Source organism: Dendrobates tinctorius, unplaced genomic scaffold (assembly GCF_039654945.1).
Source record: "Dendrobates tinctorius isolate UK_male_01 unplaced genomic scaffold, ASM3965494v1 ptg000241l, whole genome shotgun sequence".
Lineage (NCBI taxonomy): Eukaryota > Metazoa > Chordata > Amphibia > Anura > Dendrobatidae > Dendrobates > Dendrobates tinctorius.
Window position 1 is genome coordinate 23,014,186 of NW_027361908.1, and position 144,179 is coordinate 23,158,364.

At 44.6% G+C, this 144,179-nt stretch overlaps 1 protein-coding gene across 1 annotated transcript; it reads right to left on the bottom strand.

Annotated features, from left to right (window-relative positions):
• Positions 1 to 26,378: 26,378 nt before the first annotated feature.
• On the bottom strand, positions 26,379 to 84,552 carry RASSF9 (Ras association domain family member 9). Its single transcript, XM_073556995.1, has 2 exons — positions 84,435 to 84,552; positions 26,379 to 28,562 (listed from the first exon to the last, which is right to left on the bottom strand). Exons 1-2 carry the CDS (start codon positions 84,479 to 84,481, stop codon positions 27,386 to 27,388), a joined length of 1,224 nt encoding a protein of 407 aa, XP_073413096.1. The 5' UTR covers positions 84,482 to 84,552; the 3' UTR covers positions 26,379 to 27,385.
• Positions 84,553 to 144,179: the final 59,627 nt, after the last annotated feature.

Here is a 144,179-nt window from a genome sequence, read left to right on the forward strand (position 1 = left end):
ACCAAAAAAATGGAAATAACTACATTTTATAATGCAACCAAAGGGGGTGTTGATAGAGCTGATCAGATATGCTCAACTTTCAGCGTCAGCAGAAACTCCAGGCGCTGGCCAATGGTTATATGTTTCACAATGTTGAATTTGGGTGGTATAAATTCTCAAGTGATTTACCCTGAAAAGCAGCTTGAACCACTCCATAGAAGAGCCTATCTGAAAAATATTGGCCCTGTGCTTGGAGAGCTACGCAGGAGAAGTATGAAAACTATCGGTATCCCCTCCAGTCTTCAAGTTTGGCTCAAAAGATACAGCCCAGAAGACGATAGTGAAAATCCACCACCTCTACCACCTCTCAAAAGAAGGAGATGCACCCCCTGCACCATGAAAAGCGGACACAGAAAGCTTTCTAATTATGAATGTCACAAATGTCATAATGCAATCTGCCTGACACATGCAAAAATGATGTGCAATTCTTGCTCTTTGCTCAGCAAATGTGTTTTTTTTTCTGGTAAACCTGTAACATCTAATTCTGAATGAATATGTGTCCAATACCATATTAGGTACCTTAAAACTAAGCCTTTTCCCCTAAATTTACTTTTTAATACTATTTATGTGTTGAAAACTGGGGGCTATTTGACGGGAGTTGTGAAATGCATGTACTTTTAGAGTTCTTACATTTATGGTAAGTAAATGTTTTTTTGCACCTGGTTATGTGTACTCTCTTTTATTACATCCTTATGAAGGTCACTGATCACTTTTAGAGCACTGAACTTGAGAAAATGAGATATTTTAGACAATTTTGCAGCCTTCGCCTGTCAGGTGCATTGTACCTGCACTCCTTAGTGAAGACATTGTTCCTGACCGAGGATTAAAGCAAGAGAAAAAGACAGGATGAAAAGATGCATGTACCATAGAAGAGGCTGTTACAGCTGCTATGGGACTCCAAACCTTCTTTTAAATAATGGAAGGCTCTGGAATTAAAGGATGGTAGATTAAGGTTTCAATGCAGCTTCTGAAGCCAAAGTCTAAAGTAAAATATAAAAAAAGTAAGTTTCTGTTTTTTCTTTATAAACGTCTTTTGATTCTGATCCATTATCTTCCTTCAAAAACTTCACAATAAAATTCACAAAAAGCCTCATCTTAATTTCTTAATTTAGGATGTGTATTTTGTTATAAATACTGACACCAGGAACATGACAGAAATTGTAATTTTGTGGAATGATCTTTGTAGATTGCATTCTCTATTTTAAGTTTCTTTTATAGTGGCACTTAGTGATATATTTTTGCTGAGAAATATACTAAACCACATAAAACATGCTATAGGTTTGTGAAAATTGTGTAGTAAAAAAATCACATCAAAATAGTATAGCAAAGAAAGAAAACGGTACTATAAATAAAATGGTTAGTAGTGATGGGCGAACCCGAACAGTAAATGTTCTGCATTCTTCCATGTATGACGCTGTGTGGATTCCAGCATAAGGCTAAACCTTTCATCCACTCCCAGTAACAAGACTGTATGGGTGCTTAAGTCTGCATTTATTGGGATGATATGGACAACAATGGGAGATGATAACAGATGGTATAGTAGAACACAGTAGTAGATTATATCAGAGGTTGTTGAACACAGTTATGGGTGATTCGGAGATTGTTGTACACAGTTATGGATGATTCAAGTAAAAATTATAAGAAACAGATAATGCAGCATGTCTGTACTGACAGACAATATCACAGCAATACAGGGTACTATCACAACAGTAGCAACGATACAGGATGCTGTTATATCGGTAGCATGCATTTTATAGAGGCTGAGCAATACAACATACACAGCAGTAAAAGAGAAAGCGATCTCTAAACAACTCATGGCTGCCAGCTTTGCATTCACTGAACAGAGGATGCACATAACTAACATGCATTGTAATAGCATTACAGAAGCTGAACAGGCATTGCAAATATCATAAGGCATGCACTATGGGCAGCTAACACAGATGCATAGCATATTTTACATAAATGCATTAAACCCTTACTGGAATCCGCGTGATATAAGCAGTGGTTTTGCAGGGAGCTGAGCACATGTGAGCACCTCAGAAATCCAGCAGAAATGGTTATATGCTGCTAACCCGGGAAGGAAGAAGGGGCGGTTCTGAACAGATTAACCATTTAGGGGAAAAGATTCTAAACACATTAATTGGAAAGACAAGGGCAACTATGACATCTAATGGCCATAGCTGGAACAGTACTTAAGAAATGTCTTGCTGCACAGAATGGGCAGGACAGTAAAGTTCAGCATCCTTACCAAACACCTACTGTTCGGGCATGGACACCAAACACGGACTTCCCGAGGAAGTCCGAGTTACTGTTCGGGTTCGTCTGCCCGAACACCAGGTGTTTGTCACGCTGTCATGTGCATGACAGCGCGGCAAACAAAGCTTCTAATCTGCGTGGGAATCCTCCTCACCAGTCAGAGAGCCGCAGTTCCCAACACTGTCAAAAGACAGCGTGAGCGCTCAACGGTGATCAGAGGTATAAACTTTACCTCCGATCACTGGTGTCAGCTGATGGGACTACAGGTTCCATCATCTGACACCTGCTACCACTAATTACAGTGAGAGCAGGAGCGGCGGATGGGAGGTTTCATCTGACACTCCTGCGCTGTAAATAAATAATTTAAAAAAAACGGAGTGGGTTCCCCTTATTTTTGCTAACCAGCTAGACAAAACTCACAGCTGGGGGCTGCAACACTCAGCTGTCAGCTTCAAAAAGGCTAGGTAGCAAAAATAGAGGGGTCTCCAAGCTGTTTTTTTAATTATTTAAATAAATAATTTAAAAAAACAGCTTGGGATCCCCCATTTTTGACAACGAACCTTGCTAAACCTGGCAGATGGGAGCTGTTATTCTCAGGCTGGTAAGAGGCCACTGTTATAGATCCCCCATCCTAACAACAGCAGTCCGCAGCTTCCCAGAAAAGGTGCATCTATTAGATGCGCCAATTCTGGTGCTTTGCCCGGCTTTTCCCACTTGCTCTGTAGTGGCGGCAAGTGGGGTAATATTTGTGGGCTTGATGTCACCTGAAGCCTATAAGACATCCATCCATTACTAATCCTATAATTGTATTGTTTGTAAATAAAGACACAACCAGAATAAAGTCCCTTATTTCAAATAAGACTAAATACAGTTTTCCATTTTTATTTAAACGCCTAATCCAAGTGAAGCCCTCGATCTCCTGTAATAAAAGTAAAATAAAAAAACAACAATATACCACATCTGTCCGTCGTTATGTCCCACACTGTAATCCATGTCTGAGGAGTAAACAGTTTTCAACCTGGACTGTGACTGAGCGGCTGTGAGCACAGCCTCAGTGACTGGTGGTGACGTCATTGACTCAGGCTCCGTTCCCTGCCAGGCTGAACTGCAGTTACTTGGTGAGATCGCCGCTTGCACCATGAGAAAGTCTCACGTGCAGGTGCGAGTTCATCTCAGTTAATTTGTCACGGTGAACTCACCTCTGCACAGTGAGACTTTTTCTCACTGTGATAACGGTGAGCACTGCAGTTCAGGGGCCCTCTCACTGCAGCTCATTCTTCACTGCTTCTCAGCATGAATAGTTGCATGATGCAACCATTGAAGCTGAAGAGCACATGTAACACAGATTGCAGCAGATTGTACTACAATGTGAGACATTATGGATTCCAGTCAACCATCCATCCATCCATACAGCTATATCTCCATCCATGCTTCATTTATCCATCCAGCCATCCATCTCTCACCCATCCCTCCATCCATCCCTCATCCATCCATCCATCCCTCCATCCCTCCATCCTTCATCCAACTATACCTCACCCACACATCCATTCATCCAGCTATATCTCAATCCATCCCTCATCCACACATCCATCCCTCCATCCGACCAGCTATATCTCCATCCATCCATCGCTCACTCATCCATCCCTCCAGCCATCCATCCCTCCCTCCATCCATCCCTCATCCATTCCTCCCTCCATCCATCCCTCATTCACACATCCATGCATCCAGCTATATCTCAGTCCATCCATCCCTCATCCATTCCTCCCTCCATCCATCCCTCGTGCATCCATCCCTCATCCACACATCCTTCCCCCATCTATCCAGCTATATTTCCATCTATCCCTCATCCAGCATCCCTCATCCACACATTTCTCATCCATCCATCCAGCTAAATTTCAATCCATTCCTTATCCACACATCCATCCCCCATCCATCCAGCTATGTTTCATCCATCCCTCCCTCCATCCATCCCTCATCCTTCCATCCCTCATCCACACATCCATCTTTCCAGCTATATCTCCACCAACCATCCCTCATTCATCCATTCCTCTAGCCATCCATCCCTCATCCACTCATCCACCCCTCCATCTATTTAGCTATACTTCTATCCATCCATCCCTCCATGGATTACATACAATGAATATGTGATGGTCAACGTGTGACTGGACACACGGCCTCCAGCAGGGCGAATTTCTATGGCACACGTGACCCTGGATACACTGCCTCCAGTAGGGCGAATTTAAATAATAGAGGGAAACACCAGGGGAACTGATACAGTGGAGGGCCCTGCGATAGGGAACGGGGATGTGGAGACCTCCTGCACTCCCCTGAGCCAGTCTCTACACTCCTAACAGTCCCTATACAGACTCCGCACCTGTTGCCGAGCTGGAACCTAAGAACCCTAGCTCGCCCTGCACCTAGCCCTATCTAATGAAATGGACGGTGCAGAAACTAATCCCACCACTGCACTGAAACACACAAAAGGAAAGTTACAAAACAGGGGTAACACCACTTAGCTTTGCTCTGTTGCTCTTGCTCCCAGCAACAGAGTCCAGAACCTCAGTACAGCTTTCCTCCAGAATAGCTGCTGCTTCACCAAGCTTAGTCCGAGCTGCAAGGAACACCTCTCTGTAATTCCTTCCTTCACCAGACTTTACACCAGAGCTCCACAGAGCTGCTCTCTGTAGTTCCTTCCTTCACCAGTCTTGGTTGGAAATGAGCAATATCACCAACCCTGAGTGAGAGAACAAGACACACCTACTGTATATAGTTAAACAAGAGCAATCACACCTGTTAGTGACAATCACGTGCACTAAACTAAAGAAACCAGAGTGCAATGAACCTACCGGCCACCGGGGGCAAAACTAGAACTGAAATCACCACAATGCAATGACCCTAATCGCCACCGGGGGCAAAACTACCTTAAAGCCAAAGGCTTGAAGGAAAAAAAGGTTACTAGTGCATTTATCTGTCATAATCCAACCTGGATCATGACAGTACCCTCCCTCAATGAGGGGCCTCTGGACCCTCCAGACAACTCCTCATCAGGGAACCACCTACAGTGGGGACGCCCAGGTCCAGAGTTCACCCCAGCAACTACCTGAACTTCAGGTTTATGGCAAACGAGCACTGCTGGTATCGGCAATGTATGTTCTGGAGGCACCCCACATCTCTGAAGCGCCGACCTGGGGAACGAGTTGTGTATGTGTATGTATGGGGGTAACTCGAGCTAGTAAGACTCCGCAACACACTTCGACTGGATGATATTGGTGGCCACCCATACATGCTCGTTCACACACAGGTCCGGACCTGAACGTTTATTGCCACACACTCGTTTGTCACAATTCGGTGAACTCTTTCTGGGATTGACAACAGAGGCGTCTCCCATGTGTCACCACACTCACACCCCTGCAATTCACCAAGGGTACACCACCCTCCCACCCTTTCCACCACGAGGTCTGCGCCTCCCGGGGTAGGCTAATGGCGAGGGTTGAGCCTTGCCCCTACTCTTCTGCAACACATCTGCTGCTCCCATGGGAGAGATAGGGGTCAGTTGAAGAGAGATGGCAGAGACAGTAGTCCCTAGGCAGCAGCCCTCACATGACTGCCCCCAGCTGACCACTTCCCTCGCCCTCCAATCTATTACCAGGTTGTGTTTTTTCAGCCAAGGGAGGCCTAAAACGATAGGCACTGGCATTTCCTCCAAGACGTAGCATGACAAGGACTCCTCATGATGTCCTATACGTAGGAGGATATTTTCTACGACTTGGGTCAAGCTCTCCTGGCTCAGTGGAACATAGTTTATGGCCTGGATGCTTATAGGTTGGGCTAGCATCCTACACCTCAGGCCATGAGTCTGGACAAAGCGAGCATCCACCAGACTGACTCCTGCTCCGCTGTCCACAAGCACCGGTATCACCTCCGGTACCCCGCCAGCCAACACCTCTGCTGACAGTACCTTGGGAGGGCAAAATGGAGGAAATATACACTCCCTGGTCGCCTCCCTCCAAGCGACCAGGGGGATGTGGCTTCTGAGATGGCACAGATAATTTAGTGCGTGGTGGGCAAGCCTTCAGGACATGACTAGTCTGCCCATAGAGAAAACATGCCTCCACCACTCCCTGAACCGTAGGCAGGCCTGAACACAAACTAGCTCCTCCTACTTGCATAAGTTCATCTGGAGACTTGGCACGCACTGGGCAGGCTCTCAAGACTTTACACCAGAGCTCCCCTGAGCTGCTCTCTGTAGTTCCTTCATTCACCAGTCTTGGTTGGAAATGAGCAATATCACCAACCCTGAGTGAGAGAACAAGACACACCTATATAGTTAAACAAGAGCAATCACACCTGTTCGTGATAATCACGTGCACTAAACTAAAGTAACCAGAGTGCAATGAACCTACCGGCCACCGGGGGCAAAACTAGAACTGAAATCACCACAATGCAATAACCCTAATGGCCACCGGGGGCAAAACTACCTTAAAGCCAAAGGCTTGAAAGAAAAAAAAAGGTCACTAGTGCATTTATCTGTCATAACCCAACCTGGATCATGACAGTATACATATAGAATAGATAGATATATAGATGTCTGGGACAAATACAATTATTACAGAGTGTGTGCAAATTACTGTACATGTATTTAATAAAGGATGATATTTTGGAAAAAATGGCGTGGGCTCCCATGCAATTTTCACAACCAGCAGAGGGAAAGCCGACAGCTGGGGGTCCATGTTTATAGCCTGGGAAGGGGGTAATACCCATGGAGCTTCCCAGGGTATTAATATCAGCTTATAGCTGTATACTTAGCTTTTACTGACTATTAAAATGAGGACCCTAAAAAAATGATGTGGGGTCCCCCTATAATTAATAACCAGCAAAGGCTATGCAGACAGCTGCGGATTGATATTAATAGCCTAGGAAAGGGCCATGTATTCTGGCCCCCCAGGCTAAAACATCAGCTCTCAGCCGCCCGAGACAGCCTTGCTCTTCCCACTTGCCCTGTAGCGGTGGCAAGTGTGGTAATAGTTGGGGGGGTTGATGTCATCTTTGTATTGTATTGTGACATCAAACCCCGAGGTTAGTAATGGAGAGGCGACAATAAGTCGCCCCCATTACTAACCCCATAATCACATTGTAAGAAAATGCAGACACCAAGGAAAAAGTCCTTTAATTGAAAGAAGACTCCTTTAATAATCTTATTTAAACCATACTTACGACCACCGATGCCCTCGATCTCCTATAATAAAAATAAAATAAAAAAACAACAATATACCATACCTATCCATCGCTCTGTCCCACGCTGTAATCCATGTCTGGGGGATAAACAGTTTTCAACCTGGACAGTGCCAAGATCCAGGCTGAAAACCACTGGTGACTGAACTGCTGTGAGTGCAGCCTCAGAGACCGGTCGTGATGTCATAGAGGTTATTTCCGGTCAGGATCTGTTCCCAGCCGGGATGAACTGCAGTGACCTCGTTGACATCCCCTCTAGCAACGTGAGAGTTTTTCTCACTGAGCTAGCTGGGATGTCACCGAGGCCATCACAGTTTTGCCAGGCTGGGAACTGAGGCTCAGTGGCTGGACGTAACCTCAGAGACTTCACTACCGGCCTCTGAGGTTACACCGGCAGCAGCTCATTCACCAGTGGTTTTCAGCCTGGACGGTCGCATCTTGGCACCATCCAGATGAAAACTGTTTTTTCCACAAATATGGACTATGGCGTGGGACAGAACGATGGACAGGTATGGTATATTGTTATTTTTTTATTTTACTTTTATTACAGGAGATCAAGGGCTTCGCTTGGTTTAGGCATTTAAATAAAAATGGAAGACCATTTAGTCTTATTTGAAATAAAGGACTTTATTCTGGCTGTGTCTTTACAAACAATACAACTATAGGATTAGTAATGGAGAGGTGTCTTGAAAGGTGACATCAACCTCACAAATATTACACCACTTACCACCACTACAGGGCAAGTGGGAAGAGCCAGGCAAACCACCAGAATTGTCCCATCTAATAGATGCACCTTTTCAGGGCAGCTGTGGGCTGTTGTTTTTAGGCTAGGGGGAGCCTATATCAATGGCCCCTTACCAGCCTGAGAATACCAGCCCCAAGCTGTCTGCTTTAGCAAGCTTGGTTGTCAAAAATGGGGGGGACCCCATGCCTTTTTTTAAATTATTTATTTAAATAATAAAACAGTGTGAGTGCCCCTCTATTCTTGCTAACTAGCCTTGCTGAAGCTGACAGCTGAGGGCTGCAGCCCTCCAGATATGTTTTATCTGGGGAAACTACGCCCTTTTTTTAAAGTTGTTTATTTACAGCGCAGGAGCAGCAGATGAAAACTCCCATCCACTGCTCTTGCTCTCACTGTAATTAGCAGTAGTCTGATCAGCGGACACCAGTGACTGAAGGTAAAGTTAATACCTCCGATCACAGCTGAGCATTCCCACTGACTTCTGACAGCGTGGGAACCACGGCTCTCTGACTGGCGGGGATGATTTCCCTGCTGATCAGAAGCGGTGTTTGCCGCATTATCATGCATATTACAGTGCAGTAAACACTGGATATTCGGGCCTCCCATTCAAGTGAAATTTTTTTAACTGTTCGGCCGAACTCCAGGGACTCGAACATCCAGGCGTCTGCCCATGACTAATGGTGAGTTTGCATGAGAATATTAACCTTCTGTGATTGTGCTATAAATAGTGAAAAATCAATTAGAAAAATTGCATGAGTTATTCTGCAAGCTAGCGTAGGAGGAGGAGTCCCCACTGTGTGCCAGACCGGGACCAGGGGGGCCGTCACCAAGATTCCTAGGGGGACTGTTTCCGGGGGACATAATTAGAGGATGGACTGCAGAGACTTCTAGAAAGGTGGAGGAGCTAATATAAAAGGGGCTGAGGACACCAGCAGAGGCCTGACGATGGAGCAAGGAAGCTAGAGTGCGCCATAGAGCCAGAGCGAGAGCCAGAGCAAGGAGAGCAGAGCAGTGACGGGAGAGACTGAAGGGAGACTCAACGCCGATGGAAGGGAGATGGCACCAAGCTATCCAACGGGGAGACACTGACCACTTACCCGCACTCCCAGCAGCCGCCACCGCCCGACTCCACCCCACAGGTGCAGCCTGTCCGCTGCCGCCCGCGGCCGCCACTGCCCGACTCCACCCCACAGGTGCGGCAGGTCCGCTGCCGCCCACGGCCGCCACTGCTCAACTCCACCTCGTGGGTGCGGCCTGTCTGCAGCTGCCCGCTGCGGCCGCCGCCCGACTCCACCACACGGGTGCGGCCTGTCCGCTGCCACCCGCAGCCACCACCGCCTGACCCCAGCTGGTGGCTGCAGCCTACACCTTCTGGTCCCCAGACAATGCCGTCCCACTTCCACCGGGAGGTACAGCGCAGAGGAACTCTTCAAGGGCCTACTGTGGATAACTGCTGTTAACTTGTTTGGTTGCTTGACATAGCCCCTATAGGCATCTACATATATATATATATATATATATATATATATATATATAAAAGTTACATCTTAGGCCTGTTTCACACATCAGTTTTTTTGGTCAGTCAAAATCCGCTAAAATGGCGAATAACGGATCCGTTCCTGTACTGACCACAACGTTTGGCACTGGACCGTTATTTTAACGGATCAATCAAAGGAAGAATTTTAAAGGAACAGCTGCCTGGGGAAGGAGAGAGAGAGAATTTTTCAGCCGCCAGAACAGTTTAGGGTTAAATTTGCAGCTGAGTGAAGTCTTTCGGGCATGCGCAGTGACAAATGCGGATACGGCCGCCCGAAAAAACGTTGCATGGTCCGTTCGGGCATGTCTTCTGACATCAAAATTTTGGTGGATCCGCAAAAAAACGGATCCAATGGATGGCCATCCGTCAAGATCCGCCGGTAAATCAGCTCAATGGGGAAAAAAACAGCGGATTTTGACTGATGGACACAAACGGATGTGTGAAACAGGCCTTAAAGTTCATCTCGTATCCCGTATCATCACTGCATACCGCGTACTTGCGATTACTACATTTGGTGTAGTCAGCAGAATGCAGTCTCCGTTAGTGAGCGGAGATGGTGTGGGCCAGGGGGTCAGCGGTGGGCCCCGGCCCAGCCTATCCTTGGGTGCTATGCTGAGGAATCTACCCAGGTTCTCCGGCAGCAATACTATGCTGTGGAACGGGACGGAGCGAATTCGAGGGCTATTTAGGATGCATCCACTGACCCTGACCTAGAGGCAAAAGTGGCCCTAATGGCATTGGACAGGGAGGCCCAGGATTCCGTAATGTTGAGGCCCCCAGGGCAGCGAAACACCTTTGTCAGGGTGTTACAGATGTTAGAGGAGACCCATGGGGATCCAACTGATGTGGGAGAACTTAGAACCTGGATGTTTAGTCACATGCAGAAAGAGGGGGAAACAGTGATGCAATATATGAATATTTTGCAGGAATTGTTTGTAGCCATTATAATTAAAGACGGGGTCGGCATGGGGACCATGGTAATAACATTACGTGACCTTTTAGTGACCGGGCTATGATGAAACAGGCTCTGCGAGAGCGGGTGTGAGTGGACCCAGATCTGACCTTTCCGGAGCTAGGGAAGGAGGCACGTGTTCAGGAACAGGAGCAAGGGGTAATGATCCCTGTGGGGATGGCTCGGAGTGTCGAAGCATCTGTAAGCGCCCTGGAAGTACCCCACTGGGTACAAGAGATGAGGCACGAGCTACAAAGTAATAAAGGCAAATTGGCCGAAGTGAAGAAAGGGGCCACCAGAAGTCGACTGGGGCTGGGCAGAGAAAGCACGAACCATTGCAGCCCTCACCAGAGTCGCTTCGCACGACCACTCGCCTGTTACGATTGTGGAGGATTGGACACTCCGCCCGAGAGTGCCCACAGTGCAGGAGGAAACTGCGCCGCCGGCCATTAAAATCAGAGGACCCTGAGCTGGGGGAACACCACTTGGAGCCAGAGCCCACCACACAGGGTGGTGGAAGTCACGAAGATCTGATCATGCAGTGACCAGTGGTATAGGCAGAGGTCGAAAGCCTGCCGTACGATGCCTAGTAGATACAGGGTCGTAAGTAATGACCATGCCAGAGACTTATTTTCGGCAGCATTTTCCTGAAGCAGTGAGACCTCAGTGGGGGTCCGTGATAAAGTTGGTAGCCGCTAACCAGCTACCAGTTCCTGTCGTTGGAGTAGTCTGGATGCAGATTTCGCTATGCGGCAAATCACTGGGCTGCAGGGGAGTAATCCTGACCCAGGGAGACGCAAACGACAAACATCCGGTTACCCTGGGTATGAACATACGGCGAGAGATTGGCAACCTACTCCTCAATGAGCCCACACAAGAGACTCTGAGCAAGTGGGGCTCCCGCATGCCCCAAGGGTGGGTCTTCCAGCAGTTGGTGCGGGGAGCATGGGTCCTCCAGGTCTGCCAAGAGAGTGAGGTACTGGAGAAGGTGATTGCGCCGGCGGCTCCTCCACTCGTGCTGCTGCCCAGGCAGACAGTAGTGGCCTTACCTATCCGGGCCCCGGTGCCCCTGGAGGGAGTGGTGATGCTGGTGGAGCCATGCTTCTCGGAGCACCTACCCTTCTGGAGTCCTGATGGCCCACACCCTGGCTGATGGAGCGATGTCTGGGAGATCTCAACTTCGAGGCCATGTTGATATACCTGGACGACATCATCATCTATGTCGCCACATTTGAGGACCACCTGCAGTGGTCAGAGCAGGTGCTCGGGGGGCTGCAGAAGTACGGGTTGAAGGTAAAGCCCCAGAAATGCCACCTACTTCAGACACAGATCGAATACCTGGGGCATACCGTCTCTGCCGAAGGCGTTAGACCGTCCATGGAATAGGTCGCCGCGATCCAAGGGTGGCCTACTCCCGAGATGGTAAAAGATGTAAGAGCCTTTCTGGGGTTGGCCAGATATTACCGTCGCTTTGTGAAGAACTTTGTACGTCGAGCTCGAGCCCTGCAAGACCTGCTAAAGGGGGCCCCTGCCAGAACGAATGGATGGAAGATTCAGTGGCGAGAACTGCAGAAAGAAGCCTTATGGGATCTCAAAGCCGCACTCTTGGACGCTCTTGAACAGCCATTCATACTGCACACTGACGGGAGCCTACACGGGCTAGGAGCTGTATCGTCGCAAGTCCAAGATGGCCGGGGAAGCGTGATCGCTTACGGCAGTCAATCACTCCATGACTCCGAACGTAATCCCGACAATTACAGGTCCTTTAAGCTCAAGCTCCTCGCAGTAGTGTGGGCCATGATGGAGTGGTTCGCAGAGTACCTGGCGGGCTCCGAGGTGGTGGTATGAACCGACAAAAATCCACTGGCCCACCTCAAAAATGCCAAATTAGGGGCCCTGGACCAACAATGGGTGGCCCGGATGGCCAAGTTCAAGTGCAAGATCATCTATAAAAGGGGAGTGGAGAATGTACATGCTGACGCCCTCTCCAGGATTCGACGTACAACCCCGGGGCACAGTCGAGATGACGAACTAGAAGGAGAACAGACGCCGTTCGCTCTGACCCCAGCTGATCCAGCAGCAACAAGAAGATGGAGAGATTGGGGCCCTGCCCCAATGGGTGGCCACTGGCAAAATACCTGGCGACACTCAGAGACCAACTTTGACTCAGGACACTTTGTTAATGCTACACCAATGGGAGAAATTGGTAATCAAAGGAGAACTATTGTACCGCAAGGCGGTATTGCGGACGACATCAGCAATAGCTTGGCAAATAGTCGTACCAGGACCCCAACTTAATGAACTAGCTCGAGAGGCCCATGAAAAAGGGGCTCATTTTGGGGCTCAAAAGACTTTTCAGTGATTACAACAAATAGCTTACCATCCTCGCTTGCAGACCGCAGTGGAAGAAGCTTGCGTGTGTGCCGCCTATGCGAGCTAACTAAACCACCCACACAATGGGCCCCAGTACAGAACATAGTAAGATCAGCACCCCTCGAACTCTGGATGATTGACTATTTGACCATTGGCCCTGCGCACCAGGGGTATGAACATTGTCTCGTCACGGTGGACCATTTCACCAAATTTGCCGTGGTAACCCCTACTCGAGATCAAACTGCGAAGTCAGCCGCCTACGTGATTTGTAAAAACTTTATCCAAGTGTACGGCTGCCCCCAATGGATACATTCAGATCAGGGTGCCTGCTTCCTGGGAAAGGTCATGGAAGAACTATACCATCTGTATGGTATCGATAAATCCCGGACCACTCCGTACCACTCACAAGGGAATGAGGCCTGAGAACAATTTAATTGGATGCTAATCCAAATGTTACGCACCCTGGAGAGCGACCGGAAGGCCCACTGACCTGAGTACATCCCTGAACTGGTGTGGGTTTATAACAACCGAGTACACAGAGTCACTGGTTACACCCCTTACTCGCTGGTATTTGGCCGGAAAGGCAAGCGGATCACAGAGGTGGAATTAAATCCGGAAGAGCAACAACCATGGACAGGAGTCTCATTGTGGGTCTGGAACCACTGTCAGTGGCTACAAACCCTGCACTGAATTGTCCACACAAAACTCCAGGACCTGGAACATCCAGGGGGGACTCTGCCTCAACTCATCGACCTCCAGGCCGGGGATCGGGTACTCGTATGAGATCAGCACACTTAGAACAAGCTGGAACCCCGCTGGGAAGAGAGTCCATATCGAGTGTTGCACCGAGTAAGCACCAATGGGCCAGTGTACGAAATACAACCTGAAAAAGACGGGGATCTCCCTACCTGTACCGTGCACCGTAATATGTTACAGCCCTGTACTTCCACCGACCCCACACGATCCGACACCACGCCTGTTGTGAGTTCATTCTCTGGTTCACCAGTTGTGAGTTCTCCTTAAACACTCCGTCTGGTGGTAACAGGAGGTAGAGAGGCTGAATTGATCGGTGGAAATCTGCCACCTGAGAATGAGTATGACGATTGGATCTCAGGAGTCTCAGATTGGATTTAAGACAGCCGACGCCCTATTCAGTTGCTGGTGATTCCTTCTGGCTTGTCAGCTCTTGGTTTTCAGCTCTGTTCCAGTCATCTAAAGCTAAGTTTTTCTGCTAATGTTCACACTTGATTTTGTTGGTCTATTCAGTTTTTTTGGTGTGGTCAGCCAGCCCCTGCTGGGGGCTGTGCTGAATTTCCACTCTTATTTATCAGTATTTTGCCAATTGGCTTTTTGTCCCTTACTAGTTCGGTCTCTTTTTGCTCTGTCTCAGAATATTTCAGAGTGCTGATATAGTGGGAGAAGTCCAGTGACTTCAGGGTTAATTTTGCTATCAGAAGTGTTGGATATGATTTTTGTAGGGTTTTTTGCAGGTTGCAGACAGTGTCTTTCCTTTCCTGTCTAGTTAGTTTGGGCCCCATCATTTGCTCAACCTATTTTCCTGCCTGTGTTTGTGCCTTCATCTTGTTTCACGGTCAATACATGTGTGGGGGCTATCTATTCCTTTGGGGTCTGCTCTGGGGCAGTTAGTTTTCCCTTTTCTTGCTTTAGGCTTATTTAATCCTCCGGCCGTGATGAGGCATCTAGGAACATCGCAGGCACGCTCCACGGCTACTGCTAGTTGTGTGGTAAGATCAGGGATCTGAAATCTGCATAGTTACCAACCTCTCTGGTTTTCTGTGACTTAGCTTGTTTTGCTTTTTTCTCCTCTGTGACCCATTCATAACACACGCCTCAGGTCTCAGAACCTCTGTTATGAGGACGACGAGGAAGACCTCCCAACAGTACAAACGGACACTTCAAGGAATAATATCCCAGCAGACCCAGTCAACCCACCAGGCCCAACCGACCCGCCACCTTCCACCTCCCCAGAAGACTCCACCACAGTCGAACCAAGATGCTCCAAGCGGTCAACAGCTGGCAAACCCCTCGAACGCTATGAGCAGGATCAGTTCGTATGGCAGAGGAAACTTTCATCTCAAGAAGCCGGCCAAGGCCTCCCCAAGCCCTCGCCCGAGGACTGGCGAGCATACAGGATGGGGGAGTGTAGGAGGAGGAGTCCCTGTTGTGTGTCCGGGCCAGAACCAAGGGGGCCATCACCAAGGTTCCTAGGGGGACTGTTTCCGGGGGACATAATTAGAGGGCGGACCGCAGAGACTTCTAGAAAGGGAGGAGCTAATACAAAAGGGGCTGAGGGCACCAGCAGAGGTCAGTTGACAGAGCAGGAGAGAAGGAGCAAGGAAGCTAGAGGGTGCCAGAGAGCCAGAGCCAGAGCCAGGAGAGCAAAGCAGCTACGGGAGAGACTGAAAGGAGACTCACCGCCGATGGAAGGGAGACGGCACCGAGCCGTCCAACGAGGAGACACCGACCACCTGCCAGCGCTCCCAGCAGCCGCCACCGCCCGACTCCACCCTGCGGGTGCGGCCTGTCCGCTGCCGGCCGCAGCCGCCTGACTCCACCCCATTGGTGCGGCCTGTCCGCTGCCGCCTGTGGCCCCGCCGCCCGACTCCACCACCGCCGGACCCCAGCTGGTAGCTGCGGCCTACACCGTCGGGTCCCCGGACAATGCTGTCCCACTTCCACCGGGAGGTGCGACGCAGAGGAACTCTTCAGGGGCCTGCTGTGCCCCCACTTCGCCGGGGCATAGGAATGCCCGAAGTCTCTGCCAAGTCCTCGTCGGCTGGGCCCAGCGGCTGATACGCCGAAGCATCATCGACCATCGCTTCGCCGGACGTCAGAGAAGATAAGTGACACATTGTAGTTAACATTCTGGACCTGTAGTCGGCCCTACCATGGCCCTATAGTGACCGGTCTTTGCCAGGTTAGTTGTGTTTGTGTTAGGCTGGAGTCACACTAACCTGCGCAAAATACGGTCAGTATTTTACATGCGTAATACGGATGACAGACCCCTAAACAGTGCTCCGTATGTCATCCGTAATGAAGGTGTGGTCGCGTATTTTGCGCATGTCAGCATCCGTATGTAATCCGTATGGCATCCGTATGGTGAGATTTTCTCGCAGGCTTGCAAAATGGACATATAATGGAGCCCTATGACAGTTTTAATAAAGAAATGAAAGAATAGATATAGACACATAGAATGCATATATATATTATAATATTTATATATATATGTATTCTATGTGTCTATATCTATTCATTCGTTTCTTTATTAAAACTGTCAGTGTGAGTTTACTGTATAGTGCACTGAATTGCCACATTTGCTAAAAGACACCTGGTGCATATTTCTCGCAAGTCACATGTGTGGTCCGTGTGTAATCCGTATTTTTTGCGCACCCATAGACTTGCATTGGCGTATTACGGGCGTAGTACGCTGAAAATCGCAGCATGCTGCGAGTGGCACGGAGCGTAGGATACGGAGGAGAAATATACGGCTGGTGCGAGGGACCCCATAGAGAATCATTGGTCCGTGTCTAATGCGGGCTTTTAGCGCCTCTCACTCTCCTGTATTCCTCGCCAGTGTGACCCCGGCCTTACCAGTGTATCCCTGTGAGGATAACTGCTGTTAACTTGTTTGGTTGCTTGAGATAGTCCCTATAGGCATCTACATAAATATATATATATATAAACATTACATCTTAAAGTTCATCTCGTCTCCCGTCTCGTCACTGCATCCTGCGTACTTGCGATTGCTACACTAGTTTCACTGCTGCCAAACAATTGCATTAGTTATTGTGAATGCAAGTTTCACTGCTGCCAATCTTAGAAGTTCTACTTCAGCATTTTTTATGGTCTGGGAGGCAACCAGAAAGTTCACCTTGTAACATCAGACGGAAAGGAATACTTTATCCATAGGTATTTTCCTAGAAGGTAACATTTATTTAAACATCAATACATAATGATTTTGAATCCCTTGAACTGAAAACTGATAATGATTTGAAGACTATTAGTATTAATACTAATTCACATACTGCACAAAAAAGAACTAGGTATTGTGCCGAAATTGTTATATATTAGGTACTTATTATGCCTACTTCAGCTACTAAATTAAGATGACTTAGAATCACAAAACTGTCCATTATTTAAAAGGAATCTGTCACCAGATTTTTGCTAACCCATCTGATAGCAGCCTGATATCGAGGCAGAAACCCTTATTGCAGCGATGTGACACTTACAAAGCTCCTTGATTCTTGTTGTTATTTTAATAAAATTCCTGCTTCATCTGACGTAGATCTGCTGTTCTCTGTATAACTCCACCCACACCACTGACTGGCAGTTTTCTGTGTACACTGTGCATAGGCAGAAATATTTCCAATCCGTGCTATGGGTGGGGTTACACGCAGCTCAAGAATATGGGGAACTACATGGCAGCAGGTTTATTAGTTATCTAGTAATAATCATTTGCAAATAAAACTGATTTTTTTTTCAAAACTCCATCAAGCAGCCTAGTGAGTTGTACATTGCTGGCATCAGGGTCGTTGCCTATACATTATGCTGCTCTAACATTAATGGATTAAAAACTGGTGACATATTTTCTTTAATTATTGTGAAGGAGTAAGGAAGAGAAGTGAACCAAAAGTATTATGCCATACACATTATTTTGACAAACCTGTCACAATTTTCACTAATTTGCAGATTTGTAACTTCATACATGTTACAATAATGTACACTGCACATAGCCTGTGACATAACTGCATAAAAACAAATTCATATTTAAAATTGGATTAAGGCCTCTTTCACACATCAGGTTTTCGCCGTCAGGCGCGATCCGGCGCTTTTGACAGAAACCGGATCCGGCGAAATGCAATGCCGGATCCGGTTTCCCCCCCATTGACTTGCATTTGCGCCGGATCGCGCCGGATGGCCATGCGTTTCATCCGGTTTTCGCCGGATCCGGCAATGTGTCGCGATCCGGCGTCTGGAAAAAACAGCTACTGTAACGTTTTTTGTCTCCGGCGAAAAAGCCGGACACGCCGTATCCGGCGCGTCCGGCTTTTTCACACAATGAAAGCCTATGAGCGCCGCAATGCGCCGGATCCAGTTTTTTGGTCTGAGCATGCTCAGTAGCTCTGCCCACAAGACATATATAAAAGCAAGACAGTGGGACCCACAGCCACACCCAACATGCCACCCAAGAAAGCAACCAAGCGCAGCAGGAGAAGGCAGGAGACCACTGCAGCACCATCAGCACCACCACCACCCCAAATGGAGCAGCAAATGGAACATGCTGAGGAGGGGAGGCCAGCAGCAGATGAGAGACGGTAATTATCAAATCCCCCATTCCTCCAAACTAGGGCTATTGAATATCAAGATATTCATTGGCCCTTTGTTTCTCTTTATTCAACAGCCGCCCAATAGATGCAGCAGCAGCAGCAGCAATGGCAGCAGCTGGAACACCACCCACAGGCATGGAGTGTGGCCACCAGGAAGACAGCACATCATCTTCTGGGAGCCCTCCCTCGCATCGTCAGCGTTTGACGGTAAGTTTTTATTTCCAAAATCCATCTTCTCTGTAATATATGTCTATTCATTGCCTTTTATTTCAAAACAGGATTCACAAGATGAAGAGGAGCTCCCAGAAGAAGAAGGAAGGGGTGGACAGACACCTGGAGTGGGCTCACAATTGGTAAGTTTTTTGCATCAAACGCAGAAACACAACATCACACTACACACAACACATAGAAAACAATGTTCTGCAGACCACACACAGCAAACAAATGCCTACATCCAAAGACATAACATTTTTTGTTTTCTTCTCTAGTCTTCCCAATCTGGTGCTCGGCCAAGAGGACCTCGCAGTGCCTCCCAGGGTCGTCGGCGACAGCAATGCGGCGGTCACCAGCGTGTAAGTATAAATATTTTTGCTTTGTTTTTTTGCACTTTTTATTTCATTTCTTATGTGGAGGCTAATTTTGTTATTTTTGTCTTTTTCTTTAACAGCCTTCACAGCGTGCTCCCGACTCTGACGGTGAGGATGGAGGACTCGATGTGGACCACCTCATCGATCTCGTCAGAGAAAGGGAGCCGCTCTGGAATATGGCTGACCGCCGCCACGCTGACCTTATCGTTACCCGACGACTCTGGGAGGAAATCTGTTCGCTCCTTGTGGGCCGCTGGGAGGACCTCGATGTTCGGGCCCAGATTAAAGAGCGTAAGTACACTCACTGGCCACTTTATTAGGTACACCTGTCCAACTGTGTGTTAAGACTTAATTTCTAATCAGCCAATCACATGGTGGCAACTCAGTGCATTTAGGCATGTAGACATGGTCAAGACAATCTCCTGCAGTTCAAACCGAGCATCAGTATGGGGAAGAAAGGTGATTTGAGTGCCTTTGAACGTGGCATGATTGTTGGTGCCAGAAGGGCTGGTCTGAGTATTTCAGAAACTGCTGATCTACTGGGATTTTCACGCACAGCCATCTCTAGGGTTTACAGAGAATGGTCCGAAAAAGAAAAAAAATCCAGTGAGCGGCAGTTCTGTGGCCGGAAATGCCTTGTTGATGCCAGAGGTCAGAGGAGAATGGGCAGACTGGTTCGAGCTGATAGAAAGGCAACAGTGACTCAAATTGCCACCCGTTACAACCAAGGTAGGCAGAAGAGCATCTCTGAACGCACAGTGCGTCGAACTTTGAGGCAGATGGGCTACAGCAGCAGAAGACCACACCGGGTACCACACCTCTCAGCTAAGAACAGGAAACTGAGGCTACAATTTGCACAAGCTCATCGAAATTGGACAGTAGAAGATTGGAAAAACGTTGCCTGGTCTGATGAGTCTCGATTTCTGCTGCGACATTCGGATGGTAGGGTCAGAATTTGGCGTAAACAACATGAAAGCATGGATCCATCCTGCCTTGTATCAACGGTTCAGGCTGGTGGTGGTGGTGTCATGGTGTGGGGAATTTTTTCTTGGCACTCTTTGGGCCCCTTGGTACCAATTGAGCATCGTTGCAACGCCACAGCCTACCTGAGTATTGTTGCTGACCATGTCCATCCCTTTATGACCACAATGTACCCAACATCTGATGGCTACTTTCAGCAGGATAATGCGCCATGTCATAAAGCTCGAATCATCTCAGATTGGTTTCTTGAACATGACAATGAGTTCACTGTACTCAAATGGCCTCCTCAGTCACCAGATCTCAATCCAATAGAGCATCTTTGGGATGTGGTGGAACGGGAGATTCGCATCAGGGATGTGCAGCCGACAAATCTGCGCCAACTGTGTGATGCCATCATGTCAATATGGTCCAAAATCTCTGAGGAATGCTTCCAGCACCTTGTTGAATCTCTGCCACGAAGAATTGAGGCAGTTCTGAAGGCAAAAGGGGGTCCAACCCCTTACTAGCATGGTGTACCTAATAAAGTGGCCAGTGAGTGTATATACAGTACCGGTTGCTTGATGTAAACCAGTGTTTCCCGAACTCCAGTCCTCGTGGTCCCCACGGATCATGTGTTCAGGATTTCTATTTACTATGGAAATCCTGAAAACATGACCCCTGGGGACCATGAGGACTGGAGTTTGGGAAACACTGATGTTGTATACTAACCACTCCTTTCTCGTTTCAGGGAACAGAATTGTGAATCGGTGGCGGTCTGTGAGGGATCGTTTCAAGAAGGAGTTCAATAAAGAGATGCGGGCCCCGAGTCGATCTGGAGGACGCAGGAGCAAGTACAAGTACGCAGAAGCCCTGTCGTTCCTCCGGGAAACAATGGTCACCAGAAGGTAAATATTACACACCACATGTGAAAAAAAATGTTAGATGTAAATTTTTTTTTCAGCCAGGGCCATACCATGTCAGTATTTTAATTGTTTTTTTTTCTCTTTATTCCACAGCACGGTGAGCAGCACTCGGGAGCCTGCACGATTGGACCCTTCTGAGGCGATCCATGAGGAGACCGGCACCGAGGGACACTTCGACCGCCCCGGTACATCTGCACCTTCCCAGCCTTCCCACACATTCGACCCATCTGTCCCATCCACCAGCACAGGAGCATCGTGGCCGCCTACATTACATGAAGCTGCTGGTGAGGAGATCGCTTTCCCTTTACCCCACCCTTCTGCCCCTGCCACCTCTAGTACACCTGCGGGTACTGGGCGGCAGCGGCAGAGGGGTCAGGAAAAGACTTATGCGCCAGAGTTCTTGCATCTGAATGCATCTTTCCAGAACTGTCTAAAAGTCTTGTCAGAGCAAATCTCCGCAGGCTATCAGCAGATCAACTCCAGCATTCTGGAGGTGAAGACACTTCTGCAAACCATGCATTCAGAAGCAAGATCTTCGCCAAACCACACCTTTTTCAGGTCTGTTGTGGAGCGCATGGAAACGCTCTCTCCTGCCCAGCAGATGCATGTAATGCATTCATGCCACGCTGCTCTCCAGCAAGTTACCTCCCAACCTCCTCCTCCCACCACAGTAGTTCCTCCACCTGCACCCCTTCCATCCTCCCCCTCCTATTACATCTACACCCCCTCCAGCCACTTTCCATCCTCCCCCTCCTATTACATCTACACCCCCTCCAGCCACTTTCCATCCTCCCCCTCCTATTACATACCATCCACCTCCCCAGCATCATCCACCTCCCCAGCACCATCCACCTCCCCAGCACCAGCAACCTCCCCAGTACCAGCAACCTCCCCAGTACCAGCAACCTCCCCAGTACCTGCAAACTCCCCAGTACCAGCAACCTCCCCAGTACCAGACATCTCCCCACTTCCAGCAACCTGCCCCGTACCAGACATCTCCCCACTTCCAGCAACCTGCCCCGTACCAGACATCTCCCCACTTCCAGCAACCTGCCCCGTACCAGACATCTCCCCACTTCCAGCAACCTGCCCCGTACCAAACTCCTTCCCCATACAACTTGCCATCAACATCATCTGCTCCTACAGTCCCTGCCCAACCCTCCACTCCACCACCCACCACCTCTTCTGCTTCCCACATGTCCACCCATTCTGTAGTTTTTTCCACACCTTCACCTCTAACTGTTCCTTCCCCACCACGATCCCAGTCCTCTCTCCACACTCCCAGTGTCGAAGTGTCCCGCAGCCCCTCCAGCAGTATTTCCACCACACACTACACAGATTTATAATGTGTGTATTTAAATAAAAATGACCAGTTTTATGGTTTCAAAGCTTTATTAAACAAGTTTATTAAAATTTTAAAAAAGTTTACTAAAAAAAACATTTTTCAATAAAAGTTAAATTATTTTACACTGGTTGTCTGTCATTTCTTTCTGCGGCGAAAAAGGTTAAATACAGGGTATTTAAAAGGTGAAATGGTATTCAAAACTAGGTATATAACTGTGAGTAAATTTTAGCTTTTTGCCACAGTTGTGTTCCTGGTTGTGTTTGAAGCAAAGTATTTCACCTAAAAAGTTGTGTTTATTGTTGGTGATTTCCTAACAATGTACACAACTTTTGTTAAAAGGTGAAATACTTTGCATAAAACACAACCAGGTACACACCTGTGGCCTAAAGCTAAAAATAGAGACCATGACAAGATAGCCAACTTTGGTTGGCAAAGGTATATACTGTTGGTACAGAAGGTACACAAGTTTGGTTAGGGCACAAATCTTTCACACTCTGTCATCCTGCCAGTGTACTCTGCCTTGAGGTGACATAAAGTATAGTGCAAAATTGTCCCTCATTACTGAAACCGTCACAGAACTTCTAGTGGTAATGTCATGGTAATCTTGCAAGGTGGTTTCTTCAGAGGTGTCCTCAATGGAAATGGGTTCCTTGCAGATAACAAAATTGTGGAGTACCACGCACGCTTTGATCACCTCGTCCACAGTTTCTGTCTTGAGGTTGATCGCAGTCAATAGGACCCGCCATTTGGCTGTCAGAATACCAAAGGTACATTCAACCATTCTTCTTGCTCTTGTGAGGCGGTAATTAAAAATGCGTTTTGGTCTTGTCAATCCTCTGCTAGAGTATGGTTTCAAAAGGTGTTCTGACAGCTGGAAGGCTTCATCCCCTACACAGACAAATGGCATAGGTGGACCAGATGTTTGCGGCAGCGGTCTAGGTGGTGGGAACTGGAAGGTGTTTCCATACAGTTTACGCCCCATGGCAGACAGTTTGAAAACTTGAGAGTCATTGGAGCGGCCATAGGCCCCAATATCAACCGCAATAAATTTGTATTCCGCGTCAGCGATGGCCATGAGGACAATTGAAAAATATTTCTTGTAATTGAAATATTCCGATCCCGATCCAGCTGGCTTTACAATGCGGATATGTTTCCCGTCCACAGCGCCCAAGCAGTTGGGAAACTGACATATCTGTTGAAACTTGTCAGCAATTTCAATCCACCTCTCTGTTGTGGGCTCTGGTAAAAACTCTTCAGCTAAGGAGTCCCACAGTGCACGGCATGTGTACTTCACAATTCCAGATATGGTGGAAATCCCGAGTCTGTACTGGAAATGCAGTGACGAAAGGGATTCTCCAGTTGCAAGAAATCTGTGGGGAATTAAAAAACAATAAATTAGTTTTAAATCACAGCATTACATACCAAAACTGACCTATAACACTTGGAGATACAAACTACCACCAACAAGATTGCAGTGAAAGTGTGCTCTGATGCGAGCATATCCAATAAATGTGGCTTACCTTAAAGTCACCATCAGACGCTCTGCGGGTGAAACAGAGAAGCGGCAATAGGTGTCCGCTTTTCTTATGAGGTGTGCAATGCGCTCCACCAAGTAATCAAAATTCTCCATTTTCATCCTAACATATCCAAAAAATTTATCCGGGTTTCGTCGAAGGTCCATGCAGAGTGTAGAATAGACCCCACGCGTCATTCTCTTGGCTGTGATGGGGTGGATCCACAAACGTCGTCTACGATGCCTGATGCGCTGCTGTCTCGCTCTCTCCTTCTCCAGAACAATCACCCTCAAACGATTCGCCTCCGCTATAAAATCCGCCAAATTCTTCAAAATATTTCCAATGACAACATCCATCTTCGCTAGTATCTTGCTCTTCTCTCCAACCTGCACTTTCTCCTCTACAACCTGTCAAAGAAGGGCTGTAGGAACATGCTATATATAGTTTTCCAGTAGCCAATCCCGTTCGGAAGGCCACAAGGGTCAATTTTAAAAACCGGATCCGGCGTAATCCGTCGAAAAACGGATAGAAAAACGGATGAACCGGATGAGACGGATCCGGTTTTGTCTGTCAAGAAAAAGACGGATCCGGCAGAAAACCGGATCCGTCACATCCGGTTTTACGAAACATTTGCCGGATCCGGCGTTCCGGCACGACGCCGGATCGCGCCTGACGCCGAAAACCTGATGTGTGAAAGTAGCCTTATTCTTCTCTTACTGAATGGTAAGGATGTACTGTATTTTCCGGATTATAAGATGCACCTGTTTATAAGACTCAAATTTTGGGGAGGAAAATAGGAAAAAATGTTTTTTTTTTTTAAAAATCGTATGTGTTACAATCCGCTTTTGAGGTAGCTTACCTGGGGGGCAGCAGTGGTGGAGCAGGGTCCCAGGTGGAAGGGTTGCTGCTAGCAGAGGCAGGAGATGCTACAGGCTGGAAGGATGGGGTATTTGGAGGCAACAGGAGTCAAGCCACAGCTGCGATCCCCAGGCTGATACGACGAGGTGTTCAGTGTTGCGGGGGCTTCGCCGACATTTTGTGACAGCCCAAAGCCCCGCACCTTGCATACTTTCTAATGCATTGGACTCCGGCAAAATGGCTACCGGAGGTGGTGCATGCGCAATTAAGATCTTGGGAGCCAAGATCTCAGTAGATGAGATCTCAGTGCCAAGATATCAATTTGCACGTGCTCCGCCTTTGGAGGTCATTTTCCTGAAGTCCACTGCATTAGAAAGTATGGAAGTTGGGGGCTCCGGACTGCCACAAAATGTCAAAGGAGCCCCCGCAACATTGAACACCTACAGTCATCGCTCGACTTCTGCCGCTGCCAGAACCTTCCGGCAGTTGCGACCATGGGACCCTGCTCCACTGCAGCCGACAAGCTCAACTGCAGCAACAAATCGGGTCATAAGACACTTCCCCAATTTCCCCAAAAAACTTTTGGGGAAAAAGTGGATCTTATAATACAAAAATTTGGTGTATGTATATATAAAAACTAAAGAATAACACTTCTTAGAGTGACAGATTTGGAACATGAGAAAAACGTAATGATGATGGAACGCTCACCTGATGTAGTCATGCTAGGAGCATAATATCAAAATGTTTTTGTAACAAGATGAATGTTCCTTGAGCTTGAAGTTCACCTTTAATCTGTTTAGAAGTTTTTCTGGCTCTTTTGCTACCATTCGTATTATCCGTCTCTTTGATTTGTCATCAATTTTCCTCCTGCGGCCACGTCCTGGGAGGTTGGCTACAGTCCCATGGAGCTTACATTTCTGAATAATATGTGCAACTATAGTCACAGGAACATCAAGCTGCTTGGAGACGGACTTATAACTTTTACCTTTAACATGTTTGTCTATAATTTTCTTTCTAATCTCCTGAGACAACTCTTTCCTTCGCTTCCTCTGGTCCATGTTGCATGTGATACACACCATGTCACCAAACAGTAAAGTGAGTATCTGTAGCCATTTATACAGGCCCACTCACTGATTCCAAGATTGTAGACACCTGTGATGCTAATTAGTGGACACACCATGATTTAACATGTCCCTTCTGTCACATTATTTTCAGGGGTACCATCATTTCTGTCCAGGCCTAATTCATGAGTTTTATTTTTCTTTTTAATTCTCTGGAAACATGGTTGAAAAACAATGTCTGACTGTGATTTGTTCATTTTCATAGATTTTTGATTTATTATTACTTTTGTCAGATTCAAGTTATTTCTGTCACCATTGTGGGTTTTTCTGTCATTAAACGAGGGGTACCAACAATTTTGACCACGTGTGTAATTTTGAATGGAATAAAAGCTGGGTTATTTTTTTTCAGTTATAATCAATGCAGTTCTACGTTTGAATTTTTTGTACATCATGTGAGGGATCTGTCTCCTGCAATTCCAATTTTTTCTTTATATACTAGAACAGAAACAAAATTTCTAAGGCAGTTGTAAACTTATTGCAAAATCAAGATTCAGGAGAGCAGTGGAGGACAATGCAGACTAAGCTTAAAGTGTTACTGCTGAGGAAAAAAAAAATTAAATGTGTGGAACTGCAAATATAGTAACAGATCGATTTTCAAGCACAAGTTAAAAGCTTTTATTTAGATATCATAAATATATACCGTATACATTAAAGGTTCAGCAGCATTGTAAATACATTGCATTACTTATTTTACATGGGTCCTAAGTTATAGCCATCATTATAGTCCAGAACTGCATTTGCAATTTTGCTGGCTGTTTTTCGGTCACAGACGAGCAGTCAGACACAACCATTAAAAGCTTAGCTGATTTACAATAATACAGTGAGACAAATGATCAAGGTCTACAAGTGCAACCACAAATCCATCCAGGATCTGAAAACCATACAAACCTAATACTTATAGCCGAGAGGTTGCTGCTACCATTTTATAAAGCTTAGGTCTCCAAGCTGATACTTTTGACCTATATTTTAATAATACACTTCCAAAAAATATCATGATCAAAGAAAGACTTTTTGGCAATGAATAATTTTCTTCATGTGATATTTACTAGGTTGCTTTCAAATGTAGCAAATTTCAGCAAGTTTTCAGAAATGACACCAATTGCTTTGTAATGTAATAGTGCCATACCATTTTCATGATATAGGATGTAGCAAAAATAAAGCTATAGTCATTATTATGCTAGTTATTTTCAAAGGCCAGGTTCACATAGTGTTAATGCAGTCCGTTCAATGCATCCGTTAAACAGACGCTACTGTCATATTCTGATCGCGTTTAGCGATCGCGCTAGTGCAGATGCTCCATCTGCGCTAGCTGTGACGGAGCCTCAAACGCTGCAGACCGCATCCGAAGGTCCGTCACAGATTGACGGCACATCGCTAACGCATGCCGCTTATGACATGCGTTAGCGATGCACTCGGCAATGGCAGTGTATGGCAGCATTAACAGATGCGTTACATCGCGTTAATGCCGCGGTGTAACACAATCCGTCAAACGGACTGCCAAACGTTATGTGACCCCAACCTTGGTATGAAAACTGGAAGAAACATTCATTTCAGTTCATTGTTTGATTGATAAAGCAAAAAGAGCAAATATCTGAAACTCACTGAATAGGTTCGAAATCATGGCTGTGTGTAGAACTAATGCCTGTATCTGAATCTGTATCATTTTGTATATTCGTACCAGACAAAGCAGCGGTTTCACCTCCTTCTTTACTATGGCTTACATCGGAAGTCATGAACTGTTCCGATGTGCAGCATAAAGAACTGCTGGAATTGCTAGCAGATAGCGATTTTAATTCCTCCTTTAGAATTTCATATTCTGCTTTTTGTTGAAGCTGTACTGAATCAATATACTGGATTTCTTTCTGAATATAGCTGAACAAACTATTCAGTCGTAATCCCACTTGAAGACTTTCATCTATCTCTTTTCTAATACTTGTCTCCATGTCAGTGCATCCTTTTTCGGCAAAGTCTTCATTTTCTTGTAAGCACATGGAAGACATCGCCATTTTAATTTCATCCGACAACTTAATAATAAGCATGTGTTGATAAGTCAGTTTCTCCTGAACATGTAGTAGATTTTCCAGACTGTGCATTTCTGGACTTTTTTTAGCTGAATGAAGTCCATGGTCATCTGATTTACTTCTCGCAACATTTTCTCCCATTGGCCTCAATTTCTGTGGACATGAATCATATGCATCCAAATGGCTGTCCAATTGTTTCATTCTGTCCATCTGCTGTTTAATAATGGTATCTTGAGACATTATTATGTCAATGAGCTGTTGTGCATTGTTTTCTTTAGGGCAGTCTACATCTTTTTTCATTTTTTCCAGTTTTCTAAATGCTTTTCGTACAATTCTTCTTCTTGTACTTAGAGGAAAATCCTTAACATGAAATGTTGAATTGTGATGATTCCTGCAATTGTTGAGGGCTAGATTTTTGTGTGAAGTCCACCACATTGAGCATGGATACAATGTGCATGTCTTCAATAGAAAAAAGCTTACATTCATTTTCTCTGCCCCCCATGATTTTAATAGTTTTAATATTTTCAATGATGGAGGCAAAATACACTTGAAGTTTTTCCAGGTTTCCATTATGCAATATTCCTTATAGCTACCAAATAAAATGTTGTCTATAGTTGAAAATTGGTGTTCAAGAAGTGCTTCCACCACATCTTCACAGGTTGTGTGTTTTGTTAGTCCAAATACTATTTTGTCTTCTTGGCCAACCCAAACAACTATTAGCTTGTCTTCAGTATCAATTTCCTCTGTTGGTACACTTAAAAAGAAGATAAAGATAAATGTTAAAAGATGACATTGGGTAATTTACTAAAGCTGTCAACATGTTTTACAGTGTAAAGTTAGAAGTAAAAACACCAAAAGTCGTAAAACTTTTGCACAGCTCCGCATTGTGCAAACAATTGGGGACTTTTAAAAGTGTTTTACACAAGTTTGCTCCCAAAGACAATCTGATGAATCTCTTCCTTAATAATTATAATATTAAGTAGCATGGAATGTAGAGATTTGCTTGGTCATGTGGATTTTCTGGTAAGTTAAATTTGCTGAAAAAAATGTCCCTCATTATGCTTTTGAGGTCTCTCCAGACCTCAGAGCACAATGCAAACAATATATAAAAATAAATGCTTGTACTCAACTCACCACTCACCACCCACTCTGGCCTCTCTGCTCCTCTGTGTCACTTGTCTGATCCTCGTCCTATCTTCTAATTCCTGCCATGAGTGCTCAAATCCCCTGGCCTCTCACAGTTAGCCAGGTATTCCAACTCTGATGATCTCCTGGAGGGTTCTGCACAAGGACGCGAAAGGTCACTACATCAAAATGTCATGTGCACAGTGACCTTCAGCGCGTGTTAGGAACGGTGGAACGCACTAAATAAATAAATAATAAAATGCGTTCACCGCTCGGGGTCCACCGTGCAGTAGGTGTTAAAAACCACTGCTAATTAATGGTAGAAGTGCTATGTGGCGGTATAATGCGCACGGGTTCAACGTCACCCGACGTGCCCAGAGCGGGCTCTGTTAACTCACAGAGGCACTGTAACATAAACATAAACACCGAGCCTGTTAGACTCACAGGTCTCGGCCAAATTACACGCACGGAGCTGGTCACGGGACACGGGTCCAAGACAGGTGTTGGTCTAGACATACCGTGCATGCGGCGTTGCTACTGCGGATGCTGGTAAGTGCTGCTGAATGCAGCACGGCAGCAGACACAGCCGCTATGCGATAGTGCCGTGAGAGACGTGACACTACCAGACGCTAGTGTAGAGGTGCGGTGTGCACAGTGGCCTAAGGCCACTGACTGGCGCTTACTCTTTCTATAGTTCCCTATCCACATGCGTAATATCAGAGGGAGGGGAATCTTAATAAGTCAGTCACCAGAATCATACATCCATCACCATTCACACATCTAGCAAGAAGAGTCTATACTAGCCGAGCGGCCATGCGGCCCTTTTATAGCCGTGCGCTGCCGGGACCTTCCAGATCTCTGAGATGGACCAATCAGATCTGGGGAAGGACCTGAGCACGTGACTCCCGACCTCCAATGGGAGATCGTCTCATGAGCATGCTCAGTGGAGTGGCAGAGGGACTTAGCCTCAGGAACGGCTTGCTGCAGAGCAGCATGTGAGGCTCTGGATTCCTGTTGTGTCGCTGCAGGAATCCGACGCCTAACAGCGCTCATGTGCAGAACTGTTCCAAGACTCAGCACATCCGGAAATATTGGCTCAGTGTGAGCAGCCTAAGGATTTCAGCTATCACAACCAGGATTAGAAGATGCACCAAGGACCAGTTAGGCGATGGTGCACAGGGACTGGAGAGGTGAGCAGTAAGATGATTATAATGCTTTTTTCACCTTTTAACCTCTGTGGCTCAGATAAGTAGTTACAAGCAATAAACACAGAAGAGAGCACACTGTCAGAGCACTTTGTTAGGTTACCCAGCTTTCCGAAACCAGTGATGTCACTTGTGGGTGCTCTGCCCCCCCTTCCTGATGTAGAGGATATTAGGATATTCAAACAAAGCATCATCACATAGGAAGTAGGGGAAAAATGCAATAGCTGTTAGAGAGTGTAGTTAGGGAACAGTAGGGAATTTTTAATGGAAGCATATTACAAATTAGTTTAGATTACAACAGTAAATAGATAGGGAGTTAGATTAAAATGTATTTAACCTTTGGACTACCCCTTTCAGATTTCTCTGCAATGCAAGATGCACTACTTAATCTAGTGATAAAAAAAAAATTGAAGGACCTATTAAAAGAAGAAATAAGCAAAATTATTCAAGTGGAATTTAATTCTATTTGATTATCACAAAAAAATCCACATTTTGGAAAATAGAGATTTTTGGTAATTTGCTCAGTGCGAATTCAGCAAAATTGCGGCCACTTTCAGCCGCCATTTTGCTGAAAACTAGAGGGGCAGTAAAAGTTTAAAAAAAAAAAAAAAATACTCACCTCATTGCTAACCTCTCTGCTTTCCCTCACTGCTCACCTCCCACTTTTCGATGCTGCAATCCTCTACCTCATCACATGTCCAGCCTGCTGTTCACTGTAAACTGGGGCTTCCTGCCGCAAACAGGCCCCAGAGATCACTACATAGGATCCTTGCAACAGAAAGTACAGGCCTAGCATAAACACTGGGCCAGAGATGTGACACGACAGAGGCATAGACCAGACCAGACAGTGGACAGTGTACAGCCAGAAATGTGAGCAGTAAGTAGAGATGACCGAACCAGAACTTTTAAGTCCGTTTTAATGTTTGTTCTGGGGGAAGTCCGGGAGAAGAAAGAGAGAGAATTTTCCAGCTCCCAAGTTTGGGTCCCCATATAGTTCAATGGGTTTAGGGTTTAGGTTCAAGTTCGGGCAAAGTTCTGGTACCCGAACCGAACTTTGGATTAAAGTTCGGTTGGATACCAGAACTCAAACTTCCATGGGTCTGCTCATCCCTACTAGTGAGGTATGTTTTTTAACCTTTTGCTAGCTGTTTATCTCCTTAGGCACCCCCACTCTTTTTGCTGTCTGGTCATCTATGTCTTTATCATGCTGCATCTCTGGTCTGGCATTCACTCTAGGCTGGGGCTTAAAGGTGCGAGCAGGCCCTGCAGTTCAGTAAGCATGCTCCAGGGCCTACTGAAAATCCAGACCTATAACAAAAGCTGTACTACGGCTTCCATATTTTGACAAATTGATCATATCACTAACAAATCCTGTAAAAATTAGAAACCAGGAATTCAGTATTAATAAGGCCTTACACTGTAAGTTGTAAATGCTACTTTGGTATATTTGAAGAAAATAGGAATAAAAGTCTTGTCCACATAAGTCCTGTGTTTTAGCTTCCCCTAGATAAAAGACAGGTTATAGACAGGTTATACATTAGTCTGATCTGAAATATGGTCCAGATTACTACATGATGAAATGTTTTTTTCCATGCAAGCCACCAGCTAGTGTGAAAATATGCTCATGTGCATTAGCACGATGGCTACAGTTGGTTCATGTCCTGTCTCTGTGTGGGCTGTGACAACATGGACAGCACAGAGACCAAAAAAGTACCCATCTGGATGAGTTTCCAACTCTCTGTTGGAATTATATGCTTAGCCTGATTGATTTTCCAATTCATTCATTGATTTGCTGATAAATGTATTCATATTTAATCAGACTTTTTAGATGCTCATATCTAAATGAGATTTACTGCCCGTGGTTTGCCATTTTTCAGCATAAATGCCAGACATGTTTTGTGCCCTAATTTCTAAATTGTATTTATGCTATTCATTTAATATCCTAGGGAACTATTTAAAGCATTTTTAACCTCCAGTAATCAATAAATGTGCCCTCCTATGTTGTGGTTTGGCTTATAGCACTTTGCTTGCTCCCAAAGTTTGATTTCCCTAATTGGGATTGTTCTGGAGATCCCTCAATGACCTCCTGTAGCCTAAAGCAAAAACCTGTAAGACAAGGCACTATTAAAACTGAGCAGCGCTGTCTTCTGGTGCCAGAAGTATGTTTAGGCAATTACATTACAAATCACTGCGGAAATTGTGCCAAGTACATGTGTAGACAGTGTGGTCACTGATATGGGAAGTTAATGACAGCTTAAGGGTGTTACGGAGACTGCATGCTCATTAACAGAAATCAAGGTGTTTTATTATTTATTACACAAAGTGTTTTTTCTATACTTTCTTGCGAGAATAGAAGGTTTAGACATTCTATTAAGCAGACAAATCTTCCTTTATTATTTACAATCAGTGCAATTTTTCATCTAAACAAGTATTTGCTCAGGCTCGATGCACAATTTGAATATGAGGTGCTGTTTATCAGAAAATTAATACCATCCATAATTTAATTTTGCATAAGTAGTGATGAAGCCATACACTTCCTTTAATACCATGCAACACACTACTGCTTTTAATTGGATGAAGGATGCTAAACATAACAGGAATGCATAAAATGTGTTGAGATTTAATGAGAATCCATTTTTGTGGAAAAGCTAAATTTGTAGGTTATTTCTATTACTATGTAACAGTATCAGAGCAACCATTCTAAAGTTAATAGTTGTAACGTATAATTATCTATATTGGAGACACCATAATTATTCTAAAGAAGAAGTTATTTTTTTTCTGCTCATTACATGCTGGTATGTGGCTAGCATCCAAACAGTATTTCATATACAGGTTACCAGGCTTCAAAACCGCACAATACAATATGATTATTCATAGCAGCACACAAAGCAAATCACTTAATCCATCTCCCCAACAAATAAATGTAACCTAAAGAGGTTTCCAGGGATTTTAGAAAAATTGGTCAAAAGTGAGAAATGTTATAAAATAAGGAACTAATCTTCACTTAACTTTTCTGGTAGTCCAACCGTGTCCTATAGTGTTGGAATGTCATGCTAAGACTAGAGAGGAGTGAATTTGTTAGGAAAATGTTCACCAAATTTGGCATGAATATAGCTTATTTGTAACCACAAATTTGAAGAAAATAATCAACAGACGAAAAAGAGTTCCAGATCATATAAAATACAACTTTTATTTATATTAATTAAAAGATCATACTACAGTAAGAAAAGAATGTTTCGCCATAGGAGACACCATCCAATTTATAATAAATAGTAAATGCACAAATGCAAATCACTAACAGAACTCTGGAGTATATACAATTTCCCACAACAGTCTGTAACAGCAAATGTGGTCGTAACAACTCACCAAATGAAAGGATAAGCTAAATAAAACTTCTAGTGAATGGGGATAAAAAAGTGACAGACCGAACTGTAGAAAAATTTAAATAAGGTTGTATTACCTGAGAGTAAATGTGGCATCTCCCCACCCCAAGGCTCGTTTCACCGCTGGCTTATTTGTATTGAAGTGCTCAAAGTCGGCAAAATTTAATCACAGTTCGGTCAATGATCGCTTTTCCACTAATGCTTTTCCACTAATGCTTTGGCAAAGATGGGGGTTCTGTATGATGAGCAGGGGGGATGTGTTTTATGAAAAGAGGGAGTGTGTATAGGTCAAAGGAGCAGCTGAGTGTAATTTTTTTAAATTAACTTAATTTGTGTACATTTCGGCAGCCAATTAGGGCGCAGAAATCATCCACAATGTCCAGACACAAGGGCTTCTGTCATTAGCTTCTAAAGTCACATGACCCTCTCCATATAAAAAGCGGATATATTGTTTTGCTGGCACCATTTTGTCAATGTAAAAGAGCAGAGGGGCTACTCCTGCTGCTATAAGTTGTCATACAGTTAGATAGGATCCTGTTGTGTGTGAAATCGACCTTCCAGCATCTATCTAGTTTGTGCTAATAGTCTTGTACAGGCAGAAGATAACATTTCCTACTCAAAATCTTTTGGGCTAATATTGTGCTGCAGTCAGGACTCAGGAGATCACAATTGCTAACCAAAATAGTTTGGGTTAATAATGGGGTGCAGGCACCAGGCCTCACTTCCTAATCCAAATCATTAGTGCTAATATTGGGGAGAAGGTAGGAGACTTAAATTCCTAATCAAAAGCATTATGGCTAATATTGGGGTGCAGGCAGGATCATCCATTTCCTAATCCAAATTATTTGGGCTAATATTGGGGTGAAACCAGGAAGCCCTGTTTGCGAATGAAAATAGCTATGGCTAATATTGGGGTGTAGGAACCAGGCCCATTTCCTAATCAAAATCGTTTGGGCTAATACCGTGTTGCAGTCAGGACTTAGGAGGTCACATTTAGTAATCAAAATCATTTTGGCTAATATTGAGGCGCAGGCACCATGCCCCATTTCTTAATCAAAGCAAAACAGGCCTAAAAATTAGCTTTTAATTTTATATTATTAGTGATGAGTGAACACTAAAATGCTTGGGTGCTCGTTGCTCAGGTCGAGCAAATTGGAATGCTCAGGAGCTCAACTCGAGCACTGAGCCCAATGTAAGTTTATGGGAAACTCGAGCATTTTTCCGGCAGCACCCCAAGAGGTCTGCGCAGGGACTAAAAATTTGAAAATTATTATTATTATGTATTTATATAGCGCCATTTATTCCATGGCGCTTTACATGTGAAAAGGGGAAATCAATGGGAACAGTGCTTAAATGACATGGGAACATCATGGGGAAGACCCCTGGAAGCAATTCTGACTCCCAGGTCCCTGCTGTGAACAATGTAGTCAGAGTCTTACGCCACTTTTATGGACTCAAAATAAAACATACAAAAAAAGAAAACAAAATGGATTTTCTTGGGAAATATGTTAAGGAACATCCTTTCCAGAGTAATGACTTGTATATAAGGCAAAATTAATAACCAAAAACAAAAATGCTGCTCCACTCCTTGGGCTATGTTCATACATAACGTTTTTGACACGTTTTTCAGCTTGAGCATTGCTTTCAACCAAGACAAATGCATTCACTGGGAAATGTCATTTTAACATTTTACAACCTTATCTGGCCATGTGGTGTGTGACAAATCATCAGACACATCCTGTTTCATTTATGAAGGAAGGACTCTGAAAGTTACAAAGCCTATTTTTATAGGGCCATCAAGCGACCTTTACTATTCTTAAAGGACCAGAAGGCGGCCCTCATTATTCTTAGAGATCCATCAGCAGGCTATGCTTTGTTGTTCCCATTATTAAACAGTGGGTATCCTATTGCATATGCAGTGAGAGGCAGTGCTGCCCAAAATCTGGACACACCCCAATACCCCTTTGAAGAGACGTACAGGAGGGCCTCCTGAAAACAATGTTCCCATTATTAGGAAGTGGGTCTCCCAAACTGTTTGCCTATGCAGTGAATGCAAGGGCTGCCAAAAATTTGGAGGCACTCCAATGCCCCTTTGAAGTCATGCAGAGGAGGGTCTCACGAAAAAATGTTCCCATTATTAGGAAGTGGGGCTCCTATGGTGTTGGCCTATGCAGTGAATGCAAAGGCTTCCAAAAATTTAGAGGCACTCCAGTGCCCCTTGGTAGAGACGTGGTGAAGGGCCTCATAAAAAAATGTTCTCATTAGAAAGGAGTGGGTCTTCTATACTTGTAATGCCATGCACTAAGTGTATGTGATGGCAAACATTTACTCCTGGGGGGTATACATGAGCATACTGTATAACCAATTTTTTTTACTGTCATCATAAACTTCCTTTAAAAAAATTATGTGGGTGTTGCATCACGGACCACGGTCACCCTGGTGATAAGGTGGTGGAGGATGAGGAGGAGGACAACAGAAAATAGTCAAAATCAGGAAGCATATACCCATGTGTGGGTGTGAAGAGGTGCATGGGAATAGACCTCCCAAAAAAAACACTGGATTTAAGTTTATGTTATGCTGCTATCATTTGGTGGTGTTGAGAAGTCTGGCCCAATCCAGCCCTTGTTCATTCTTATAAGAATCAGCCTGTCAGCATTTTCAGTTAACAGGCAGATGCACTTATCTATATACATAAAAATGAGTGTATGTGTGTGTGTGTATCGATGATGATGTCATAAAGGTTGCCATGATGAAGATGATGTCATAATGGTTGCCATAGTGATGATGTCATAATAGGTTGCAATGGTGACGGTTATGTCATAATGGTTGCCATAGTGACAATGATGTCATAATAGGTTGCCATGGCGATGATGTCAGAATAGTTGCCGTGGTGAAGATGATGTCATAATGGGTATATGGGCATGGAACTATGGGATGGAGGATGTGTGATGGGTAAATGGGCACGGGACAATGGGATGGAGGATATGAATGATGGAAATATGGGCACAGGACTATGGGATTGAGGATCTGTTTGATGGGTATATGGGCACAGGACTATGGGATGGAGGATATGTATGATGGATATATGGGCATGGGACTATGGGATGGAGGATGTTTGATAGGTATATGGGCACTGGACTATGAGATTGAGGATATGTATGATGGGTATATGGGCATGGGACTATGGGATAGCGGATATGTATGATGGGTATATGGGCATGGGACTGTGGAATGGAGGATATGTAAGATGGGTATATGGGCACAGGACTATGGGATGGCAGATATGTATAATGGGTATATGGGTATGTGACTATGGAATGGAGGATATGTACGATGGGTATATGGGCACTGGACTATGGGATTGTCATGATCAAGGATGGGGTTTCGCTTTGGCCCGTCCTGATCAGACTGGGGGTTAATTGTTCTGCCTCTCTCTGGCAGAGGGCGGCTATTTAATGCTCACTGGACCTAGGTCCGGTGTCAGTTATACTCCTGCCCTCGGCTGAGTTAGTTGACCTTGTGCATACGTGTGCCTTGTGCCTGATATCTTGCTTGCTTGTTTGGTTTTGATCCGGTTCTGTCCCTGTTACGAGTTCTGCCTGCCCCTCTTGTACTGCGCTACCTCTCGTGTTTGACTCTCTGCTTGTGACCCGACTTCTCTCTGCTTGTCCCCTTGGTACTATATCGCCCTCTTGTGTATGACCTTTGGCTTCGTTTGACTACCCGTCTGTTTGTCCCTCCAGTGCCTCGTTTGCCCGTACTGTTGTGACCTCCGTTTTGCCTGACTCTGAGTTGTTGTATGGTGTCCTGTCATATCTGAAAGCAGGATGCTATGCCCCGCCCCCTTGCAGTCACCTGACCATAGGTCTTGTGCCAGCTTGCTAAATTCAGTGTCCGCAGGTCCTGTGCCTCTTTACTTTCCGGCGCTGACTGGACCCTGACACTAATAGTTTGAAGCACGCATTGTCACCTCTGCTGCCCTGCTCCACAGGTATCTTTTAGCACTGTTTCTGTACTCAGGATATGCGCACTGGCTCTGTCAGCGAGTGTAGTGCGGTGTCTCTGACAGGGATAGAGGATAATCATTATAATTTGTTATAACTAACCACAGTTAGTTATTATGCCTGGGCAATGCTGGGCTCTTCAGCTAGTCAGTTATAATTCCATCAGTGGCACTAAAAACCCTCTGTGACAAAACACTAGAGGCAGGGCAGGCCAGGACCTCCAAGGCATAGAAAGCCAGTTCATTCCACATGTCCAGCTTGGATACCCAATAAGTATAAGGCACAGAGGAATCACGGAGGATGTTGGTATGGTCACCAAGGTACTCGCTCACCATCTTTCCAGACTTTGCACTCCTTGTGAGAGTAAGGGTCTGTGCGATGGGAGGGTCTGAGAAAACTCTCCCAGAACTTTGCCAGAGTTCCCCTGCCTCGGTGGATTGGAGTTGTGGCTTTCTCGCCTGTACTTCTTGGCTGTCCAATGAACTGTGACCTCTGCTACTAGCATTTTCAGATGGGAATTATTTTAATAATTCTGCAACAAAGGCCTTCTGGTACTGGCCCATTTTAGTAGACCTGTCTGCCTTGGGAATAAGAGATAGAAAGTTCTTGTAGCGTGGGTCTAGAAGTGTCACCAGCCAGTAATGACTGACACACAAGATTTTGAGAACACGAGGGTCACGGGAAAGGCAGTGTAACAGAAACTGAGCCATACGTGCCAAACTGCTAACAGGCAAGACTTCCATGACCTCCTCAAGAGGATGAATGACTATGTCCTCCCTGTCCTCAGACCATCCATGCTGAACAGACAGTATGACAGTTGTGCAGGTAATGCCGTCTATAGCTCATCAAACTAGCTCCTATTCTTCCTCCTCCTTCTCTTCCTTATTGTCACTCAATCCATGTTGGGATGAGATGAGGCTGAGCTGTGTGTAATCACCCTGTATGGTTCCTTGCTAAATCTCAGTGAGCTCTGCCTGCAAAGCATCCTCTCAGATTGTGCATGTTACGTGTGTTATCTTTCCTCACCTCAGACCCGCCACCAAATTCTGGCCATTGTCACACACGACCTTGCCTGGCTGTAGATTTAGTGGTGTCAGCCACAGATCTGTTGGCTCTTTCAGAGCTGTCCACAACTCTTCAACATTGTGCAGTTTGTCACCTAAGCATATTAGCTTCAGGACAGCCTGTTGCCGCTTGGCTGAGGCAGTGCTGTTGTGCTCCCAGCTTGAGACTGATGTGGTCATTTTGGAGATGAAGGCTGAAAAGGAGGAGGAGGAGGATGGGGCGCAGGAGCTGTAGACTGTGGGGTCAACCCTGAATGACCTAGGGCCCGCATTCCTTGGCACTGGGAGGACATGTTCCATCCCAAGGTCCAACTGGTCCAGGCTTCCATTGTGTTAACCAAGATGTACCGTCCCTGCCCACAAGCACTTGTTCACGTGTCTGTAATTAGGTGAACTTTCCAAGTAACTGCATTGATGAGGGCATGGCAAATGTTGTGGGACACGTGCTTGTTTAATGCGGGGACGACACACCAGGGAAATAGTGGCAGCTGGGGATCGAGTACCGAGGGACGACCACCACCATCAGGTTGCGGAAAGATTCCATCTCTTAAAGGCAACATTTTGAGTGCAAGCAGTCACAAAATGTGTGAATTTAGTAGTGTGGCCTGTGGGGCGATGGCTGCGTATTTGCTCTTGTGTTCCAAGGACTGGGGTATTTGACAACTGAATGCTGCACTGGGACAAGGACGTGGTCGTGCTTACTGATGGTGCTAGTTGAGTGTGTGCAATGACAGGTGCAGGGCAGGAAGTATCTTCGCATGCACCATGGACAGGGGATTGACTTGCATGCACAACAGTGGAAGAAGCAGCGGTGTCATCCACAGACACTGTTTCTGGACCCTGGGGTTCAGCCCACAAAGTCTGGATCTTTGCTGCCATGTGCCTGGTCATGCTGATAGTGGTCAGGCTGGTAGTTTTGCTACCCCTGCTGATGCTGGCCTGGCAGGTGGTGCAAATGGCCTTTTTGGGGTTATCGGCAGAGTCTTCAACAAGCAACCAGACTCGGGAAGACCTAACAGTTGGACTGGCAACTTCTGTCATGTTGGTGTTACAGGGAACAGATGCATGCCTTCTGTCTGCTGCCCCCACACTGCTTCTTCCTGCCTGTTGGGGTGCTACGACTTCCTCTACCTGTGTGCTATATCATCCACCTCATCGTCTTCCACTTCCACACCCTGGTCCTCCATCTGACTTTCTGGCAATTGTGTCTCATCATCGTCCACCTCTTGTGACACTTTCGTACTGTCTCCTTCATGTGACTGTGGCTGCTCAAATATTTGGGCATCGCTACATGCGATCTCCTCTTGTCCTACTTCAAGTGGACCGGGCCAGAGGCCTGAATCTACTAATGGAAAAATTAACAGCTCTTCAGCGTGTCCAAGTGTGGGATCTGTTTTCTCTGGGCACTCGGCATGGTGGAAGGAAGGAGGATTAGGGTGAGGAATATGTGGTCCAGACTCATGGCTACTCAGACTTGACTGTGTGGAAGACAGGGTGGTGGCGGTGGTGACAAAGTGACTGGAAGCATTTTCTGCTATCCAACAACAACCTTTGCATACTACTCTGGGTTCAATAGTGCTGTGCTGTGGTCGCCTAGTAATTGAGACAGGAAGGTCAGTTTACAAGATGTGCTTTTTGTGGCACAATTTCAGCTTGCCCACGGCCTCTGCATGCACCATCACCATCACGTTCAGTTCCCCATCCCTTGCCACGTGCCTTGCCCATTTAAAATGGAGGACAATATTTTCCACATTCTCTACAAATGGCTGAATTTGGAGCGAACTTATATGTGATCCGTGTGATCGAAAACCACAGTTTTAAATAGCTAGCTTGTAGGTAACTATTTTCCACAGCAAACTGGTGTCAATAACTTCGCTAACACACTGCAACAAAATTTAAATGGAGGCCAGAAATGGCAGAATTTTGAGCACACTTATTTGTGATCTGTGTGACGGACAAACCACAGTTTTAAATAGATTTATTTTTAGCACTGTAATATGGAAATGATTTGGCTGTATTCTGCAGTGCCAACAAGCAACTGGAGCAGAAAAACAGTGTTCTCTAGGTTGCTTTTTAAGCAAATAATCAGGATTAAGATCCATAAAAATTATTCCTTGCCCCTGATACCTGGGGCTATGTAGAAATATCTGTAAAAGCAGCAGCAGACAGAACTGGAATGGACCCTCTTGCTATATGCACTGCAGTCTGCCACATACACTGCCTGCCTGTCTAGCACTGATATCTTTTCAGCTGGATTAGTCCTCAGAAGGACTGTTTAGTTGAGATGGATGTGTGTCTAATATATTGTGGCATACCTACACTAACAAAGAAAAAAGCAAATCTCTCCATTGCTCAACTGCATCTCTCCCTACACTGTTACGGGCTGACGGAACACACCAAATAATAAAGAAGGCATTTAGGTGCGTTCGCAGCCTCGGGTCCACCGTGCAGAGATAGTAACTGCTGCTCGGTAATGGCGGATGCTATTTGGCAGTACAATAGAGGGACACATGGGGTTAACTCCACCTAGTGTGTATAGAGGCGGACTATGTTACCTCACAGAGCCGTCCGACCGCCAAACACAAATGCCGTAGCCTGTTTGTGCTCACAGAGCTCGGCAATGGAAGCACAAGTGTATGGTCACAGGATTCTACCCCTGAGACACTGGGTTAGAGTCCCTCTAGACACACCAGTGCTTGGCACCGCAACTGTGGTGCCAGGAAGGAACAAATGAATAGATAAAGTGCACTACGTGCGAACTGCACCACTCTGGCGAAAGCTACTAACCACCCAGACAAGGGAGGAAAGCGCTGGACTTGTGCATGGCGTCGCCCTGGCGGATGCAGCTGCTTAATGCAGTACTAAAGGTGTCCAGAGCTGGACTGCACCATATGTGCACTTGCTCACTGAGCCAGTGGGTGTGTCCTGAGTAAAGCGAACTGTGCTCAGAGATACCTGTGGAGCGGGCAGCAGCCGAATAGGTGTGTACTTCAGAGCAGCAGGACCTGAAGCACGTGACTGCTAGGGGCGTGGCCTAAACTCCAGAGAGCTAGGAGCTGCAAGAGAACTCCTAGCAGGGTAACTTCGAGACAAAGTTACCAAGGGGCATAGACAGGGAGGATAGTCAGGACGTAGCCAATGAGTCATACACAGAGATAGCTGCAAGGTACAAGAGGGGTGAGCAGAGAGTAGTCAGATCACAGGCAATGAGTCAAACACAGAGAGGGAAGCGCAGTACAGAATCAACAGGCAAACTCACAACAGGGAACAGAACCGGGTCAGAACCATATAAACAAGCTATAACAACGAAGAGGCACAGGCACACGGAGGTCACCACACTCGGCCAAAGGCAAAAGTATAACTGATAGGGATTGGTGTTATGAATGGGTCACCGAGGAGAAAAAGATTAAACAAGCTAAGTCACAGAAACCCAGAGAGGTTGGTAACTATGCAGATTGCAGATCCCTGATCTTAACACACAACTAGCAGCAGCCGTGGAGCGTGCCTACGATGATCCTAGATGCTTCGTCAAAGCCAGAGGACTACATAAGTCTAAAGCAAGAAAAGAGGAAAACTAACAGCCCCAGAGCAGACCCCAAAGGAAAGACAGCCCCCACACATGTATTGATGGTGAACCAAGATGAAAGCACAAACACAGGTAGGAAAATAGGCTGAGCAAACCATGGGGCCCAAACTAACTAGACAGAATAGGAAAGGAAAGACACTGCCTGCAATCTGCAAAAAACCCTACAAAAATAATGTCCAACACTTCTGACAGCAAAATTAACCCTGAAGTCACTAGACTTCTCCCACTATATCAGCACTCTGAAATATTCTGAGACAGAGCAAAAAGAGGCCAATCTAATAAAGGACAAAAAAAGCAAATTGGCAAATACAGATAAATAAGAGTGGAAGTTCAGCACAGCCCCAGCCGGGGCTGGCTGACCACACAAAAAACTGAATAGACCAACAAAATCAAGTGTGAACATTAGCAGAAAACTTAGCTTGAAATGACTGGAACAGAGCTGAAGACCAAGACCTGACAAGCAGCAGGAATCACCAGCACCATAATAGGGCGTCGGCTGTCTTAAATCCAGTCTGAGATTCCTGAGGTCCAATCGTCATCCTCATTATCAGGTGGCAGATCTCTACTGATTAAATCAGCCTCACTACCTCCATTCACCACCAGAGAAAGCCCGGAAGGAGAACTCACAACTGGTGGACCGGAAAATGAACTCACAACAGATTGGAGCTTCCCAGGGGTTTTAGAAGCTCTCCCAGAATCAAAAAGAGGCCACAATCATTAACCCCAGGTGTGCCGGTCAAAACCTGCACTGAGCTCCAGACATTAACCCCTGACGTGCAGCTCAAAAACCTGCACTGGGATCATGACAATATGGTGCTGAGTGAGGTGCTGAGACGTGGAAGCACAGTGATGCAGACGAAGCCACTAGTAGGCGCTGACTCTATCTCTAATAGCCCTATAAAATGCATATCCAAGGGAGGGGGGTCTTAATAAGTCAGTCACCAGTCAAGCATCCATCATCACTCACACAAAATTCAATTAGAGTCTATACTAGCGTATGGCCGAGCGGCCATGCAAGCCTTTTATAGCAGCGTCCTTCCGGGACCTTCCTGATGGTCCAAACCGAGCTGCTTGAGGACCTGAGCATGTGACCTCTGACCTCCAATGAGAGGATGTCCCACAGGCATGTTCAGTAGGCTGCAAAAAGGACTTAGCCTCCGAAGCTGCTCGCTGCTGACTAGTGTGGATTGCTAAAGCTGAACCAGTGGTGGCAGCAGCAACCAACCTGACAGCACTAGCCTGAGCAAGGCGTCAGGATCGACGCCTTTGATGAGCAGGCTTCTCTGCGGCCGGGACTGAATGAGAGACCGCAGACGGCCAGGCTTGGGATTTCCTCTGTGCAGAGGGAGAAACCCAACCCCTAACATACACTGCTTGATTCAATAGTAGACTCTGATGAGCATGGCAGTGCCAGGTCTGATATAGACCAGATGATGCTATGCAACAAGATAATCACTGTAATGCCACAACCAACATGGCTGTGGCATTACAGTGTGTGTCAGATAATCCCTGCATGTTCATTGGCTCTCTAAAGAGCACCAAACATGCAGGGCGGGGACTCAAGCTCCCGCCGAGCAACCCCAGAAATACTCAGTGAGGTCCGAGCATCTTAAGCAGTGAGATGCTCGGGCGAGTAACAGGTGGCGAGCATGCTCGCTCCTCAATACACAGCATCTCCAAGAAGCTAGGAAGCAAAGGTTCCACTGGCAAGACAGAGAGGGGTTTTATAGGGAGAGGTAATAATCATATCAGAAGCAGCTGAAAATGGAGCTGGAAGTTTCTGACCAGTCCAGAAATGGTCGTTAACCTCTTCCGAACCAAATAAACCCAAATCCATTTAATATGGAACCCAGACAGGATAATTGGAAGATTTGGAATTCACAATACATAGTGATTTTCTACCTTCAGATTTCCCAGAAGAACATGACACACTCGTTACATGGCATTACATTCATCATTCATGTGTGACTGTTGCAGCTAATCACTCACCTCAATGATGAGGCCATACAGGCAGACTTCATCAGTTTGGCCAATGAAAAGCTTCAGTGATTGCAAGAAAAAACTAGATGTGACTACTAGAGTCTGGAAAGGACTACCAGAATGGCCAGAGAATGGATTAAGTGTGTGTGTTGTGGTTATTTTTTTGTTTTATGACATTAACTGCTACTAGTCAACTTTTCTAAAATCCTTGAAACCCCTTTCAATAAATCTGATTTGTTATAATCATTAGGTCCCTGGTCTCCTATATATATATTCACAGTCATGGCCAAAAGTGTTGGCACCCTCGAAATTGCTCCAAAAATGAAGTATTACTCCCAGAAAATGATTGCAATTACACATGTAATTGTTGGCACATTTCCAAGATTATAGGTAGACAACTTTGTTTCAAGCATATGAATCTTGTTCAAACTCACCTGTGGCAAGTAACAGGTTTGGGCTACATAAAAATCACACCTGAAACCAGGCAAAAAGAGGAGAAGTTGACTCAATCTTTACATTGTGTGTCTGTGTGTGCCATATTAACCATGGATAAGAGAAAGAGGAGAAGAAAATTGTCTTAGGAAAGCTAAAATTGTTAAACAAAATCAACAAAATTAAAGTTACAAGTCTATTTCCAGACATCTTGATGTTGAGTTGTCCATGGTGCCCAGTGCCAGAAAGCTGGGCTTTCATCCTGGGTCACGGGTCTTCCAGCAGGACAATAACACCAAACATACTTCAAGAAGCACCCTGAAATGGATTTAGACAAAGCGTTGGAGAGTTCTTAAGTGGCCAACAATTAGTCTGAATCTAAATCCCATTGAAAACCTGTGGAGAAATCTTAAAATTTGAATTGGTAGAAGGCACTCTTCAAATATGACAGACCTGGTGCCGTTTGAAAATGAGGAGTGGTTCAAAATACCAGTTGAGAGCTGTAAGAAGCTTGTTGAAGGTTATAAGAAGTGATTGATTGCAGTTATTTATTCCAAAGGATGTGCAACCAAATATTAATTTGAAGATAGCAACAATTTAGTCAGGCTCATTTTCTTTCATTTGTGTTGTTCCAATACACACAAAGGAAATAAATATGTGTATAATAAAACATGTGTAATTGCTATAATTTTCTGGAGGAAATACGTCATTTAAGATTTCATGGATATACAATTTTTTAGCAGGCGCATTTGGTTTCCCTTAAAGGGAACCTGTCACATGAAACACACTATTAACCTGTAGATATGGGGTAATCTGCAGGTTATTTGTATTCTGAGCCAGCCCGTCACCACCACTTAGACCCCCGCTACTGGGAGGAAATCAACTTTACGGTAGCATTCGAGTTTCAGTCACAGGGGTGATGTCAGCATGGGTTCAGTTACTGGTCTGTGTATAGAGAGAGATGTCTGTAACCGCATCCCCCTCTACTAATTGACAGCAGCTCAGCATGATGGTTGGCTGTCAGCCTGCCCCAAGGGTGCGGTTATAGCTGTCACTTTCTATATAAAAAGCGGAATGAAATCCGAATGCTACCTGGAGGAATAAAGTTTATTTGCTCCAGGCAGAGGGGGTCTCAATTGTGTTGCCAAGCAGGTTCAAAGCATTATTAACATGCATATCTGCAGATTTATAGCATTTTTTCACATCACAGGTTCCCTTTAGAAATGTGTGATATTACTAGCTAAAATTTATGAAAGAAATGTATCTCTGAGCACTTAAGCAGAAATGAGAAATTAATAGGTTTGCCATAAGTGTACATTCAAAATGTTTTGGAGAACACCACAGTCAGTAAAGCAAAGATATTGGGGAATTATTTCAAACTATTTAGCTGCCCTCTACTCAGACTAGGATAGTCCTACATAATGTCCTCTATGAACTTACCTTGTATCTCCTTTGTGTTAACTGATAGTCCGAGCTATTATCTTATTAATATACTATAAATGTAGGTCCTCTCTCCTTCTGTACTTATGTGTGCCTTGTATTGCTCATATTTATTGTGCTTGTCTATATTTGCCCCTTTTCACATGTAAAGCGCCATGGAATAAGTGGCGCTATAAAAAAGTATAATAATAATAATAATATGTAAGTATGGGTTATTTCATTTAATCATTTTTATTCTGTATAATTGTAGGTAAATTATCTACTAGCTGAAGAGCCCGGCATTGCCCGGGCATACTAACTAATAACGGTTAGTTATAACAAATTATAATGATTATATATTGTGGCGCGGCTAAGGGTTGTGTAAGCCATGGGAGATAAGTGTCTCATAGATGGCTTGTCTCCATAATGAAAGGCATAACAGATATTGCTGTATTATTATTGTTTTGCAAGGACATGTGGTGAGGTCACAGTCATGTGACCAGTCAGCTGCTGGGTTAGTGGGTGTGGCTACACCCTAATAATGTGGCCTGCTCCTGAACCAGGCAGCTGTAGGTGGGGAGGACTACGCCTCCCATGTGTGCGGAGACTCGCGGTCTGAGTCTGACGTAACAGACATTTCTGTTTTTGAGCCTAAGCTAAAGGCTATTTCTTTGTTACGTGCTATTTTGGTTTATGATGCAAATAAACCTCATGGACCCCTAATATACCACATCATCCCATCAGCCAGAGCCACCGGAATACTACCACTAATATCCCACATCATCCCGTCAGCCAGAGCCACCGGACTACTACCCCTAATATCCCACATCATCCCATCAGCCAGAGCCACCTGACTACTACCACTAATATCCCACATCATCCCATCAGCCAGAGTCACCGGACAACTACCCCTAATATCCCACATCATCCCATCACAACCACGGGACTACTACTCCTAATATCCCACATCATCCTGTCAGAGCCACCGGACTACTACCCCTAATATCCCACATCATCCCGTCAGCCAGAGCCACCGGACTACTACCCATAATATCCCATAACATTCCGTCAGCCAGAGCCACCTGACTACTACCACTAATATCCCACATCATCCCATCAGCCAGAGTCACCGGACAACTACCCCTAATATCCCACATCATCCCATCACAACCACGGGACTATTACTCCTAATATCCCACATCATCCTGTCAGAGCCACCGGACTACTACCCCTAATATCCCACATCATCCCATCAGCCAGAGCCACCGGACTACTACCCCTAATATCCCACATCATCCCATCAGCCAGAGTCACCGGACAACTACCCCTAATATCCCACATCATCCCATCACAACCACGGGACTACTACTCCTAATATCCCACATCATCCTGTCAGAGCCACCGGACTACTACCCCTAATATCCCACATCATCCCGTCAACCAGAGCCACCGGACTACTACTCCTAATATCCCACATTCCGTCAGCCAGAGCCACCGGACTACAACCCCTAATATCCCACATCATCCCATGAGAGCCACCAGACTACTACCCCTAATATCCCACATCATCCCATCAGAGCCACCGGATTACTACTCCTAATATCCCACATCATCCCGTCAGCCAGAGCTAATGGACTACCACTAATATCCTACATCATCCCGTCAGCCAGAGCTAACGGACTACCACTAATATCCCACATTATCCCGTCAGAGCCACAGGATTACTACCCCTAATATTCCACATCAGCCCGTCAGCCTGGGGTCAGAACCAGAGCGCTGAGTGGAATTTTCCAAACTTCCATACCAATGATCACTTTAAGAGAGACTGGGGTCAGAACCAGAGCGCTGAGAGCGCTGAGTGGAATTGCCCTAACTTTCATACTGGGGATCCCTTTAAGAGAGCCTGGGATCAGAACCAGAGTGCTGAGTGGATTTGTCCTGACTTGCATACCAATGATCCCTTTAATAGAATCCTGGGGTAAGAAACAGAGTGCTGAGGGATTTCCCCTAACTTCCATACAGGAGATCCCTTTAAGAGAGCCTGGGGTCAGTACCAGAGCATTTGAAGGCAATTGCCCTGACTTCCATACAGGGGATCCCTTTAAGAGAGCCTGGGGTCAGAACCAGAACACTGAGTGAAACTGCCCTAACTTCCATACTGGGGATCCCTTTAAGAGAGGCCTGGGGTCAGAAGCAAAGCGCTGGATGGATTTGCCCTGACTTCCATACCAATGATCCCTTTAATAGAAGCCTGGGGTCAGAATCAGAGTGGATTTTCCCTCCCTTCCGTATCGGGGATCCCTTTAAGAGGGGCTTGGGGTCAGAACCAGAGCGTTTAGTGGAATTGCCCTAACTTCCATACCAATGATCCCTTTAAGAGACCCTGGGGTCACAACCAGAGCGCTTAGTGGAATTGCCCTAACTTACAATACCAATGATCCCTTTAAGAGACCCTGGGGTCAGAACCACAGTGCTGAGTGGAATTGCGCTAACTTCCATACCGGAGATCATTTTAAGAGGGAAGATGTGCCTATGGGATGGAGGATGTGTGATGGGTATATGGGCAGAGAGGGGGTGATTGATTTCTGTCATGTGCTCTCTGCTCCTTTCTGGGGGCAGACAATAGCTGGGAGCTTATGTTTCCGGGGATGCTAGATTTCTCCCACCTGGTCAGTGTCTGCTGAGGTGTTGCCGAGTGGAAAAACTTTTGCTCATAGAGTCATAGCAACCAATCACAGCTCGGCTTTCATCTATTAAACAGCTCTGGTGAAATGAAAGATGCTTAGTGATTGGTTGCAATGAAAATATTGCTCATAGCAACCAATCACAGCTCAGCTTTCATCTTTTAATCAGCTCTGGTGAAATGAAAGATGCTTAGTGATTGGGTGGGGCTATGTGGAGTGGGTGTGGCTGATACACACATACATACACACATACACTCAGTTTTATATACATAGATTGTCATCTGACATGAAGAACATTGTATGCTGAAGTGCTTTATCCTATTATTACTGACTTAACCCCTTAACGACCAAGCCATTTTGTAAGTTAAAGACCAGGCCTTAATTTTTAAATCAGACCACTGTCACTTTATGTGCTTATAACTCTGGAATGCTTCAACACAGCCTGCTGATTCTGAGAATGTTCTTTCATGACATATTGTACTTCATGTTAGTGGTAAAATTTCTTTGATATGGCTTGCGTTTATTTATGAAAAAACGGAAATATGGTGAAAATTTTTTAAATTTTGCAATTTTCAAACTTTTCATTTTGATGCCCTTAAATCAGAGAGATATGTTACAAAAATAGTTAATAATAAATAACATTTCCCACATGTCTACTTTACATCAGCACAATTTTGGAACCAAAATTTTTTTTGTTAGGAAGTTATAAGCGTTAAAAGTTGACCAGCGATTTCTCATTTTTACAACTAAATTTACAAATCCATTTTCTTAGGGACCACCTCACATTTGAAGTCACTTTGAGGCGTCAATATGACAGAAAATACCCAAAAGTGACACCATTCTAAAAACTGCACCCCTCAAGGTGTTTAAAACCACATTCAAGAAGTTTATTAACCCTTTAGGTACTTCACAAGAATTGAAGCAATGTTGGAAGAAAAAAATGCACATTTAACTTTTTATCCCCAAAATTTACATTTGGACACAATTTTTTTTAATTTGTCAAGAGTTTCAGGAGAAAATGAACCACAACATTTGTTGTGCAATTTCTCCTGAGTACACTGATACCCCATGTGTGGAGGAAGACCAATCTTTAGGCGCACGGCAGTGCTCAGAAAGGAAGGAGCATCATTTGAGATTTTGAATATCAAATTGGCTGGAATCGAGAGCGGACCCCATGTCGCGTTTGGAGATCCCCTGATGTACCTAAACAGTGGAAACTCCACGTAACTGACCCCATTTTGGAAACTAGACCCCCCAAGGAACTTATCTAAATGCGTGTTGAGCACTTTGAACCCCCAAGGGCCTCACAGAAGGTTATAACGTAGCGCCGTAAAGTTAAAAAATCATATTATTTCTACAAAAATGATCTTTTCACCCCAAATTTTTATTTTCCCAAGGATAACAGGACCCCAAAAGTTATTGTGCAATTTGTCCTAAGTACGCTGATACCCCATATGTGGAGGTAAACCACTATTTGGACACATGGCAAAGCTCGGAAGGGAAGCAGCGCCATTTTACTTTTTTGGCTGGAATTGAGATCGGTTGCCATGTCGCATTTGGAGAGCCCCTGATGTGCCTAAACAGTGGAAACCCCCCACAAGTGACCCCATTTAGGAAACTAGACCCCAAGGAACTTATCTAGATGTGTGGTGAGAGCTCTCAACCCTCAAGGGCTTCACTGAAGTTTATAACATAGAGCCGTAAAATTAAAAAAAATCATATTTTTTCCACAAAAATGATCTTTTCATCCCCAATTTTTATTTTTCCAAGGGTAAAAGGACCCCAAAAGTTGTTGTTCAATTTGTCCTGAGTACGCAGATACCCCATATGTGGGGGTTAACCACTGTGTGGGTGCATGGCAGAGCTCAGAAGGGAAGGAGCGTCATTTGACTTTTTCAATGCAAAATTGGCTGGAATTGAGATTGGCCACCATGTCACATTTGGAGAGCCCCTGATGCGCCATTTTGAAATGCAGACTTTGATGGAATGGTCTGCAGGCATGATGTTGCATTTGCAGAGCCCCTGATGTGTCTAAACTGTGGAAACCCCCCACAAGTGACATCATTTTGGAAACTAGACCCCCCAAGGAGCTTATCTAGATGTGTGGTGAGCACTTTGAACCCCCAAGTGCTTCACAGTAGTTTATAATGTACAGCCGTGAAAATAAAATAATCATATTTTTTTCCACAAAAATGATCTTTTTGCCCACAAATTTTTATTTTCACAAGGGTAACAGGAGAAAGAGGACCCCAAAAGTTGTTGTGCTATTTGTCCAGAGTACACTGATAGCCCATATGTGGGGTGGAACCACTGTTTGGGTGCATAGCAGAGCTCAGAAGGGAAGGAGCGCCGTTTTGGAATGCAGACTTTGATGGAATGTTCTGCGGGCGTCATGTTGCGTTTGCAGAGCCCCTGATGTGCCTATACTGTGGAAACCCCACAGAAGTGACACCATTTTGGAAACTAGACCCACCAAGGAGCTTATCTAGATGTGTGATGAGCACTTTAAACCCCCAAGTGCTTCACAGAAGTTTATTATGTAGTTTTTTTCCACAAAAATGATCTTTTTACCCACAAATTTTTATTTTCACAAGGGTAACAGGAGAAATTAGACCCCAAAAGTAGTTGTGCAATTTGTCCTGAGTGCGCTGATACCCCATATTTGGGGGTACACCACTGTGATCGCCTTACTATGATCCTTGGGAGGCAGAATGCACAAATCCACAAAAGGTGAAGAATTGGTTTTATTTTTTACGCCGTTCCTCATGCGGTATTAGTGATTAGGCGACTTTATTCTTCGGGTCGGTGCGATTCCAGCGATATCAGATTTATACCTTTTTTCATGTTTAGCTTCTATCACACACTAAAAAACGCTTTTTTTAAGAATTTTTTGTAAGAAATGTTTGCATTGCTGTATTTTGAGAGCTATAATTTTTCCATATTCCGGCTGACAGAGTCATTTGTGGGCTTGTTTTTTGCGGGACGAGATGATGTTTTTAATGGTACCTTTTTCGGGCACATAACTTTTTTGATCGCTTTCTATTCCGATTTTTGTGGAGGCAGAATGAACAAAAATTATCAATTCAGGATTTTTTTTTTTTCATCGTTCCGCATGTGGTAAAATTAGTATGGCAGCTTTATTCTTTGGGTCACTACGATTACAGCGATACCTCATTTATGTTTTTTATGTTTTGTTGTTTTTTTACACAATAAATACTTTTATAGAAAAAATAATTATTTTTGCATTTTTGCATCACTTTATTCTGCGAGCTATAACTTTTTTATTTTTCCACTGATGATGCTGTATGGTGGCTCATTTTTTGAGGGACAAGATGACATTTTCAGCGGTACCATGTTTATTTATATCTGTCTTTTTGATCGCGTGTTATTGCACTTTTTCCAAGCGGTATGATGATACCGCTTGGAAATAGTATAATTTGCTACTTTTTTGTGTTTTTTTTTTTACGGCATTCACTGAAGGGGTTAACTAGGGTGACGCCTTTATAGATGGGATTTTTACGGATGCAGCGATACCAAGCGTGTATTTTTTTGTTTATTTTATTTTTTTACATAAAAATGCTTATTTTTAGGGGTATTTTTAGGGGATTTTTAAATTATTTTTTAATTATTTATTTTTTTTTACCTTGTCCCTTCATGGGACTTTCACTTTCACTGTAGGTATAATACATTACAATGCTCCAGCGATGCGTGCTGGCCAGCGGGAGACCAGTGATCAAAAAAACGTTCTGGCCATTCCAGGACGATCAGCGATGCCGGCAGGGGGAACGGTCGCTGGTAAGTGTCACACACAGCGACCTCGCTGGTGAGATCGCTGTTGCGTCACAAAACTTGTGACACAACAGTGATCTAGTGAGATCGCTGTGTGTGATGGGGGCTTAACATATTCCACAGTGCTTTACAGTTTGCACACATTATCATCGCTGTCCCCTATGGGGCTCACAGTCTAAATTTCCTATCAGTATGTCTTTGGAGCGTAGGAGGAACCTGGAGGAAACCCACGCAAACACAGAGAGAACACATAAACTCCTCACAGATGTTGTCCTTGGTGGGATTTGAACCTAGGACTCCAGCGCTGCAAGGCTGCAGTGCTAACCACTGAGCCACCGTGCTGCCCAAAATCTCTAAAATTCGGTTTATATCTTGCATCACTAATTAACTAGTTGCTTACTTGCCTGTTTACACAACAGATCTCACTTAAAGGAACTCTGTCAGCACAGTATGTCTGATCAAACACAAGTACAGGCACTTGGTGCATCATGGTGCAGCCAATTATTTACATGCACATTCACACCTGCTTGTTTTCCATCTATTTTCAACATTATCTGGCTCTATAAAGTTCAAGCTATGAAGCGAAAAATAAGGGGGATTGGACATAGAGGGAAACCATGGAGGTACTTAAATGATTGACCACACCATGATGCACAGAGCTCCTGTACTACTTGGTTTGAGCAATCATTCTTTGCTGACAATCCCTTTAAAGGTGCATACTAAACAATCAGTAATACATCATTCCGTGTGCTAGGCTGCCATTGTCGTTGCCAGCACGAGTCCTGATTGCACAGAACAAAGTGCTGCCGAGAGCGATTATATTCTGTGCAAAGCAAAATATCTATTCACATCACAAATAAGCATTTTGCTTGTTCATTGTGTGACTGTCAACCTATTTGGGCCGAATGATTTTCAGGACAAGAGAAAAAAGCTAAAGGCCCCGTCACACACAGCGATCTCGCTAGTGAGATTGCTGATTTTGTGACGCCACAGCGAGATCGCTGTGTGTGACGGGGATCAGCGACCGGCCCCCCTGCTGGGAGTCGCTGATCGTCCTGGATCGGCCTGGGCCGTTTTTTGATCGCTGGTATCCCGCTGGCCAGCACGCATCGCTGCGTGTGGCAGCGAGAGACGAGCGATCAGTGACGCTGGACGCTGGTTTCTAATGTAAACATCGGGTATCCAGGAGCCATGGTTCCTGGAAACACGCTGTTTACCTTGGAAACCGGCCTACACGCTGGTTTCCAAGGTAAACAGCGGGTATCTAGGAGTCGCACGGCTCTTAGATACCCGATGTGTACCTTGGAAACCAGCGTGTACACCGGTTTCCAAGGTAAACAGCGGGTATCCAGGAGCCGCGGCTCCTGGATACCCGATGTTTACATTAGAAACCAGCGTCCAGCGTCGCTAGTCCTGATCGCTGGTGGGGCTGTCTTGTGACAGCTCACCAGTGATCAGCCTAACGATGTCACAGCGATCCCATAATGTCGGATGGTTGGTGGGATCGCTGGGACATCGTTATGTGTAACGGGGTCTTAAAAGGAGTGGAACAATCAGAGGAAAAGTATAATAGAAACACATCATCACTTCTGTAGTTATCTCCCACTACTGGTTTTGGCTTACAGATACTGAGGTAAAATACTGACCAAACACTGATAGTGTGAACATGGCCTGAATGTGATAAATGTATAGTGAATGGTGTCAAACATTTATATTTAACCCAGCTGTTATATTCTTTAACAAAAGCTTGGTCTCTTGGAAAGCTATTATGCATGACCCAGAAAAACTTTGAAAAAAAAAAAAAAGAGAATGTAAAGTGCACAGGTTCAGCAGACAATTACAGACATGTTGTGGGTGTGATAGTGCTGACTCAAATTTAATAGTGCCACGCAGAATAAACTACAAATTATGATGCTTTATTTGGTTTTAAGCAGTACAGATATTTTAACAATAGTTGTATTAAAAGGTCAAGCAAGCTATTCATTTTTAATATGTCTGGTAAGACTATGCATAAACATAACATGTAAAAGACGCTTATGTTTATAGGCACCTTGCTTTCAACACCCTTCTATGAGCCAAAGAAGAGTGCTACCAGCTGGTGGTACTGGAAGAATAAAGAAGAACATGAATAGTGAGCATGAAATAAGAATCTTTTCCAGGGGTTAATTTCAATTAGAAAAGATTCACCAGTGTGAAATGATTTATTTTTTTTATCTACCGTATATTTCTAATCCATACTACATTGAACTGAAATATTGCCTGATACTCTAACATTCTCCTTCTTCAGCATCGAAAAATGCCTCCATCAGTTGTGAGAACACGTACAAATTCGGGTCATTGGGTCTGAAGTAACGACTGTTTTATAATAACATAATATTATATGTAATATTATTTAGTTTTATTATTTACTGTTGCTTATTTTTAATACGACAAGTCACCATTTAAGGTCAAGAGATCATTGGGAAACTTGATTGTTTCATTGATTTTTTTTTTACACGGCATATTTCACCTATAACTATACCTGCCACATAGCTGTATCAGAAACTGATGATACTGTACGCAGGGTCTACCAGTAACGAGCAAGTTACTTAATGAAAAGCAAGCGTGTCAACAAATATTGCTTAACTTGTCACTTTTGGAAAAATAGTTGCCACAAGAGAAAGAAAACAATATGTCTAAGAAAAAGAGACATCATTATTTGTAGGCTGATTAAACTTCTGATTTGCCGGTATGTGGCAGTTCTTTCTCCGTAGGTTATACTTTTCATTTAGTGTATATGCTCATTGTTAAATATTCAGAGCTTTGCCACACAAATCAAGCGCTTTCTGTTAGGGCTGGCAGAAAGCACCAAATAATATAATGATGGTAATAAAGTGCGTTCGCAGCCCGGGGTCCACCGTGCAGAGATGTTAACTGCTGCTCAGTAATGGCAGACACTAAATGGCGGTATTGCACTGGACACACGTGGGTTAAATGCCACCCAGTATGTAGTAGCGACGGACTCTGTTGCTTCACAGAGCCAGGAACCGCATAACACAGATGCCGTACCCTGTTGACAGTCACAGGGCACAGCTGAGTTATCGCTAGTGTACGGTCACAAGACTCTGCCCCAAGGATGCAGGGTAAGAGCCTCTCTAGACCTACTAAGCGCATGGCATCACACCTGTGAACGCCACTAATAGACGCTGGCTACTTTGAAGTGCAAAGTGCACAGTGGCGTATAGGCAAGCCACTACTTGGCGCTGATGCTAGGCTCTGACTCTACCTCCTTACCTCTTACCTGCACTATCAGCCCAGGCACTAACTGGCAAGACTGATCAAAACATGCATTCCAAGGGTAGGGGTTTCATAATGAGTCATTCACCAGAGACATTCATACGGGCATACAACACTCTCTCCACATGGTCTATACTAGCGCATGGCCGTGCAATCCTTTTATAACTGCTACCTTCCAGGATCTTGCTGATGGCCCAATCTGAGCTGCTTGAGGACCTGAGCATGTGACCTCTGACCTGCAATGAGCAGTTGTCTCATGGGCATGCTCAGATGGAGAAAAGCAGGACTTAGTCCCAGGAGCGTCTGCTCACCGCTGACTAATGCTGGATGCTATTTTTGAACCTGGGGCTGCAGCAGCACCCAGATGCATATCATTGGCCTGAGCAAGACTCTGGGACAGACTTCTCTGCTGAACAGAAGCCTCTGCGGCTGAAGAAAAATGGGAGACCGCAGAGGACATGCAATGAGATTCCCACTGTGCAGTGGCAGGACCTTGATGCCTAACACTTTCTTTCACGATTTTACCCAGCTGACCCCGAAATGTTTCAAAATTCCTCTACAAATTGCACTTATTTTACTTACACATTTTCTGATCATTAGAGCTGACAACTGCAGAATTATAAAATGATATTCACTCAGTGAGCGCATTTGTATATCATTCAACACAGCCTTTCCATTAAATCAATTTGCTCGCCAGGAAAATATATACCGATTGGTCTGTTGAAAAAGAAGACTGAATAAATTTGCTTAAGGCTTAAGTAAATTCTTCAAACTGCCTTGCTATTTTCATACAATGGAAACTATGAATAAATCATTTCTTACTTTATGTATTTTACATTTGGAGGGAAACCTGCAAAGGAATTTGAGTTTATTTACATTCTTCATTTCCGAGTGCACTTCCTCATTCTTTCGGAATGCCTAGCCCTTCGTTGCTACCGTCACTATGTGTGCAGAGCGCTGCATAAAAGGCCTATGGTTTTCACACCACTTATCATCTAAGCTTGGCTATATTTTTTTAATATGCATCACAATCTGTTGATGTTCTTTTTCTTGTGACACTAAGATCTGGAAAAGCAGCAAATCTGAGCTTTCTCAAAAGTTATTTCTTTAGCAGATTTCCTTGTCTAAAGAAATGAAATTCAGAGTCTAACTGTAACATTAGCAAAATAATCGATTATAAGCTTTTCTAAAACATACAGTACAAAGTAGAGAGGGTGAGAAGGTTATTATATTTGCACTAAATATTTGCAATAAATATATGAGTATAAAAATTTGAAATACACCCTGAGAAAACTTTTTGAAAAAATATACTTAAATAGTTAATCGGAATCTGTCACCCTTTTTTAGCCCTATCAGCTGCCGGCACCGGCATCAGGGGCTTATCTACAGCATTCTGTAATGCTGTAGATAAGTCCCCGATGTAACCTGAGAGATAAAAAAACAAGTTAAATTATACTCACCGGGGGTGGTGGCGGTGGCGGTGGGTGTCGCGGTCCCGTCCAGCACCTCATATGAAGATGGGAGGTGCTGGACCGGACCGCGACACCCATCGGACCGGTCAGGATGCCCGGGCGAGTATAATCTAACTTGTTTTTCTTATCTTTCAGGTTACAGCTGGGGCTTATCTACAGCATTACAGAATGAACCCCTGTTTGCGGTGCCGGCAGCTGATAGGGCAAAAATGGGGTGACAGACTCCCTTTAACAAAATATGTCAAAGAATTATAAAATCGTCCCTTATGCCTATTTCTGAAGTCCCCTAGTGTCGCTGCCCATTTTAGAGATCTCATTTGACCGGATTGCCATGGACATTGTGGGCCACCTATTTACCAGAGGGCACCAATACACCATATTATTGATGGACTCTCCGGAAGAGGTCCAGTGCCTGCGCACTGCAGTAATCTGCTCTGCCCTCAACAGGGCAGAGCAGTGCACCTGCGCTGGAGCTGCAACGGGCAGGAAAGAAGAGGTCATCACCATTACAAGATGAGAGGTGCCAGACCAGACAGTGACTCTCTCCAGACTTGAACCAGACCCGGACCGCCCCTGGGTGTGTAAATATAACTCCTTTTTCTTCTCTTTCAGGGTACATCGGGGGATTATCTACAGCATTACCGAATGCTGTAGATAAGCCCCTGATGGCGGTGCCGGAAGCTGATAGGGCAAAAATGGATTGACAGACTCCCTTTAATAAAATATGTCAAAGAATTATAAAATAGTCCCTTATGCCATCTTATCTGCCTGTTTGCAAAGCTCTTTGGAATCCCTTTTTTTCTAGCCGCAGTCATGCAGTTCTTGTTCTCTTTTGGCATGTCAGGTTCAGAGATACAGTTAAGTATCAAATGGAAGGTCAACTATGACCTGGTTGCCCCAAGAAGTAGAGAAAAGTAACAAAGGATGGCCCAATGGACTACATTAACTGCATCCCGCAAGGAGGGCGCTTATGATTTTTATTTTTAATTTCCTTCAATCTCCCTTCTGCTCAAGGTTATAAAACAGAAGAGTTAATTTAAGTTTATAGTTTAAAAGGCTGATCTTCTGCTAAAAGTCTGCAGTCTCTTTATATTATTACTATTACATTGTACTCACCACACGCTGTCAGAATTCTCTGGTTTCACGAATGCTTGCGGGCGGTCATGTGACTGTAAGTATGCAATTTACATAGTTCCAGCCAAATTCTGACTAAATATGCTCATCCTTCAGCCAAGCACTTCCAGTCAGCATGTGACTGCATATATGTAAATAGCAGATTTACAATTATGTGACCACCTACTCACTGGCAACATTACAGCACACACTGTAAGGATTCAGAAGTTTGCAGTCACAAAGAGTGAATGCAGACTTTTAGAAGAAGACTGGGCAAATCCTTTAAAGAAACACTCCCATCTATTTTTGTGTGTATATATACATGCAATATTGTGTAAGAGTATTAATATACTCACATACCACTGATCTCTCTGGTGTCATGCACCCTTATTCTCCTCTTCTCAGTGACTTCACCAAAATTTGGACTAGCCGGCTCAATCTATGCTCTATGTGGGAGTCATAAGTCCCTTTAACAGTTAAAGCATATGGAGTCTCGTACTGACACTCCATAGGCGTACATTGTAAAAGCCACTTTAGGGCTTTGGGTCACACAGAGCGCAGCATGACCCAAACAGTCTGCAGCGCATTGGCATCACTAAGAAAAGTAGCACAACAGCGCTGGGCATCGGAGAGATTGGTGTTAGATTAAGTATATTAATTCACACTACATTACATACATACAGTATATACAGACATTTAATAACAACTTAGATGGGAGCGCTTCAATACTATTTCATGTATTGTATTATGTTTTGCTATTTTCAAGATATCTGTAATCTTATAAAGGAAATCTTTACAGTAGGTTACACTAAGTTCCTAAGTTGATTTGTCAAGCACCTGGCAAAAATTTATGGCAAATCAAGAACTTTCAGGGGATTCAATTGGGGGAGAAAGATTCAACTTGATGGACCTGAGTCTTTTTTTCAACTTAACTTATGTAATTACAGGGAGGAAAATAAGTATTTGACACACTGGCCAATTTGAAAGTTTTCCCACCTACAAAGAATGGAGAGGACAGAATCTAAATTTTTTTTTAAATAATGAAATTGCATTTTATTGCATGAAATAAGTATTTGATCACCTACTAACCAGCAAGAATTCTGGCTCCCACAGGCCTGTTAATTTTTCTTTAAGAAATCCTCCTACTCTGCACTCATTACCTGTATTAATAGCACTTGCTTGAACTTGTTACCTATATAAAAGATACCTGTCCTCTCACTCAATCAATCAATCACATTCCAACCTCTCCACCATGGCCAAGACCAAGGAACTGTCTAAGGACACTAGGGACAAAATTGTAGACCTGCGCAAGGCTGGGGTAGGCTACAGGATGACTGTCAATCTTCTCATACTGGGACTCCATGCAAGATGTCACCTCGTGGGGTAAAGATGATTCTGAAAAAGGTCAGGAATAAACCCACAACTACACAGGAAGAATTGGTCAATGACCTGAAGAGAGCTAAGACGACAGTCTCAAACATTAGCATTAGTAAGATGCTATGCCATCATGGTTTAAAATTCTGCAGGGCTTGCAAGGTCCCCTTGCTCACACCAGCACATGTCCATGAGGCATGGGAGAAGGTTATTTGGTCAGATAAAAGCAAAATAAAACTTTTTTATATCAACTCCACTCGCCTTGTTTGGAGGAAAAAGAAGAATGAGTACAACCCCAACCACACAGTCCCAACCATGAATCATGATGGGGGAAACATCATATTTTGGAGTGGTTTTCTGCAAAGGGGACAGAACGACTGCACCTTATTGAAGGGAGGATGGATGGGGTTATGCATCGTGAGATTTTGGCCAACCATCTCCTTCCCTCAGTAACAGCAATGAAGATGGGTCGTTACTGGATCTTCCAACACGTCAAAGTCCAGTAACAAACAGCCAGAGCAACTGGCAACTATGAAGTGGCTCCATAAGAAGTATTTCAAGGTCCTGGAGTGGCCTAGCCAGTCTCCAGACCTGAAATCTATAGAAAATCTTTGGAGGCAGCTGAAACTCAGTGTCGCCCAATGACTGCCCCAACAGTTGAAAGTTCTGGAGAAGATCTGTATGGAGGGATGGGCCAAAATCCCTGCTGCAGTGTGTGCAAACTTGGTCAAGAACTACAGGAAACATCTGACCTCTGTATTTGAAAACAAAGGTTTCTGTACCAAATATTAGGTTCTGGTTTTCAATTGTATCAAATACTTATTTCATGCAATAAAATGCAAATTAATTGTGTAAAAATCATACAATGTGATTTTCTGTATTTTGTTTTTAGAGTCTGTCTCTTGCAGTTGAAGTTTACAAATGCTAAAAATTACCGACCTCTCCATTCTTTGTAGGTGGGGAAACTTGCAAAATCGGCAGTGTATCAAATACTTATTTTCCCCACTTTATGTAACAGATTTTGTAAAACCCCATTGCCTTGCCTTGTACCATAACTGTTTCGTTTTCTGCGCTGAAAATCCTAAATCCACCTGACCCATAAGAATATTCTCATGGTCTACTTTCAGAGAATGATAGTCTCCTCTGGTCATATATAAATCACACAGGCATGCGCCGCGTTACAGAATGGAGTTCTGTAAGTGTAATTACTATTAGCCATGCAAATGCAGAGTTCTTGAAAATTGTGAGAAATTCATGCACAAATCAAGTGCGAATGCCGCAAGTATTTTCATTATATAATGAATAATGGTTACAGCCCATTATTATGTGCATATTGCAGAAACTATGTGTTGTTGGTGTTTTGTTAGCGAGATATTTATTTGTATTACGAGCTGCAAAATAACCGGTCAGGTCAGTTTTAGTCACAATAAGTTGTATTAGTTACAGGGCAAATTACTCCACTGAATTTCCAGACTGCACTCCAGTAATTGTTGGAGGCTACTCTTACACTTTCAGCTATTTGTCTCAAATCTATGTCAGTAACTGAATGGCTTATCTCAGCTAGAGATTTACGCCCAAAGGTTCTTTTGTTAAGATTAGTATTTTCTTCTAATGACAAACTTTTTAATATCTTAGAAAAAATTAGAAATCCTGACAGGGACTATTAAATACTTACAGTATGTCAGTGTGTAAATGATCACAAATAAACAAAAACATTCCTACTAGTAGAATGCACTTTCACAAATTTAAAAATTTGTGTCTACAGATCTGATGCAGAACTATGCGTTGTCATGGTTACAAAATAGAAACAAATAAGAATGAATGTTTCTTTCAGTATGGAGTAGGGTAGAGCTCAATCTATTCCCTGGAAACTGCTCTGATGGAATAGTTGGAGACCGTACTACATACTGTATTGCCAATAATCCCATCATTCTGCCCGTGGCCAACTTTTATCTTCAGTAAATGATCAGTTTATAGCTGAATAAAGATAACTGAAAGGCACATTCCAAGACATTCACACAGATTTACTCAGCATTTTATTTTTTAATTTTCTTGCTATCTTTGTACTCTCTTTTTTTAATATATTAAGTAATATTTTTTCAATTTGAAAATAATTATTTTTGGCACCTTTGAAATTCCACAAAGACCTAGAGAATTTAAAAAAAACTGTGACCTAAAAAATAAAAATCCGCCAAACACCTCAATGTTTCACCTGAATATAGCAATCTACCTGCAAAACAAAGCAAATGAAAATTGCATGATAAATAATGCCAGGAAAACTGGTTAGTCTCCAAAATGGTGTACGTGAACTCATGCTAAGGTCTCGTGCACATGACTGTTTAACCCCTTCCTGACATGCGCTGTACTAGTACTGCTCTGCTGGAAGTGCGTTCCCGCAAACCGCAGTTCTAGTAAGGTGGCAAGATCACACGGCCTCATGCTGAGCGCCGTGGAGATCGCAAGCGGGTGTCAGCTGTATGTGACAGTTGACACCCCACAGCAATGCCCACGATCAGTGTTAGCACCGATTTCGGTCATTTAACCCCTCTGATGCCACTGTCAGTAGTGACAGCGGCATAGAGAGGCATTGCGCATGGAGAAGGCTCCCTGCGAGCTCCAACCGGAACAACGCGATGCAATGGTGTTATTCCCTGGCAGCAAGATGGCCACGGGGTCCTTCCGGGTCCTTCAGTGAGGCGGTTTGCAAGTGCCTGCTCCATGCGCCAGCAAGTCTCCTTCACTGCCTGTCAGATAGCTGATCTGACACTGTGCTGTGCAAAGTGTCAAATCAGCGATCTGGTGTAATATAGTGATGTCCCACACTGGGACAATGTAATAAAGCAAAAAAAAATATTATAGTGTGTAAAAATATATATTTTTTAAAAATTCCTAAATAAAGAAAAAAATTTTTTCCCAATAAATACATTTATTTATGTAAATAAATGAACAATAAAAGTACACATATTTGGTATCGCCTCATCTGTAACGACCCACCCTATAATAATAATAATAATACATTTTATTTCTATAGCGCCGACATATTCCACAGCACTTTATATTTCAGAGGGGACTTGTACAGACAATAGACATTACAGCATAACAATAATCACATAGATCATAACTAGTGTTGAGCCTTCCGATACTGCAATATCGGGTATCGGCCGATATTCACGGTATCAGAATTCCGATACTGAGTTCCAATACTTTTAGTATATCGAATACCGGAATCGGAAGTTCCCATAATGCAATGAGCCAGTTTGATTTTATTCAGCCAATGAGGATCCTAAGAAGTGTGGGCACATCCTGTTAGAGCATGTTAGGCATGTAACTACTGGCATGGCTGTGATTGGCTGCTGAAATGATGTCATGATGCACTATAAAAGCCGCCGCCGCCATTTTGGGTTCACTCTGCTGTGAATTCAGTTAGGGATAGGACTCTGCTGTTCTGAGGGACAGTGTGACCTAGCGATTTGCTATATTGTGCTTTACCCAGGCTACTTTATCAACCGCTGTAGCTTTCTTTTGTCTTGCAGCGCTGTTCACAGCTGTCTGCGAGGTCTCTGTGTGTGAGTGCAGCTCACGCTGTAGTGTGTTCTGCAGCCACCTCCGGTTCTAGTCCGCTCAGCGTGCATCACTGCCTCATACATTGTCCTTTTTTGCATTAGTGCTGCTCATTTTTCCAGATTTCTCCTATTAGTGTGGTTCCATTCGTATCCAGCTAGAATATTTGCAAACACTATATTGGAGTAGATAGAGGAGTAGTGTTGAGCGATACCTTCCAATATCGGGAAATATCGGATCGGATTGGATCGGACAGATACCCCAAAAATATCGGATATCGCCGATTCCGATACCGGAAACCAATGCAAGTCAATGGGACACAAATATCGGAATGAAAATAAACCCTTACTTTCCTTGTAGGTTAATTCTACATGAAGGAAAACAACTAAAAATAATGTAGAATGTATTAGGGGAGGTGGAGACATTAAAGGCATAGAGGTTTAGCCCAATCAAATGGAATAGCAGGAATTACTTTTTTTATTAAGACGTTCGGAGTTACAAAGATATTGACTATGTTAAAGGGGTTGTGTAGCAATAGAAGATGTTCAGAAAAGGCACATGTTGGCAGAGTGTTGGAACGGAGTGCTTCATCTAGCTTGGAGGTTGACTGAGCCCCTGACCCGGAGGACACAGCATGGATGCGGGCACCTGTATGCACAAAAGACTATGAGTAAAGCTTTGGAACTACATACCCTGGTGTCATCCAGTTGTTCCTGTGCCAACACACTCAGCACTGCTACATTTCTGTGCCTGGCACTGCACCATCTACGTCTCTTCACTAACTCTCCATCTACACTTCCCTGGTACTACAGCCCTACCTGTGGAGGGCCACAACAACAAAGCTGCACCACACCATCTGTCCCAGAGGATCTGTCTGCAGCGTCGGCTTAACATCTTCATTGCCGAACACAACAGGTGGCGTCATGAATCATTCACTCATAAACTTTAATTAACATCCACACATTCAACATTTCCCTTTTACAATGGACGCCCAGGGCCACGGACCAGGTCACTGCTACCGTGACACCTCTCATTGAAACCAACGGGCCCGGGACCGAGTACCCCACCAGCCCTGGTGGGCGATCCAACTTGGCGGAAATACATAACAGAACAGTTGTCCGTAGAGTTGAGCGAAACGGGTCGGTCAATTTCAAAAGTCGCCGACTTTCGCAAAAGTCGGGTTTCATGAAGCGAAACCCGACCATAGCGTGAGGACGGCCACGAGGTCGGCGACCATGGCGCCAAAGTCGCGTTTCAAAAGATGCTTCCAGCGCCCTTTTTCAGCCAATGATGGAGGATGCACACTGTGGGCAACGCGATGACATAGGCAGCGGTCACCACCATCTTTGAGAAGGGCATGCAAGTGATTGGCTTGCTTTGTGTGGCGTCACAGGGGCTATAAAAGGGCGTGCACGCCGACCGCCATCTTACTTCTGCTGATTTCAGAATAGGGAGAGATGCTGCTGCTGATTCTGTAGGGAGAGCATTAGGCAGGGAAGAAGATACAAAAAACTGCTTCTGCTGCTAGCGATTTTGCCTGTACAAAACACCAGTTAGTGTGCAGTGCAAGGGGAAGCTATATTTTGGTGCATTCAGCTCTGTTGTTTATTAGGCTGCCTTATAAGGCTCCCTGATAGCTGCATTGCTGTTTTCACACTGCTGTGCAAACTGCTTTTTTAAAAGCAAAAATACTTTTCATCCTCTTTTTTGCCCAGTTACCAAGCGTTCATTTTTCCACACTTTTGTGTGCAGCAGTCCTGCTTATTAGGCTGCCTGCTGCCATACTTGGGACTGAGAGCATCATTGTCAGCTTGCTAAAATCTCTAGGGAGATTCAAATTCTCCCCAGTCGTATATAGACATTTTATACACCATCCAATTTCAGCCTGTTATATTGAGGTGTAATCTACACTGTGCCTGAGATAATAGTTCAGTGTCCTCAAGTCTGTAGGGAGATTCAAATTCGCCCCAATAATATATACACCTTGTACCTTGTTTTACAGTACCATACTGTTGGTGGTATTTTGGGTACATTTTCCCAAAAATGAGGAAGTGTGTTGGAAGAGGCCGTGGAAGTGGGCAGGGGTTGCCAGCTGGCAATGATGGTGTTGGTGTGGTGGTGGATCTGCTGGTAGTGGCAAAAGCACAATAGCACCTAATGCAGGAGGTGTTGAGCCTGCATCAATGTCTGGCTCCACAAGGCCTCGAAGGCTCCCTTTTCTGGGAGTAGGTAAACCGCTTTTAAAGCCGAAGCTTCAGGAACAAGTTTTGGCTTACATTGCTGACACAGCTTCCAGCTCTATCTCCTCCTCTTCTGAACTTTCAAAAAATAAAAGCACTGAGTCGTCATTGGAGGCTCATGGTCAGGAACTACACCTTTCCTTGTGTCCTTCACCCCTACCAAAAGTAAAGGATGCGGCAGGCAACACTACAGAAGGAGCTCTTTTCACATACCATGCCTGGGTTATCAAGTCAAATCGTGAATTACCCAGTCCAAGAAGAATCTGACATGGAGTGCACTGATGCACAGCTACTGCTAGATTTATCTGCTGGTACATTCACTCAGAGCACTACATTGTCCTCGCAGTGTACTGAGCCAGAATCTGACCCTGATGAAACTCAGGTGCCCCTTCCCGCATACTATACCACTTTACATGGTGACACAGAGGAAGGTGCACATGACATTGAAGAGGAGGTGATGGATGACCCAGTTGTTGACCCAGATTGGCATCCATTGGGGGAAGAGGGTGCCGCTGCCAATAGCTCAGAAGCGAAGGAGGAGCATCCGCAGCAGGCATCGACATCGCAACAGCTGTTATCTGGCAGGCCCGGAGAAGTCCAAAAATGGGTTACAAAAAACAAAAGAGATGCAGGACAGCTAGGCCAGACGGTCAAATTATCAAAGCGTGCAAGGCCTCAAAATGTCTTCCATAGTAGGAAGAGTGCAGTGTGGCACTTTTTTTAACAAAATCCTAATGATCAAGCAAAGGTTATCTGTAAGAAGTGCGCAAAGACCTTTAGCCTAGGGAAAAATCTGAGAAATTTGAATACCAGTTGCATGCTTAGACATTTAACCACCATGCACTTGCAAGCGTGAACGGACTACCAAACCTCACGTACCACATGTGCAACTGCTCCCAATGAAGGTAGTCAGCAACGCTACATCGTTTCCCCCACTGTAAGCCCACCGGTTAGCACACCACGAGCAGCAAATGTTGAGGTGTCGTCGCAAGGCCAAAGCAGTCAGGGAATCACAATGTTATTGCTATGAAAGACTGATTCTAGGCCATCAGAAAGAACACCAACTCCATCACCATCATCAACCCTCTCTCAGTCCGCCATATCCACTGCTAGTTCCACCATATGCAGCTCTCAAGTCCAGCTCACCCTACCAGAGACTATGAGTAGGACAAGAAAGTACTCATCCTCTCATCCGCGTACACTGGGTTTGAACGCCCACATTGCCAAACTAATCTCGTTAGAGATGATGCCCTACCGGTTGGTTGAAAGCGAAGATTTCCACGAATTCATGGCCTACGCAGTACCACGCTATGACCAACCCAGTCAGCACTTCTTTTCTCGCAAAGCCATCCCAGCCCTACACCTTCATGTGAAAGACCGCATTGTCCATGCACTCAAGCAATCAGTGAGTGGAAAGGTGCACATCACAACAGATGCATGGTCCAGTAGGTATGGCCAGGGCCGTTACATGTCCATCACTGCGCACTTTGTTAATGTGGTGGATGCAAGGTTCAGAGGGGACAGCGGCGGTGGGACAGTACTGCCAATCCCATAGTGTAGGAAACAGTTGGGTGTAGACGTTCTACCCTCCTCCTCCTCCTCCTCCAGAAGCGAAAGCTCGTCCACAGAGTGCAGTCGCACGAGCACTCCATCCGCAGCTGCCAGTGTTGCACACTCGGTATCCCACTATCGAACAGCTAGTGGTAAGCATCAGCAGGCTGTGTTGAAGATGATGTGTTTGGGCAACAACAGACACACCACGGAGGTACTGGCCGACTACTTGCAGTGACAAACTGAGTCATGGCTGGGCAGTCTACATCTTGAGGCAGGCAAGGTAGTTAGTGATAACGGCCGGAATTTTGTGGCAGCCATAGCCCTTTCAAAACTCTGACACATACCTTGACTGGCTCACACCTTGAACCTGGTGGTGCAGTGATTCCACAATAATTATCCAGAGTTAACAGGCCTGCTCCAGAAGGTCCGAAGACTGTGCTCGTACATCCGCCGGTCTCCCGTACACTCCAGTCGTATGCAGAAGCTGCAGCAATTGCTCCAACTTTCCAAGCACCGCCTAATTATCGACGTTGCAACAAGGTGGAACTCCACCCTGCACATGCTTGAGAGGCTGTGCGAACAGAGGCAGGCTGTAATGCATTTGTGGGAGGATACACGGCCAGGCACTTTGAGGGCAGACATGGAGTTGTCGGGTGTGCAGTGGTCGAAGCTGAAAGACCTCTGTAAAATCCTTCAGTGTTTTGAGGAATGCACATGACTGGTAAGCGCAGACGACGCCATCATAAGCATGAGCTTCCCACTTATGCGTCTGCTCATGCAAACTTTGACGCACATTAAGGAGCAGGCATCTGCAGCCGAGGAGGATGAGGAAGAGGGAAGCCTTGATGACAGTCAGCCATTGTCTGCTCTGGGACCTCTCCTGGATGAGGTAGAGGAAGAGGAGGAGGAGGATGATGATGGGGATGATTATTTAGGGGAGGAGGATGCTTCTCGTGGGGCACGAGAAAATGTTGGCGTGGCAAGGTCAAGTACAGGGTTTGTGTGTGACTGGCGGGATGTGGATTTGCCAGAAAGTGCTCCTCCACCCAGCACTCACAGTGCATCATTGACACCGGGAACATTGGCCTACATGTCAGATTATGCCTTGCAGATCCTAAAAAAGGACCCCCGCATTGCCAAAATGATGAACGATGACGACCAGCATCCTGGATCCACGCTATAAAGGCAAATTCCAAAACAGTATGCCACAGGAGAACCTTGACCTAATATTGGCTAACAAACAAGCAACTCTGGTAAACCGTTTGTTTGAGGCATTCCCAGCACACAGTAGCGGTGATGGTTCTCCAACGAGCCGTAGCGGGCAACATGAAAGAGGTATTCGTGGTGCACACCTCAGAAGTGGCGTTGGACACAGGGGTTTCATGACCATGTTGTGGACTGATTTTTCAAGTCCCGCTCACACGACTGGTAATACTGCATCGATTGAAAGTGACAGGAGACAGCAGTTGTCAACAATGGTTACAAACTACTTCTCATCCCATATCGATGTTCTCCCTCACAGGTCATTCCCCTTTGACTATTGGGCCTCTAAACTGGATGCCTGGCCTGAATTGGCACAATATGCCTTACAGGAGCTCGCTTGCCCTGCTGCTAGTGTGCTATCGGAAAGAGTCTTCAGTGCTGCTGGATCAATCCTGACAGAAAAAAGGACCCGTCTGTTGACCCAAAATGTTGATGATCTAACCTTCATTAAAATGAACCATGCATGGGTTTCAAAGGATTTTTTCCCACCTTCCCCTGATGACACATAGGTTGCCAGAAAAATGGCTCGCTTTTGTCCTCCTCTTCCTCGGACTTCTCCAATTCCTCCATTTGCAGCTTCTGAATGTCCAACATCAACACATGCCATTTTTAAAACCTCCCTAACTGGGCTGCCTCCCCCCCCATGGCCGGGATCACCACCTAGCACACGCAACTGTGCAAGTGCCATTGCCCTGGACAGGTGGGTGGGCCGACTCTTAGGCGCCGGCACTGGCACAGGGTCCCTCATAGTGCAATCAAGTGTCGTCAGACACACCAGCATACTATGAGGGGCCCAGTGCCAGTACCGACGCCCATGAGTGGGCCCCCCTTGCTTGGGCAGGGCCCCAGCAATTGCAATATTTACCTCTCCCTGCTCCTCCGCTGTGTAGTCTGGGCTGTCAAATCCTTCCCTGGGACTGCCAGTACAAATTTGGTGAACTGATAGATGATGGTTAAGACGTAGCTATGCCCTGTCCTGCTGGCCGGGCTCTAGCTTCAGATGATCAATGGCTTCCATTTCTTATGGACGTCGACTCACAATGAGATGCAGTGGTGGTTTATCATCAGCTTTCACAGTTTTCCTACTCACAGACGTGTGACATTCCTGCCCACATTTTTAAATGTGCCCTCTCATGCCAGTCCAATAGAATCGTCTACAGCCTGTGGCTTCTGTCTTTTGCACTCCAAAGTTACCTGACAGATCATGATAGGCAGTGAGGACCATGTCTACATCTCTCCCTGTGATCAAAATTTGATGGAGATGAGTAACGGTGATGGAATTAATGGTACTGCGATACAGCAACCCTTTCTTCACAAAGAACTGTTTTCGCTGTCTCCACACACAAAGTAATTGAGGGTCAGCATCGCCTCTGAGAATTCTCCCGGGAGTTTTTCCCGTGATTAGTAATTCCTAAATTTCTGCTATCACTTGACCTTATGTCTGTACTTTTATCCATCTCGTTTCCTCTTGCGGAGAGTCTGGACTATCTTACTGCGACAGAAATATATATGAAGATTTAAAAATACCCCAACAGTGTATACTGGTGTACGCTTCAAAAACACTTCCTTTTTTCTACTTTTTAGATTGTTGTCTAATCCATACTGAGGTTGTGAGTGTCTTTGTCGGACTCCGGAAATAAACACGGAGATTTTAAATGTTTAAACTATGCTATATATACTTGTTATCCAGTGATACTGTACCCTTTCTCAACTTTCTGCAATCTTGTCGAATCCATACTGTGCCTGAGACCGTCTGAGTCTGCCTCCTGATTACAGATGAGTGGTGTTTGAGTGGAACTGTTGGCCAAGTTCAAATTCTAGCTGTTTTGGGCGGTGTTAGATCCATTCGTCGAACTACAACACTTTGATTAAAATTCGGCTGTTTGAGTTTTCTTTCGAGAACGTTTCGTTAAACAAAAGTGTATCTTTTTTTCACATTAATAATGGTTTTCAATGATAATAGACAGTTTTGGGGCATAGTAGCGGTGTCTGGTAGCCAGCGGTGTAGTACACCTGTGAAGGAGCTACACCGTGTGTGTTTCTAATAATTTTTTTACCGCATATTGTCCTGAAAATCCTTTTGGACCTAGTAACTGTGTCTGCTACTCAGAAAATGAGCCCACCCGTGAACCGAGCTATGCCGCCTGTTTATGAAAGAACCAGTTTTTGACTGCATTTACAACACTTAATACTTTGGGCCTAGTAACTGTATATGCTGCTCAGCAGAGTTGGACACCCGTGAACCAAGCTATGCCACCTGTTTATGTAAGAACTGTGTGCTACTCAGCAGAGGAACCCAGCTGTTAAGCAAGCTACAGCCCTGTGGTTTGGACACGTAATTTTTTCACATTCTTTCTGGAATGCCGTTTAGGCCTAATTCCGGAATTATGGTTGACCTGCACTTACTGGGTTATGCTTGTTTACGGGGAAGAATTGTAATCCCAGATCCCCATCACTAACGGGGTTCAGCGTGTTATCCGTACCTGTAAGCGATACACGCTGGTCCTTTCATTGTCGCACGCGTGGAGCCCCGGACATGTAAGGACATGACAGACCTGTTATTGGCCGATCTCGCATGCCAGAGCCTCGCGTGTCCCTCTAGTAAGCTGGACGCGGACCGCGGTGGCATGCCTGAATCTCGTTCGTTAACGGAATTAAGCTTGCAATCTGTGCAGCTTTTTTGTGGATGACATGGTTGAGGTTGCCTGTGTTGAGTCCAATTAAGCCGCAGGCTCCACTCCTGGTGCTGCCCTTCTGGACATTCCTTTAAGGTTCAGCTTTGCAACCATGCTGCCCCCGGAAACCAAACACTTTTCCTGACAGTAACATTCTGGTCAAAGAGCGCGATGACATCACGTCTGTACGAGCTCTGCCTAAACAGTCCAAGTGCAGAGAGATGGAAGATGGGGACGACAAGGAGTCCAGAGTACAGGGATTCCTTAGCGAGACTTATTTAATTGTTTTAAAGGTTGGAAGCAATTTTTGAGGAGCACGATACTCTGGAGAATGATATCTGGGGCCCACCATACACTGGAGCATTCCAAAGGTGGACATCAGTCACTGGAGCAGCATTTACAGGGTCCATTATACACTGGAGCATTAGAAATGAGGCCAATTATATATGGAGCATTATTTGGCCCATAAGACAGTGGAGCTTCATCCATGGGGACCAACATATACTGTAGCATTATGTGGAGCTCATCATATACTGTATGGAACATTATATGGGACCAATGATTCTGTATGGAGAAATATATGAGCCTTATTACTCTGTATAGCGCACTATGCGGTGGCCATAATACTGTATGGAGGAATATACTGTCTGTTTTTGGAGCTATTGGAGAATTTAAAATGGATATCAGTCATGTGATGTAAGAATTGAAGTATTTTTCATTGTACTGTCCCGCTATTTCTCTGCCATATCAATGGATCATGAATTGTGTCATGTGTTAAAGGAGCCCAGTGACTCTTTGGCCCTGGGTCCACGAAAATCTGGAGCCAGCACTCCCCCCCACAACTTTAGCCAAATAACCCCCAGTTTTCAATGCCTAACTTTTATTATAAAGTAAATTAAGGTTGACAAGCTTAAGGAATAAGAATTGATGTTTTTGGCATTAAAATGGGCACTCTAGGTGTGTTTCCTGTCCTCCACTCACTTCCGACTTTTCTTCCCCAATGACTTACATTGGGTTTCGTGTTTCAGTCGGACTTCGACTTTTCACAATAATCGGCCTATTTCGTTCTACCCGACTTTTGTGAAAGTCGGGTCTCGTGAAACCCGACTCGACCCGAAAAAAGGCAAAGTCGCTCATCTCTAGTTGTCCGGACTTTTCACATAATCTCAGTGCATATCTAGGCTGCAGAATGCTGACAATAAGTAATTTACCTTCTGTGGCTAGTCTGCACCAAGATATCATCTCTTGCTTCTAAGATAAACGTCCGGGGGGGGTGTTCTGGCATTGAAATGAGAACTGGTCGTTTCCTCCTCCCTTACTAGTTTCACTTTCCATAGATAACTGTTCAGCGTGTGTCTGGGGGAGGAGAAGCTGGGTGGTCTGCTCGCAGTCAATCATAGCCATGCCATTAGCTAACATGCCTAACATGCATAGCAGGATGTGCCCACACTTCTTAGGATTCCTCATTGGCTGAACAAAATCAAACTGGCTCATTGCATTTTGGGAACTTCCGATTCCGGTATTTGATATGCAAAAAGTATCGGAACTCAATATCGGAATTCCGATACCGCGAATATCGGCCGATACCCGATATTTGCAGTATCGGAAAGCTCAGCACTATACAGGAGCCTTTCTGCTGGCTTGTGCCCTGCAGCCCCAGCCAGATTAGTATTAGCCTATTTTTTGGAGCCTCATCTATTGCATTGTAGGTTACCTTCCTGCATTGTAATAGCTACAAAAAGTTTGTGATACTATCGGTTTTACATCTTTGGGCACATCAAGTGTCTTTTTGTGAAAAAAAAAAAGTTAATAAAGTCCACCAAACACTCCACTTTACAGTTGTGTAGGCCATATTAGCTCATATTAAAGTCTAGTCCACACTTTATAAAATTAGTGTTTCTTATACCTGTTAGCAGCTGTTCAGGAATAAGCACACTAAGCCCTTAGTACTTTTCTGCCTATCTTTATCAGTCTACCAAGATGAAGAAGGCAGGCAGTAAGGCATGTGGTCGTGGGCATGGAGTTTCTGCAGGGAGAGGACGTGGGGATTCTGTGCCTGCTGCGGGCACCAGTGACTCAGTATCCCCAAGTTTTCCCAGGGAACAGTCCTTTATGTGCAGCTTTGTAGGGGCTCGCCGTACCCCACCGCTGCGGGATGAACAAATTGAAGCCATTGTCAGATGGATAGCAGCTAACACATTGACTTCAATTATTTCCAGATCCTCTCAGGTCCAGAGCACTGAAGAGCACCCATCTGTCTCTTCACCACCTGCCAAATTGCCCAGGCAGTCAGAGAGCCCTGGACAGGAGACATCTCTACTTCTGTTCTCTGAATCTGTTGGCTTGGAAAGAGGGGGTCAGCCAAGCAGCATTCGAGAATTTGAAGAAGAGGTAGTATGCAGTGATGTGCAACAGCTTTGTCTCTTTGAATCTGAAGAGGCGGATGGGCCAGTGCCTATGGTCAGCACACCTCAGTACACATTTGATGATGAGACTCAGGTGCCACTTTCTGGTGCGTACTGTGCTGTCAAGACTACCCAGGAGAAGCAGTCGTTTGAAGAGGGTAGTGTAGATGATGAGGTCCTTGACCCATCATGGCGTGAGGTACAGGAAGGTGGTGGGTGCAGCTCTGAGGAAGAGATTCCCCGAAAGGCCAAAAAAGGAGGGAGAGGGAGGGAGCAGACTCGGTTGCCTGTAGTCTCCACTTCGGCACCCATTAGGAGCATGCCTCTTCCAAAACCCAAAACGGGCTCTCCCAAGACTTGCAGTGCGTGGTCCTTTTTTGACACAGTTGCAGATGACATTTGCTTTGTCAAATGCAAGCTGTGTAATCAGAAAGTGAAAAGAGGGAAAAGTGTCAGCAACCTCAATACCACAACTTGTGCGGACCAAGCCCGTGGTGGAGTTACAAAGACACACTGAAGACCTAGGCCAACCTACAGCGCCACCTACCACCTCTTCAACTCGTGTTGTAGCCTCTTCCTCCAGCTCACACACAGCTGGTTCGGCTTCCTCACAGGATCGCCATGGAAGAACCTCTGGCACTGTTGTATGAGACACAGTGTCATTCCACCCACAGCACCACATTCCCTGTCACCCTCACACTCCCAGGCCAGTCTACAGCCATCGGTAGCACAGGCATGGGAGAAAAGGCGCCCATACTCGGCAAACCACCCCCGAGCACAGGCTCTGAATGCTGGCATTGCAAAACTACTGTCCCTTGAAATGCTCTCATTCAGGCTGGTGGAGACTGACACCTTCCGTAACTTCATGGCATTGGCAGTCCCACAATACAACGTGCCCAGCCACTTTTATTTCAGCAGGCAAGCCGTCCCTGCCCTGCAAAAGCATGTGGAGGGAAAAATTAAACATGCGCTACTAAACGCTGTCAGTAGCAAGGTCCACCTGGCCACCAATGCGTGGACCAGTAACCATGGACAGGGACGATACCTTTCCCTCACTGCCTATTGTGTAAATGCTGTGGAGCGAGGTACAGATCTTGAGAGTGGCGCTGTACGTGTTCTGCCAACTCCAAGGATTGAAGGAATCCAGTCTATACACATTGACTCCTCCTCATACTCCAGTTCCTCTGAATCAGCGCTGCAGGAGCCGTCACAGTCTACCTCCACATGGACCCGTGAACGCTTACCTGTAACGACCGATATGAGCACAGCTGTGGCCAAACGTCAACCGGCCGTATTGAAATTAATTTCTTTGGGGAATCGAAGCCACACAGCGCAGAAGCTCTGGATTGCCATCAAGCAGGAGAGCGCCGTGTGGTTTGTGCCAGCGAATCTCCAGCCAGGCATGGTAGTGTGTGACAATGGCCGAAATCTGGTGGCAGCTCTGGGCCTAGGCAACCTCACTCACATCCCATGTCTGGCACATGTGCTCAACTTGGTCGTGCAGAATTTTTTGAGGGACTATCCGGATCTTGATGCACTGCTGCACAAGGTCGGCATAGAGTGCGCTCACTTGCGGCATTCCAGCATGGCAAGATCGCGCATTGCAGCTCTGCAGCGCCGATTCCGCCTTCCGGAACATCGCATCATATGTGACCTACCCACCAGGTGGAATTCAACGTTACATATGTTGGAGCGGTTGTGTGAGCAGCAGGCAGCAGTAATGGAGTACCAGCTGCATCAGGCGCAAACAAGTCGCACTGCGCGCCGTTCACACTTCACCACCACTGAGTGGGCCTCTATGAAGGCCATCTGCCACGTTTTGCGTGCCTTCAATGATTCCATGCAGGTGGCGAGTGCTGATGATGCACTAGTCAGCATGACTATCCCCCTTATCTGCCTGCTTCAAAAAACACTGCAAGCACTAAGAGAGGAGGTTGTGGAAGAGGTGGAGGATGAGGAGTCACAAATGCCATCTACTTCTGGACAGTCTGCGCTACGTGGTTCCTCACAAAGGCCTAGGCAGGGGACACTTTGTGAGGAGGATGAGGAGGAGTCAATGGAGGAGGAAGACATCTGTCCAGAGGAGGGAGGTACACAATGCTCTAGTAGTCAGTATGTAGAGCGAGGGTGGGGTGATGCAGAGCAGGCAGAGATGACGCCTCAAGCAGGGGACAGCGTTTCTTGGCCAGTTGGCAGTCTGCAGCACATGGTTGATTTCATGCTGCAGTGCCTGAGAAACGACCGCCGCATCGCCCACATTCTCAACATGGCTGATTATTGGGTGTACACCCTCCTAGATCCTTGCTACCGGGACAACTTACAAAGCCTCATAACACCGTTGAACCGGGAGCGTAAAATGCGGGAGTACCAAGACACACCGGTGCATTCCATCATGTTCTCCATTCCACCCAATAGCAGTGCTGCTAGTGCTTTACAAAGCAGCTCAGTGCGTCAAGGCAGTGGAGGAAGCTCTGCACAAAGAGGGAGCAGAAGCAGCGCCTCAGCACAAGGCAAGACCAGTATGGCCCAAATGTGGCAAGGTTTTGTGTCCCCACCACAAATGTCTACACCATCACAGATGGCTCCAGTCAGCAGGAGGCAATGTTTCCGTCAGATGGTGACAGACCATCAAGTTTTGGGTCTCTAAGCTGGATACATGGCCAGAGATTAGCCAGTATGCATTGGAGGTGCTGGCTTGCCCTGCTGCTAATGTATTATCGTAACGCGTCTTTAGTGCTGCAGGTGGTGTACTAACAGACCGTCACATGCGACTATCTTCTGATAACATTGACCGGCTTGCTTTTCTGAAAATGAGGAAGGCCTGGATCTCGCAGGAATTTGCCAGTCCTCTTCCAGATTAAATAATTGGGTGGCAACATTATCCAGGTCTCCTGTTGTGTTCATATTTCTACCACCTGAACTGTAATCCCAGGGCTCCAACACTGCCAGTTGCTGCTCATAAGTGCCATCTGTACAGTCAACACATGCTCCAGTGTTATTGGGGTTCAGTAATGTTAGCTGCTCCCCTGCTGTGTGTCAGGCAATTTCTCCTGCTCTGTCCACATTCACACTACTGCAGATATTAAACTTGCTCCAATTAGGCCTCTGCCTCCAATCTGTTTCTATTATTTACCATGGGCGCCAACACCGTCAGTTGCTGCTCAGAAGTGCCGTCTGCACAGTCAGCACATCCTCCAGTGTTATTGGGGTTCAGTAACGTCAGCTGATCCCCTGCTGTGTGTCCAGCAATTTCTCCTGCTCTGTCCACATTCACACTACTACAGATATTAAACTTGCTCCAATTAGGCCTCTGGCTACACTCTGTTTCTACTGTAATCCCTGGGCTCCAACACTGCCCGTTGCTGCTCAGAAGTGTCTTTGGCACGGGTACTCCCTCCTGCCAAGCCTGGTTCCAGCACACCAGCTGTTTCCGGGTAGTGTCAACGTCACTTTGCCTCCAATACGTTGTACTGTCATGTTGCGGTCGGGTTAGCGTCTTTTAGTGTGTGACAGCTGTCAAACATAAAAAAAGTTTAAATCTGGCATCGCTATAATTGCACTGACCTGAAAAATAAAGTTGCCTAAACACTTATAGCACGTGAGGACCGGCATAAAAAATAAATAAAACAAATTCTTCACATGCTGTTGATTTTTTTCATTCTGCCTCCCAAAGATCGAAGTAAGGCTTGGCGCACATTCATCCTGCGCTCTGTGCTGAGAGCTTACACTGGGGTTTCCGTGTAAATCTCTGAAATATGTGATTCAGACAGAACCACTGATGGAAAATTCCTTATAATGAGGCAGATGGAGTCACTGTGGACATCATATAACCCGTGATAGGTGGTGTCCGTGTTTTTAGGAATGCACAGTTTTGTGCACTTCTGAAAAGAACACCTCTGAACAGAGGCCAGACAGAGTCCAGAGTAAATCTACTGCCTCATTATAGTGAATGAATCCCTCGGGGGTTTCACCTGTCATGTCACTCAGAGACTTAGATAGAAACCCTAAAGTAAGTGATCAGTGTACAGCGCCAGATAAATGTGATCCCAAACATTATGTAAAATGTTCCCAATAAAAGCTTCAACTCAATCCACAAAAAAAGCAAGTCCCCACTCAGATCTGTCATCTCTTAGCAGAAATATAGGGGGCTTCCACGTTACTGGTAGCACAAAGGCTCTGGAAAAGCGAAATGGTTCCTCGCCCGCCAAAAGAAATTCAGCAAATTCTATGCTACCAAATAGAAATGCCCCCCTCCCTTCGCAGCCCCAGTGTGCCTAAACAGCATTTAGTGCCCACATGTTTGGCTTTTCTGTAGTGATGATAGCCCACCTAATTTACAGGTGCATATCTCCAGAAGCATGTGCTGGGAATAACATATTGGTCACTACAACGTACTGGTCACTACAACGGCAGTTCGCAATTTTCGCTCAGCAACTGCTGCCTGTTTCTGGAAAACACCCATGGAGTCAAAATCATCACTACATCTGTAGATAAATTCCCAATGGGTTATAATTTCCAAAATGGAGTCACTTTAGGGGAGTTTCCACTGTTTAGGCACATCAGGTGCTCTCCAAATGCGACATGGCATCTATTATTCCAGCAAATTTTACATTCAAAAAGTCAAATGGTGCTCCCTTCCAAGCTCTGCCGTGTGCCCAAATGGTAGTATTCCCCCACATATTGGGTATCGGTGTACTCAGGAGAAATTGCACAACAAATTGTGTGGAGCAATTTCACCTGGTACCCTTATGAAAATGCAAAATATTGAGCTAAAAAAGATTTATTTTGGAAAAATGTGATTTTATTTCCACGGCTCTACATTATAAACTTCTGTGAAGCACCTGTGGGTTCAAGGTGCTCAATACACATCTAGATAAGTTCCCTAAGGGGTCTAGTTTCCAAAATGGTGTAACTTATGGGGCTTTTAACTGTTTAGGCACATCAGGACGTCTTCAAATGTGACATGGCATTCGCTAATTATTTCAGCATATTTTACATTCAAAAAGTCAAATGGCACTCTTTACCTTCCAAGCCCTGCCATGCACCTAAACAGTTGTTTTCCTCCACATATTGGGTATCTGCGCACTCAGGAGAAATTGCACAACAAATTTTATTGAGCAATTTCTCTTGTTACCATTATAAAAATGCAAAATTTGGAGCTAAAAAATATTTATCTGGGGAAAATTTAATTTACTTTATTTTCATGGCTTAATGTTATAAACTTCTGTGAAGCACCTGTGGATTCAAGGTGCTCAATACACTTCTAGATAAGTTCCCTAAGGGGTCTAGTTTCCAAAGTGGTTTTATTTGGGGGGGTTTCCAGTATTTAGGCACCTCAGTGGCTCTCCAAAAGCAACATGGCAACCGCTAATTATGCTAGCATATTTTACATTCAAAAAGTCAAATGGTGCTCCTTCCCTTCCAAGCCCTGCTGTGTGCCCAAAGCAAACAGTAGTATTTCCCCACATATTGGGTATCTACAAACTCAGGAGAAATTGCACAACAAAATGTATGGAGCAATTTCTCTTGTTACCCTTGTGAAAATGCAAAATTTGGAGCTAAAATAGATTTATCTGGGAGAAATGCAATTTGTTTTCACAGCTTAACATTATAAACTTCTGTGAAGCACCTCGGGGTTCAAGGCGCTCAATACACATCTAGATAAGTTCCCTAAGGGGTCTAGTTTAGAAAATGGTGTAACTTGTTGGGGGTTTCTTCTGTTTAGGCACATCAGGGGCTCTCCAAACACGACATGGCAACAGCGAATTATGCTAGCAAATTTTACATTCAAAAAGGGAAATGGCACTCATTCTATTCTGAGCCCTGCCATGTGCCCAAACAGTAGCTTTCCCTCACATATAGGGTATCGGCATGCTCAAGAGAAATTGCACAACAAAATGTATGGTCCATTTTCTCCTGTTACTGTTGCGAAAATAAAAAAAACAATTACCCTGGGGACGGAGTGGGCGACAGCACCCCGGGGACAGAGTGGGCGACAGCAACCCAGGGACAGACCGGACAGCAACCCGGGGACAGACCGGTAAGCAATAAGACACCTGGATTATAAGAAGCACCACCATTTTATTAAAAAAAACATTTTTTCCTATTTTTCTCCTCAAAATTTGGGGTGCGTCTTATAATCCGGAGCATCTTATAAAGCGAAAAATACGGTAGGTGTAATGGAAATTTTTTGCGAAAGAATAGTAAATGTTTATTTTTCCTTCCACATTCCAAAAATTCTTGTGAAGCACCAGAAGAGTTAATAAACTTCTTGAATGTGGTTTTGAGTACCTTGAGGGGTGCAGTTTTAGAATGGTGTCATTTTTGTGTATTTTGTGTCATATAGGCCCCTCAAAGTCATTTTAAATGTGATGTGGTCCCTAAAAAATGGTTTTGCAAATTTTGTTGCAAAAATGAGAAATTACTGGTCAACTTTTAACCCTTATAACGTCTTAGCAAGTTATTTATTAACTATTTTGTGTGATTTGGCTCTCTGATTTAAGGGCATAAAAATTAAAACTTTGAAAATTGTGAAATTTGCATAATTTGACAAATTTCCGTTTTTTTAACAAATAGATGCAAGTCATATTAAAGAAATTTAACTGCTATCATAAAGTACAATATGTCACGAGAAAACATCTCTAAATCAGCAGGAGTCATTGAAGCGTTTTATAGTTATGACCTCATAAAGTGACAATGGTTAGAATTGTAAAAATTGGCCTGGTCAGGAAGGTGAAAACAGGCTTCTGGGTGAAGGGGTTAATTTGGACAAGTGCTATCCATCAAAATCAGGGATCATGTACCCATGCTAACCCATGGGGCTTTGCATGTGTCCAATTTTCATGTCCATGTCGAAGACAAAAGCAAATCGCAAAATGTAGGATTTGTCTCTGAGAATCAGGTGTCATTCCCAATTCAAGTATATGGGTCCATGATAAAAATCGAGTGTGTTCTAATTTACGTTGACTGACTTGAAGGAGAAGGTGAAGAAACTTGTTTTCTTTTTCTCTCTCCAAACTCGGATCACTGTCTGATTAGCATAATGGGACCATTTTTCTCGGATGTAGAGAAAACATGCATGTGACTGTAGCCGAAGGGAATATGCACATGGCGTCTTTTTGACACAGGGGCATTGAGTTTTTTAAGGTGAAGTTGCTTCGCCTGCATCTTTTCAAGCATTCTTTCAAGTAAGAGAATGCAGGAGCAGCTTCCAAAGAAGTCAAAGAATGAACATGTTACTTCTTTTAACAGCTTCAAGGTTTCCAAACCCTGAAGCAGTTAGAAGACATGACTTAAGATGGAAAATGTACATAGTAATGTCATTTTCACATTGCTGTGCATTGCATGTTCATTTTATGGTGCTCTTTTGTGACATATTTTCAGGTGTATTCAAGAAAAACCCTTGTAGTATTTATTAACTCTCAGTTTTTCAATATTGATTTTGACAAGTAAATCACCAAAATCTGCTTAAAAAATTGCTCATAAAGTGTGTTCTATATTTTTTTAATGGGAAAACCATGTATGCTGTTATATGACCCATTTTTTCCAGCAGTGATGGCAAAACTGATATAAACTTATTTGTTTCTTATTTTTAGGCTTTTTTTTCAATCAGCGTACTCTTATTTATAATAAAAAGCAGAGTTTTCCTTCCTGGACCTGCTCCAGCTCTGGCACTGCAGGGCTGTTTTCGGAAATACCATATGGACTGCAGCGCCAACATCTGGCCTGTCAAACAAGCCGATTTCAAAAATTATAACCAGAAAATCCCATCCCTCTAATAATTGATATCTCACTTATTAAGGTGGGTTCTGGGTAAATTCTGCCCAAAACCCAATGTAGGTAGCAGTACACATATTAGCCCTATTATTGAGGATAATCTGCATACACATCGATACTTAGTTTACACTTAAGGTTTTTCTTCAGATTTCTGCTGCATAATTTGTTGGAAATAGATGTAATAATTTTCTGACATGCATTTACTACATATTGACGTACCCAATAACAGTAGCAGACATTGGTGCAACCTGTGCAGTCGCACAGTGACCCAAGAGGATAATGGCGGCCCACTACCACCTCCAAAGCAATTTTGTAATTGTGCATTAAGATGAGCTCTCATAAGTCTGCATCCACTCCTGCCTTAAAGAACATACTATTGAATTTTCTTTGCTCCATAAAAGTCTATGGAATGTCAATGTATGGCCAAACTCTGTGTCTATGAAACTTAATCAATATGTGCACTGTTCTGGCATATTCTAAATTGTACTAAATTTACAAGAAACATGTCTAGTTTTAAAGAGGTTTTCTCATTAAGGCAAAAAGTGATAAAATGACTCAAGTTGTCACAATCAAAATTAAGGCAAAAAGTGATTCAAGTTGTCAGAAAATTCTTGTGAAGTAATTTTATTCTCAAAGAGTCACTATTTGTAGGTGATTTATGTTTTTTGTCTCCCAGGTGCCTTTTTTTCTTGAGAATCCAGCTACCAATGCTAACATAGTAACATAGTAACATAGTTTTGAAGGCTGAAGGAAGACCTTATGTCCATCTAGTTCAGCCTATTTTTAGTGCAGCTGTTCTGCATTGTTGATCCTGGGGAAGGCAAAAAACCCACAGAGTAGAAGCCAATTTTCTCCATTGGGAAAAAAATTCCTTCCCCTAAGCTGGGTCAACCATCTACCTATAATATTCTGTTATTCGTAACCTTCTATACTGTTACTCACAAGAAAAGCATCCATTCCTTCCTTAAATTCATTTAGTGAGTTGGCCATCACCATTTCCTCAGGAAGAGAATTCCAGAGCCTCACTGCTCTTTCCGTGAAGAACCCTCTTCTATGCTGGTGCAGAAATTGTCTTTCCTCCAAACGAAGAGAATGCCCCCTTGTTCTTGTCACAGTCCTTGGTACAAACAGTTCATTGGAGAGATCTCTGTATTGCCCTCTGATATACTTGTACATATATATTAAGTCTCCCCTAAGTCTTCTCTTTTCTAGAGTAAATAGACCTAATTTTGATAACCTTTCTGGGTATTGTAGTGAAAGACTCCATTTATCATTTTAGTAGCCCGCCTTTGAACCCTTTCAAGTTCAGTAATGTCTTTCTTGAGCACCCGCGTCCAAAATTGCACACAATACTCCAAGTGTGGTCTGACGAGTGATTTGTACAGAGGGAGAATTATATTTTCATCTCGTGTCCCCAGACATCTTCTAATGCATCCCATGACCCTATTTGCTTTGGTGGCAGCTGCCTGACACTGGGCACTCCAATTTAGCTTCTTATTGACTAAGATGCCTAAGTCTTTTTTCATATAGAAAGAACACCGTGAGCACAACTCAAGATGGTGCTAAGGTTAGGTTCCCAAACCGTTAAAGCAACAAATATGAACCTAGCACTCAACTTAAAGGTATTTGTAAGGCGGTTTATTGTAGTACACAAAAAAAGACGTTTCGGTCAATGTGACCTTCTTCAGTTACGTGTGGTATATAGATTGTGTAGAGCTTATAGGCATCTATCAGAAAGGACGATGGTGCTTTAGGCATTGAGGAGAATGATCTCTCTAAGGTAATGAGCTTGTCAGTATATAGGAGAGGGGCAAACGTGCCTCCAGATGCGGTGTGCACCATCGTCCTTTCAGATAGATGCCTATAAGCTCTACACAATCTATATACCACACGTAACTGAAGAAGGTCACATTGACCGAAACTTCTTTTTTCGTGTACTACAATAAACCGCCTTACAAATACCTTTAACTTGAGTGCTAGGTTCATATTTGTTAAGTCTTTTTCCATGTCTGATTTCCCCAGCAGTTTCCCATTTAGTAAGTAATTGTAGCATCTGTTTCTCCTTCCCATGTGCATAACCTTACACTTATCTGTGTTAAACCTCATTTGCCATTTTTCAGCCCAATTCTCCAATTTACTCAAATCTGTCTGTAGTTGCAAACTGTCCTCCTTTGTGTTAACTACCTTACATAGTTTTGTATCATCTGCAAATACTGATATTTTACTGAGTAAGCCATCCACTAGATCATTAATAAATATATTAAATAGTAGGGGACCCAATACAGAACCCTAACATCGTAGTGGATATTTGAGGGTATGCATTTACACTGAAGAGTTTTCTTTCTATCCTGCTTACTGGTTCCTCTGCACATGTGCAAGCACAATACAACTCCTACTAAGGGGTTATGTGACCAAACAACTTAGAACTAAGGGATTGTAAGAAAGCTGAGTAATGTTGGTGCCTCGTTCAGCCCTACAAAATAAAGCCCTGACATAAGTGGATCATATGGAAGAGGACCATAAGCTAAGGACCTTTAGGATTTCTTGTAGTGGAGAATGTTGCCCACATCACTTTGGTATTATTATATTTAATGGGAAAACGCAATAGAGTTTATCTTGATTACTATATGTTGGCACAGTCAGAAAGCTATAAGGTATTTGAGAAAATCTGTCAACAGGGGGATTCATGAGGACTATGGTTTGGGAAACGCTGCTTTAAGCTAAGGGACAGTAGATTATTCTTTTTAAACCCTTGACAATGAGATCTTAGAGTTATTTACAGAAGTAGAAAATAAACTATTCTGGTCATCAAAAGGTCTACTTTTTGTTTATAAAAAGGAAAAGATTCCCTGCAAACATTTGACTAATATGCCAAAAAAAAGCATTTTTGATTCGTCTGGCCTTTACATCTTTAGATGAACAGAACACATATGTCACATAAATACAGAAACAAAATTACTCTTTTTTGGAGCAAAATGTAAAAATAATAAATGTCCTAATCTTAAAAGTCTGTGTTTCTATCATTACTGAAGTTTAGGGTACATTTTGAATGTGCACACATTTGCAGTAGCAATTCCAACATATCTTGTAAAATACCATAACGTGACAGAAGTCGTTTTTCTACAGTTCAGCACAATAGAGGTTGTCATTCTCTGAAGTAGGACATGAAGTACTGCTCAGTTCCGTACTATTGCAAAAACACAGAAAATCGTTTAGCGCTTTGCAGTCATTAAAATTTAAGGTTACCTGGACTTATGTCTTGTCTTCAACAGTTTTTTCTTGACATGATCCATAATGATGGCTGCAGAAGTAGAACTGAGTGCAATAACTTGCTTAGTGAAGATTAGATGGTAGCTGTCTTTGCTGCTTAGTTAACTAAGCAGAAAAGAAGGAAGTTGAGCAACCTCTGCTGCCTTTGAACTAGTGTTCCTGTTACACCTTTGGAGAACTGCCCAGCTTCACCGTGCAGGAGTCATTAGCCTGTAAAATCTAATGATGATCAGATCATAGTTTTTTACTTCTTCCCATCTGAAATGTATAAGGGCAAGAAGACCTATTAAGTGCTGTAATTTTGGAACTGTATTACTTGCAACAGAACAGGAAAGAGTATACTGTTCAGAATCTATCTACCGATCTATCCAAACTCCATAGTGCGTGTGTCAATGGTTTATTGACCTATTGTGGCAAGTAGAGTTGAGCGGAGCAGGTCGGTCAAATTCAAAAGTTGCCGACTTTCGCTAAAGTCTGCTGTTTCGATTATGGTCAAATCTATACAGAGACAGCGTGTGTGTGTGAATCTGGAAAAAAATAGACGGAGATTTAAAATTTTCCATACATACACCGTATAGAGCTGTGCGCTTCTCAAACAGTATCATATCTCTGCCGTTTGGATTATGGTCAAATCTATACAGAGACAGCGTGTGTGTGTGTGTGACTCTGGAAAAAAATAAACAGAGATTTAAAATTTTCCATACATACACCGTAGAGAGCTTTCCGATTCTCAATCAGTATCGTATATCTGCTGTTCTGATTATGGTCAAATCTATACAGAGACAGCGTGTGTGTGTGAGTCCGTAAATACATATATGGACATTTCCATTTTTCCATACATACACCGTATAGAGCTGTCCACTTCTGATACAGTACCGTATATCTGCTGTTTAGATTACAGTAAAATCCATACTGAGACAGCGTCTGTGCGTGACTACGGAAAAAAATAGACGTAGATTTTCATTTTTCCATACATACACCGTATAGAGCTGTCCGCTTCTGATACAGTACCGTATATCTGCTGGTTGGATTACATTCAAATACATACTGGGAGAGCGTCTGTGACTAAGGAAATATATACGGAGATTTAAATTTTTCCCTACACCATATACAGCTGTACGCTCCTCATACAGTACTATATATCTGCTGGTATTTTTGGACATTTTCCCAAACATGAGGAAGTATGGTGTAAGAGGCCACGTACGTGGGCGGGGGGGGGGCGCAGCTGGTACTGATGGTAGTGGTCATGCATCTGCTGGTCATCCCAAAAGCACAATAGCAGCTAAGGCAGGAGGTGTTGAGCCTGCGGCATCGTCTGGCACAAGAAGGCCTGTAAGGTTCCCTTTTCTGGGAGTAGGTAAACCACTTTTAAAGCCAGAGCATCAGGAACAGGTTTTGGCTTACAGTGCCGAAACAGCCTCCAGCTCTATTGACTCCTCTTCTGAAGTTTCAAAAACTAGAAGCATTGAGTCGTCAGTGCAGGCTTCTGGTCAGGAACAACACCTTTCCTTGTGTCCTTCACCTACACCAAAAGTGAAGGATGAGGCAGGCCACACTTCAGATTACTCCATGGAGCTCTTTTCACATACCATGCCTGGGTTATCAAGTTAAATCCTGAATTCCCCAGTCCAAGATGAATCTGATATGGAGTGCACTGATGCACAGCCACTGCTAGATGATTCTGCTGGTACATTGACCAAGAGCAATACATTTCCCTCGCAGTCTACTGAGCTAGAATCAGACCCTGATGAAACTCAGGTGCCCCTTCCCGCATACTATACCACCTTACACAGTGACACAGAGGAAGGTGCAGATGAAATTGAAGAGGAGGTGAGGGATGACCCAGTTGTAGACCCGGATTGGCATCCATTGGTGGAAGTGGGTGCTGCTGGCAATAGCTCAGAAGAGAAGAAGGATCCGCAGCAGGCATCGACATCGCAGCAGTGGTTATCTGGCAGGCCCATAGCTGTCCAAAAACGTGGTAAAAAAACAAAAGAGTTGCAGGACAGCTTGGCCATACGGTCAAATTAGCACAGCGTGCAAGCCCCAAAAATTTATACCCTGGTAGGAAGAGTGCAGTGTGGCACTTTTTTGACCAAAATCCTATTGATGAGGCAAAGGTTATCTGTATGATGTGTGGAAGGACCTTTAGCCGAGGGAAAAATCTCCGAAATTTGAATACCAGTTGCATGCTTAGACATTTAACTACCATGCACTTGCAAGCGTAGACGGACTACAAAACCTCAGGTAGCACATGTGCACCTGCTCCGAATGAAGGTAGCCAGCAACACTCCATCGCTTCCCCCACTGAAAGCCCACTGGTAAGCAGACCAGCAGCAAGAAATGTTGAGGTGTCGTCGCAAGGCCAAAGCAGTCAGGGAATCACATTGTTTTTGCAATGAAAGACTGAATCTAGGCCATAACTACTACCACCATCACCATCACCAACCCCCTCTCAGTCCATCAGGTCCACCGCTAGTTCCCCCATATGCAGCTCTCAAGTCCAGCTCACCCTACTAGACACTCTGAGTAGGACAAGAAAGTACTCATCCTCTCATCCGCGTACACTGGCTTTGAACACCTACATTGCCAAAGTGATCTCATTAGAGATGATGTCCTTCCGTTTGGTTGAAAGCAAAGCGTTCCGAGAACTCATGGCCTACGCTGTCCCACGCTATGACCTACCCAGTCGGCACTTCTTTTCTAGAAAAGCCATCCCTGCCCTCCACCTGCATGTGAAAGACCGCATTGTCTATGCACTCAAACAATCAGTGAGTGGAAAGGTACACCTCACAACAGATGCATGGGCCAGTAGGCATGGCCAGGGCCGTTACGTGTCCATCACTGCACACTGGATTAATGTGGTGGATGCAGGCTCCACAGGGGATAGTGGTGGTGGAACAGTGCTGCCTAGCCCACGGTATAGGAAACATTTGGCCTCCTCCTCCTCCAGAAGCAAAAACTCACTGACAGAGTGCAGTCACACAAGCACTCCATCCATAGCTGCCATTGTTGCGCTCGAGGTGTCCCACTATCAAACAGCTAGTGGTAAGCGGCAGCAGGCTGTTTTAAAGATGATGTCTTTGGGCGACAACAGACACACCGCGGAGGTACTGGCCGACTACTTGCAGCGACAAACTGAGTCATGGCTGGGCAGTCTACATATTGAGCCAGCCAAGGTAGTCAGTGATAATGGCCGGAATTTGTGGCAGCCATAGCCCTTGCAAAACTCAGACACATACCTTGCCTGGCTCACACCTTGAACCTGGTGGTGCAGTGATTCCTAAATAATTATCTGGAGTTAACAGCCCTGCTCCATAAGGTGCGAAGACTGTGCTTGCACATCCATCGCCTGTACACTCCAGTCGTATACAGAAGCTGCAGCGATCGCTCCACCTCCCCAAGCACCGCCTAATCATAGACGTTGCAACAAGGTGGAACTCCACCATGCACATGGTTGAGAGGCTGTGTGAACAGAGGCAGGCTATAATGCATTTGTGGGAGGATACACGGGCAGGCAGTTTGAGGGCAGACATGGAGTTGTCGGGTGTGCAGTGTTCAAAGCTGAAAGACCTCTGTAAAGTCCTTCAGTGTTTTGATGAAAGCAAACGGCTGGTAGGCGCAGACGAAGCCACCATAAGCATGAGCATACCACTTATGCATCTGCTCATGCAAATTTTGATGCACATTAAGGATCAGGCATCTGCAGCAGAGGAGGAGGAAGAGGAGCAGGGAAGCCTTCATGACAGTCAGCCATTGTCAGCAAGGGCAACTGACCTGGAAGAGGTGGAGAAAGAAGAGGACGAGGGGGAGGAGGAGGAGGATTATTTTGGGGAGGAGGATGCTTCTCAGGGGGCAAGAGAAAATGTTGGCATGCCAAGGTCAGGTACAGGGCTCGTGCGTGACTGGAGGATGTGGATTTGCCAGAAAGTGCTCCTCCACCCACCACTGGCAGTGCATCATTGACACCTGGAACATTGGCCCACATGTGTGATTATGCCTTGCGGATCATAAAAGGTGAACTCCGCATTGCCAAAATGATGAAGGATGACGACTACTGGTTGGCCAGCATCTTTGATCCAGGCTATAGAGGCAAATTACAGAAAATCATGAAACAGGAGAACCTCGAGATAATATTGGCTAACAAACAAGCAACTCTGGTAAATCGTGTGTTGGAGGCATTCCCAGCACACAGCAGCGGTGCTGGATCTCCCACGAGCTGTAGAGGGCAAAATGGAAGATGTGTTCTTGGTGCATACAGCCGAAGTGGCATTGGAGACAGGGGTTTCATGACCATGTTGTGGACTGATCTCTCAAGTATCGCTCATACGACTGGTAATACTGCATCGATTAAAAGTGACAGGAGACAGCAGTTGTCAACTATGGTTACAAACTACTTCTCCTTCCATGTCAATGTTCTCCCTCACAGGTCATTCCCCTTTGACTATTGGGCCTGTAAACTGGACACCTGGCCTGAATTGGCACAATATGCCTTGCAGGAGCTTGCTTGCCATGCTGGTAATGTGCTATCTGAAAGAGTCTTCAGTGCTGCTGGATCAATCCTGACAGAAAAAAGGACCTGTCTGCCGACCCAAAATGTTGATGATCTAACCTTCATTAAAATGAATCATGCATGGGTTTCAAAGGATTTTTTCCCACCTTCCCCTGATGACACATAGGTTTGCCAGAAAAATGGCTCGCTTTTGTCCTCCTCTTCCTCGGACTTCTACAATTCCTCCATTTGCAGCTGCTGAATGCTTTCACAGTTTTCCTAGTCACAGACATGTGACATTTCTGCCACCATTTTTCAATGTCTCCTCTCATGCCAATCCAATAGAATCGCCTATGGCCTGTGGCTTCTGTCTTTTGCACTCCAAAGTGACCAGACAGATCATGATAGGCAGTGAGGACCATGTCTACATCTCTCCCTGTGATCACAATTTGATGGAGACGAGTAATGGTGATGGAATCCACGCTACTGCTATACAGCAAGCCTTTTTTCACAAAGAACCATTTTCGCTGTCTCCACAGACAAAGTAATTGAGGGTCAGCATCGCCTCTGCGAATTCTACCGGGAGGTTTTCCCATGATTAGTAATTCCCAAATTTCTGCAATCACTTGACTTTCCATCTGTACTTGTATCTGTCTAGTTTCCTGTAGCGGAGAATCTGGACTGGCTTCCTGAGACTGAAATATATATGAAGATTTAAAAGTACCCCAACACTGTATACTTGTGAACGCTTCGAATACATTTCCCTTTTTCTACTTTTTATAATCTGGTGTTATCCATACTGAACCTGTGAGAGTTTGTGTCTGACTCTGGTAAAATATAAGAAGATTTAAAATGACCCCAACACTGTATGCAACTGTACGATTTTTGACTTTTTATATTCTTGTCTAATTCATACTGAGCCTGTGAGTATCTTTGTCTGACTATGGAAATATAGACGGAGATTTACAATTACCTCTAGACTGGATACACCTGGTATCTGCTGATACAGTACCTTTTTTCAACATTTTGGATTATGGTTAAATCCATACTGACTGAGTGAGCATCTGAGGGTGACTCCTGAAATACAGTATATATGGAGTGTGTATAAAAGCCATCACCGCAGACTGCCATTTCTCTTCTGCCCATCTTTACAGCAGGGAGAGGATGCTGATGCTGTTTATCATTAGGGAGCTACTTAGGCCTGTAAAACAAAACTTCTTATGTGCTTGTGCTGAACGCAATTGTTGTGTACCGTTAGTGTGCAGTGACAGGGGAGGATTTTCTTGTGTGGAGCAGCGCTAATTATTAGGCTGCCTGCCAGTGACAGGGAGGATTTTCTTGTGTGCAGCAGTGCTGATTATTAGCCTGCCTTATAGCAGTATTGCTGTGTGGACACTGCTGTGCAGACTGCTTTTTACACAGCACTCCTACTATTATTCTTTTTTTCTGCACAGTGAACGAACATTCATTATTTCCCACACCGTATAGAGCTGTACGCTCCTCACACACTACCGTGTACTGGCTGGTATCACTGAGAAATACATGCTGACTATCTGTATGTGACTCCGGAAATACGTATATAGGGAGATTTACATTTTCACTTATACTATATACACCTGGTATCTGCTGATACAGTACCTTAGGTGTAAATTTTTTATTACGGTATAATCTATACTGAGTGAGCGTGTGTGGTTTACTCCTTCAATATATACGGAGATAAAAATTTTACCCTATACTATATACACCTCCTGTCTTGTGATACAGTACCTTTGTTAGACATTTTGTATTATGGTCAAATCCATACTGAGTGAGCGTCTGAGGGTGACGACGGAAATATATACGGAGATTTAAATTGTACCCTACAATATATACTTGCTATCTTGTTATCCAGTAACTTTTCTCAACATTTTGTATTATGGTCAAATCCAGACTGAGTGAGCATCTGAGGGTGACTCTGGATTCTGGTGTAATCCATAATGAGCCTGTGAACGTCTGTCTGTTACTCCGGAAATATATTTGGAGATTTACGATTACCCCAACACTGTATACAGCTGTACGCTTGTGATACATTACCCATTTACTGCTTTTTATATTCTGGTCTAATCCATACTGAGCCAGTGAGAGTCTGTTTCTGACTCTGGAAATATATACCGAGATTTATAATGACCCCTACACTGTATACAGCTGTACTCTTCTGATCCATTACCGGTTTACTGCATTTTATATTGTGGTGTAATCCATACTGAGCCTGAGAGCGTCTGTGTCTGCCTCCTGAAATATACACAGAGATTTAGAATGTTTAAACTATACTATATATGCCTGGTATCTGATGATACTGTAACCTTTTTCAACTTTCTATATTCTTGTCGAATCCATACTGGGCCTGAGAGCATCTGTGTCTGCCTCCTGAAATATATAAGGAGATTTAGAATGTTCTCGTACACTATATATACCTGGCATCTGGTGATACTGTACCCTTTTTCAACTTTTTAAATTATTGTCTAATCCATACTGAGCCTGAGAGAGTCTGTGTCTGCTTCCTGAAATATATACATACAGATATTTAGAATGTTTAAACTATACTATACAGTGTATATACCTGGTATCTGGTGATACTGTACCCTTTTTCAACTTTCTATATTCTTGTCGAATCCATACTGGGCCTGAGAAGGTCTGTGCCTGCTTCCTGAAATATATACAAAGATTTAGAATGTTTAAACTATACTATATAACCAGGGGAAGAGTCATTAGTAATGTTGAGCGATACCATCCGATATTGAAAAATATCGGATCGGATTGGATCGGCCGATATCCAAAAAGTATAGGGTATCGCCGATTCCGATCCCGGAAGTCCCATTCAAGTCAATGGGACAGAAATATTGGAATTAAAAAAAACCCTTTCTTTCCTTGTAGGTTAATTGCACATGAAGAAAAGCAACTAATAATAATGTAGAATGTATTGTGGGAGGTATAGGAGACATAAAAGCCATAGAGGTTTAGCCCAATCAAATGGAATAGCAGGAATTATTATTTTTTTTTTAAAGACGTTCGGAGTTACAAAGGTATTGACTATGTTAACCTCTTTTATATTTTGTCAGATATGTATGTGTCACTACATCCATGTTCTTCACCTTCTTTTTTACTTCTCCCACACTTTCTCCTTCATCATCCTCAGCAGCAGCATCTTTTTCATCAACTTCTTCTTCACCTTATTCATCTTCTTCACCTTCTTCCTATTATTCTTTTTTTTACATTCTTCATATTCTTCTTATTCAAATACTATTCTTCTTCATATTCTACGTCTTCATCTTCTTCCTATTCTTCTTCTTCTTCATCATATTCTTATTTGTGACAGGCATTCCTGTAGTTATTATCTATAAAAGTTTGAAGATTACACCTTCCGTTCTGCCTGTCACAAAAGATCTACAACAGGATTTGTCCACGCTCAGTTTGGCCTGCAGCAGCAGGCATTTGCCAGGGGCACCACGAGGAGGAACGCACTCACCCCCATACACTGCTTAGTCTTCTTCTGCTTATAATTTAGATAATATCATTTGCTCTGATTTTTAGTCTTATGCTTAATGTTCTTCTGCTTTTGGTTTTTCTGCTTCTTGGTCTTCTGTCTCTTGTTGTTCTGCATCTTGGTGGTTGTCTTCATGTTCTTTGTCCTCTTGGTCATCTTCTTCAGGGTCATCTTTTTGGTCTTCTTCGGTGTGGTCTTCAGGGTCGTCGTCTTCAGGGTCATCGTCAGGGTGTTCCAGAGTGAGAACCAAAAACCATTTCCACAAGCTCGAACTTGGAAAAGTAGCAGAAGGTACAAGAAGGCTGAGGAACTGCTGAGAACCAGCTGACGGTACTGGAACCCGGATGGTTAGCAGAAGGAACAAGAGCAAATGGAACTAGCGAGGACCAGCTGACGGTGCTGGAACCCGGAGGGGCATCATAAGGAACAAGAGCCAATGGCTCAACCGTGGACCAGCTGACGGTGCTGGAACACAGTTACTAAGCAGGAGGTATCTGTGCTACAAAGCACTACCAAGGACCAGCAGACGTTGCTGGAACTCGGATACCGAGAAGGAGGCACCTAGGCCAAAGGCACTGCTGAGAACCAGCTGATGGTGCTGGAACCCGGATGGGTAGCACAAGCTGCAAGAGCCAATGGAACTAGCGAGGACCAGCTGACGGTGCTGGAACCCGTAGGGGCAGCAGAAGGAACAAGAGCCAATGGCACAACCGTGGACCAACTGACGGTGCTGGAACACGGTTACTAAGCAGGAGGTACCTGTGCTACAAAGCACTACCAAGGACCAGCAGACGTTGCTGGAACTCAGATACCGAGAAGGAGGCAACTCAGCCAAAGGCATTTCCGAGAACCAGCTGACGGTGCTGGAACCCGGATGGGTAGCAGAAGGTACCCATGATAAAGACAAAGTTGCAAGGCCACGAGCAGGCCGCAGTTACCGAAACCCACAGTCCTACAGGGGGTGCTTGTCCTATTGGCACTACGGAACCAGCCTTTATTACCAGAACCCGCAGCCCACATAGGAATCACCTAAACTGCAGGCATCATAGACTCGGCTAACCCGACCGCAGCACGACCGGACAACGAGTCTGTGGCAAAGTGACGTTGACACTACCCGGAAACAGCAGGCGTGCTGGAACCAGGCTAGGCAGGAGGGAGTACCCCTGCCAAAGACACTGCCGAGAACCAGCTGACGGTGCTGGAACCCGGATGGGTAGCAGAAGCTACAAGACTCAATGGAACTACCGAGAACCAGCTGACGGTGCTGGAACCCAGAGTGGCAGCTGAAGGAACAAGAGCCAATGGCACAACCGTGGACCAGCTGACGGTGCTGGAACACGGTTTCTAAGCAGGAGGTACCTGTGCTACAAACCACTACCAAGGACCAGCAGACGTTGCTGGAACTCGGATACCAAGAAGGAGGAACCTCAGCCAAAGGCACTGCCGAGAACCAGCTGGAACCCGTATGGGAAGCAGAAAGTACCCATGAAAAAGACAAAGGTGCAAGGCCGCGAGCCGGCCGCAGTTACCGAAACCCACAGTCCTACAGGGGGTGCTTGTCCTATTGGCACTATGGAACCAGCCTTTATTACCAGAAGCCGCAGCCCACATAGGAAGCACCTATACTGCAGGCACCATAGACTCGGCTAACCCGACCGAAACACGACAGGACAACGTATTGGTGGCAAAGTGATGTTGACACTCCCCGGAAACAGCAGGCGTGCTGGAACCAGGATGGGCAGGAGGGAGTACCCGTGCCAAAGACACTTCCGAGCAGCAACTGGCAATGTTGGAGCCCAGGGTCAATCAGGGTGTAGGCTGAGGCCTAATTTCATCAAGTTTAATATCTGTTGTAGACTACTACTGATTTTAAACATGCTCCAACTAGGCCTCTGGCTCCACTCTGTCTCTAGTATTTCCCCTGGCCTCCAACCCCGCCAGTTGCTGCTCAGAAGTGGCGTCTGCACAATCAACACTTGTTCCTGTGTTACTGGGGTTCAGTAATGTCAGCTGTTCCCCTGATGTGTGTCCGGCAATGTCTCCTGCTCTGTCCACATTCCCACTACTAGTATAGGCCCCTCAATGACACTTAAATTGTGAGGTGGTCCCTAAAAAAAAAAGGTTTTGAAAATTTAGTTGTGAAAACGAGAAATCGCTGGTCAATATTTAACCCTTATGAATTTCTAATAAAAAAACATTTCAAAAATTGTGCTGATGTAACGAAGACATGTGGGAAATGTTATTTATTAACTATTTTGTGCGATATGACTCTCTGATTTAAGGTGATAAAAATTAAAAGTTTCAAAATTGCAACATTTTCCAAATTTTCACCAAATTTCCACTTTTTTACAAATTAATGAAAGTCATATCACAGAAATGTAACCACTATCATAAAAAGCCATATGTCATGTGAAAACTTTCTCAGAATCAATGGGATCCGTTCAAGCGTTCCATAGTTATGACATCATAAATTGACAGTGGTCAGAATTGTAAAAATTGGCCTTGTCAGGAAGGTGAAAGCATGCTTCGAGGTGAAGGGGTTAAAATAGGAGGTGGAGATACAAGTGGAAGCGGAGGTGGAGGTGGAAATGGCTGAGTATGTGGAAGAGGTGAAGGAGAAATGACGTGGAAGTGCAATAAGGACTGCGCTTGCTTCTGGTAGAGTAAAGGGTTCTTTAATAAAGAAGCCTTTACTCTACCAGAAGCAAGCGCAGTCCTTATTGCACTTCCACGTCATTTCTGCAATTCTGTCCTAGGACCCTGTGCAGACTTGCTGCTGCTTCTTAAGCGTTCATGGGTGTTGTGACTTCCTCACAACCCCAATAGGTGAGCACCTTCCTTACTGTTCCACAATTTTAATTGTTTTATACGGATTTCACACAGTGGATGCGCCCTGTATCTCTCCTTTTATCTCGAAGAGGTGAAGGAGGAAATACTCAATGCTGTTTTAGTAGACTTTTTATGGAAATAACTTAAAAAACAACACAGAATAAAAAAATAACAATCTTGAACCAAGAGGTGGAGGTCCCAGTGGAAGAGGATGTTGAGGAATCATAGAATCGTAGAGTTGGAAGGGACCTCCTGGGCCATCTGGTCCAACCCCCTGCTCAAAGCAGGATTCGCTAAATCATCCCAGTCAGATGTCTGTCCAGCCTCTGTTTGAAGACTTCCATTGAAGGAGAACTCACCACTTCTCGTGGCAGCCTGTTCCACTCATTGATCACTCTGACTGTCAGGAGAAGGTGGAGGTGATCGTGTAGGTGGAAGAGGTGTAGGAGGAGGTAGCCAACACTGTTTTTTATTTTTATTTTTTGTTTTTCATTTTTTTTGGAGGAGCCCCAAATATTGGGAATGGCAAATAAAACTAACAAACCGATGTGAGTAGAACAATGACTGGGTGCGGCTGGCATACAGTGGGGCAAAAAAGTATTTAGTCAGTCAGCAATAGTGCAAGTTCCACCACTTAAAACGATGAGAGGCGTCTGTAATTTACATCATAGGTAGACCTCAACTATGGGAGACAAACTGAGAAAAAAAAATCCAGAAAATCACATTGTCTGTTTTTTTTTCATTTTATTTGCATATTATGGTGGAAAATAAGTATTTGGTCAGAAACAAAATTTCATCTCAATACTTTGTGATATATCCTTTGTTGGCAATGACAGAGGTCAAACGTTTTCTGTAAGTCTTCACAAGGTTGCCACACACTGTTGTTGGTATGTTGTCCCATTCCTCCATGCAGATCTCCGCTAGAGCAGTGATGTTTTTGGCTTTTCGCTTGGCAACACGGACTTTCAACTCCCTCCAAAGGTTTTCTTTAGGGTTGAGATCTGGAGACTGGCTAGGCCACTCCAGGACCTTGAAATGCTTCTTACGAAGCCACTCCTTCGTTGCCCTGGCGGTGTGCTTTGGATCATTGTCATGTTGAAAGACCCAGCCACGTTTCATCTTCAATGCCCTTGCTGATGGAAGGAGGTTTGCACTCAAAATCTCACGATACATGGCCCCATTCATTCTTTCATGTACCCGGATCAGTCGTCCTGGCCCCTTTGCAGAGAAAGAGCCCCAAAGCATGATGTTTCCACCACCATGCTTTACAGTAGGTATGGTGTTTGATGGATGCAACTCAGTATTCTTTTTCCTCCAAACACGACAAGTTGTGTTTCTACCAAACAGTTCCAGTTTGGTTTCATCAGACCATAGGACATTCTCCCAAAACTCCTCTGGATCATCCAAATGCTCTCTAGCAAACTTCAGACGGGCCCGGACATGTACAGGCTTAAGCAGTGGGACATGTCTGGCACTGCAGGATCTGAGTCCATGGTGGCGTAGTGTGTTACTTATGGTAGGCCTTGTTACATTGGTCCCAGCTCTCTGCAGTTCATTCACTAGGTCCCCCCGCGTGGTTCTGGGATTTTTGCTCACCGTTCTTGTGATCATTCTGACCCCACGGGGTGGGATTTTGCGTGGAGCACCAGATCGAAGGAGATTATCAGTGGTCTTGTATGTCTTCCATTTTCTAATTATTGCTCCCACAGTTGATTTCTTCACTCCAAGCTGGTTGGCTATTGCAGATTCAGTCTTCCCAGCCTGGTGCAGGGCTACAATTTTGTTTCTGGTGTCCTTTGACAGCTCTTTGGTCTTCACCATAGTGGAGTTTGGAGTCAGACTGTTTGAGGGTGTGCACAGGTGTCTTTTTATACTGATAACAAGTTTAAACAGGTGCCATTACTACAGGTAATGAGTGGAGGAAAGAGGAGACTCTTAAAGAAGAAGTTACAGGTCTGTGAGAGCCAGAAATCTTGATTGCTTGTTTCTGACCAAATACTTATTTTCCACCATAATATGCAAATAAAATGAAAAAAAAACAGACAATGTGATTTTCTGGATTTTTTTTTCTCAGTTTGTCTCCCATAGTTGAGGTCTACCTATGATGTAAATTACAGACGCCTCTCATCTTTTTAAGTGGTGGAACTTGCACTATTGCTGACTGACTAAATACTTTTTTGCCCCACTGTATTTCTCTAGTCAACCAAAGGTACAGACAAGTCCTGTAAGATCAATGCTGGAGATGAGCCAACTTGCTTGTAAAACGTTTGCCAATTTCAAATTTGGCATGAACATAGCACATTTGGATTAATCAGGAATGCCACTAGGAATTTCGGGGCCCCATACTGGCAAAATTTTCGGGACACCTTGAGACTCCACCCAGGCTCCACCCCAGTTCTGCCTCCACACCTCGAGCCTGCCACAGTCCCACCGCCCGCTCTTGGAAAAACTCATCTTCTACACCACGTCCTCACCAATCTATTAACAGTTACCAGCAAACACCAGATCACATACATAACCAGCAGCTTTTGTTTTGGCCAAAAGAATTTTTAAGCCACCACCACAACAAGGTAGACTCTTTTGGCCGGGCCATATTCTACTCTTACTTATTAAACATTTCCTAAAATATCCAATACTCTTTTTAGGCTTATTTTTATTTTTCTTTAAGGGAATGAGTCCAAATATTTTTTAGAATGACCATTAATACCACATACAAGGGACAAAAATTGTCACACCATGACCAGACCATATATTACCACCACATAGCGACCGAATAATACCATATATAAGGAACAAATACCTCCATACCATGACCAGACCACATATTACCATCACATAGTGCCAAATAATACCACATACAGGTAGAAATACCACCACACCATAACCAGATCACATATTACCACCATATAGTGACCGAATACTACAATACAGATCATTAATAAAAAAATACACAACACTAATGCCATTAAACACAGGAGCTTTGTATATAGTGTCTACGTAATACAGAGCTCATCAGTGACATTATACACAGGAGCTCTGTATACAGTGTCAGTGTCCAGGTAATACAGTGATTACCTGTGACATTATACACAGAAGCTCTGTATATAGTGCACAGTGAACAGGTTATAGTGAATAGTGTCATTGTACAGGTAGCACACTGACTCACCAGTGACGTCTCCAACTGATGTCCCTCATCTTTGCTTTTCTTTTTTATGCAGGGCAGACCGCCATCATTTATTTCAGCCAGGACTCGTCTCTGCATAAAATAACACAAAGTTACCTTGAGCCCGGCTTCCAGAGCACATTCCCCATTTTTCCCCTTTCTTCTACACTACACATCTAAATACAGACGTGCACCCCCCATTAATATATAATAATCCACCATTCCAAATATAAATTATAATTCACCAATGCGCCCCCACCAACAATAAATAGCAATCTCCCCACCTAATAAATATATACATTAATTAGCCCCTGTACTCTTCCTCCAATTCATTACCTGTCACTGCATCCTCAATGTCCCCCAATATGTGCCTCCCGCTCCCCCAATTCATTATATTTATATGCCCCTTCCGCCCCAATTCATTGTCATGTCTTTCTCTCCCACCCTCTATTCATTATCACCTGCTCTACCCCCACATTCAATACATCATTTACTCCCATCACTCTGAAAATTCATTATTTGCTCCCCCCAGGTCCTCATTTGTTCTCCCCATCCCCCACCTTCAATTCAATTGCTGTCCCCGTCCCTCATTTCATCATTTGCAGTCCCCCATTCTCTCCCCATTTCATGTGCAGTCCCCTTTCGTTCATGTGCAGTCCCCTATCCCTCCCTCACATCATCATATGCAGCCCCCCTCTGTCATTTGCAGACCCTTCCAACATTTGCAGGCCCCATTCCATAATTTGCAAATTGCAGCACCCCCTCCATCATTTGTATCCCCCCTTTCATCATTTTCAGCACCCCCTCCATCATTTGTAGCCCCCTTTCATCATTGGCAGCCCCGCTGTCATCATTGGCAGCACCCCCTCCATCATTTGCACTGCTGCACCCCCTCCATCATTTGCAGCACCCCCCTCCATCATTGGCAGCCCCCCTCCATAATTTGCACTGCAGCCCCCGTCCATCATTGGCAGCCCCCTCTATCATTTGCAGCCCCACTATCATTTCCAGCACCCCCTCCATCATTTGCTGGCCTGCTCCATCATTTCCAGCACTCCCTCCATCATTTGCAGCCCCCTCCATCATTTCCAGCACCTCCTCCATCATTTGCAGGCCCGCTCCATCATTTGCAGGCCTGCTCCATCATTTGCAGCCCCCTCCATCATTTCCAGCACCCCTCCATCATTTGCAGGCCCGCTCCATCATTTGCAGCCCCCTCCATCATTTGCAGCCCCCTCCGTCATTTGCTGGCCTGCTCCATCATTTCCAGCACCCCCTCCATCATTTGCAGCCCTCTCCATCATTTCCAGAACCTCCTCCATCATTTGCAGCCCCCTCCATCATTTCCAGCACCTCCTCCATCATTTGCAGCACCTCCTCCATCATTTGCAGGCCCGCTCCATCATTTGCAGCCCCCTCCGTCAATTGCAGCCCCCTCCATCATTTGCAGCCCCACTTTATCATTTCCAGTACCCCCTCCATCATTTGCAGCCCCCTCCATCATTTCCAGCACCCCCTCCATCATTTGCAGGCCTGCTCCATCATTTCCAGCACCCCCTCCATCATTTGCCACCCCCTGCATCATTTGCAGCCCCCTCCATTATTTCCAGCACCCCATCCATCATTTGCAGCCCCCTGCATAATTTGCAGGCCCCTACATAATTTCCAACACCCCCTCCATCATTTCCAGCCCCCCTCCATCATATCCAGCACCCCCTCCATCATTTCCAGCCCCCCTCCATCATTTCCAGCACCCCTCCATCATTTCCAGCACCCCTCCATCATTTGCAGCCCCCCTCCATCATTTCCAGCACCCCCTCCATCATTTCCAGCACCCCTCCATCATTTCCAGCACCTCCTCCATCATTTGCAGCCCCCCTCCATTATTTGCAGCCCCCTCCATCATTTGCAGCCCCCTCCACCATTGGCAGCCCACCTACAGTCATGGCCAAAAGTATTGACACCTCTGCAATTCTGTCAGATAATACTCAGTTTCTTCCTGAAAATGATTGCAAACACAAATTCTTTGGTATTATTATCTTCATTTAATTTGTCTTAAATGAAAAAACACAAAAAGAATTGTCCTAAAGCCAAATTGGATATAATTCCACACCAAACATAACAAAGAGGGTGGACAAAAGTATTGGCACTGTTCGAAAAATCATGTGATGCTTCTCTAATTTGTGTAATTAACAGCTCCTGTAACTTACCTGTGGCACCTAACAGGTGTTGGCAATAACTAAATTACACTTGCAGCCAGTTGACATGGATTAAAGTTGACTCAACCTCTGTCCTGTGTCCTTGTGTGTACCACATTGAGCATGGAGAAAAGAAAGAAGACCAAAGAACTGTCTGAGGACTTGAGAAACCAAATTGTGAGGAAGCATGAGCAATATCAAGGCTACAAGTCCATCTCCAAAGACCTGAATGTTCCTGTGTCTACCGTGCGCAGTGTCATCAAGAAGTTTAAAGCCCATGGCACTGTGGCTAACCTCTCTTGATGTGGCCGGAAAAGAAAAATTGACAAGAGATTTCAATGCAAGATTGTGCGGATGTTGGATAAAGAACCTCCACTAACATCCAAACAAGTTCAAGCTGCCCTGCATTCCGAGGGTACAACGGTGTCAACCCGTACTATACGTCGGCATCTGAATGAAAAGGGACTGTATGGTAGGAGACCCAGGAAGACTCCACTTCTTACCCCGAGACATAAAAAAGCCAGGCTGGAGTTTGCCAAAACTTACCTGAAAAAGCCTAAAACATTTTGGAAGAATGTTCTCTGGTCAGATGAGACAAAAGTAGAGCTTTTAGGGCAAAAGCATCAACATAGAGCTTACAGGATAAAAACGAGGCATTCAAAGAAAAGTACACGGTCCCTACAGTCAAACATGGCGGAGGTTCCCTGATGTTTTGGGGTTGCTTTGCTGCCTCTGGCACTGGACTGCTTGACCGTGTGCTTGGCATTATGAAGTCAGAAGACTACCAACAAATTTTGCAGCATAATATAGGGCCCAGTGTGAGAAAGCTGGGTCTACCTCAGAGGTCATGGGTCTTCCAGCAGGACAATAACCCAAAACACACTTCAAAAAGCACTAGAAAATGGTTTGAGAGAAAGCACTGGAGACTTCTAAGGTGGCCAGCAATGAGTCCAGACCTGAATCCCATAGAACACCTGTGGAGAGATCTAAAAATGGCAGTTTGGAGAAGGCACCCTTCAAATATCAGGGACCTGGAGTAGTTTGCCAAAGAAGAATGGTCTAAAATTCCAGCAGAGCATTGTAAGAAACTCATTGATGGTTACCGGAAGCGGTTGGTCGCAGTTATTTTGGCTAAAGGTTGTGCAACCAAGTATTATGCTGAGGGTGCCAATACTTTTGTCCGGCCCATTTTTGGAGTTTTGTGTGAAATGATCAATGTTTTGCTTTTTGCTTCATTCTCTTTTGTGTTTTTTCATTTAAGACAAATTAAATGAAGATAATAATACCAAAGAATTTGTGTTTGCAATCATTTTCAGGAAGAAACTGAGTATTATCTGACAGAATTGCAGGGGTGTCAATACTTTTGGCCATGACTGTACATCATTTGCAGCCCCCCTTTCATCATTTGCAGCCCCCTCACCCATTTAATTCATTTGATAAAGAAAAAAAAAACGTTTTTCATACTTACCTCACCAGTGATCCCCAGCAGGTACAGCTGCAGCTCCTCCTGTCATGGCAGACGCTGTACCTGGAAGGAGCCCATACATTGTATCATTTTCAACAGTGAATCAGCTAGACTGTATTGGCTGTAGTCAGGACCTGCAAGGAGCCCCTACATTCTAGCTACAGCCATGTCACATGACCAGAAGTCCAAGGAGGGCAGAGGGAGAGAGTCGGAGCTGCGCAGCTGTCAAGGTAAGACTATGTGCACACAGTTTTTTGCCTCTGCGGATTTTGTAGTGAAAACCGCAGATAAATCTGTGGTTTTGCCCTGCAGTTTTACACCTCATAATGGATGAGGTGTGAAACCACGGCGTTTCTGCACAAAAGAATTGACATGCTGCGGATTGTAAACCGCAGCAAAACCGCGCGGAAAAATCTGCAGCATGTGCACAGTGTTTTTTTATTTCCATAGAAAATAAAGGTACTGTACAACGCAGCAAAATCTGCTGCGGACCCGCAGCTGCAGAAACGCTGTGGATCCGCAGCAGAATCCGCACCGTGTGCACATACTCTAAGACAGCTATGCACAGCTCAGAGAAAGCTGCCGGCCCACATGTGCGCCTGGGGGAGCGGCCCGGGGGGCATATGCCTCCCTGCCTACCGGCCCAGCCCGCCCCTGGAGAAGGCCTGTGATAATGATGACGTCACCACCAGTCCTTTCAGCACTTCTGTAGCTTTTGAATGTCGGCAGTAGTGATGGGCAGTCCGGCTCTTTTTGGTTACCCAGCTCTTATGGCTCCGCTCACCAAAAACAGCCGGCTCTTTTTGGATTCTAAATGGATCCCTATTGCATATGTGTTCAGGCTCCCGAAACCCCACCCACCTACTGCATAAACCCTGCCCACTTTCTAGGAACCAATTAACTTGCTGAGTAGGCGGAGTTTTGTTCGGGTGGGTGGAGTAACATCTGCCAAACACTGGGATTTTACGCCCAGTGAGAGCCATTCAGGGATTTTAGTCGCTCTCACTGAGGTGCTGGATCACATCGTTCACAGCAGGGAGCTGGCTCTTTGTGTCGGATCGTTCTCGAATGACACATCACTAATCAGCAGGCCCGGCCGCAGCGCACACTTGGGGCCCGACCGCAGCGCACACTTGGGGCTCGCCCGATGACACACAGCACTTGGGGCCCAATGACTAGAAGCACAGGAGGGAGGCACCTGACCTGCAGGCCCCCTTCTGTACTGCTGTTCACCGGGCCCCATACAGTAGTAAGGGCAGTAATGCCCTCATGGCGGCCCTGGGATTAATGTACAGTTTCCTGAGCATTTTTAATCAAAGTCAGCAAAATTTGGTCACAGTTCGGTAAATCATCAAATTTCCACTAATAATTTTGTTATTACTTTGGCTAGGATAGTGGTGCTGTATAATGAGGGGGGAACGGGGTGACATGTTTGATAAGGGAAGGGGGTGTGGAGAGGTTAGAGGAGCAGCGTGCGCTTTATTTTCCCTTAACTTTATATGTGTTGATTCCGGCAGCCAATCAGGTCTCAGAAACCATCCACAGTCATGACACAAGGTCTTCTGTAATTGGCTGCCAAAGTCACATATCCCTGGCCCTATATAAAGTGAACACCTTGTTTTGCCTGTGCAATTTTCTCTGTGTCACAGTGCAGTGAAGCTGCTCTTGATAGTGCTGCAAATCAAATTGTCAGTTAGCTATATAGGATACTGTTCTGTGTGAAATCGATCATCCAGCATCTAAATGGATTGTGAAAACTGTGTATCAGTCTGCGGCAGCCACATTTGCTAATCCAAATTGCTTGTGATTAAACTGTGCTTTAGTGACAAATCAGAAGGCCAGATTTCCACTTCACAATCATTAAGCCTAATATTGAGGTGTAGTGAAGAGGACCAATTAGTCAGTCCAAATAATTTGTGATAAAACCATATTTCAGTGACAAATCAGAAGGCCATATCTACACTTAAAAATTGTTAGGTATAACAGTATTCAGGCACACTATCTAAGAAAATAAATAGTGATTATTCATTTAGTTACAGATGACTGGCAGCTGTGGGCCTAAGGTTTTGAAACAGCAGGTTACAAGAGGGTAAGGCTACATTCAACATGAATGGGAAAAACTGAGGTCATGGTGTAAAGGGGAATATGCTTGGTGTTAGGTGGGTACTTGGGTTAGATGTTATAGTTATTGAAAGCTCATCTGAACAAACACTGTCTCGTCCTATCCAAAGACCACTGACAACATCAGCTACTCCACTTTCTTTCTTTGGCAGCCACACAGCAGAATGCCTTGTGGATGAGGCTCAGAAAGAGCATGTGCTACAATAGATTGCAATCATAGAATCATAGAATCATAGAATCGTAGAGTTGGAAGGGACCTCCTGGGCCATCTGGTCCAACCCCCTGCTCAAAGCAGGATTCGCTAAATCATCCCAGTCAGATGTCTGTCCAGCCTCTGTTTGAAGACTTCCATTGAAGGAGAACTCACCACTTCTCGTGGCAGCCTGTTCCACTCATTGATCACTCTAACTGTCAAAAAGTTTTTTCTAATATCTAATCTGTGTCTCCTCCCATTCAGTTTCATCCCATTGCTTCTAGTCTTTCCTTGTGCAAATGAGAATAAAGTTGATCCTTCTACAATGTGACAGCCCTTTAGATATTTGTAGACAGCTACAATCACTGCAACAAATGTCCTCTCCTCCTCTTCCTCCATCTTAGCATCACACAAATTTCCAAATGTCCAACTGATTATTGGAAGCAATAAATGTGCCATTCTACAAAGCTTTTCCTACATTCTATACCATGGGCATCAGAGATCTGCTCCGAAGTATAATAGAATCAAAAAGAGGAAAGGATCTTGACCGATGCCCAAAATTTTCTCATGCTAGATCTGTGGCCTGAAGAAGTAGGGTCTGAGAAGAATCCAGAAACTTGTCACCAGATGTTAACCACCAAAGGTGGAGGTGATCTTGATGAGACTTAGATACCAGAGGACTGTACTATGGTGTCAGGGTGGGAAGAAGAGGAGGAGGGTGGCTCTCAGGGTGAGGAGTGTGAGAATAGAGAGTATGACAATGAGGTTGTAGATGCCACTTGGTGTGAACCCATAGGGAGGCAGCTCAATAACTCTGCAGAGGAAGTGGAGGAGGAAGAAGATGAGGAGGTTACTTTGCAGCTTCCCACACATGCATGAAGTGATGCAACCATGATAAGCACTGTATCCTCAGCCTCAACTCTGGCTGTGGCCACCATCGGTCCTGAGTAGAGTTGAGCGACTTCTGGTTTTTTAGGGTCGCGTTTCGTTTCGTGAAACCCGACTTTTCCAAAAGTCGGGTCGAGCAAGATCGTCCGATTATAGGGAAAAGTCGGGGTCGTCCCGAAACACGAAACCCAATGTAAGTCAATGGGGAATAAAAGTCGGCAGTGAGAGGAGGACAGGAAACACACCTACAGTGCCCATTTGAATGCCAAAAGCATCAATTCTTCTTACTTAAGCTTGTCAACCTTAATTAACTTCATAATACAAGTTACGCACTGAAAAATGGGGGTTATTTGGCTAAAGTTGTGGGGGGGGAGGGCTGGCTGCAGGTTATCATGTGCCCTGGGCGAAAGAGCGCCCCTTTAACACATACCACAACTCATCATGCTCCGATACGGCAGAGAAATAGCGGTATAGTACAATGAAAAATACCTCACTTTTTACATCTCATGACGAGGCTCATCTATTTCTCCATACAGAATCATTGGTCCCATATAATGTTTGAAACAGTATATGATGAGCTCCACATAATGCTACAGTATATGTTGGTCCCCATGGATGAAGCTCCACTGTCTTATGGGCCCAAATAATGCTCCAAACATAATGGGCCCCATTTCTAATGCTCTAGTGTATAATGGGCCCTGTAAATGCTGCTCCAGTGTCTGATGTCCACCTTTGGAATGTTCCAGTGTATGATGGGCCCCTTCTATCATTCTCCAGAGTATAGTGCTCCCCAAAAATTGCTGTCCCAACATTGAAAACAATCAAATAAGTCTCCTCGCTAGGGAATCCCTGTACTTGTCTGGATTCCTCGTCGTCCCCATCTTCCATCTCACTGCACAGTATTTCAACTTTGCAAGTGCTGTGATCCTGAGCAAGCAGGGGGGGGGGGCAATCGTTAGCGATGGCACTGGCACAGGGCCCCTGATAGTACGGTGGTGTGTCTGATGGCGGGTGGGCCGAACCTGCACTTTCATCTGCAGCTTCCTCTTTGTCACCGTGTAAGATGGAACTGTATATGGGAAGGGTAACCTGAGTTTCATCAGGGTCAGATTCAGGTCGTGTAGCGTGCGAGGGGAATGTAGTGGTCTGGGTCAATATACCAGCAGATTCATCGAGCAGTGGCTGGGCATCAGTGCACTTGTGTCACCCCCAGGAATACGGTCGCCACAGTGGCATTACCTTCTTCCTAGGGAGTGTGATGTCATGCTTGGGAGCAACGAAGGATCTCTCTAGCAGGTTAACTGATTGGGCGGCGTTATTCCCACGAGTCATGACCCTCCAAACAGCGTTCATGAAGGCAAAGTGTTTGTTTTACGTGGGCAGTATGGTTGCAAAGCTGAACCTTAAAGGAATGTCCAGAAGGGCACCACCAGGAGTGGAGCCTACGGTTAAATTCGACTCCACCTGGGAAACCTCAACCATGCCAGCTACAGAACAGATGCACACATTGCAAACTTAATTCCGTTAACGAACGAGACTCCGTCATGCCCCGCAGTCCGAGTCCGGCTTACTAGAGGGACGCGTGAGGCTCTGGCACATGAGATTGGCCAATAACTGGTGTGTCATGCCCTTACTTGTCCGTGGCTGCATGTGCGCTACACTGAAAAGGCCAGCGTTTGTCGCTTACAGGTGCAGATAACCCGCTGAACAACGTTAGTGGTGGGGATCACTGATTACAATTATTACCCGCGAACAATGATTTCCCAGTAAGTGCAGGTCAACCGCAGTTCCGGAATTAGGCCTAACCATCATTCCTGAAAAAATGAAAAACTTACGTGTGCAAACCACAGGTGCTGTAGCTTGCTTAACAGCTCGCCAGCCATTCTCACGCCCAGAATGGATTGCACGTGATTGCACAAAGGTTAGAAAGGGTACCGTATCCCCGGATAACATGTATGGATAGCGTACACATTCAAAATATATGTCTCAGGAGGCAGGCTCAGACGGTGTTAGGCCCAGTATGGATTGCACGTGATTGCACAAAGGTTAGAAAGGGTACCGTATCCCCGAATAACATGTATGGATAGCGTGCGCATTCAAAATATATGTCTCAGGAGGCAGGCTCAGACGGTGTTAGGCCCAGTATGGATTGCACGTGATTGCACAAAGGTTAGAAAGGGTACCGTATCCCCGGATAACATGTATGGATAGCGTACACATTCAAAATATATGTCTCAGGAGGCAGGCTCAGACGGTGTTAGGCCCAGTATGGATTGCACGTGATTGCACAAAGGTTAGAAAGGGTACCGTATCCCCGGATAACATGTATGGATAGCGTACACATTCAAAATATATGTCTCAGGATGCAGGCTCAGACGGTGTTAAGCCCAGTATGGATTGCACGTGATTGCACAAAGGTTAGAAAGGGTACCGTTTCCCCGGATAACATGTATGGATAGCGTACACATTCAAAATATATGTCTCAGGAGGCAGGCTCAGACGGTGTCAGGCACAGTATGGATTTGACGGCCCAGACTACACAGCGGAGGAGCAGGGAGAGGTAAAGATTGCAAATGCTGGGGCCCTGCCCAAGCAAGGGGGGCCCACTCGTGGGCGTCGGTACTGGCAATGGGCCCCTCATAGTACGGCGGTGTGTCTGACGGCGGGTGTGCACCACCACCGTCAGAGACACTTGATTGCACTATGAAGGACCCTGTACCAGTGCCCGCGCCCAAGAGTCGGCCTACCCACCTGTCCAAAGCAACGGCAATCGCACAGTGTCGTGCGCTAGGTGGTGACCCCGGCCATGGGGGGGGGAGGCAGCACAGTTAGGGAGTTTTAGAAAGTGGCATATGTTGATGTTGGACATTCAGCTGATGCAAAAGGTGAAATAGGTCAAGTCCCAGGAAGAGGTGGACCAAAGCAAGCCATTTTTCTGTCACCCTATGTGTCATCAGAGGAAGGTGGGACAAAATCCTTGGAAACCCATGCGTGGTTCATTTTAATGAAGGTTAGATCATCCACATTTTGGGTTGACAGACGGGTCCTTTTTTCTGTCAGGATTGATCCAGCTGCACTGAAGACTCTTTCCGATAGCACACTTGCAGCTGGGCAAGCGAGCTCATGTAAGGCATATTGTGCCAATTCAGGCCAGGTGTCCAGTATAGCGGCCCAATAGTCAAAGGGGAATGACCTGTGTGGGAGAACATCGATATGGGAGGAAAAGTAGTTTGTAACCATAGTTGACAACTGCTGTCTCCTGTCACTTTCCATCGATGCAGTATTACCAGTTGTGTGAGCGGTACTTGAAAAATCAGTCCACAACATTGTCATGAAACCCCTGTCTCCAACGCCACTTCTGCTGTGTGCACCACGAACACCTCTGCCAAGCCGCCCCCGGCCCGTACTGCTCATCTGAGAACCATCACCGCTGCTGTGTGCTGGGAGTGCCTCAAGCAACCGATTTACCAAAGTTGCTTGTTTATTAGCCAATATTAGGTCAAGGTTCTCCTGTGGCATGATGTTTTGTAATTTGCCTTTAGAGCGTGGATCCAGGATGCTGGCCAACCAGTAGTCGTCATCATTCATCATTTTGGCAATGCGTGGGTCCCTTTTTAGGATCTGCAAGGCATAATCTGACATGTGGGCCAATGTTCCCGGTGTCAATGATGCACTGCGAGTGCTGGTTGGAGGAGCACTTTCTGGCAAACCACATCCCTCCAGTCACGCACAAACCCTGTACCAGACCTTGCCACGCCAACATTTTCACTTGCCCCACGAGATGCATCCTCCTCCCCTAAGTAATCATCCCCATCATCCTCCTCCTCCTCCTCTTCTTCCTCCACCTCGTCCAGGAGAGGTCCCTGAGCAGACAATGGCTGAATGTCATCAAGGATTCCCTCCTCCTCATCAACATTGGCTGCAGACGCCTGCTCCTTAAGGTGCGTCAAAGTTTGCATGAGCAGACGCATAAGTGGGATGCTCATGCTTAGGATGGCGTCGTCTGCGCTTACCAGCCGTGTGCATTCCTCAAAACACTGAAGGACTTTACAGAGGTCTTTCAGCTTCGACCACTGCACACCTGTCAACTCCATGTCTGCTCTCAAAGTGCCTGGCCGTGTATCCTCCCACAAATGCATTATGGCCTGCCTCTGCTCGCACAGCCGCTCCACCATGTGCAGGGTGGAGTTCCACCTTGTTGCAATGTCGATAATGAGGCGGTGGTTGGGAAGGTGGAGCAATCGCTGCAGCTTCTGCATACGAACGGAGTGTACAGGCGACCGGCGGATGTGCGCGCACGGTCTTCGCACCTTCTGGAGCAGGGCTGTTAACTCCGGATAATTTTTGAGGAAGCACTGCACCACCAGGTTCAAGGTGTGAGCCAAGCAAGGTATATGGCTGAGTTTTGAAAGGGCTATGGCTGCCACAAAATTACGGCCGTTATCACTAACTACCTTGCCTGCCTCAAGATGTACACTGCCCAGCCATGACTCAGTTTGTCGCTTCAAGTACTCGGCCAGCACCTCGGCGGTGTGTCTATTGCCCAAACACATCATCTGCAACACAGCCTGCTGAGGCTTTCCACTAGCTGCTCGATAGGGGGACACATCGTGTGCAACAGTGGCAGCTGCAGATGGAGTGCTCGTACGACTGCGCTCTGTGGACAAGCTTTCGCTTCTGGAGGAGGAGGAGGAGGGTCGAACGCCTACAGCCAACTGTTTCCTATACCGTGGGCTAGGCAGCACTGTCCCACCACCGCTGTCCCCTGTGGACCCTGCATCCACCACATTAACCCAGTGCGCAGTGATGGACACGTAACGGCCCTGGCCATGCCGACTGGACCATGCATCAGTTGTGAGGTGCACCTTTCCGCTCACTGACTGCTTGAGTGCATGGACAATGCGGTCTTTCACATGATGGTGGAGGGCTGGGATGGCTTTGCGAGAGAAGTGGCGACTGGGTAGGTCATAGCGTGGTACTGCATAGGCCATGAGTTCGCGGAAAGCTGCGCTTTCCAACCAACCGAAAGGGCATCATCTCAAACGAGATTAGTTTGGCAATGTGGGCGTTCAAACCCAGTGTACGCGGATGAGAGACTGAGTACTTTCTTGACCTACTCATAGTGTCTGGGAGGGTGAGCTGGACTTGAGAGCTGCATATGGTGGAAGTAGCGGTGGACAGGGCGGACTGAGAGAGGGTTGATGATGGTGATGGAGTTGGTGTTCTTTCTGATGGCCTAGAATCAGTCTTTCGTTGATATAACAGTGGGATTCCCTGACTGCTGTGGCCTTGCAACGACACCTCAACATTTGCTGCTGTGCTAACCGGTGGGCTTAAAGTGGGGGAAACAATGTAGCGTTGCTGACTACCTTCGTTGTGATCAGTTGCACATGTGGCACTTGAGGTTTGGTGTTGTGTCCACGCTTGCAAGTGCATGCTGGTTAAATGTCTAAGCATGCAACTGGTATTCAAATTTTTCAGATTTTTCCCTCGGCTAAAGGTCTTTGCGCACTTCTTACAGATAACCTTGGCCTGATCATGAGGATTTTGTTTAAAAAAGCAGTTTGCGGAGCAGTGGGTAAACAGCAATGCAGGAATGTCAGGAAGCCTTAGAAGGCAGCCCAACAACCAACACCACTGATACACCACTATATAGCCTCCCCTTGCACTGCACACACAGTGACTGGTGTGTTGTGCAGGTCAAATCGCTAGCAGCAGAAGCAGTTTTTTTGTCTTCTTCCCTGCCTAACGCTCTCCCTACAGAATCAGCAGCAACCTCTCCCTATACTGAGATCGGCAGAAGTAAGATGGCGGTCGGCGTGCACGCCCTTTTATACCCCCTGTGACGCCGACCAAAGCAAGCCAATCACTTGCATGCCCTTCTGAAAGATGGTGGTGACCCCTGCCTATGTCATCACGTTGCCCACAGTGTCCGTGGATCCTGATTGGCTGAAAAAGAGCGCAAAACAAACTTTTGAAACGCGACTTTGGCGCGTAAGTCGCCGACCTCGTGGCCGACCTCATCCTAGGGTCGGGTTTCGTTTCATGAAACCCGACTTTGCCAAAAGTCGGCGACTTTTGAAATTTTTCGACCCGTTTCGCTCAACTCTAGTCCTGAGTGTGCAGTTTACAGGGGCAGCAAAGGTCACCTGGCCTGGGCCTTTTTTGAAACTACAAAGGATGACCCAACACAAGTTGTCTGCCAAATTTGCAAAAAAACTTCAATGCCCAAAAATTGCAATAATTTGACAACTTCAAGCATAAACCGGCACATGCACAATCAACATGCCTTAGTGTGGTAATCTCACAGCACTAAAATTAGGACTTACAGTCATGGCCAAAAGTATTGACACCCCTGCAATTCTGTTAGATAATACTCAGTTTCTTCCTGAAAATGATTGCAAACACAAATTCTTTGGTATTATTATCTTCATTTAATTTGTCTTAAATGAAAAAACACAAAAGAGAATGAAGCAAAAAGCAAAACATTGATCATTTCACACAAAACTCCAAAAATGGGCCGGACAAAAGTATTGGCACCCTCAGCCTAATACTTGGTTGCAAAACCTTTAGCCAAAATAACTGCGACCAACTGCTTCCGGTAACCATCAATGAGTTTCTTACAATGCTCTGCTGGAATTTTAGACCATTCTTCTTTGGTCCAGGTCCCTGATATTGTGCATCGGTCAACAATACAGCGCATGCATAACGCCTTTTTGTATGACCAAACAACTCAATCTTTGTTTCATCAGTCCACAGGACCTTCTTCCAAAATGTAACTGGCTTGTCCAAATGTGCTTTTGCATACCTCAGGCGACTCTGTTTGTGGCGTGCTTGCAGAAACGGCTTCTTTCGCATCACTCTCCCATACAGCTTCTCCTTGTGCAAAGTGCGCTGTATTGTTGACCGATGCACAGTGACACCATCTGCAGCAAGATGATGCTGCAGCTCTTTGGAGGTGGTCTGTGGATTGTCCTTGACTGTTCTCAGCATTCTTCTCTGCCTTTCTGATATTTTTCTTGGCCTGCCACTTCTGGGCTTAACAAGAACTGTACCTGTGTTCTTCCATTTCCTTACTATGTTCCTCACAGTGGAAACTGACAGGTTAAATCTCTGAGACAACTTTTTGTATCCTTCCCCTGAAAAGCTATGTTGAATAATCTTTGTTTTCAGATCATTTGAGAGTTGTTTTGAGGAGCCCATGATGCCACTCTTCATAGGAGAATCAAATAGGAGAACTACTTGCAAGTGGCCACTTTAAATACCTTTTCTCATGATTTGATACACCTGGCTATGAAGTTCAAAGCTCAATGAGGTTACAAAACCAATTTAGTGCTTCAGGAAGTCAGTAAAAAGTAGTTAGGAGTGTTGAAATCAAGAAAATGATAAGGGTGCCCATACTTTTGCACTGGTCAAATTTTGTTTAAATGCAGATTGCACATTTTCTGTTAGTACAATAAACCTCATTTGAATCCAGAAATATAACTGAGTCCATCAGTTATTAGATATATGAAACTGAAATACCTGTTGCAAAAACCAAAATTGTTATAAAGAAAAAAGGTTAACATTAATAGGGGTGCCCAAACTTTTACATATGACTGTATATCAGCATGTCACAGACAACATCACACATTCCCTGAAAAAATCTATGTCTACCAGAGTGCATTTCACCACTGACATCTGGACCAGAAAACATGGGCAGGAACATTATATCTCATTGACAGGGCACTGGGTGACTCTGGTGGCTGTGAAGGCAGGTGGCTAATTGGCTGCTCCACAAGTCTTGAGCTACAAACCTTTGTATTTAACAGTTCCTCCACTGCTTCTGACTCCTCCATCTCCTCTAGGGCCTCCACCTGCGCCCTCAATCTCTACCTTAATCACATACACATTCCAACAGTGCAGATAGAATAACCCTCACCTCCGTACTGCCCAGTCATGGTTCACCACAATGAGACTGTGTGCGAGGCAGTGTTAAAATTAATATGCCTTGGAGATCACAGTCATACAGCTCAAGAGTTGTGGACAGCTATCCCGGCCAAGCTAGAGCAGTGGCTTTCTCCAATGAACCTGGAGCCAAGGAAAGCCATGTGCGATAACGGTGCAAACCTGTTGGAGGCCCTATGCCGGAGCAACCTCACACACGTGCCTTGCATGGTTCTTGTCCTCAATCTGGTGGTATAGCAATTTCTACACCACTATCCTAGTCTGGATGTACTGCTGCAAAAAGCACAGTCACAGTGAGCTCACTTCAACCAATCGCACCCTGCAGGTCATCAACTTGCATCAGTACAGAGGTCTTTTGACCTACTGGTTAACCGTTTGATTTGCGATGTTCTGACATGGTGGAATTACACTCTACACTTGTTGCAGTGACTGTGGCAGCAGCGGTGGGCCCTGGTGCAGTATGTCGTATTGCAAAGCCTGGAAAAATGCAGCATGGATGTGGTGAAAATCATGCTTGCGGAGTGGGCTTAGATGAAGCACCTCTGCATCCTTTTGCACAGTTCTCAAAATGGCTACTAAGACAGTTAGCACTGATGATACCATCATCAGCATCACTATTCCCATTATCTACATGCTGGAGCATACTTTGAATAGTCTACATGAGGAGTTGGTGGTCTCAGAGGAAGAAATGGAAGCAGAGGATGTTCCGGAAGGAATAATAACATCTCAATTTTTCGGACTGTCATCGTACAGCCGGTTATCATGAGAGGGTGGCTTACAGTGATTGAAGGGGGCTAATGGTACCAGACAAACTGTTAGTGAAGGTGCAGGAGCCAAGGTACAAAATGGAGGAGGATGAGCTGAAGGACACGCAACAGTCAGGAAATGAAGAAGATATTGATCTCCTCTCTCTTGTCCTTGGTTGGCGGGAGGGGACAGATGAAGCAACCCTGAAATGGTAGGATTCGACACATGAATCTTGAAACATGCTTGAAAGCAAACTTAAGAGTGGTTTTCCCCAAGACAGCAGTGAGGTACACAGTGTGCATCCCAGTTCTAGACGTCCAACCTCTGGAACATCTAGGTTTTATCACATAAACATTAGCAGCAGCAGTGTAAGTGACAAACATTTTCTGTGAGTTGTTTCAGACATTTTTTAGACCAGCAATTGCACCAGCAGAAAAGAGTACAAGTCTGACATGTTGCGAATGACTGGAGAGGATGGTACAGGAGTATCTGGAGCTCAATATCAATGCCATCAGGGGCTTGGACTCTTTTGCATTTTGGTCTTCAAAAATGGAAGTGTGGCCTGAGTTTGCCTGTCACGCCTTGGAGGTTTTGTCATGCCTGGCAACCAGCACTCTCACAGATTGTGTTTTTAGGGCTGCTGCTGGTGGTGTCCTAACGTATAAGTGCATCTGACTTTCCCCTGAAAGTGTCGACCACCTAACTTTCATCAAAATGAACAAGTCCTGGATCTCCAATGACTTTTCCACCTCAGTTGCAGACTGGGCAAACTAGGTGGTTTTATCATTTTTAGTGTCATGCATTGATCTCACATTATTGTAGTCTCTGCCACCTTTGTGGTGTGGCTATAAGAAGATAGCAAATGGTTTTCAAGTTTCCTTTTCTCTGTTCAAAATGTAATTAAGAAATGGCAGTTTTCAGAAACAATGGAGGTCAAGATAAGATTTTGAAGATGAAGCAAAATTTCAGCGATAGCTGGTCGCAGGATTGCTAGAGAGGCAAATCAGAACCCCTGCTTGACTTCAAAAGGCCAACCAGACAGATTTAGCAGACTCTGGAGTTGTGGTACATTGTTGTACTGTTCTGAGACACTTGCACAATTATGGAATTCATGGAAGAGTCATCACAAGAAAATCTCTCCTGCGAGCTCACCATAAAGTTCAGCATCAGAAGAATGCAAAAGAATGCCTAAACAAACCTGAAGCAATTTCTGTGGATCAATGAGTTTAAAATACAACTCTTTGGCCACAAAAATCAAAAAGGTATGTGTGGAGAAAAAATGGCACAGAATTTCAGGAAAATGAACATTTAAAGGGCAGGGGGAAGAATGAATTAAATGAAATTTCAATAATTTCTAGATGCAAACCTAACACCATCTGTAAAAAATGTTGAAGTTGAAAAAAGAATGGCTTCGTCAAATGGATAATGATCTTAAACACATAAAAATCCACAATAGACTACCTCAAAAGATGCAAGCTAAAGGTTTTACAATGGCCCTCACATTTCCTGATCTGAACAACTTTGAAAATCTGTGGCTAGACCTCAAAATAGCAGTGCATACAGGATGAACCAGGAATCTCACAGAACTGAAAGAATTTTTCAAGGAAAAATGGATGAAAATCCCTCAAACAAGAATTGAAAGACTCTTTGCTGGCTACAAAAAGAGTTTACAATCTGTGATACTTTCAAAGGGGGTGCTGCTAGGTACTAACTATGCAAAAAGAAAAAACACAGCAACACTTTGTAGAGACCAATATATATTCGAACACAAAATCTATTATAATTGCTGAGTAAACTGTACTAAAGGTACAGTTCATGTGAGGCCATCAACCGCGACTCAACTCTGATGGGTTTTATCATCTAATAAATGCCTCTCCTGTGCATTAAAAATTTACAGTGGGAATAGGCAAACATGCCTCTCATGGGTTACAAACTTGCACATTAAAGTAAGCTAGCAGGAACCAGAGTTGATTATAGACACCCTTGGGCTGATGGGTGGGGTGCAGAATCAGAAAGGAGGCAGTAGCATCCTCCAATGGAAAACTACGTAGAGCAAAAAAACGACCAGTACCTCCATATAGTATGAACAGGTGCCTACTGAAATTAATACATAACTTGCAAAAAGGAGGAACGCAGCAGCACTCTGTAGAGACCAATATATATGTGAACCCAAAATCTATCATAATTGCTGAGTAAACTGTAATAAAAAGTAAAAAAAAAAGAAATACTTACAAAAGTGAAGGTTCTTAGCCCATAAATTGGCCAATTCCTGTGAGCCCATCAAACGCGACAAGGTGACACTTCTGTGATAAGTCCTATCACCTAATAAATGCCTCTCTTGTGTTATAAAAGTCTACAGTGTGAATGGGCAAACATGCCTCTCCTGGGTTACAAACCTGCACATTAAAGTAAGCTAGTAGGAACCAGAGTTGATTTTAAACACCCTTGGGCTGATGGGTGGGGTGCAGAGTCAGAAAGGAGGCAGTAACAACCTCAATTTCATGGGCCCATTTTCCTTTTTGTAATTTTTAAAATGTAAAGCATGAAAATTTATATATTTTTTGCCTAAAATACAAATTAATGTGTCATCTTTAACTTTAGGCCTTTTAGAGATCATTTCATCTTCAATTTGCTTAACTGTTCACAATAACAGGAATTTTGATCAGGGGTGCCCAAACTTCTACATACCACTGTAATTTAACTTATGTGTTATATTCTCTATATTAGTTTGCTAGTCAAGGGTGAAATTGGCTTTGTTAATACTATATGTTTACTTTGAAAGAACTGAATAACCTACCTAGCAGAAATAGAATTCATTGCCTCATCGAGCAATCGTCAGTCCATTGTGTGATTGTCCTGACAGTTGGTAGCAGCAATATATCCAGCAATGGATATCTTCCAAATCTCCTAGACAATTGATGACAGCGGTGGAATGTCATCCTGAGTTTCCTGACCAAACACAACACATAGGATACATTGAGACTGCTGTATACATCACATAGGTTACACTTGAAACTTCTGTATACATCACAAAGTATACATTAAGACTGCTGTGTATACATAATTCAGGATACACTGAGATTGCTTTATAAATCAGGAGCTGTGGAATGATCAGACCATGTCCCTTGTATGGTCAGACACAGCCACAGCAGGGGCACAGTTATAAGTTTATCTCATCACAGGAACAGTTTATTTAAACACAACTATGCTGGAAATTATTATTATTCCAAATTTTTTTGGCTAAAGTGAACTTTTGTTCAATGGAAAACCCCTTTAATCAAGCATTGTGTGCGCAATGGCAGCATTCAGTATTAAACGCTGTGTGCACGCACCCTACAGAAAAAATTAAAGAGCCAATAAAAAAAGTGCCTGCAGCCCAAATGAAGCGGCCTACCGGGCATCTGACCAAGGGTCAAAGGTTCCCCACCACTGTGATCTAAATAATACATCAGCATTAATACAATGAAGCCTACTGTTTGGTTAGCATATATTTAATATATTCCACAAAGAAAGTAAAAGCTTGGTAGAAATAATCTGCACATATTTGTTTACTTAGAGCATCTGGAGCCATGTCAGTAATTATGCAAAACTATTTTCATTTACAACACAAATTCTACATGTCTTGAAGATTGCCTATCCTATTTAAATGTCTCTAGATACATAAGGAGGTAAACAGCTTTATAAACGTTATACTTTGCTAATCATTCTTATGCTTGGTTATTTAATTGATATTTTATTTTAGAATAATATCAATTTTGTGATACTTATCTTAGCTTTGCAAATAATAGTGCTTATATTTTAAGTATTCTGCAATGGTCTGATTCTTTTGCAATAGGAAAGATTTGATAGTGTCCCAAAATAATTATCTTAACAGGTAGTGTGGGGAAAACAGTTTGGAAATGTTAACTACATAATAATCGCTTGTACAGATGCCTTTTACAGTAGGATCAGGATGTTTAAAGTGTTCTTCTAAGAATGGCATGAATTTTAATAATTTTTATAGTACTATTTGGATTAACAATAAACATGAATTGCAAGGCAACCGCCACAAAGGTTAAAGCGCTAAAATCATCATTTGCGGGTTATTTAAGTGTCTTTTCTATTTCGTGTTGTGGTATTCTTTGCCGTCTTTTGAGCTAATTTCTTTAAAAGGGCAAACACAAGTTGATGAATTTTATACAAAATCAAGGCCAGTTTTAGACAAAGTGGGGCACTGGGAAAAAGATAAAGTGGGGCCCTAAATGTGTCACGAGCCGACATGGGTGTGTCCAGCGGAAGACACAACATAAACATAGAATGGGATGATAAAGGGAGAGGAAAACTCTAACGGTAGGGAAAGAGGGATGAGACACCTCCTGACTAGTGTTGAGCATTCCGATACCGCAAGTATCGGGTATCGGCCGATACTTGCTGTATCGGAATTCCGATACCGACTTCCGATATTTTTTCAATATCGGAATTCGGCATCGGAATCGGAAGTTCAGTTGATTGACGGCCTGACGTCATCATGATGCGCGGTGTGTGCGCATCATGATGCGCCGTCATTTCGGGCCTTCCGGGGGTCTCTGCCGGCCTGCCGGGGGGCTGTGTGGACTGCCCGGGGTCTGTACCGGCCTGCCGGGGGGCTGTGCCGGCCTGCCGGTGGTCTGTGCACCCTGTGGGGGTCTGTACCGGCCTGCCGGGGGGCTGTGCCGGCCTGCCGGGGGGCTGTGCTGATGTCCGGGGGTCTGTGCAAGCATCGTCCGATGGGACTACAAGTCCCATCGGGCGATGCCTGCTACCATGACAGTGATTGACACATTAGCCAATGATGGGACAGTAGTAGTCCCATCATCCGGCTAATGTGTTAAATGTTAAAAAAAAAAAAAAAAAAAAAAAAAAATACTACATACATACTACATGCTACATACATACTACATATATACTACATACATACTACATACATGCTACATACATACTACATGCATGCTACATACATACTACATATATACTACATACTGCATGCTACATACATACTACATACATACTACATACATACTACATACATACTACATGCATGCTACATACATACTACATGCTACATACATACCACATATATACTACATGCATGCTACATACATACTACATGCTACATACATACCACATATATACTACATACATACTACATATATACTGCATGCTACATACATACTACATGCTACATACATAACACATATATACTACATACATACTACATACATACTACATGCTACATGCATACTACATGCTACATACATACTACATATATACTACATGCATGCTACATACATACTACATATATACTACATGCATGCTACATACATACTACATGCTACATGCATGCTACATACATACTACATACATACTACATGCTACATACATACCACATATATACTACATACATACAATACATTCATACAATACATACATAGACATACAGTACATATAACATAGAGTAACATACTTACCAATACTTGTCACATTGTTCCCCGAAGCCATTGTCGTCTACGGAATAAATATTAACATAACAAACCACAAAAATACTCACCCACGATCCGAAGCAGTCCACGAGTGTGTCCCACGACAATCTTGGGTAGAGAACAGCAGCATCAGATGATGCTGCCGTTCTCTACGGGCTGCAGGAATCCAATGACGGAAGGTAGGTATCCTTCCGCACTGTATTCCTCCGCCACTTAAAAAAAAAAAGTCCCTAGTCTCACTTTATGCCATTGCTGTGTGGGAAATTCCCACGCAGCAATGGCATAAAGTGAGACTAGGGACTTTTTTTTTTTAAGTGGCGGAGGAATACAGTGCGGAAGGATACCTACCTTCCGTCATTGGATTCCTGCAGCCCGTAGAGAACGGCAGCATCATCTGATGCTGCTGTTCTCTACCCAAGATCGTCGTGGGACACACTCGTGGACTGCTTCGGATCGTGGGTGAGTATTTTTGTGGTTTGTTATGTTAATATTTATTCCGTAGACGACAATGGCTTCGGGGAACAATGTGACAAGTATTGGTAAGTATGTTACTCTATGTTATATGTACTGTATGTCTATGTATGTATTGTATGAATGTATTGTATGTATGTAGTATATATGTGGTATGTATGTAGCATGTAGTATGTATGTAGTATGTATGTAGCATGCATGTAGCATGTAGTATGTATGTAGCATGCATGTAGTATATATGTAGTATGTATGTAGCATGCAGTATATATGTAGTATGTATGTAGTATATATGTGGTATGTATGTAGCATGTAGTATGTATGTAGCATGCATGTAGTATATATGTAGTATGTATGTGGTATGTATGTAGCATGTAGTATGTATGTAGCATGCATGTAGTATATATGTAGTATGTATGTAGTATGTATGTGGTATGTATGTAGCATGCAGTATGTATGTAGCATGCATGTAGTATATATGTAGTATGTATGTAGCATGTATGTAGTATGTAGTATGAATGTAGCATGTATGTAGTATGCATGTTGTATGTATGTAGCATGTAATTTTTTTTTTTTTTTTTTTACATTTAACACATTAGCCGGATGATGGGACTACTACTGTCCCATCATTGGCTAATGTGTCAATCACTGTCATGGTAGCAGGCATCGCCCGATGGGACTTGTAGTCCCATCGGACGATGCCTGCACAGACCCCCGGAGCCTGCACAGCCCCCCGGCAGGCCGGCACAGCCCCCCGGCAGGCCGGCACAGCCCCCCGGAGCCGGCACAGCCCCCCGGCAGGCCGGCACAGCCCCCCGGAGCCTGCACAGACCACCGGCAGGCCGGCACAGACCACCGGAGCCTGCACAGACCCCCTGGCAGGCCGGCACAGCCCCCCGAAAGGCCCGTACAGACCCCAGAGAGGCTGTACAAGGGCAGGAAAGGGTTTTTCTTATTCCGATACCGGAAGTCCCATAGACTTGAATGGGACTTCCGGTATCGGAATCGGCGATACCGATACTTTTTTTAAAGATCGGCCGATACCATCCGATACGATACTTTGAAGTATCGGACGGTATCGCTCAACTCTACTCCTGACACCAACCTGGGCCTGTCCCTAAGCTCCACTAACGCCCTATGCGAGTCCTTCCCCCTGCTGCCATCATGTGCCTAGTCCCTGGCTGATACCTCTACTAACCCTGACTAGTGCCCTGGCCAGCAAGAATGCTAGCCTTGCCACTGCAGGTAATATTACATTGGGATAGAGATAAACAAGAGACTGACAGAAAGAATACAACTTATCTCAGAATCTGCTGCTAAGCTCCACAGCAGCAAAGGAAGCAGCAGCAGGTAAATAGGACTCCAACTGCAGCACTACCTCAGGCAAAGGCTGGTCTCCATAGAAATAACTCTATAACCGATGATAAGCTTATGGGTCATGTGACTATTTAAAGATAGGTGGGACTGGTAACCAACCACCATCAGCTGACAAGCCTAAAAGAAGCTGCCAGCAAGAGACTGACATTAACTCTTGCTGGACCAAAGAAAAAAATCTACACTTAAATTCCAGGAGACCCAGAGTTGCCATGAATCCCTTCATGATTTTTGACAAAATGCTTACAAATTGCACCATCACACTCAAATATTTAGGAACGTGATAGACAATATTGAAGTCATTCGGTGCTTGTTTATCGGCCTCCTTACACTGGTTGACGAAGAATGATGGGTACGGAACAATCACCAGCAGATCACTCTGTCCCCATATGTATCATGTTCTCAGCAACATATCTGCAGTTTACACCAGGTGATGTGCTGCTGGGAGCAATGATTTTTGTTCTGCCATAAACAATCCACAAACACACTGTATATGATACTTTGGCAGTAAGTAGTGAGGTGCTCGAGTAGGGTTCCAATCCGTGATATGAGTAGCATCAAAGCTTGGCACTCAATAGGATGCTATGCAAGAATTGTGGCTTTATAACAGTCATGGACAGTTCGTAATAAACAGCTTAAATTGACCTTTCAGACATTCATAGACCTTCATCAGAAATTTGCTGCATGAGATACACAAAAATTAGAGACATGACTAAAATTACATTTGTAAATCAAAAAACAATAGACTATGGCAGGTGACAAACAGCACCAACTGACTGAACAAGTACTCAATGCAGATCATTGTGGAGTGAAGTGACAATGATAAAGAGTAAAACAAAAAGCGTAAAGCTATGAAACAATATTGATATGATCAATGCAATTTAATGGTATAACTTGAGTGAATGATAGATAAAGTGACATCAGAATAACTCAGAGAATTAACCAGATGGAAACCAGATTAGTAGCTACAATAGACTATAAAAATATAGTGAACCTATTCAGAGGGAGATGAAAAGAAAAAGCTATAAGAAAGGGACAGAGTGTAAGAATTTGTGTTGTATGTGGCGCCTGGAGAATTAGTGAAACCTTAGAAACCAACCTGTATTGCTGGGACGTGTACTGAATATACAGTATACCATTCATGAATGTGAAGCTGTTTGGGGAAAATAATAATTAGTGATGATCGAATAGAGAAAAATTCAGATTCGGGAAAATTGGCACAAATAATTTCTAATATGCGTGTATTCGTACAGAATAAAGAATCCATTGAAATTCATTGGGAAAGCCGAATATTTTTCTGCTAGACCCAACAGACAGGTCTTGGGGCCTGAGAAAAAAGCTGTAATGGATGGGAAAGTGCTAAAACTAAATGGGAACAGCATGGAGAAGATGCCTGCATGCCTTTCTGACTCATATATGGTATCTGGAAATATTGTTGTCAAACTATTGCGCAGGTTTTATGGATTTTTAAAAAGACCTGCCAAGCTAAACCAATTTTTTTTCAATGGAAACATGCTAAGAAACATTATTTCCTTCATAATTACATGTATATAATGCAAAATAAAAACAAAAAAAAGTTATACCTCCCCTTTAGCATATGTTCACACTGAGCATTTTGGCTTTATTTTTTACTTTAACATTTGTGAGGACTCTCACTTCTACATTTGTGAGGACCCTCTCTCATGCAAAATAGTTACGAAATAATCACTGACCTCAGGGAGATCAGTCAAAGAAAACACTGCGGCAGCCGGAAAAGGCGCTCAATCAGTGAAATCCTAGGTGCAATGCTCCCTGGGAAATACGAATATGCAAATAAAGTCTGTGGAGCCTCATTTAAGAGTCTCAAACACGGGACTAGCCAGATCTTCCTCCAGGGAAGGACCCAGCCAAGGGGTGGCTCCTTTCGGAAACCACTACCACCACCATTTTAAGTGGCCCTTCAAGTCAATATCCAGCTCTTTACGAGTTTACAGATATGACAAGGGAAATACCAAGGACAGGTATCCACAGACAGCTGTTTCGGGGTGTTGCCCCTCATCAGTGTGGAGTAGGATTCTGGCTAGGTGGGAGCAATGCCTAGTAGACCAACATCACGAAACAATCACTAACCTCAGGGAGACCAGTCAAAGAAAACACTGCGGCAGCCGGCAAAGGCGCTCAATCAGTGAAATCCTAGGTGCATTGCTCCCTGGGAAATAAGAATATGCAAATAAAGTCTGTGGAGCCTCATTTTAGAGTCTCAAACACGGGACTAGCCAGATCTTCCTCCAGGGAAGGACCCAGCCAAGGGGTGGCTCCTTTCGGAAACCACCATTACCACCATATTAAGTGGCCCTTTAAGTCAATATCCAGCTCTTTACGAGTTTACAAATATGACAAGGGAAATACCAAGGACAGGTATCCACAGACAGCTGTTTTGGGGTGTTGCCCCTCATCAGTGTGGAGTAGGATTCTGGCTAGGTGGGAGCAATGCCTAGTAGACCAACATCACGAAACAATCATTGACCTCAGGGAGACCAGTCAAAGAAAACACTGCGGCAGCCGGCAAAGGCGCTCAATCAGTGAAATCCTAGGTGCATTGCTCCCTGGGAAATACGAATATGCAAATAAATTCAGTGGAGCCTCATTTTAGAGTCTCAAACACGGGACTAGCCAGATCTTCCTTCAGGGAAGGACCCAGCCAAGGGGTGGCTCCTTTCGGAAACCACCATTACCACCATATTAAGTGGCCCTTCAAGTCAATATCCAGCTCTTTACGAGTTTACAGATATGACAAGGGAAATACCAAGGCCAGATATCCATCCACAGACAGCTGTTTCGGGTGTTGCCCCTCATCAGTGTGGAGTAGGAAGGAAGATCTGGCTAGTCCCGTGTTTGAGACTCATAAATGAGGCTCCACGGACTTTATTTGCATATTCGTATTTCCCAGGGAGCATTGCACCTAGGATTTCACTGATTGAGCGCCTTTGCCGGCTGCCGCAGTGTTTTCTTTGACTGGTCTCCCTGAGGTCAGTGATTGTTTCGTGATGTTGGTCTACTAGGAATTGCTCCCACCTAGCCAGAATCCTACTCCACACTGATGAGGGGCAACACCCTGAAACAGCTGTCTGTGGATGGATACCTGGCCTTGGTATTTCCCTTGTCATATCTGTAAACTCGTAAAGAGCTGGATATTGACTTGAAGGGCCACTTAATATGGTGGTGGTGGTTTCCGAAAGGAGCCACCCCTTGGCTGGGTCCTTCCCTGGAGGAAGATCTGGCTAGTCCCGTGTTTGAGACTTAAATGAGGCTCCACGGACTTTATATGCAAAATAGTTAGCAAGATAGTGGAATACATATTCCTCATCCCTTTTCAATGCCATTTCAAGCATGCCCATTTGAATTTTGGGCTTTGCCTGCCACCACCATGTCCACCGTCATGTCATTATGCAGCCCTCGCTTACAATTTACAGAGTGGCAGCAGGTGCCCTGAAACTTGAGTTTGGTAAGGGCCCTCAGGTGGCCCTGTATCATGCACTTGGGTGAGCTTTCACTGCTACATTTAGGAGGTCCCTTAATCATGCTAAATAGTTAGCCAGATAGTGGAATACATATTCCCCATTACTTTACAATGCCAGCTAAAACATGCCAATTTGAATTTTGGGCTTTACCCGCCATCACTACCATGTCCACTACCATGTCATTATGCAGCCCTCGCCGACAATTAGCTGAGGGCCTGCAGGTGCTGTGAAATTTGCGTTTTGTAAGCTCCACAGTTCATTTTTGCCACTGGAGGCCAATTAAACAACTATCACAGCGGGTGAAGTCGCTGTAAGGTGAAAATAATACAGGATTTGGGGGAGCTGTATGATCAATGTCAGTAAATTGGATTCTATCAGACCCAAAAGCATTAGAATTAAATTCTGAATACAGTGTATGCAAGCGAGGGCCTGTATTGTGGTCAGTCTATCAGGCCTGAAACCCATGTCAGGAACATGTACAAGCCTCATTTTACTTGTAAGCAGCCTCCTCAAAGAAAGAGATAGGAGTGCCATTGACCAATCTGCATAAGCCTACACATTTTCTATTGGTTTAATAAATAGCGTATCTTTATCTACCAGTTGTGCGACTGATGCAAAGCCTGCACAGATATGCAAACGTGACTATTTATTTCTAATTTTCGTGAGTGCTGTGTAATAAAATTGATATCTTAAAAAAAAAATTGCCACAAATTGCTAGATATATTGAATTTGTACATCACACCTCTGTGAGGCTATTTGTCAAAAATAAAGCCAGGAATTTTTTTTCATAAGCATAAAGCATTCAATATGAGAAATGGTGATGCTAAGAGACGTGGATATGGTGTGCCCGTCAAGGCCGTGTTACAGATCATCAGGTGACTGGACCTCATTCTCGCTTCCTGTCAAAATGTGGTCAGCACGGTACACCACTAACGAACCCAGACAATTGCCAGGATGTTGAGAATTGGATGGCAGACAAAGGCTCCAGTGTGTTGACAAGCAGCACCACAAAGTGTTCCACACGATCCAGTCTCAGTAACCAAGAGGCTGGGCCTCTGAATCCTCAACCTGGTCCTTCTTCCTCCCACCATCAAGAGTCTCAGGAGACATATGACCCCAACACTGGTCACTCTAAGGAACTGTTTACCTTCCTTTGTAATTTGTCAGGTCTCTCAATGTGCATTATTAAAGAGGGTCATGAGGAGGTGGAGTGCAGTGATTCCCAAACATTTGAGCACCCACGGCCAGGAGAAATTCATGTGGGGGAAGGTCAATTCATGTCTGAATAGGTGGAGGACAATCATGATGCACAGTTGCCATCAGGTCAGCCTAAAATTTGCAACTCAGAAGGAGGATCCGATTGAAGAATTTGAAGATGACGTGTTCGACGATGAGGCCACTGATCCAGCCTGGAATGTTGGCACACCTAGCTCAGCACAGCAATGCAGACAGGTATTGGTCCATAGCTCAAAAACAGGCAAGAAGAGGTAGTGGTTTGTCCAGAGGGAGAACTCGGTCAACTGTTCCACAGAGCCCCATGCACTCGGCTAGATAACAGGCTAAGGGTGCTTTGTTCCCCTGTATGGCAGTTTTTTTTGTAAATTCTTTCAGACAAAACAACTGTAATTTGCAGCATCTGCCAAACAAAGCTAAGAAGAGGCAAAAACACTGAGCACCTCCAGCATGCAAAAACACATGGCAGCCAAGCACCCCAGTAGGTGGGCGGAACACCTGGGTACAAAATCATTGTCTTATGGTGAAACCACTGTCCCTTCCCCTGTGCTATGGCCTTTACAATCTGCTGTCCATGAAGCAGTCGCTGATACTTCCTGCCCTCAACCTGCAGTTGCATAGACTCAACATTCAGGAACCACATCCAGTTAGTTATCCCAGTGCAGCATTCTCTTGTCACTGCCCCAGTCGTTTAACCGAAAGCAGAAATATCGACCCACCCACAGACCAAAATGCTAAACACCCACATTGCCAGATTGATAACCCTGGAAATGCTGCAGTTTCGACTTGTGGGAACTGAGTCTTTCCATGACCTCTTGGCATTGACAGCCCCACAGTACTCAATTACCATCCGACACGTGTTACACAATATAAGCCTTGCTCTGGCCAATGCAGTTACAGGGAAGGACTACTTTACCACAGACACATGGATAAATTCGTGTGGACAACGACACTACATTTCCCTTATGGAACACTGGCTGAACCTGGTGGAGTCTGTGACAGATTAAGTGGCTGGGACATCACACACCTTACCCACAACAAGAATAGCGGTCCCAACTTACATCAGAGTTTCAGTCTCCTCATAATACAGTTCCTGTCTCTTCTCCTCCTCCTCACCAAAAGTAGCCTCCCAATCACTCCCCAGCTTGGAGGTCTGTAGCACTGCCATGGCACAGTGGCAGCACGCTCTGTTGAAGCTCGTATGTTTGGGTGACAAAGCTCACAATGCAGCCGAGCTGTTGAAGGTGATAAAAGAACAGACCATTCAGTGGCTCTCCTTGCTGAACCTCCAAACAGGTTGGGTTGTGTGCGATAATGGATGTAAGTTTGTGGTGGCTTTAAAGCTCAGTAAGCTGATAAAAACGTTCCATGCATGTCCCACGTGCTGAACTTGGTTGTACAGCATTTTTTAAAAGCATACCCTGACTTGCTGGACCTACTTGCCAAGGCACAGCATGACAGTTCTCATTTCTAAAAGTCATCTCAGGCTTTCAGTGGACTAGCTTTGCTGCAGCAGAACTTTAATTTGCCTTGTCACCGACTGATTTGTGACCTGCCCACGCTCTGTAATTCAACCTTTAATAATAATAATAATAATACATTTAAATAATAATAATTTTATTTCTATAGCACCAACATATTCCGCAGCACTTTATATCTTAGTGGGGTCTTGTACAGACAATAAATGACATAGAATATCAATAATCACATAAACAACAGATATTAAGAGGAATGAGGGTCCTGCTCACTTTCTATGAGGAAATAGGGGAGAAACAAAAAGTGGATAGTAACAATTGCTTTCTTTGTTCTGATCAGCCATAATGTAAGAAATCGAGTGTTCAGGTAATGTTGCATGAACCAGTTACCAACCAGTATGTGTAAAAGTACAGACACAGTGCTATTAAATGCATACAGGGTGTGAGAACAAGGATCCTGATTATGAAATTATGAAGAAAATTTTGAATGGGCAACACAGGGATAGTTAGATAAATGTGTTGAGGCAGTAGACGGTTCATAAGTTGGCAAGACTTTAGTGAGCAGAAGAGAGCAATGTCTGAATTCCAGCTTCTCAATGCCCATCACTCAGCCCCCACACATAACAACTGCCGAGTGTGTGTGGATCGATGTGATTTCTGAGGTTCTTTACAACTTTGAGTACTGCACCAAGATCGTGAGCGCTCATGATGCTATTGTCAGCGTAACCATCCCGCTGCTCTTTCTATTAAAACATTCGCTGCAGAATCTCAAAGAGGAAGCTTTGAATGTCGAGTAGGTGGCTATGGAGCAAGATTTTACAGTGGCTGATACCACACAGCCCAGCCTCACACAATGTTCTCAAGCCGCATTGGGTGATGACGAGGAACAGGAGGAGGAGGCGGCAGTACAGGAGTTTTTGGTCTGCGCTACAAAGGTGACTCCCAATCCTAGCTGCATGCCTGTCCAGCATGGATGGCCTGAAGAGGAGAAGGAGGAGGAGGTTATGCATCCTGAGAAGGAGAGGATGGTTAGTGTTCTTCCTAGTGAAGACACTGAACGTTTGACTCTTTGTAGTCTGCCACACATTGTAACATAGTAGCATAGTTAGCAAGGCCGAAAAAAGACATTTGTCCATTCAGTTCAGCCTATATTCCATCAGAATAAATCCCCAGATCTATGTCCTTCTAAAGAACCTAATCACTGTAAAATACAATATTGTTATGCTCCAGGAAGACATCCAGTCTTCTCTTGAACCCCTCGACTGAGTTCGCCATCACCAAGTCCTCAGGCAATGAATTCCAGATTCTCACTGCCCTTACAGTAAAGAATCCCCTTCTATGTTGGTGGAAAAATCATCTTTCCTCCAGATGCAGAGAATGAAATTACATTAAAATGACATTTCCCAGTGAATGCATTTGTCTTGGTTGAAAGCAATGTTAAAGTTGAAAAACGCATCAAAAATGCTACGTGTGAACATAGCCAAGCGGTGGAGGAGCATTTTTGTTTTGGGTTATTTATTTTGCCTTATATACAAATCATTATCCTGGAAAGGATGTTCCTTAACATATTTCCCAGAAAAATCCATTTTGGTTTCGTTTTGGTATGTTTTATTGTGTGCCTGTAAAAGTGGCGTAAGACTCTGACAACACTGTTCACAGCTGTGACCTGGGAGTCAGAAATGCTTCCAGGGGTCTTCCCCATGATGTTTCCATGTCATTTGAGCACTGCTCCCATCAATTTCCGCAGTTTTTAGACCCTCTTAAGACCCCCATCTGGAGCACAAATACTTGAGTTTCTCATAGACAACCATTGGGCTCGTTGCTCCGGTCAAGCACCCGAGCATTTCAATATGCTCGACCCAAGCAACGAGCACCCGAGCATTTTAGTGCTTGCCCATCACTAATCGATAAGTTAGTTGATAGATAAGTTAGGTGTGGTGATAGGGCAATCTGAAGAAATGCGCTTTAAGGGCATGCTTAAAACTGTAGGTATTGGTAATTAATTGAATTGTGCTGGGTAGTGCATTCCAAAGAATTGGTGCAGCATGCGAGAGGTCTTGGAGATGGGAGTGGGAGGTTTGGATTATTGAAGTTTTTTGCTTTATATCATTATCAGAACAGAGGGCATGAGGAGGGTGGTAGACTAAAACAAGGAAGGAGATTTAAGGTAGTGCAGAAACGTGTTGCACTTTTTGGGTGAGAATGATAAGTTTATATTCAACTCTGTAGCGGAAGGGCATCCAGTGCAACGACTTGCACAGAGTAGAAGCATCAGTGTAGTGTTTGGAAAGGAATATGATCCTGCCTGCTGTGTGCAGGACGGATTGTAGACGGGAGAGAGACCAATTAGTAAAGAGTTAAAATAGTCCAGATCAGAATGAATAAGAACAATGGTAAGAGTTTTAGCAGAGGAAAAGATAAGAAAAGGTCAAATTCTGGAAATGTTTTTGAAGTGTAGTAGACATGAGCAAGTGAGTGATTGGATGTGGGAAATGAAGGAAAGATCTGATTCAAATATGACCCCAAGACAGTGAGCATGTTGCTGATAAGTAATGATAGAAGCACACAGTGAAATGGTAATATTGTGCATATGTAGGTTAGTGGAGGGAGGACACACAAGGAGTTCAGTTTTCGACAGATTTAATTTTAGATAGAGGGAAGACATATTATTAGAGACAGTGAAAAGACAATCACAAGTATTTTGTATTAATGCAGAGGTGATGTCAGGAGATTATGTGTATAATTGGGTGTCAACAGCATAGAGATGGTACCAAAAACCAAATCTACTAATTGTTGGTCCAGTAGGGACAGTGTATGAGGAGAAGAGGAGGGAGTCTAGGACTGATCCTTGAGGTACCCGACAAAAAGAGGAAGAGGAAAGGAAGAGGATCCAACAAAAGGTACAGTAAATGAGTGGCCAGAGAGGTAGGAGGAGAACCAATTGAGAGTGGTATCTTTGAGGCTGATAGAATGGAGCATAGTAAGGAGGTACTGGTGATCAACAGTATCAATTTGCTGCAGATGGATCCAGAAGAATCAGCAGGAAGTAGTGACCATTAGATTTAGCTGTTAGTAGATTATGAGACTTCAGTAAGGGCAGTATACGTATAATGTAAGCATAAACCAGATTGTAAAGGGTCAAGAAGAGAGTGATCTAGTGGATTAGACAGGAGTTGCAGAAGCATTCCAGGAGTTTAGAGATGAAGGGAAGATTAGACACAGGTCTGTAGTTAGCAGCACAGTTCTGGTCAAGGGATGTTTTTTTTAAATAATGGATGCACAAGTGCTTCTCATTAAAATAGAATATCATCAAAAAAGTTAATTTATTTCAGTTCTTTAATACAAAAAGTGAAACTCATATTATATAGAGTCATTACAAACAGAGTGATCTATTTCAAGTGTTTATTTCTGTTTATGTTGATGATTATGGCTTACAGCCAATGAAAATACAAAAGCCATTATCTCAGTAAATTAGTATAATTAACAGAAAGCACCTGCAAAGGCTTTCTAAGAGTTTGAAAAGGTCCCTTAGTCTGATTCAGTAGCTCCACAATCATGGGAAAGACTACTGACTTGACAGCTGTCCAGAAGGCAGTCATTGGCACACTCCACAAGTAGGGTAAGAAGCTGGCTATTCATAGAGTGCTGTATCCAATATATGAGTTTCACTTTTTGTATTGAAGATCTGAGACAAATTAACTTTTTGATGATATTCTAATTTAGTGAAAAGCACTTGTATGCTGGTGTGTTAAAATGATGAGGGAAGATACCAGATGTGAGAGGGAAAGTAAATATTTTCACTAGGTGAGTGGTGACAGCTGGGGAAAGGGACTGGAGATGTGAGGGAATGTGAAATGCAGGAATATAGGTCACTGATGCAGGTAGTAGGGCGAGAAGATGCAAGTAGACTGGTCACTTCTTCTGTGGCCGATTTAAAGGTAAAAAGTAAGCTAGATGCAGTTCGGGAAGGTGGAGAATGCATGATATTGGTCGAATGGGGGAAACTTTTCTGTCACATAGGGTCAATTTTTTCTTTAAAATAATTGGCCAGATTGTCAGTGCTGAGGTCCATGGGATGGGCCTGCACTATTGGATTGAGGAAAAAATTAAAATTTTCAAAAAGTTGCTTAGGATTGCTGAATAGTGCGGTGATAAAGGTGTTGAAGTAGGTTTGTTTGGAGAAGTAAAGGACAAAGTTGTATGTTTAAGCATAAGCTTATAATAGATGAAATTTTCTGCCAGATTGGATTTTCTCCACAGACATTCAGTGCACCTGGAGCACCACTGGAGAAAATGTGTTTGCAGCATGTGTCAGGATTGTTGCCATCTGTGCTAAGTTGTTCTAAATGTAGGAGGTGCAGATGTGAGGTGGCCAGGGTTGTAGTCAGGGCGAGGGGCTGCTGTTTTGGCACACCCTGGCACCCCGCAAAGAAAACACAATGTCCCATTTGTTGTGTGATTTGTGTGCAATGCAAGTCACTCACTTTCATATTGGTGTTTGCTTGAGATTGCATGGTCCTGATTTCATATATCATCACACACTGATTGACAGAGTCCAAGTCCATTTTTAGCAAAACAACTTTACTCAGCAAGTTCAGTTCAGTCACCAACATTGCACAGTAATTCTCACTGATCATAGATCCTTTCCTCAGTGCTGTCCTTTGCTCTCCTGGCAATCTTTGTTCCAGTATTGTACCCCCCGGTACCACAGCTTCCTGACTAGCCAGACTAGTTCTTACGTGGGGGTCCCTGCCCATTTTCCCTCACCGAAATAAAGGATGGGTCTTCCAAACCTTTTCCAGACCGTAGATCTCGGATGCTTCGGATTTCCCACTGAACCTAGTCACTGCCGCTCTCATTCTGCTTCTGTCCCCTCATACTAATGTGACTTCCAACCACGAGGCCCTGAACTGCTGGACTCTTCTTCTTAAACTTGTTCCTGAAACAACCCTACTGTCCTCCTTCCAACTCTCTGACTGACTAAAACCAGGAAGTATCTCATCTAACACTACTCTGGCCCCTGCTAACCTGTAAATCCCCTATTCCCTTAAACCAGTTCTTATCCTAACCTTATCTTATCTGTTAATCTACAGTGCCCCCACTGTACTAAACCCTATACTACCCATTACTATTGCTCTAACTAAATCCTACACTTATAGTATTATTCCCTAACTCTATTCCTAGTCCATAAAGATGTATAACTACTCATTACACATACATCATTACATAATAAAGCATCTTATAAGAAAAATGTACCCGCTTTACTAGGAAGGGATGCAGGGCATGACTTGACCCCAACACACCCTTACACAGCTTCAGCCAGAGCACTTTGACATGTTTCATTACAGTGTTTCAGTGCAGAGTCAGGACATAAGAGGGTGGATATTGGGGCCAATGATGACTGCAAATTCCTCATAGGTTTCTGGGTATTAATGGCATGTGGGGTGACAGTTCTTGAAAGAGAATGAAAGATTTTGGTCTGAAAGAGTGGAGTTAGTAAAGTCATACACTGAGCAGAGATGGGAGAAGACCAGGTCCAGTGTTCTCCCATCTTCATTCATGCGTAGGAGAGTTAGTAAGCTGTGAAAGGTTGAAGAAGGAAGCTAGAGATAAAAGATGAGTGGCAGATGGGGAGAGGGGATCACCAGTGGAAATGTTAAAGTCTCTCATGAAGAGAGAAAGGATGTCACAGGATAGAAAATGTGGAAACCACATTGCAAAGTGACCCAGAAACTGGTGGGGGGCCTCAGAGGGCGATACCCAACAGTTACTCACAAAGAAAATGGCTTGTAAATTTTGACAGTGTGGACCTCAAAAAAGGTAAGATAAGTGAAAGTACTGAGGTGATAATCTGAAAAGTACATTTTCTTGAAAGGAGATGACCAACACCTCCACCCGGCCTGTTGTCAGATCTGACAGTATGTGAGAAATGTAGATCACCATATGAGAGAGCAGTATCCAGGTTTCAGTAAGAGCCAGAAGGTTAATATAATTTGAAAGGAAAAAAAACATGTCTAAAGGCACACTTAACCTCTTTTCTACCTGAGATGTATCCATACGTCTGTGACCCTAATATCTTCCTAACAAAAAAATGTTGTTTCAAAAAGTTGTGCTGATGCAAAGTAGACATGTGGGAAATGTTATTTATTAAGTATTTTGTGTGACACAGCTCATTGATTTAAGGGCATAAGAATTCAAAGTTAGAAATTTAACGAAATTTGGAAAAATTAGCAATTTTCAGTTTTTTTCACAAATAAAAGCAAGTTATATTGAAGAAATTTTACCACTATCATGAAGTACAATATAAAATGGAAAAAAACCGCCTTGGGGGGTAAAGGAGTTAAAAGAGACAGAATGCAAGCAAGGGATTGGGATTTGCAGGTTTCTCTTTATAGCAGTGTAAACTAACTTTTACAAGAAGGGCCATGGTTAGGAGAGATATCTCTTGAGACTAGGAGGAGAATAAAGAGAGTAAGCAAATGGTTAAGCATCTCTTGTGGTGTATGGTGGGAGTTTAAGACTGTAAAAAGAGCATGAGCTGTACATAGGAAAGGAGAGAGTGGCTGATATGGATGGAGCACACAGAGGGTGTAGAAGGATGGTAGATGTGAGTGGATGTGAGTGATTGCAGCCAGAACATTAGCAACACAAATAAATAAGGTGAATACTTTTTTCAATGCAGATAACCTGGAAAGAAGTTTCTTTAAATGTCTAACTTGTCTCTTGTCCTGCCTTGGCAGTCTGAAAAATATGGTGCTTGTACAAATTTGCACAAATACCCCCCTGCACAAATCCGCTGCACAAGTAGTTTATGCCAACGGGATTTATAAATGAAATCTACATACACATAAAATATGTGACACAAACACTGTATGGTGCACATCTATGTATACACTCACATATATACACTGAGCACACACACACATATGTATTGTGCTAGAGGGTTCACTCAGGTGGCACAGAGGTAGGCACAAGAACACTATCTCTTTAAGTCCTGTCACGGATTTATTATAGACATGCAGCACAAACCACAGTGAGGACACAAAAAACACGGTCATTAGGACAAAACAGGAAAATAAAACAAAAAATTTTAACAGAGTCCATTCATGTGCGGAAAGTTTGCCCACTCAGGATAAATCGGCATACAAAGGTTCAGCTTTCCTTCACAAGACACAACACACTGGAGCTCCACTCTCCAGGTCTCCCAAACGCTGACTGGCTCTGGAAGCCAGCTATTTAAGCCCCAGACCACACTCTGGGGGTGGAGATAAGGTGAACAACCTCCCACCTATTATATCATCATCTACATAAAACACGGCCATTATATAAATTAGCAGTTAACCCCTCACAGCAATTAGGGTGCTGGAGGAAAATCTATGGGTTTTATATCACTGACATCATTAAGTGCAGTGATTATATCTCCCCTCTAGCACTCTCCAGTAACTTTGTCACATATTACCCCCCTCTGCCTAAAGCCAGGGGCTTTGGCACCTTTACTTGCTAACAGGGAAGTCTGGACAGGGCATCTGTTTTCCCATGCAACCTCCCTGGTCTGTGCTCGACATGAAATTTTAAATTCTGGAGCGCTAAAAACCATCTTGTCACCCAGGCATTTTTCCCCTTCCTTTCCCTCATCCATCTCAGGGGCACATGATCTGACACCAGCCTGAGTGTTTGGCCTACCAGGTAGTATCTTATGGTGTTAATTACCAATATGATGGCCAAGCACTCTTTTTCTACAATGGCATAGTTTTTCTCACCGGAGGAACTTTTCCTACTTAAGAATAGGATTGGTTGTTCACCCCCATCTATCTCCTGGGACAAGATGTTGAAGGCATCTGTCTAAAGCTCAAACTCTTTATTGAAATTCGGTGCAACCAAGACCGGCTGTCTGCTCAGGGCAATCTTCAACTCCTGAAATGCCAACTCTGCTTCAGAGTACCATTTGACCATTGATGTCCTTGTACCCTTGAGAAGATCAGTCAGGGGGGTGGCTATCATGGCAAAATTCAGGATAAATCACCAATAATATCCCACAATTCCCAGAAATGCCCTAAGCTTTTTGGAGACTGGCTGCTGCTACTTTTGGATTGCTTCCACCTTGTCTATCTGTGGCTTTATCTTGACCCTTTCGACTGTGTAGCCCAAGTATTTTGCCTCTACTTTCCATGACCCTCTGGAAAGTAGCTGGGGCTTCTTGTAGTCCGAACGGCATTCTGGTATATTGAAAGCATCCATCAGGTGTAGAGAATGCCGTCTTCTCCTTGGCATTTGGTGGTGATATATCTGCTCTTTAACTCCTTGATGATGCCCAGGCTCAACATTCTCCTCAACACATTGGAGATCACCTCGGCTTTTGATTAACCCTTACATGTGGTTCTCTCAGGACTTCGTGCTCCACAACCTGCATACAGCCTGTTAACTCTATAAACAGGTCCTGGTTTTGTTGAAGCAGCTAAGGACACTGTTGTTTCTGTGACATCCTCATCCCTGGCTTCAGGACTGGCTCCCAGGCACATAGCTTCCACTAGTTTCTGGTCTTGCCAAGGTTGAGCAGGTTGATATGGTACACTTGGTACAGCTTTCTTCATCCTGGTTAGTGGACCTTGTAGTTGACATCACTCAACTTTTCAACCAATTTGTATGGCCCTTGCCACTTGGCCAGGAACTAACTTTCTACTGTGGGGATTAATACCTAGACCTGGTCTCCAGTGCTAAACTGTCTTAGACTCACAGCTCGGTTCTAGACCCTTGCCTGGGCTTCTAGTGCTTGAAGGAGGCTCTCCTTCACAATCAGCATTACCCATGCTATCTGGTTCTTATTTGGCCCAAATGCTCGATGATGCTCTGGTGGGGAATAACTTCTGCTTCCCAGGTCTCCTTTGCAACATCTAGAAGTCCTCGAGAGTGTAGTCTGTTTAACAGCTCGAATGGTGAGAACCCTGTGGAAGCTTGGGGGACTTCCCTGATAGAGAACAACAGGTACGTCAATAGGCAATCCCAGTCTTGGCCATCTCTGTCCATGACCTTCTAAAGCATGGACTTCAAAGTTTTGTTGAATCTTTCCATCAGGCCATTTGTCTGTGGATGGTACACCAATATGTGGAGTTGTATGACCTAAAGATCCTTACACAACTCCCTCATCACTTTGAACATAAGCGGAGTTCTTTGGTCCATCAGGATATCCTTTGGCAGGCCCATCCGAGAAAATATATGGACTAACAGCTATGCTCTTGGCAAAGGAGTTTCTATGGGGTATCACTTCTGGGTACCATGTTGCTTAGTCCATCAATACTAGGATGTATTGGTGCCCTCTGGTAGACTTAAATAGGGGGCCCACAAGGTCCATGGCAATCTGGTCAAATGAGATCTCTATAATGGGCAGCGACACTAGGGGACTTCAGAAATGGGATAGGGGAGCAGTAATCTGACAAGTAGGGCAGGACTGGCAATAGGTAGCAATCTCTCTGTGACAACCAGGCCAGTATAACCTCATAAGGACTCAATCATGAGTTTTCTCTTCACCCAGATGTCCACCCAAGACTTGAGAATGGGCCAGGTTTAATACTCTATGCCTATAGGAACCCGGTAGTAGCAACTGCTCCACCATTTCCTCTCTCAGCTTAGTGACCCAATATAGCAACTCTCCATTTAAAGCAAAATGTGGAAACCTGGTGTCTGTCCCCTGCCTTTTGGGCAACCCCATTTATTACAGTCATATTTTCCAATGCCCCTTTTAGGGTAAGATCTCGCATTTGAGCAGTCCCAAAATTTCCACCAGAAGCTTGTGAGGGAGTGTTTCCCTTATCATGGTCATCGAACTCTCTGAGTCCAAGAGTCTCATTACCAGTACCCCATTTATTGTTATGAGACAAGCCTGCGGCCCCTCAACGGGCTAATAGTCCACACTGCAGGCAGGATAGGCATAGTATGAACAGTGCCTCCCTGGACTTCAGTCCATCTGTTTGGCGGACATAGTAAAACAGGTGGCTAAGTGTCCAGGACCGTGGTATCTCCAGCATAGCAAATCTTTACCAGCAGCCTTTGGCAACCCCTCACCAACCCTTTGGGACCTCCCCCCAGTGGTGGCTCTACTACCTCTCTTTTGGACTTTGTGCTCCCTCTGGCTGCACCAGTATGTGGATGCAGCCCCACCTGGCATCCTTAGGGACCTCTCAACCACCTGGTACCTTTATACTAGGCCAACAAGGTTATCCATATTTTGGGGATCCCCCTGGGCAACTCTTGTCTGCACCGGCCTTGGAAGGCAGTGGATAAATCTGTCCATTACAACCAACTCTGAGCTGGGGTGGAGGATTCTGGCTGAAAACACTTCAGCACCAGTAGCAGCAAATTGAAAATTTGGGAGTGAGGAGACATCACTGCTATACACTCAGCGATGAACCATTTGTGCTCGGGCAGACATAGTCACCCCTGAGTGTGCCAGTATCTCAGTTTTTAGTTTGGCATATTCCCAGGCATCTTGTAAGGCCAGGTCATAATAAACCTTCTGGGTCTTGACAGTTAGCTAGGGGGTCAACACCAGGCCTGGATTGGCAATGTAACCTACCGGGCATTTTCCCGCTGGGCCGCGGGCCGGTGATGCCCGCTGATCCGACTGCCGGCCCGTTTTTCTGTCTGCCGGCCCATTAATTCTGCCGGCACGAGGGTTGCAACTAGAATGGAGTGGATTGTATGAGGTAATGATGTCACCGGAGGGGGCGGGACTAGCGCCGTCTAAATTGGAGTTGATTTTTTGTGATGCTCGTCATTTTAGCCACTCCAATCTAGACAGTGCTAGTCCCACCCCTTCCAGTGACATGATTACCTCATACAATCAACTCCATTCTAGTTGCTACTGTCCCGGAACTAGAGGAGCTGCTGCTGCCAGAGAGAACTCTGTGCCGGCAGCTCTGTGACTGTCTGCTGGAGATCTGTGCCCCTCAGCTAAGTGCCCCCCTGTGATATATATGTCCCCCTGTGATCTCTGTGGCCCCCCCAACTATGTGCCTCCTAGCTATGTGCCCCCGTGACCTCTATGGCCTCAGCTATGTGACCCCCCTGTAATCTCTATGGCCCCAGCTATGTGACCCCCCTGTAATCTTTATGGCCCCAGCTGTGAGCCCCCCCCTGTAATCTGTGCCCCATAGCTATAAGTCCCTCCACGATCTCTGTTCCCTCTGTGATTTCTGTGCCCTCCAGTTATGTGCCCCCCATGTGATCTCTCTGGCACCAGCTATGTGTCCCCCCTGTGATCTCTCTGGCCCCAGCTATGTGACCCCCTGTGATCTCTGTGACCCCAACTATGTGACCCCTTGTGATCTCTGTGGCACCAGCTATGTGCCCCCTGAGATCTCTGTGGCTCCAGCTATGTGCCCCCCTGTGACCTCTATGGCCCCAGCTATGTGCCCCCTGTGACATCTTTGGCCCCAGCTATGTGCCCCCCTGTGATCTCTGTGACCCCAGCTATGTGACCCCCTGTGATCTCTGTGACCCCAGCTATGTGACCCCCTGTTATCTCTGTGGCTCCAGCTATGTGCCCCTCTGTGACCTCTATGGCCCAAGCTATGTGCCCCCCTGTGATCTCTCTGGCCCAAGCTATGTGCCCCCTGTGATCTCTGTGGTTCCAGCCATGTGCCCTCACCCCCTGTGATCTCTCTGGCCCCAGCTACATGCCCCCCTGTGACCTCTATGGCCCCAGCTAAGTGCCCCCCGTGATTTCTGTGGTTCCAGCCATGTGCCCCAACCCCCCGTGATCTCTCTGTGTCCAGCTACATGCCCCCCTGTGATCTCTCTGGCTCCAGCTATGTGCCCCCCGTGATCTCTGTGGCTCCAGCCATGTGCCCCCCCGTGATCTCTGTGGCTCCAGCTACGTGCCCCCTGTGATCTCTGTGGCTCCAGCTACATGTCCCCCTGTGATCTCTGTGGCCCCAGCTACATGCCCCCCTGTGATCTCTGTGGCCCCAGGTACATGCCCCCCAGTGATCTCTGTCTCCAGCTACATGCCCGCCTGTGATCTCTGTGGCCACAGCTATGTGCCCCCGTGAGATCTCTGTGGCCCCAGCTATGTGACCCCCTGTGATCTGTGGCCTTATCTATGTGCACCCCTGTGATTCCTGTGCCCCCTATGTGCCCCCCTGTGATATTTGTGCTCCCTTGTGATCTCTGTGCCCCTGTGATCTCTGTCCGCTCCAGCTATGTGTCCCTCCATGATCTCTGTGCCCTTCAGCTATGTGCCCTCCTGTGACTTCTGTGTCTCCACGGTGATCTATGTGCCTCCCCGGCGATGCCTGTCCCCGCCAGTGCTGTATATCCCCCTTTTTTTGTTTCCTGTTCTACTTACTGTCAAAGCCAGAGACCCGCTCCTGTGCACGCCTAACGATGGACACACCTCAGCTGTTCATCAGGGACCTGGGTGAGTCCCAATATGGAAACTTTGTTTTATGTATGTACAGCACTTGCACTATCACCTGTATACTGTATATAGACTGCTGTGTATACAATATATAGGTGATACTGGCTGCTAAATCAGTGTATAATCACAGTATCACCTATATAATGTATATACAGCAGTCTATGTACATTATATAGGGAATACTGTGACTTATGAATACAATATATGGGTGATACTGCTGTAGATATGTTACATAGGTGATACTGCACCTATACACACCAGTCACAGTATCACCTATATAATGTATATACAGCACTCACCTATATGATATATGCAACATAATATAGTATATAGTATAATGCTGTCTTAATATAGTGTATAATGTAGAGTTGTGTGTATATAGTATAGAATGTACAGATGTTTATATAGTATGTTGCTGTGTATATACAGTAGTATATAGTGTGGAATCCATACTATATACACTGGCACATCTCTACACTATATATTATATACACAGCTCCACTCAATATTACTTAACACAGTATATATTGTGGAGCTGTATATACTTCTCCTATCCTCCGATAAGTTTTGAAAAAAGTAGCAGATTCTTTATTAACCCATGTGGCAACGTTTCAGATCCATAACATAACCTTTCTCTGCTGTGGAACTGAAATGTTACCACATGGGCTAATAAAGAGTCCACCCCTCCCCGCTTGCTCAGGGCCCCGACACTTGTGATACTTACCTCTTCCTGCTCCTCCGCTGCGGCATCTTCTGACTGTGATGTTTCAGGTCAGAGGGTACAATGACGTCACGTCTGTGCTCCCTCTGCCTGAACAGTCACAGTGCAGAGAGCCGGAAGACGCCGAAGTTTAGGAGTTCAGAGCAGAGCAGCGACCAGCAAGGAGAGGTGAGAATTTCAGTTTTTGCTTTTGTTTTTAATGTTTTGAGCAATATATGGGACTCATCATACCTTGGAGCATCATATGGGGCCCATTATATACTGGAGCATCATATGGGGCCCAGTATATATGGAGCCTCATATGGAGATTAATATAGAGCCCATTCTGTTTGGAGCAATATATAGGGCTCATTTTAACTGTATGGAGTTTTATATGGGGCACATTATACTGTTTGGAGCATTATATTGGGCTCATTATACTGTTTGTAGCATTATATGGGGCTCATTATACTGCATGGAGCAATATATGAGGATCATTATTCAGTATGGAACATTATATGGTGCTCATTATACTATATGGAGCAATATATGGGGCTCATGGAACAATATATGGGGCTCATTATACTGTATGGAGCACTATATGGTACCCAAAATACTGTGTGGAGCAATATATGGGGCATGTTATTCTGTATGGAGAGCTATATGGTGCCCACAAAACTGTATGGAGGACTATGTGGTGCCCATAATACTGTATGGAGCAATATATGGGGCTCATTGTTCTGTATGGAGCAATTTATGGGCTTGTTATTCTGTATGGAGCGCTATGTGGTGCCCACAATACTGTATGGAGGACTATGTGGTGCCCATAATACTGTATGGAGCAATATATGGGGCTTATTATTCTGTATGGAGAAATATATGGGGCTCATTATTCTGTTTGGAGGGCTATGTGGTACCCATAATACTGTATGGAGAAATATATGGGGCTCATTATACTGTATGGGGCAATATATGGGGCTCATTATTCTGTATGTAGCAATATATGGGGCATGTTCTGTATGGAGCACTATGTGGTGCCCATAATACTGTATGGAGCAATATATGGAGCTCAATATACTGTATGGAGCAATATATGGGGTTCATTATAATGTGTGGAGGGCTATGTGGTGCCCATAATACTGTATGGAGCAATATATGGGGCTCATTATTCAGTATGGAGCAATATATGGGGCTCATTATACTGTATGGAGCAATATATGGGGTTCATTATAATGTGTGGGGGCTATGTGGTGCCCACAATACTGTATAGATGACTATGTGGTGCCCATAATATTGTATAGAGCAATATATGGGGCTCATTATTCAGTATGTGGCAATATATGGGGCTCATTATACTGTATGGAGAAATATATAGGGCTCATTATACTGTATTGAGCAATATATGGGGCTCATTATAATGTGTGGGGGCTATGTGGTGCCCACAATACTGTATGGATGACTATGTGGTGCCCATAATACTGTATGGAGCAATATATGGAGTTATTCTGTATGGAACAATATATGGGGCTCATTATACTGTATGGAGCAAAATATGGGGTTCATTATAATTTGTGGAGGGCTATGTGGTGCCCATAACACTGTATGGAGCAATATATGGGGCTCATTATTCAGTATGGAGCAATATATGGGGCTCATTATACTGTATGGAGCAATATATGGGGTTTATTATTCTGTATGGGGGGTTATGTGGTGCCCAGAATACTGTATGGAGGACTATACTGTCTGATTTATGACCTCTTGTAGAATGTACAATAGTTATCACTCATGTAATGTAAGAAGTGAAATCTTTGGCATTGTATACCTATATTTCTTTGCTGTATCTGTGCATTATGAATTGTGGTATGTGTTAAAGAGGCCCACTGAGACTTTCACCTGGGGCCCACAGAAACCTGGAGCCGGCCCTGTATACACTGCACAATACCACTTCTCCTGTCCTGTTGTCGAAGAGGCGACATTGGACTATGGAAGGGTCAATGTTGGTTTAGTATTTGCAATATTACTATTGCCAAATAAAAATAAAATATTGGAAAAGCTGTTTAAATGGATTATCCCAAGTAATCCCCGCTCCTCTGGATAGGGGATTACTTTCCAATTGCTGGAGATCCGACAGCTGGGACTTCCATGATCCTGAAAATCGGAGCTCTGTAGAGCACCATGTAAATGCAGCTGTGGTCGATCATACGCACTGTGGCGCCATTCACATGTGGCTCTTCAAATACAGTATCTCCTTTTAGGAGAGTGAGGAGCATGACAAAGTATAGCAAAATTCACTGATCGGGGTGAGGAGTGTTATAGTTTGTGGACTGGTGGGGTTTATGTGGCAGGGCTGCTTTTTTGTCCCAGTCCTGCCCTGGTCAGCACCTCCACCCACTGGCCTGACCGCAGTCTCTCTTACTCCGCTACATGCTCAAAAACAGTCAAAAATGCCTCCACATCAACCCCGAGTCATCTTTTTCATGTTAATACCTTCCGGATGTACGTGTCATCACTTTGATGTGAGAGAGGGGTGGTTTCTCTGCTGCGGACATCGGCTAGGAGTTCCATCTGCTTTTGCTGCTGTTGAATCTGTTGCATGAGGAGTTTATTTGTCTTCTGGTGTATCTGCTGCTACTCACGGTACTGTTGCTCTTGGTGAAGCTTTTGCTCTTGATGCAGCTGTGGTGTTGCTGCTTTTGGCTCAGGATCAGGTGCTTGATCAGCTCCTTCATTTTGCTTAACCATTATTCCATTCTGTAGCTACCTTTACCCAGGACATTTGATTTGTCCAAAGCTGCTACTTGTGTTCCTGGAACATTGCCTGCATTCTCCACCACATGTGGTTTCTTATAGACATTCTCCACCACATGTGTTTATTATAGACATGAGGCATAAACCACGGTGAGGACAAACTAAACACGGCCCCTCAGAGCAAAACAGGAGAAAAAAAAAACAGTATAACACAGTCCATTCACGTGCTGCAAGTCCGCCCGCTTAGGAGAAATCAGCACACAAAGGTTCAGCTTTCCTTCACAAGGCACAACGCACTGGAGCTCCACTCACCAGGCCTACAGAATGCTGACTGCCTCTGGAAGACAGCTATTTAAGCCCTAGACCACACCCTGGGGTTGTTTAAAGTGGACAACTTCGAACCCGCTCTATGGACGTCCAGATAAAACCTAGACCATTATGTAAATTAGTGATTAATCCCTCATAACACTAAAATCTAAGAGTTTTATTTCACTATTACGCCATTAAGCATAGTGAAACATATCTCCTCTTCAGCACTTTATCAGAGAGTTTGTCACAGTGTACAAAAGATATACACAGAGCACAAACAAATACATAGATACAGAGCACATACTTACAGACACATACTGTGTATACCTACAGTGGGTACGGAAAGTATTTAGACCCCTTTACATTTTTCATTCTTTGTTTCATTGCAGCCATTTGGTAAATTCAAAAAGTTCATTTTTTTCTCATTAATGTACT

Bases quoted from the DNA above. Each gene is read 5' to 3' on its own strand.
- RASSF9 (XM_073556995.1), bottom strand. From the start codon at position 84,481: ATGGATCATGTCAAGAAAAAACTGTTGAAGACAAGACATAAGTCCAG. The intron at 28,563-84,434 runs GTAACCTTAAAT...CTTCTTTTTAAG, and splicing joins AAGACAAGACATAAGTCCAG to TGTACCAACAGAGGAAATTG.